Below are 137,718 nucleotides of genomic sequence, written 5' to 3' on the forward strand. Positions count from 1 at the left end.
TTACATCATGCTCAACCGATTAAAACCTTAACCTTAATTAGTAGTCCTAGTTATATCTACACAGTCCCTTTGCCAGCTGTATGTGATGATAGACTCCTGTAGTGATCATATCACCTAAGGATGTAGAAGAAGGAGAACCACAAGTCAAACAGCAGCCTGGGGTACACAGTGAGACCCAGTCTCAGTCATTCAGTTAACCAGTCAGTCACTGGGTGTTCAGCTCAGTGATGGAGTGTTTTCCTGGCATTTACAAGCCCCTGAGTTCCATCCCAACTACTGAAACAAAAGAAAACAAACCCAGCCAGTGCCTTTCACCATGTAAAGGAATGTATTCATAGATATTAGGGCATGGAATATTCAGGGAATGGTTATTTTGCCTAACATATATCTCTCCTTCTGGCCCTCAAAGATTCATGTCTGTCCCACATGCAAAAAGATATTTCCCAAGATTCCAACCTTGTCAGTCCAAAAGGCCTCATATTCTAAAGTCTCAAATTTTATCAGTCATCAAAATCAGAAGCAAATCACACTGTGGGTCTAGTCTGCCCTGCAGAATCATTACCCAGCTGTGGGCCTGTGCCACTCAAGGCCTGAGAGGTAGCTGAGCAGAGGCATGCTTACCCAGCATGCTTGAGGACCTGGGTTCATTCCCCCCTCCCCCTCCCCCCCCCCCTGCACTGCAGCACACCTGCAATGGGCTGGTACAAGCACAGCCTAACAACTACTGGCTCCTGACTGATGGGAGGTGAAAGGAGGTACCACTTATCCTTTGTGGATAGCTCTGGGCTCGTATTTTGATGCTAATTCCACTCCTAGGAGGGGCTACAGATGAGTTGCATTAGGAAGCTTCTTCCCAGAAGGAGAAAAGGATAAACGGAAAAGGGGAGGCGCTTCGGAGGATCGAGGGGAAGGGGAAGGAGTTATGGGGGGGTCGACAGAGAGGCTGGAGAGAAGCTTGTGGCCTGGAGAAACCACAAGTTATATGGGATAATATAGATGGGACTAGAGTAGTGTAGTGGGAGATCTGCCCAATCTAGGCTTATAGTTTTGTATTGTTACTAATTGAGCTGAGATTTCTTTTACCGGGTTGGAAACAAAGTAGCAACATGACTCAAAGCAACGCATACATCCCTTGGAGGGCTGGACAGTGACTATTTAAGAGAGATTGCTGTTCTTGGAGAAGATCTGGTTTGGGTTCCCAACACCCATATCTGGTGGTTTGCAACCGCCTATAATTCTAGATCCAGAGGATCCAAAGCCTCTGGTCTTCTTGGGTTCAACACACATACGTATAAATAAAATAAACATTTAAAATGTTTTAAAAATCATCCACCAAGAAACAAGGTGTGGTGCACTTGACTTTAATCCCAGCACTAGGGTGGCAGAAGTAAGCAGTGGATATCTCTGAGTTCTAGGCCAGCCTGGTCTACATTGTGAGTTCCAGGTCAGCTGAAGCTACTGAGACACTGTCTTAAAACACAAATAAAACAAAAACAACAAACAAATATCTCAGGGCTGGAGAGATGGCTCACTGATGGCTCTTCCAGAGGTCCTGAATTCAATTCCTAGCAACCACATGGTGGCTCACAACCATCTGTAATGAGAGTCAATGCCCTCTTCTGGTGTGTCTGAAGACAGCAACAGTGTACTCATATACATAAAATAAATAAGTCTTTTAAAAAAAGAAAAACAAAAAACAAAAACCACCTTGGAAAATTTCCTTATGTTTCCAGACCAGAAACGATCCTTCACATCTTTGGTTTGCCTTCCAGGTCTCAGTGTCCAGAAATGGTGTTAGTCATTTTTTTAAATGGCTCCTGCAATACCCTAAGTGGACAGTTACCTCCAGCATTCTGACAGTTTTATTGTATTTTTGTTTGTTTGTTTGTTTTGGCTTTTTTGAGACAAAGTTTCTCTATGTAGCCCTGGCTGTCCTAGAACTTACTCTGTAGACCTCCAATTCAAAGATTCACCTGCCTCTGCCTCCTGAGGCTGGTATTAAAGGAGTGAGCCACCACCATCCAGGTTATTTGCCTTTTTTTTTTTTTAATAGCTAAACAAGGGGCTCACTATGTAGTCCTGGCTAGCCTGGAACCTATGTAGACCAGGCTAGCCTCAAACTCAGAGAGATCTGCCTGCCTCTGTCTCCCACAAGCTGGAACTTAACAGTGTGCATCACAACTCATGCCTTTTTCTTCTTAAACAGTTTTGAAATGTAGCCCAGGCTGAAATAAAAGTCTCAGTCTTTTTTACTTAGCCTTCCTCACCTCCAAAAAGTAAGAGCTTTCTGCCATCCTCTTTTTCTTTTTTTCTTTTCTTTTTTTTGGCTTTTCTAGACAGGGTTTCTCTGTGGAGCCCTGGCTGTAGACCAGGCTGTCCTCGAACTCAGAAATCCACCTGCCTCTGCCTCCCAAGTGCTGGGATCAAAGGCGTGCACCACCACCGCCAGCTCCTCATGTGACTTCTAATGATCTGATCTTGACCTCAGGTTAACAGAAAGTAATCTGCCCAGTCACTGAATTTTTTGCTTAAAGCCCTTCTCAGCTGTAACCCTGCAAGCCCCTTGAGATCACGTCTCACATTAGCCAGGCTAGCCTCAAGCCAAAGATGACTTTAAACTGATCCTCCAGACTCTAGGTCTGCTAGCCACAGTCACTGCCCCCACCCCTTTGTTTGTTTGTTTATGACATAGTCTGGAAGGAAAGCCTGAATTTGCCCTCTGGTTTTGTTATGTAACTCACACTGGCCTAAAAGTCACAGTGATTCTTCTGATTTAGCCTCCTGAGTTCTGGGATTACAGGCATACGTTGTCATAAGTGACTATAAATAATGGCTCAGTGGACAATGGTGCTTGTCTCCAACCCTAATGACTTGAGCTTAATGGGGTCCCACCCTATGGAAGGAGAGAACTATAGTCTCTGAGTCATTCTCTGACCTCCACACATGTACACAGATAAATAAAACAATAAACTTTAAAGACGGCCATCAGCTACACAGATGTTGATATCCAGCACCTGTATCAGCTCAGTTGGTGTCTTGTGTTTTACTTTGAAGGCAGTGTAAGAAAGTGGACAAAGGTGGCTGACAGGCCAGGAGTCAGCTGGAAACAGAGGCCTTGGAGATGGAAAACGTCCACAGAGCCAAATCCATGCAGCTCAGCCAAGATGCCCCTGGGTCCCTTCCCCCATCCTGCTTGGTCAAGTTAGCATCTGCCCATTCCAGGGGGTGAGGCCTCTTTTCCTACTCACTCCCACTACTGTTACCACAGGCCCAAAGCCTTTCACTTTTATGGAAGGTTTCCCTTGTCTGTCCATCTATCTGCCTGCCTGTCTGTCTCCAGGGTTTCTCTGTGTCTGTAGACCAGGACTGCCCTGCTCTGTGTCCAGAGTGCTGGGACTGAAGGTGAGCACCACACCCGTCACTACTTTGTCTTTTCTTCCCCCCCCCCCCCCCCCCCCCCCCCCCCCCCGAGACAGGGTTTCTCTGTGTAGCCCTGGCTGTCCTGGAACTCACTCTGTAGACCAGGCTGGCCTTGAACTCAGAAATCCACCTGCCTCTGCCTCCCAAGTGCTGGGATTAAAGGCGTGCGCCACCACCACTGCCCGGCTCCCTACTTTGTCTCTTAAATGCGGTGCTCCCTACTTTGTCTCTTAAATGCGGTAGTGATTCTAGACTTCTGGGTGTGTCGGGGGACTCCAAGAAATGCCCAGCACATATCCACTTCCTAAAATGAGCTGCTTTATGGCTTTATGCCGAGGGAGCAAAAAACCCAGGCTCTCTGACTAGTTGTTTCCCAGTTGAGATCAGCCGGGCAGTGGTGACGCACGCCTGTAATCCCAGTACTCTGGGAGGCAGAGGCAGGCAGATTTCTGAGCTGAGACCAGCCTGGTCTACAGAGTGAGTTCCAGGACAGCCAGGGCTACACAGAGAAACCCTGTCTCAAAAAAAACAAATCCAACAAAAAAAAATCCCAGTTGAGATCAACATCCTGTATACAGACAGCAAGAGGCACGTGATCTTCCCCGAGCAGGAGCCCTCCTGAAGATAGTCTTAGAGTGCAGGAGCCTGACACATCAGCCCTTTCAGGACTGTAGAGTCTCATGGGATTGAAAGTAGGATGGAGCGCCTTGGAGACTGAAGCCAAAGACCACTGACTAATTAAGCCTAGGCCAGAGGTAGCTTACTTCTGCACCATGTGGCCTCAGTAAAAAGCTATATCCTTCTCCAGAAACTAGGCAGCTAGACTAGAAGCCATTAATAATCAGGGCGAGCAAGAAGCTTCAGCAGGTATGAGCATTTTCACACAAACCTCTCAGCCCAAGCTTGACTCTGGAACCCAAGAGAGACCTGTGCCCCGAAGTTGACCTCTGCATGCATGTATACCTGTATACACACACACACACACACACACACACACACAGTTTCTACAGGTAGTCCTGTTGTCATGGAGCTCATTATATATAGCAGGCTGGCCTTGAACTCAAAGATTCACCTACTGCCTCCCAAGTGCTAGGATTAAAGGTACACTACCATGCTAGGCTACACAATCATTTCTCCCTTCCCCCACTTCCCAAGACAGGCTTTTTATGTAGCCCTGAATGGCCTAGAATATGCTATGTAGACCAGGCTGGTCTTGAAACAGAATCAGGGCCTGTAGCTCAAGTGCCTTGTAAAAAAAACCAGGTTCCAGGCTCCTCTGCCTTTATCCACTGGCTAATCCCCATAAACCAGGCAGCCTATGGGATGATAGGTCTCTAAGAACTCCTCTTACAAAAGCAGTGCCCATCTCTAGTCATGGGGCCTGGCCTGCTGGTCCCTCTGCTGGGCAACTTCTTATGCTGCCTGTCTCCATTACATTTTAACATTCCACATAAACTCCAACCCCATTGAGAACTGCTCTTCCTGTCTGCGTAAGTGTTTCTCAAAATATCTCTTCCTCTTGGTCTCAGGAATGCCCCAGTATCTCTCACATATACACCTTACGTGTGTCCCAGCACTGAGCAAGGTAGCTTCTCACTTTAGGGCTATGTAGTCCCAGCTGTGGGTGCTGCCCCTCCCTGGACCACCTCACCCACCCTGGATGCTCTTCTAGAGACGTCTGGTCTGAGCCTGTCTAGACTGGGCCTGCTGTCAGCAATGGCCAGGCAGGAGAATGGATACGTGACGGCCTGGGCCAGCCTTTCCAGAACACACCGCACAGCTGGCTCCAAGCTTCCTCTTTTTTTTTTTTTTTTTTTTTTAATTTTTTACAAAACCATGTGTCCCAGACAAACAGGACATTGGAAATTGTCTCCCAGGCATTGTGGCCTGAAGGGGAGGACTCCACAAATAAGCAGCTGCCAACCCTGGGAGAGCCATGTGCCCTTCTGCACAAGGGCCAGTGTGAGGATGGGTTCAGCTGGAGGCCTGCCCTGCTCCACACATGCTGGGTCTCCGTCTCTCCCAGTGCCTGCAAGGGAAGGAGAAAGAAATGGGTCTGACAGGAGGCGGAAAGGCTGTTGCCAGGGATGGGGCAGGCCCACCATAGCTCACCAAGAACATGGGACATTATCCAACGGTTATGGTGATGCCAATGACGACAGCCAAGATGAGAACAGTGACAGAGACACAGATGGCAATCATGACCTTTTTCTGTGGGAGAGGGAGGGTCATGGAAAGTCACTCTGGAGTGCCCAAGGCCGGGGCCGGAGCCCAGGCTTACCTTCCTCGCCTTCTTCTGATTCTCTAGGGCTATCTTGACATGCTCCTGCCCACGTTCCACATAGTCTGCTGAGCTCAGGATGTTCTTCTCAATACGATTGATCATTTCCCCCTGCTCAGAGAATGAGATAGTTCAGAGACGGCAAGACGACAAGGCATGGATGTGAGAACAGTTACTTGTCCAGCCCAGTCAAAACTGACCAAGACACTCACTCTTTTTTTGGGGGGTGGGGGGGTAAAGACAAGGTTTCTCTGTGCAGCTCTGGCTGTCCTGGAACTCTAGGACCAGGACTCTATAGAGCAGGTTAGCCTAGAACTCAAGAGATTCGCCTGCCTCGCATCCTGTGTGCATGTGCTGGGATTAAAGGTGTGTACCACACTACTGCCTGGCTAATCAGGACAGATCAGCAGAAAAAAAGCTACACTAACAAAGCTAAGGCAAGACCAGAGCTGTTCACAGTAAGGCTTCCAGGCCCCACCCTGTCAGGTTGTTCTTTCTCTCTGTCCCACTGTCCTACATAACCTCCATTAGCAGTGGAGGCCTGCAGCCACAGCCTCATACGACTAGTACCTCTCTCACAGATAGTACTCTTGTCTGAATTTGCCCGTTCTTCTAGGACAGTCTCCATCCCTCTCCCTGCCTGCTCCTGGCACTACCAGCTTAGATCCTGGTAATCCCACTGGATGACAGTGGTTTCCCATGACTACCAGCTGCAGAAGAGAATGGCTGTAGCACTGTGGAGTTCATCTCAGAAGGTCAGGACAGGGCCATTCCAACCTAGGAGAGACCAGGAGGTTGACCCTCTAGGGACTGCTTTCCGCAGGAGCTCTAACAGCATTAGGGGACTTGTGTCATAGGAAGAGAAGCCATGATTAAGGCCACGCCTAGGTGAGGCATGCTGGTGGCTCAGGGGGGATGCCATCAAGGGAGCTGTGAGGAGAATTTGGCTGAGGATGAAAGTAGAGACCCCCTGGCCCAGGAGAGCGTCTCAACTCCAGGTCAAGGCTAGGACTAGAGGGTGCACAGGGCTTCTGGGCACGCACCTGCATCTCCACCTCGGAAGCTAGAAAAGTGAAGATCTCGTGAAGCTCACGGATACTGCGCTCCAACTGCTGGATCTCACTGTGCCGCGCAGAGATCTCATTCAGGGCCTGCCGAGTCACCTGTGTGTCTTTCAGTATCTGAGGGGACAGAAAGGGACTGGAGATGTCACAGGGAAAGCAGCATCTGGTTCAGGAGTTAGCTGCGCTTCTCACACAGCCCTCTAACCTATGAACCCAGCTCTCCGATTCATTCCCCACTGGGCCTCGGCCTGCCTTCCATCAAAGATGGAAAGCCCACAGAGGAAGGACGGCTGTGGCCACTCACATTAGACACAAACACCTCACTCTGCCCACTGTCCAGCATCTGCTCCAGCTCCTCGTCAGACACCATTCCAGCGTTGGCTGTAACAGAAAGGCCAGTTCAGAGCTGATCAGGGCTCCCAGACCCCGAGGACAAGGTACCCCAACTCACTGATCTTCAGCTGCCTCCGAATCCGCTCCACATTCTTCTCTCGGTATTCTGACTGCATTGAGTTGCACTTGTTGATGAGCTCCACAAACTGCTGGGACAGGACTCCATGCTAAGAACAGAAAGTCCAGCTGGGCGTCAGCAGGGACTGCCATGAGGGCTGCAGCCGTAACCACCTTGTGATCTTGGCAGACTCATCACTCCTCAGAAAGAAAGCCAAAGGTCTTACCCCATCACACCCATAACTGCCTCCTCCTACCCACACCTCACCACCTCCTTCCTTCTCCTTCTTCCCCAGTGGTTTCTCCCTAATAAATCATTCTCATATCTGCACATGCTCGTATCTGCACATGCTCATATCTGCACGTGCTCGTATCTGCACATGCTCATATCTGCACATGCCTGTATTTGCCTTGGTGCACTGCTCCTTCTGCCTAGAATGCTCTTTCTCAAGCACCCTTAAGTCTCCACCCATTTATTTGTTCAAATTTGTTTTGTTCTTTGTGGATTTTTGTAGGGTATTTTGCCTACATGATCATTAGTACATCACATGTGCCTGGTGACTGTGGAAGCCAGCAGGTGTCAGAACCCCACAACGGGAGTTATAGAAGGCTGTGAGCCACCATGTGGGGGCTGAAAATCGAACCCAGGTCCCCTGAAGAGTAGCCAGTGCTCTTAACTGCTGAGCCATGTCTCTAACCCCACCTTACTTATTTTTTTGTTGGTTAGTTGGTTTTGAGACATGGTTTCAAATAGCTCACTCTGGTCTTGAACTCCTGTTCTTTCTCTACCTTCTAAGCATTGGGATTCCAGGTGTGTTCCATGTCTGGCTTCAACTATTTTTGAGTTTTTAATTTTGATCTTATTTATTAATTATTATTACTATTATTTGGTTTGAGACTGGGTCCCATGTAGCTCAGGCTGGCCTGCTAGCATCACTGGTGTACACCAACAGAGAGCTGCCTTATGTGGTGGTGGAAACCTAACCAGAGCCCTGGGTGTGCTAAACAAGCGCTCTAGCAACTGACTGACAGTCCCCAGCCCTTACTTATTTTAAAAATTTACTTGTGGTGGGGTGGGACTGCAGATGGCTGAGCCTATAAAGGCACAAGGTACAAGTCTGAAAACTCCCACCCAGTGATCCTAGAACCCATTCAAAGGCAGCTGTGGTGGTGGGCTCTGTGGTCCCAGCATGCCTAAGGTGAGCTGGGAAGCAGAGGCAGGAGAGCCACAGTACAGAGCAGTCACAGACAGACCCCGCCTTGGCAAGAGGAAAGGTGAAAACTCATTCCTTTGACCTCAGCATGAGCACTGTGGTCACACACGTTCACAGAAGAAAACCTACAGAAGCTTTTTGTACCACTGGTGAGTGAAAACAGAGCCTGGAGTGTGCTAAGCACACACTCTACCACACACTTCACTTCCTTCCCATCATTTAAATTCTATGCCTTCCCTCTGTCAGCACTTTCCCTCATTTTGTGCTGTTCTGTCTCTTAATACTCATTAGCTTATAATGATATTATAAGCTTAAAATATGACATTAGCTTAAAATAATTTAAGCCCAGTGTGGGGTCCTATGCCTTTAATCCTAGCACTGGGGAGACAGATACAAGTAGGTCTGAGTTAGAGGGCAGCCTTACCTATAGTGAGCTCCAGGAGAGCGAGAACTGGATAGTGAGACCCTGTCTCAGTAAGTAAAAGTGAAAATCATTTACTTATTTGGTGACTGCCTGGCCCTATAAGACCTAAGTCTCAAGGGTAGATGTTTAATTCAGAGGGCGCACGGGCACTCGGTGTGCATGTGGTGAAGGCTTGCTGCATGCCAGTGTTGCCCTGTAGACTGCAGGTTCACTCGTGTAACTCGGTGTCACCGTGCCACTCCCATAGTGCAACAGGATCCTCTCACATCATCCATTCTCCAACCTTTCATCTCTCGGACTCTATCTATGGCACCAAGAATGGCCCCTGGAAGAGCAGCCGCTGCTCCTCCTAACCTTGGAGCCGGCTTTCCAGCCCTACCTGTAGTTTTTATTTCTGTCTCTTCTTCCCTTGAGCAGAGTGATAAGGCAGTAAGTCCTACGTGAGAAATGTCTTTGTTCCCTATTCAGTCCATATTCCCTGTCTCACAGCCAGGCCTAAGTCATGTCTGACACAGCAAACTCTCTTAGAATGGAGGTGGCAGGGGGTTATAATGGACTGAGCATCCTGAGATATGGATTCTCACCTACACCCAGTTCTTTCTCTCTCGAGCATAAGCTTTTTCATATGGAAGAGCATCAGGACAGAGATCCCAGAATCGAGGATCTCTAAGTCGCCATTCAGTAACCTAAGAAACACTGTACAGAATTCCTGAGTCCCAGGAAAACGCAACCTACCTGGGTTTTCTTCATCCTTTTGTTGACTGAGTTATAATTCTCATCAGCTTCTTCCTTCTGGGGCTCTATGGCTATAGGAGAGACACAAGGATGGATGGGAAGAGGGTTTGTCCTGAGACTGACAACCATTGTTTGGGAGGTCAGATGAATTCTATTTGAGGTTAATCCGATCTACATCTTGAGCACACATACCCCATTAATAAAAGTCTAAGCCATATAATAAAAAAAATTTAAGTGAATTTTAAAAATTGATTGGGGACCAGAACACAGGGCCACATCTACATTCCAGCTACATAGTAAAGAGCTTCTTGTCTTCAAAAAATTTTTATTACAAAGTGTCTATGAACAGGGATGCATCTTGTTAGTAACACATAATGTTGGAGGAGGAGGAGGAGGAAGAGAAAAAAGGAGCAGGCTTTTAATTTAATCTTAGCAATCAAGAGGCAGAGAAAGATGGATCTCTGTGAATTTGAGGCCAGCCTGGTCTACACAGGAGGAAGAGATGGGGAGGAGGTGAGAAAAGAGAAGGGAGGAGGAGAAGGGGGCTAATTCTGAACTGAGATAAGTTTTTCTTTGAATCACATCAGTGGGTTCCCACCAAGTGTGAAAAAACCTCCTAAGAAACCTCTCATCTACCTGCCCAAAGAATACACACTGGGCTGAAAGAACTATAGCAGTATGTAGTTCTGAATTTAAACTAATAATAATAATAATGGCATCTGAGAGGCTATAATGTGCTTTGCAAAGTACCGTGGCTTTGATGCCATGGGACAGAGATACTAGACCCAGGTCTGCTGTGACCTGGATATATCATTTCATTGTGTATACAACAACTAGATATACCAGCAACGGTGCTGAATCAAAGGGAAAGATATGGCAGAGTCCTTTGAAATTCATTCACCTTTTAGCTGTGTCCGGACCTCTCTCCCCAGCTGTTTGATCTCCTCTCGCAGGTTCTGCAGGCCCTGCTTCATACCTAAACGAGAAAGCCAACACTTCCAAACCACAAACCAAACCAAACCCATCACCTGAATAAAACTACATCCCCCATAATCCACCGGGCTGGCGTGTGTGAGCCCTAGGTTTCGCTTACTCTCCTCGGGAAGAGGCGTGGCCAGGATGGTGACCTGCTGTTTCTCCAACTCCCGGACTTTACTCTCCAGTTTGGCCATAGTCTGCCGAATTGTCTGCACCTAGGAAGGATCACCAAGAGGGCTGAAGACTTAAGTGTCGCTCTAGTCCGCCCTACTCTTGGGTCCTCCTGACCCTTACCTTCTGGAAGAACTCGTCGTCCGGGCTGCTCAGCCGGGCAGCACCTGAGTGCACCACCAGCGCGACTCGAACCTCGTCTTCATCCTCTGAGATATTATCCCCCTGCCAGGGCCGGAGTCATTGGCACCACTTGCTCGCTGCGGTTTTCGTCCCGCAGGAACCATGGGCTTCCGGGATTTTCCTTCCTGGCCATCAGCCACCCGGCCCGGCCCCAAAACCAGGAGCTCTCACCCCGGCGCGCCCGCCCGGCCCCGCTTCTCCTCACTCCAGGGTGTCCTCACCACCCCAGTTTCTCACCTGCCTCAACTCGTGGGTCCTGTCGCGCATGGTGGCCGGAGTGGCCTGGAACTGAGCCCAAAGGGCCTCAAGGGTCTAAATTTGGAAGTCCTGCACCTCTCTCACTCTTGACACCCCTCCCTCACCCTGCGAGCTCCAGTATCCCCCAGGAGCCGCCAAAGGCTCCACCCCTTCACCATCCACAGTCGTGGGGAAGAACCCGACCATAGGACCCCCCCCAAAGTTCTACAGGTTGGAATTCCCTTCTCTTCCCCCCATCCTGCTCCCGCAGCTGCGGCCCCGCCCCTCGGGGGATGATTCGGAGCATGCGCGCGAAGTCCTGTCTCGTCCTCGCTAGAGGGAGAGGCGGAGGTCGGAAGCAGTTGCAGCCGAACGGAAGCGAGGCTGCACGGCTCCGGAGCCCGCCCCCCTTTCCCCCCTTAACCGGAACATCTCATATTGGAACTGAAATCTAGTTGCCCAAAGGGTTGGGAATGCGTCATTTGCACGCAGTCTGAGAGCCTCGTATCTCACATCACCCCATTGCGCCCCTTCATCACGTGACAGGTCGGGCCCAGCTCCGCCGGCTGCAAGCCCGACAGCCAGTCACGTGCTCCGGCGCTGTCAGCGATGTCTCCAGTCTCCCGACGTCCCCGACACCCCAGCGTCTGAGCTGTGCCCCTTCAGTTTCTTCCGAGGTGGGGAAGGATACACTGCCTACTCTCAGCCACCTACTGCGGATACTCTGTATAATTCACTTTTTTTTGTTGTTTTAATTTTGGGTCCTAGAGCGTGGGCAAAGTGAAGACTTGCATTTGGGGCTGTCGGTATCATGAGACCTTGAAAGTCAGAAAATAATAAGACCTGAGTGTACAGCGTCAGAGAATTGCAGGGTTTTGTAGGCAGAGAATCTGGGGGTGGGAAGTGACCTCAGCCAAGGTGGAGCTCCCCCGCCCCGCTCCCCTGCGTCCTTCTGGCACAGCCTCTGACAGGTGGGCGGCCTGTGCTCCGCATGAGCATTGCAGTCCCGCTGAGCTCCTACCTTCTGAGCAGCAAGATGATTTCAGAGCAGCTCAGACTGAGAAAAATGTACTGTTACCTCCGCAGCCCTGCCTTACAACTGACGTCTGAGCATGACTTGCTTTTCTTTAACGGAATCCCCAGCACCAAATTCAGTAGCTGGCACATAATAGGCCCCCACAGAAGATTTGATCCGAATTTCTTTCGTCTCCTCTCGCGGTGCCATTCCCCAGCTTTGGCCCCCTGGAAACACGTTCACTTGATATATTTATTGGACACATACTATAGAATAGATGCTGTTTTAGAGGCAGCCGACAAATCAGGGCCAACAGACCAAAGTCCCATGCACTTGTGGAGCTTCCGTTGTATAGAAGCCCCCCAGGAGCTAAAAAAGAACTGCTAAATGGGTATTTGAATACCTGAAAGTTCAGCACAGAAAACAGCAGTCAGTCCCTCTCCGGTTCTGGTTGAGAAGCCTAGATTTCTGAGTCTGAGTTGCTATGGACTTTTGGAGAGTCAAAGCCTCGTGATTCTGATAGCCTCCAAATGGAAGTCTTCAGCCTTCCCATGCCCCAGGGACCCAAAAGAAAAACAAATAAACCAAAAAAAGAATTGTGTAAGGGTATGCTTGCATATTAGCTGTTTAATGGCTGCTAGCCTCCTAACTCCTCTCCTCCACCTCATTCTCCGGTTAGTATTACAAGGGGCTCAGGGGACTCTTGGATACCTGTCACCTAGCCCTGCCTTGCATGTTTCATTGTTCCCCTCCGAAATTCAATTTCCTCTTTTGACAGCTTGCTCAGACAGTTTCTTCCTTGCCAAAGGTAAGAATTGGATGGCATCAAGAAAGGTTAAGGTACTGGGCAGTGGTGGTGCACGCCTTTAATCTCAGCACGCAGGAGGAAGGAGCAGGGGCAAGGGGGAGGGGCAGAGGCAGGTGAGTTCAAGGCCAGCCTGGTCTACAGAGTGAGTTTCAGGACAACCAGAGCTACACAGAGGAAACCATGTCTTAAAAAACCACAGAAAGAAACCATGTCTTAAAGAACCACAGAAAGAAACGTTTACAAGGCTGAGGTTAGGTGCAGTGTGCAGGGCTTGTGGGTGAGTGAGGTTCCCTCTAGGCTCGGCTCCTGTGAGGTTCATCTCCTCTGGGCCTTCCGATCACACCTGCCTGTTCGCCAGCCCCTTCGCCTTCAACTGCAGAATGGAGTTTCCGTGCTTCTCTTAAAGCATCTCAAGGTTGTAATAGTTGTTACTATTTCATTTGTCGCCTCTGTGCATGATCAGAAGTTTTTTATTGTTGTTTGTTTGTTTGTTCTGAGGCAGGGTTTCTCTGTGTAGCCCTGGCTGTCCTGGAACTGCCTTAATGGACCAGGCTGGCCTGGAACTCACAGAGATCCGCCTGCCTCTGCCTCCTGAGTGATGGGACTAAAGGTGTACCCCAACAAGCCCAGCCCATGATCCAGGCTTTAGGATGATAATTTAAGGTTCCAGGAGGCTGGGCCCAGGTTAGCTCTGACTGTCAAGGTCTCATGATGCTGACAGCCGCAAGTGGAGTGATGTATGGAGCAACAGCCACTGGGGGGAGCTCCCAGTGCTGAGGTCTGTGTTCTTAGACCCTCCTATCCCTGATATCCCTGAATTAATCCTGTGTTGACTGTAGTTAGCCTTGGGTGTGTAGGTATTAGGAGTGTGTGTGTGTGTGTGTGTGTGTGTGTGTGTGTGTGTGTACAGGTCTGATCCCTTCCAGACTAGACCCAGATGACCTGAGCTAGGGTCACCTCTGAGTCAGTCAGTCAGGTCACTTAGCCTCTCTACTTTAGTTCCCACCTGGAAAAGAAATGAGGGTCTCTCTCAGAGATTCGACTATGTTGCTGGTCTAGGATTTTCTTTCCCTTTCTGTCTCCTGAGTCCCACCGTGCACCGGGTACGAGGGTAGCAGTCTTGCCAATCCTGTACATTTCTTTTATCTCCACTTGGGCCTCTCAGGCCTGTAGTTTGCTTACCACTAGACTATGAACGGTGAGGACAGGAACTCACCCACCTTATTCACTGCTGCATCCCCAGCACCCACAATGGCCTGGCACATGCTAACTAGTCACAAATTAGTGAAATTCTTTTGTACTTAAAACTTGTATAACATTAATACATGTAAGGTACTAATATAAACATTTTTATAATTTTAATTCGGCTAGCTGGGAATGGAATGGTAACACATGCCTGTAATCCTAGCATTTGAGGGTTAGAAGCAGGAGGAGGTGAAGAGTTCAAGGCCAGCCTCAGTTAATTAGCAACTACTGTAAGGCCAACCGAGGTTACATGAACCCAGTCTGAAGAAACAAAATAAGGGCCGTATATGCAGCTTAGTTGGTGGAGTCCATAGGACATCCATGAAGCCCAGGGTGGTATCCTCAGCACGGATCAGCCAGGACAGTGATATACACTGTAGTCCCAGCACTCTCGAGGTGGAGGCAGGAGGATCAAACATTGAGGATCATTTGAGCTGCATGAGTTTAAGGTCAGCCTAGGATACAAGAAAATCTAAGGAAAAAGAAAGCATTGGAAGCCCCAAGAGAATTCTATGAGGTAGGGCCACTGTGGTTGTCAGTGAGGTAGGGCCACTGTGACTGTCCATGAGGTAGGGCCACTGTGACTGTCTATGAGGTAGGGCCACTGTGACTGTCCGTGAGGTAGGGCCACTGTGACTGTCTGTGAGGTAGAGCCACTGTGACTGTCCGTGAGGTAGGACCACTGTGACTGTCCATGAGGTAGAGCCACTGTGACTGTCTGTGAGGTAGAGCCACTGTGACTGTCCATGAGGTAGGGCCACTGTGACTGTCCGTGAGGTAGGGCCACTGTGGCTGTCTGTGAGGTAGGACCACTGTGACTGTCCATGAGGTAGAGCCACTGTGACTGTCTGTGAGGTAGAGCCACTGTGGCTGTCCATGAGGTAGGACCACTGTGACTGTCCGTGAGGTAGGGCCACTGTGACTGTCTGTGAGGTAGAGCCACTGTGACTGTCTATGAGGTAGGGCCACTGTGACTGTCTATGAGGTAGGGCCACTGTGACTGTCCATGAGATAGGGCCACTGTGGCTGTCTGTGAGGTAGGGCCACTGTGACTGTCTGTGAGGAAGGACCACTGTGAGTGTCTGTGAGGTAGAACTTCTGTGACTGTCCATGAGGTAGGGCCACTGCTGTGACTGTCTTTCTTCTAGAGAACAGGAAACTGTGATTGACGTGCCCAAGGTAACATGGCTGGTAAGTGGCCTGTTAGGACTTGAAGCCTGAAAACACAGCTCTAGGATCTGTAATCTTGCGTATTGGCTTTGTTATTTTGAGGTTCTTGCTGAGTGCAGTACAGCAGGCAGACCTGGCCAGCAGCAGGAGCAGGAATAGTCAGGCAGAAGGCTTTCTCCTGTCCTCCCGCACATGCTGTGGTTCTTGGTTTTATTTTTGAGGTAGGATCTTATATAGTGCAGGCCTGGAGAGCTCCCCGTATAGTGGAGTTCTGGGTTACAAAAATGTGTCACCTGCCAGGCAGTGGTGGCACACATCTTTAATCCCAGCACTTGGGAGGCAGAAGCAGGTGGATTTCTGAGTTTGAGGCCAGCCTGGGATACACAGAGAAACCCTGCCTCGAAACAAACAAACAAACAAACAAACAAAAATATGTTCCCCCTGCTCCAGATTATATAATGCTAGGGACTAAACCCAGGACTTCTGCATGTGAGTCAGGCGTTCTGCCCGGGAACCACACCTAGCCCCAGGGTCTGTGTCATAGCTGAGATCACCAGGTAGGACTGAGACTCAATGTTAAAGTAGTTGCCTCTTGTGTACAAGCCCTGAGTTCAAGTCTTAGCAGTCAGCAGGAAAGAGGGAGGAGAAAGAAAGGGGAGAAAGGAGAGGAAAGGAAAGAGGAAGGAGTGCCTCATCACAGCAGAGATGCCACTTGTTGATGACTAGGGAGTCTGAATTGCTTCCTGGAGGGAGGGACAGACCGAGTACCAGACCGACCCGCCTCTCTGTTACAGGTTCTCTCTCCTACACTTGCTGTGCTGAAATTGAAGCCAATCTTAGCCCACTTCTCTGCCTTGTCATCAGGAGCCGAGGAGAACCTCATCTCACTTGTAGACAGTGCTCAGGCTGTGGCTCTCACAAGCCCATCGATGAAGCTCCAATGGTTTGCTCCTTAGGAATGTGTTTGGGGATTTTCACCCGAGACCTCCCATCCCTCTGATTACCTGCACTTCTGTGCCTTTACCTGATTCACGTCTCTAGGCCTCCCAGTGTGCAGCACTGGTACACATGTTCTCCTGAGCTCCAGGCCTGGAATCAGCGGGCCTCCTAGAGATCTCAACCTGGCTGTCCCCTCCTGAAGGCCCAACATGTACCAAGCAGTAAACATTGCCTGCTCTGGAAACCTCCCAAACCAAGTCCTCTTTGTCACATGTATACTGTTCTTATTCGTGAAGCTGGCACCAGGCCATTATTTTGTTCATAAACTTTATTCTAAAAGTGATAGAGGGTTACAGATATGCAGCCTGCTGGTGCATGCCCGTCTGCATACACACAAGGGCCACCAAACATATGGGTTGTTGAGTAAAGTTCATAAACAGGTTCTAAGAGGGCTGAGAGATGGCTTAGTGATTAAGAATACTGGCTGCTCTTCCGAGGACTGAGGCTCAATTCCCTGTACCTGCAAGGCAGCTCACAACTATTTGTAACAGTTCCAGGGGATCTGATACCCTCACATAGACATTTATGCAGGCAAAATACCAATGTACATAAAATAAAAATAAAAAAAGTTATTTTTAAAACTATTATAAAGAGAAAAAAAAAAAAAGCCGGGCAGTGGTGGCACACACCTGTAAGGCAGAGGCAGGCGGATTTCTGAGTTCGAGGCCAGCCTGGTATACAGAGTGAGTTCCAAGACAGCCAGGGCTATACAGAGAAACCCTGTCTCGGAAAAAAAAAAACAAATCAAAACAAACAAACAAACAAAAAACCTATTATAAGGAAAGTAACTCTGGTCATGCCTGGTGCCACAGCTCTTTAATCTCAACACTTGGGAGGCAGAGGCAGGCAGGCAGGCCTCTATGAGTCCCAGGACAGCCAGAACTGTGTAGAGAGACCCTGTCTCAAAAATGGAAGGAAGAAAGAAAAAAAAACAAAACTGTAGCTAAGCATGCATTTGTATGCCTGGAAGCTGAGTACTGAGGATGCTAAAGTAGAATGATCATTGCAGGTTTGAGGCCACACAGAATCTTTCAAAGATGGAGAGGAGAGGGAGGAAGAAGAAGAGAAAATCCTATTGGCTTAACAGAAGCATAAGCAAAGTCAAAAGACGACAAGATGCAGAGTGTATCTGTGTTTTCATCATAAGCAAATGGCGTACCACTCTGCTACTCAGGAAAGTCCCACAGAATGACAAAGGATCAGTTTAGTTTATATTTATTTATTTATTTATCCTTTTTTTTCAAGACAGATATGTAGCCCTGGCTATACTGGAACTCACCATATAGACCAGGCTGGCCTTGAACATACAGAGATCTGCTTGCCACTGCCTCCTGAGTGCTGGGATGAAAGGTGTGTGCCACTACATGTGGCTCACCTTAATTTTTAAAAATAGACAGGGAACAGGACAACTAAAAATATGTGTCTTAAACATACATGTTGATGTCTAATATCCTAACAACAAGAACAATGAAAAGCAGAGTGGAGACAGTGGGACAGGCCTGTCACCCTGGCACTCTGGAGAAGTGAGACAAGAGAAGGGTGATCCCCACACCACCTAGAGACCCCATCTTTACAGATGAAGCACTGGGCATGTAGCCCAGTGCTGGAGTGCTTGTCTACAAGCATGCACAGGACTTCAAATTCAATGTTCCAGCACCAAAAATTTAAAGCAATGGTGAAACATTATTCTAAGTTAAACAAGATAACTTAGATGGGCAAATAATTTCTTCACCCAAGGTGGTAGGAAGGCAAATGATACCTCATCACATTGATAAATGAGCCACTATGTCTATGAATACATGCTTTAAAATAGAAATCCCAGGCTGGAGAGATGGTTCAGTGGTTAAGAGCACTGACTGCTCTTCCAGAGGTACTAAGTTCAATTCCCGGCAACCACATGGTGGCTCACAACCATCTGTAATAGGGTCTGATGCCCTCTTCTGGTGTGTCTAAAGACAGTGATAATGTACTCACATACATGAAATAAATCTTTACAAAAAAGATTAGGATCAGAAACAGCAGCATAATAATAAACATGAGCAGAAAGTCTGAAACTGATGCTGTGGTCAGATTTTCATGTAGTGGAGATCCCACTGGTGGCCACCATAGATGACCATGCCAAAGTGCACCATATAAAACCACAGACATGAGTATCATGTGTTTTGAGTGTTTCTTAAGGTAACCTGACAGTAGAGACAGGAGACTGCTCCCCGATGCATGGATCACCAGTTAAATATATATTGTTTTTTGGAGACAGGGTTTCTCTGTGTAGCCCTGGCTGTCCTGGAACTCACTCTGTAGACCAGGCTGGCCTCAAACTCAGAAATCCGCCTGCCTCTGCCTCCCAAGTGCTGGGTTTAAAGGGGTGCGCCACCACTGCCTGGCCAGTTAAGAAAATCTTATGGAGGTATTTTCTCAGTTGAGGGTTCTTCCTCTCAGATGACTTTATTTTGTGTGCCAAGTTGACATAAGACTACCCAGCACACAGATATACACATAATTAAAAACAAATTAATTTTTTAAAAGTCCTAAATTAATGTTATCTCTACCATGTAAATGGATAAGGAAACTAGATGTTGTAATTCATTAGTTCTCCAGAATACGTCTAGAGAAGTGGCCGTACGTTAGCCTCTACTGTGTAACTGAGCTACTAAATGACTGAATGAGCCCCTTTGCAATAGAGAACGGTGACTAGAGGGATATTTGGCTTTCTCTATGGATTTAATGTTGAGCAAGCCACTTCAACTCTTTGTACTTTCATTTTCTTACCTGTAAATGGAGATAATCGCACACACCTCAGATAGTCACTGAGGAAAGTAAATGAGTTAATGCCTACAGTACCGAAAATGGAGCTTGGTAACAGATGAGCACTTTGAAAGAACGCTACATCAGCATCATCATTATTTTAATTATTTGATTATTATTTAATTTCTTAATTTATTTAATAATTTAATTACTTAATATTAATTAGTAAATATTTGTTATTAGTCTTTAAGTTAGCATAGAAAGACCATCACCATGGTTAATAATATTTTAGTCACATAATGGTTCCATGCAGCAATGAATATGGTGAGAAAAGTGACATCAAACCAAATTCCAAGACCTTTGTCCTCTGGATAAACCTGGAAATGGGCTGAAACAATGGAGGAACAGGAAGGGCGGACACCAGAGTCTCAGGCTGCTTGAATGGAGATCCTCCAATTGCTAAAGACCTCCCTGATCATTTTCTCAATGAGTCCCTTCTCCATGCCAAACCAGAAGATATCAGAGCTATTTTATAAGCTTAGAAACTGGGGTTCAGACTCCAGGCGTGCATTCTGCAAAGGTGGTACTGATGTTTGCGCTGGCTGTGTCTGTGGCACAAAAGCACGACGAACAGGCAGCAGAGCTTCACTAGACACTAGCAAAGGGTGATCAGGCCTGACAGCTCTTCACCGTTCCTGAACAAGCAAGCTGTGGCAAGTCCTGTGTAGTGGATGGAAGAGAGATTTAGCCAGAGTTCACAGGTGGATCCGCTCTGCATAAACTCTCCCCCACCTGAAGCACTGGGTCTTCCTGAGAATAGAATCTCTGAAAGTAACTCGACCCACCATGAAAGCAAATCTCTGTAGTCTGTGTTCAAGTCAGGGTTTCTTTGTGTGGCCTTGGTTGTCCAGGAACTCTGTAGACCAGGATGGCCAGGAATTCAGAGTGCTGGAATTAAAGGCATGTGCTGCCACACCCAGCCTGAAGCTTTTCTGTAGTCTTAAATCACTCAAGGTTGGAGGATTGTTTTTTTGTTTCTGTTATTGATTTTGTGGCATAACAGCTAACCTAATATCCAACAGTTTTCAAACTTGATTGCAAATAAGAATCCACTGAGGTAATCGCTAAGAACTCAGATTACTTAGTCCCAGGCCATACCTATAGAATCAGAATTTCTAGGAAAGGGGCTACATAATCTACAAATCTAATAGGCTTTCCCTCAAACTCCATGAGTTAAGAAATACTGGAGAAAGCCGGGCAGTGGTGGCACACGCCTGTATTCCCAGCCCTCAGGGAGGCAGAGGCAGGCGGATTTCTGAGTTCAAGGCTAGCCTGGTCTACAGAGCGAGTTCCAGGACAGCCAGGGCAATACAGAGAAACCCTGTCTCAAAAAAAAAAAAAAACCAAATACAAAATACAAAAAAAAAAAAAAAAAAAAAAAGAAAGAAAGAAAGAAAGAAAAAAGAAAAAAGAAAGAAAGAAAGAAAAGAAAAACTGGAGAAACCAAGATGTGACGGTTATGACAGAGAAGAGACCTCTAGGAGACAGGAACATGAGGAAAGGCATGGTGGGAGAAAAGCGTGGGCAGTGACTCAAGACTGGACTCAGGGTCCATAAGACATGGCAGCACCAGGGAAGAGGACCCTTCCTGAGCGGGCTGCCTGGTTATCCTGAGGCTCACAGAGAGACTGTAGACGCATGCTGCAGGCTCACCCAGGCTTGCTTGGTAGATTTCGAGTGATCCTGGTATGATCAGTGGGAGTCATTAAAGGATCTAGCAAGTGCCTGTCTGGTCAATCAAGGCTATGGATCCAATCCCCTGCACCACACGCAAGATGACACAACATGCAGAGGAAGCAATCTGAGCACAGTGCCACACACCTTTAAGGATCAATGTTTTTTTTCTTTTTGGTTTTTCGAGACAGGGTTTCTCTGTGTAGCCCTGGCTGTCCTGGAACTCACTCTGTAGACCAGACTGGCCTCGAACTCAGAAATCTGCCTGCCTCTGCCTCCCAAGTGCTGGGATTACAGGTGTGTGCCACCACCGCCCGGCAATTTTTTTTGAAGATTTATTTATTATATCTAAGTACACTGTAGCTGTCTTCAGACACACCAGAAGAGGGTGTCAGATCTCATTGCAGATGGTTGTAAGCCACCATGTGGTTGCTGGGGATTGAACTCAGGACCTCTGGAAGAGCAGACAGTGCTCTTAATGGCTGAGCCATCTCTCCAGCCCAAGGCTCAATTACTATAAATGAGTATGTGTACCATAGCGCAAGGTTGGAGGCCAGAGGATGACCTGCTAGAGTAAACTCTCTCCCCTTACCATGGGTCCCAAGGACTGAATTCAGATCTTAGGTGGTAGCAACTGTCTCCACCTGCTCAGCCACCTCCATGGCCCTGGCACACACCTTTACTGTTGCTTGGAAGGCTACAGAAGAGGGACAGCGAGTTCAAAGTCAGCCTGAGCAAATTGGCAATACTCTATCTCAAAATAAAAACGTTACAGGAGGGGCCGTAGAGAAGACGCAGCAGTTAAGAACCCTCGTTGCTCTTGCGGAGGACCTGGCTGCAGTTTCCAACAAGCCCATGGTGGCTTAGAACCATCCATGACACCAATCCCAAGGGATCTGATGCTGTCTGCTGATCTCCATGGGAACCAGGCACAAGCACAGTGAACATACATACATGCAAATGAAACATACATTAAATATTTTTTTAAAGTAGGGGCTAGAGAGACAGTTTAGCAGCTAAGAGACCACACTGCACTTGTAGAGGGTCTGAGTTTGGCTCAGGGCACACAGGTCAGGCAGCTCACAACTGCCTGTAACTTCAACTCTAGGGGATCTAACAAGTCCGGCCCCTATAAGGACCTGCATTCACGTGCATGAACCCATGCATGCATGTGTATACACTATACACAAACCTGTACACATATTGAAAATAATAGTAAATCTGGGCCAGGTATGGTGGTGCATGGTTCAGGGGCAAGTGGATCTTTGTGAGATCGAGGCCAGCCAAGTCCCAGGTCAGCCGATGCCACAGAATGAGTCCGTGTGTCAAATAATCATCATCATCTTTAAAAATAAGGACTGTTGCCAGGCAGTGGTGGTTGCGCACCCTTAATCCAAGTACTTGGGGAGGCGGAGGCAGGCAGATTTCTGAGTTCAAGGCCAGCCTGGTCTACAGAGTGACTTCCAGGACAGCCAGGGCTACACAGAGAAACCCTGCCTCAAAAAACAAAAAAAAAACAAAAACAAAAACAAACAAACCACAAAAAGGACTGTAACTATAAATGGTAAAATGCCTGTTTATCATACCCAAGGTTCTTTTTTATTTTTACTTATTTTTATTTATATTTTTTTTATTTTGTAAGACAGGGTTTCTCTGTATAGCCATGGCTGTCCTGGGACTCAAGCTTTTTATGAATGTGAGCGCACTGTCTCTCTCTTCAGATAGGTGGGAAGAGGGCATTGGATCCCATTACAGATGGTTGTGAGCCACCATGTGGTTGTTGGGAATTGAACTTAGGACCTCTGGAAGAACAGTCAGTGCTCTTAACCACTGAGCCGTCTCTCCAGCCCACCACCAAGCTTTTAAAAAGTAAATAAATAAATCTCTGGACAGCAACAGGAATTACTGTTGTCATCATATCTTGTTGTTGCTGTGTCCATTCACTCTGTCCACTGACCTAACACACACTGTGAACACTCACTGTGTTCAAGGATCCACAACATCCTGGGGAATTCATCAGTGAACACCGCAGACAAAATATGCCAGCCTCACTGGGATTATTTCATCTTTGTGCCTGGGAAAAGGTGTGAGTCAACATGGCTGTCATTCAGATTTCCAGTAAGCAGATACTTTGTGCTTGGCCTGTGTCAGTTCCTGGGGGAAATGTTGACATCCACTAGGCCTGGCTGTTCTAGTAGGAGACTGGACCTTGGCCTCACAGGATGGACGTTTGACTGTCAAAGAAGAGACTCAGTCCTCTTCCACACACAGCGAACACACAGTGGAGGCTGATGGACACTTGGAGGCTGTGATTTCCTGCCAGGAAGGGAGCTGATGAGGAAAAGGAGGTGATACTGGTGTAACCAAATGGCAAAGTAGGCATTTGTTTGTTTTAAGAATGTATTTTATAATCTATGAGTATTTTGCCTGCATGTATGCATACATACCACATGCATAACTGGTATCCGAGGAGGCCGGAAGAGGGCATCCAACCCACTGGGACTAGAGTCGCAGATGGTTGTGAGTGCCGTGTGTGTGCTGGGAATGGAACCTGGGTCCTCTGCAAGAGTAACAAGTGCTTTGAACCACTGATCCATCATCTTCCCAGCTGACTGATTTTGTATTTATTTTAAGTGTGTGAGACCTGTGCGTATGTAAATGTAGCGCTGGGTACAGTGCCTATGGAGACCAAGAAGAGAGCATCAGATCCCCTAGGACAGGCGGTACAGGCAGTCGTGAGAGCTGTGGAGGCACTGAGATCTGCAGTGTGCTGTCTGCAGGAGAGCCAGCCCTCTTACCTGCTAAACTATCTCTCAGCCCATTTGTTTCTTTTTCGAATCAAAGCCCCATATATGTAACCAGGCTGACCTCCAACTTGACATCTTCCTAGACTACAGGCAGCCACCACAGGGTCAGGCCTTAGATTAGCTTATGAGCAAATTCCTAGAAGCCGAGGGATGGGGGAGACGGAGGCTCACCAGGTAACATTAGCATGCTCAGACAACTTGGAGATGCCACTAGGATTCAGGGAGGGGGAAGGACATAAAGGGGTGGGGCCTTCATGAGGGAAGACCAGTGAGGAATGTTCCTGGTGGCCCAGGGAAAGGAAGGTGAGGAGCGCAGGAAGAAGTGCAGGGCTGAGCTGTAGTTTAGTGGTAGAGCATTTACCTGGCACGTGAAGAGAAGAGCCTAGCTTCAGTCTCTGGCATTAGAGGGAGGGAGACGCTGCCAAAGAGAACCCCATCTTGTAAGATCGGACATACTACTTAACCCTTTGAAGCCCCAGCTTACTGATCTGTACTCCTGGACTAGCAGTAGTGGTTAGGAGGCTGAAGAGTTACCATGTAGGGAGGAGGACATGGTGGATATGCAGAACATAGCAGTAGTGCGGTGGGGAAGGGAGGGGGTTGGGGACAGGATCTGCTCTATTGAGCGGCTGGGTAGATCGAGATGCCATCATTGACGGGAACAGGAAGAAGCACTTCCGGCCCTGTCCTTGGGGTCCCCACACCAGAGTCCTGGCCATACTCAGTACAGGTAAGTCTCTGACAGCATGTTTTGTCTCTGTCCTCTTGGCTCTCCTGAGATCACCTGGCTCACAGGGATAGGTGAGTAGATACCACAGGCATGAAGACGAAGGAGGGCACAGCAGGCCAAGATGAGAGCCTAGGCTGCGTGGACGAAGTGCCCCTGAGTCCAGATCTCCAGCATCCATACAGAAGCTGTGTACAGTAGCACGCCTCTATAGCCCTGGATGCCTGCAAACTCCCAGGGTGCAGAAACAGGAAGGTTCCAAGCCTAGCGGTGGTGGCGCACGCCTGTGATCCAGCACTCTGGGAGGCAGAGGCAGGCGGATTACTGAGTTTGAGGCCAGCCTGGTCTACAGAGTGAGTTCCAGGACAGCCAGGGCTACACAGAGAAACCCTGTCTCGGAAAAAAAAACAAAAAACAAAAAACAAAAAAACAAAAAACAAATCCAAAAAACCAAAAAAAGAAAAAAGGAAAGTGCCAGCTCAGCCAGTGTGTCAAAAATGGTGTAAGGTTAGGTGCAGTGTGAGATCCTGTGTCTAAAACAAAAACTAAAAGTAAGGTGGGGAAGGACAGAAGCCGCCCTTTGACCTACGTGTGTGCACGTGTTCAAGAGGGCCTACGTACACGTGTCCATAAAGACTGAGGGATTCAAAGGGAAGAGGAGAACTTAGACCAGCTCCCAGGAGTCCCCAGAACAGAGGAGGGTCACAGAACAGAGGATGAGCTGAAGGTGGTCGAAGGCAGAACCCAGGGGTTAAGGGCGTGGGACCGGGCAGGCAAGGCACAGAGACAAGAAAAGAGTCTTCGCAAGAAGGCCACGGGTGTAGGAACTGTTGAAGGTCACAGATGGTAGGCCCTGCCATGACACAGATGATCGGTGTCTCAAAGTACTTCCTGTGTATTCGGCAAAAGCACGGTGGAGGCCCACCGGACTGGGAGTCCAAACCCCACCGCCATGAAATGAACTGAAGTGCTGTTTAAGGAGGAGATGGAAGGAGGGAGAGCAGAGGGTGGAGGGCTCCCTGGACCTCCTGCAGCACTAGATTCAGGATTCCACCCCCAGCAGACATCTTCCTTCCTTCTGCACCCCACCCCCATCCCAACCCCCGGGTTTGGGATTGAACCCCGGGCCTTGCAGGCATGCTAGGCAAGCATATACCACTGAGATTCATTCTAGGCCAGGATAAATGTCATTTCTAACAGAGCCATCTAAAATCCCAGACCAGAAGTCTCAGCAGGTAGTGACCACCACTCTGTTCTTGAGGGTAGACAAGCTGACATCCACCAGGGCACTCTCAGGTAGGGTGACGAGGGATGCACAGGACAAGCCCCGTGTCCTTCTCAGCAACAGCCACATACAGACAGGGTCGGGTTTCTTATTTCTAGTGCCCATAGAGTCTTCTGCAGGGCCGAAGGGACAGGATAAAAGGAAGTCCTGCGTAGGCTCACAGACACTCGGCTTCTCTCAGGTTATTCCCTTAGTCCACTGCCTTAGACCTTCTCTGCTGGTCCTCCCCAACTGCACTTTACCCAGAATCTCTAACCCTGCCTCTGCATCTCTCCCTGCTTCTTGGGCTCCCCCCCTCCCAACTTCTGGGCCTCCCCAGTGCCCCTCCCTTGGGTGCCCCTCCCCGGACTACAACCCCCAGGCGCCCCCAGCCCGGGGCGCTGCGCATGCCCCCTGCTCCCCGCCCCCTCCGCTCCCCCTCCCTCCCTTCCTCCTCACCTCCCTCCACCCCCCTCCCCCGCGCCTCGGCTCCCGCATCCCTCCATCCAACCCTGTGCCGCAGCCGCATCGCCACCGCAGCCTAGGCAGAGCCCAGTCGGCCCAGGCCCCTGTCTCTGCCTGGCCTCAGCTCCCCGCCCCCCCGCCGCGCACCTTACCAGCACAACCCTCGGAGGTCTAGCCCGGTGCCCCCAGACCCCGGCCTCCAGCACAGAGGCAAGAGGCAGAGAGCAGCAGCGGAGGCGGGAGGACGAAGAAGGGGAGGAGGAGCCCGTCGCAGGATGAAGGATCGGACTCAGGAGCTGCGGAGTGTGAGCTAAGGGGTGGGAGAGGTGGGGAGGCGGGACCCTGTATTTGGGGAGCGCTTGGGGGGATGGCGTGGGGGAGGTTGTGGGACATGGGGGGGGGGAGGCGAATGATGAGACTAGAGGTTGGAAGCCAGGAGCCCTAACATCTCCTGGCACCTGATATCTCCAGTGAACCTGCAATTGGAGGACAGTGGCTGGAAGGAGTCGGAGGCCATTAAGACACAAGGGGGCAGGAGAGGTCTCAGGGGCCTGGGCAGCCCAAATGCCCGGGAGGACCCCAAAATCTGACCCGGGGATAGGAGAAAGTGAATGTCAAGAGAGGATCCTTATCCCTAGAGCAGGCTTGTCAAATTAGGCGGATGGAGGGGGTGGTTACTGGCCAGGCCGGGTCCAGGAGGACCCAGATTTGGGATGCTGTGGAGGACACAGGTTGGGACTAGATGCCAGCACCCAGCAGTGAATGAAGTGTGTGGTGGTGGTGATGGTGGTGATGTGTGTGTGTGTGTGTGTGTGTGTGTGTGTGTGTCCGCACGCACGCGCACTGGCGTGTTGCTCCATGGGGAGAGGGCACTGCTCAGAGGGGGAGTGTGTGTGTGTGTGTGTATGAGAGAGAGAGAGAGAGAGAGAGAGAGAGAGAGAGAGAGAGAGAGAGAGACTGAGTTCCTCTGGGCCAGAGCTTCAGCTTAGGTGACCCCAAAGGTGGGAGAGGAGAGAAAGATCTATCCGCCAGGTCACAGAATTGGGTTGTGTGACATAGGCCACACAGTGCTTGGGGGAACTGGAGCATGGGAGCAGCCAGGGGTGTGCTGCTGGCAGCCGAGGGCCAGGCTCCAGGAGGCTGGCCAGCAGAGCTGGAGCAGGCTAGGCCGGGGGCTGCAGGGAGGCTGCTCTTTGGAGGGACTGTGTTGTCCTGATGAGATGGATTTTGGGCAGGGAGAGTGCTGAGACATTTGAAGAATGACATGAGCCCAAGGAGGTTGAGGTTCCAGTCTCCTGTGTGGCAGTCGCCACTGCCCACTGCATCGTGATGAATTGGTGTTGCCAGAATTCCAAGGAATTGTCACCTTAGCTGACAGATAGGGAAACTGAGGTTCAGGGATGGGAAGGGACTGGCCCAAGGTCATCAAGCAAGAATGTGTGTGGCACAGGTCAGATGGCTTAGGGGCCTCCAGGCTGCCGAGGTGACCATGGGACTACACCTTCTGGCCTTCGAAACACAAGTTTAGAGTGGAGACAGAGCTCTGTTGTTGGAGAGCCTCCAAAGACTGGACCTGGAGTTGGGGGACCCCGGTTCATGGGCAACACAGGGAAGAAACACAGTGGCTGCTTGGCAAGGAAGTGGGGAGAATGGGGGTGCTGGCTGTGAGGGAGGAGTGTGAAGGAGTGTTTACTGCGTGAGGAGAGCCATGGTAGCAATGGTATCTGTACTGTGCGTGCTTCATAGGAAATCACCTCTGGCCCCCAGCAATCTTATGAGGCTGGTGTTAGCATGATCTCATCTCACAGGAAAGGGAACAGAGGCTCAGAGACATTAAGGAACTTGGCCAAAGTTACAGAGCTGGAAAAAGGCAGGATTCAAACCCAGACCAGTAGCCTCAGTAGCCTCCCCTCCTGTCCAGGGTCCAGGTGCAGTTCGCAAAGCAGGTTGTCATGGCAATCCCATTAGATCCCAACCAATTTCCTGGTAAGGTAGACAGAGAGTCTGCCTTGTCTAATATTTAGGAAAACTGAAGCTCAGAGGATTTAAAGATTTCCCCAGGCCACAGAGCTAAGCAACGGAGAAAATAGAATTTGAACTCAGATCCCCAGCATCCAAGAATATTCCATGACTCCTAAATCTAGAGAAATGCGATAAGGTGGGGGTGGAAGTGTGGTATAATTAGAGGGAGAGGGAGACAAGAGTGGGGAGCACTCCTCTGAGTGAGTCAGGGCTCCTTGCCCAGAGGTGAGGAAACCTGTGGCCAGGGCTGGGGGGGGAGGGGAGGAAGCCAGGTGGCTGGGGCAAATGATGAGGAGAGCTGGGGGGTTGGGTAAATACTGATGGCTTTGCTGTTACAGCTTAGGAGAGTGGAATTGGGGAAGGTACAGGTGGGGTGGGGTCATAGGAGCGCCAGGTGTCTGGCGGGTAAGTGTCTGCCAGAGTTGTAAGCCACGCTGTGGAGGCTGTGGAGCTGGAGAGTGTGATGAAGGGGCATCAGGGACGCTAGCAAGGGGCCTGGTTGTCTCACCAAGGAGGTTTCGAATCTGTTGATCAAACAGAGGTTGGGGGCTGAGACTTAGACACCAGATTGTTTGGGCTTATGTCCTAATTTAGTTATTTCAGTGTGACCTTGGGCATGTTACTTAACCTGTCTGGTGCTCAGGGTGGTTTGGTGGTAGTGGTGCTAGAGTTTTGTTTGTTTTGGGAAGTGTGAGTGTGTGTGTGTGTGTGTGTGTGTGTGTGTGTTACTGGGGATTGACCTGAGGGTATTGAATATATGAGGCAGGTACTCTGTCATGGAGCTACATCTAAGCCTCAGTTTCCCCCGGTGCCATTTGAGAGTAACAATACCACCTCATTTCACAGGATTATTTTGAGAATTAAAAGTTAATTAATACTTCCAAGATGTCTAAGGTAGGGCCTGGTGCAGAGCAGTGCTGTGGTTGTTATTCCTGGGTGGCGTTCCAATTCCTCTGGAGCATCCCAAAAGCCCTTTTGGATATCTCCCAATGGATTTTGATTTTGGAATTACCTAAGGGCCACAGGAAAAAGAGACGGACTTGCCAGAGGCACCGGCCGGTGCTGCAGTTGGCGAGCTGGCGTGGAACAGCTTTCTGTCTCGGGAACTCAGGGTGTTTGGTTGGGAACCAGGAGGTTCTATGCTGGACATGGAATCTCGGCGAGCAGGGGTTCCAGGTCCAAGGGGGAAGCCAAGCAGGCCACAGAGTGATGAGAAGGCTGAGCAAGAGAAACTGGGGGGCCAGGCCAAGCTGGGGGCTGGGGGGAGGCGTCAGGCGAGGCCAGAGTGAGGAAGCATCCGGTTTGTAAGAGCAGGCAGAGGCCAAGCGTGAACATTCATTCACAACCTCCAGGGCACCGGGCCTTTTCTGCCTCGAGTTCTTTGGTCTAGAATGTGACTTCCATTGCCTTAAATTCAGTTTCTCCCAAATTACAGCACAGCTGGACTCAACTCAGGTGTCACCTCTTCAGAAAGACCCTCCCTGGCCGCCATGAATAAAGTGGCGCATTCGTGTTTCCATCACACCCTCCTGTCTGTCAGTCCCTCTCCTCCTACTTCTCATAATGAGCGGCTTCTTCTTCTTCTTCTGCAGTTTTCACTGTTTGTCCCCCCCCCCCCCCCGCCGCCCCCCAGACATTGAGCTCCTTGGAGGCGAGGGCTCCCTTCCCAGGCTTGTTCATCCTCAGTACCAATCAGACATAGACTTTAGACGCATGAGGGGCTTGGAGAGGCAGAGAGAAGGTCAGGAAGGGAACAGGTGGGCTGGGCTGTCTGCTAAAGAAGTGAAAGGCTAGGCTGGATCATGTGGGGGGTGGGGGGGAGAGGCCCAAGCTAAGGAGGACAGAATCCTTAGGGGTGCAAGAGAGTGTCTGACTCTAGATCAAATGATGTAGTGCTCGACTGGGGGCCTGGGTGGACAGTGTATGAAAGTGTGTATATTTGATACCCTCAGTTCTGTCCTCACGTCGCACATGCACACGAGCACACAAACTCGAACATGAGCACATAACCAACAGATACTTGTGAACACACACCCACACACACCAGAACCCTCTTGTTGCCGATATGGAAAACACACACTTGTGAACATGTACACACACACACACACACACACACACACACACACACACGCCCCGGAACCCTTTGGTTGCTGATGTGGAGAACTCTGACTTTAAGGAGGCCAGACGGGAGCTGGGGAGTTGGATTGGATGCCCCTTAAGGCAAGGAAGCTTCAAATGACAAATCTTTTATTAAGCGAGTCCTTCTCTGCATTCACCAGTTGGTGGACAGTTAGAAGCAATGCCCTGCCATCCGCCAACACCTTTTTGGCTGACCACCCTTGGACAAGTTGTGTAATTTTTCTGTGCCTCAATTTCTTCATCAGTCAAATAGGAATCAGAGCACCTACCTCATTGGATGGTTGTGAGGTTAAATGTGAGGAGCTATGTGCTGGATATGGGCTCATAGCTGAATCCCAACACTTGAGAGGGTGAAGCAGGAGGATTGCTGCAAGATCGAGGGTACTCTGGGCCACACAGTGAGACCCTAGAAAGAAGTGGGGCAGGGGGGTGGGGGTGTGGGGTGGGGGTGTGGGGTGGACAGAGAAATAGAGCAAAAGAGTGTGGCAGGATAGCTCTCTTTGTGGCCAAGTAAGGACAGAGGGACTTCTGCCTGTTCAACCTCTGACTTTGTTTGCTGTGAAGCCTAAGGTAGTGTGTCTGAGCTGTCTCCTCACCTGTCACACAGAAGACACAGGGACTCACAGTCCACTCTCATCAAAGATTCTCCTCCTGGAAGCAGTAGGCATTTCCCTGTGGGTCTCTGTGCTTCCTTGGGCCCTCTGCGGTAGGAGACTGCAGTTTGACGAGGGAAGGTGTGGGGCCTGGAGGCCGGATGCCCACAGGGCTGTTTAGCTGCTAAACTGGTGCTGGCTTTTTGGCCCCTCTCTACTGAAAGTTCTCCCGTTGATAAAAGGGGGCTGTGATGATGTCTATCTCGGGAGACTGTTGTACGAATGAAATGAATGGGTCTGGTGGTGATGTGGTTTATAATCTTAGCACTCGGGAAACAGAGGCAGGAGGATTCCAAGTTAAAGGCTACCCTGAGCTACAGCAAGATTTTCAGAAAACCAGGACCTGGGACTGTTGCTCAGTGACAGAGTGTTGCTTAAGTATGCTGAGGCCCTGTGTTACACACACACACACACACACACACACACACACACACAGAGGAGGGAGGGTGGGGAGGGGACAGACACAGACAGGAAGAGGTCAAGTGGGGCGGGAGAGATGGCTCAACAGTTAAGAGCAGTGACTGTTCTTCCAGAGGACCGGGTTCAATTCCTAGCACCCACGTGGCAGTACACCACCATCTGCAACTCCAGTTCTAAGTGATCTGGCACACTCATACAGACACATATGCAGGCAAAGCACCAATGCACATAAAATATACTTTTAAAAAAGGGCGTGAATTAAATGGGAAAGCACATGCAGGACAGACGAGCACCCAGCACTCCGTCAGTCTCTGTGTGTTTGTCAGTATTGCAGTTGTGTTGGTTGGTCAGTGGTCATCACTGAGTGTGTTTATATGTTTGTTTGCTTTAGACAGACACTTACTATGTGGTCTTGTCTGGCATAGCACTGGCTATGTAGACCAGGCTGGCCCCGAAGTCACAGAGACCCACCTCCCTCTGCCTCTATTGTAATTAAAAGTGTGTGCCTGTTTAGAAGGCAGGATCTTATTCTGTAGCCCCAGCTGATCTGGGTCCTATGCAGGCTAGGTGGCCCCTGCCCTTTACCACGAAGCCATCTCTCCAGACCCTGCTTTTGTTTTTAAGACTTAACAAAAAGATTATTTATGTTGTTTTTGTTGTTGAAAGGAGGTTTCTCTGTGCAGCCCTGACGGTCCTGGAGCTCTGTAGACAAGGCTGGCCTCAAACTCAAAGATCTGCCTGCCTCTGTCTCCTGACTGCTCTAAAAAGAGTGTGTGGAGGGCTGGAGAGATGGCTTAGCGGTTAAGAGCACTGTCTACTCTTTTGAAGGTCCTGAGTTCAAATCCCAGCAACCACATGGTGGCTCACAACCATCCGTAACAAGATCTGACTCCTTCTGGGGTGTCTGAAAACAGCTACAGAATACTTACATATAATAAATAAATCTTTAAAAAAAAAAGTGTGTGTGTGTGTGTGTGTGTGTGTGTGTGTGTGTGTGTGCATGTGAGTGCAGGAGCCTGTAGAGACCAGAAGAGGACACCAGATCCCCTGCAGTGGAGTTACAAGCAGGTAGTTGTGAGCTACCCAACATGGATGGTGAGAACTGAACTTGGGGCCTCTCCAACACCAATACGCATTCTTAACAACTGAGCATGGCTCCAGCCCTTCGCTATAGAGTTTTGGTGAAGATCCAAAGACATAAAGAGAATGTAAGATGCATGCAGAGGCACTGGCAGGTCCGTTGCTTACCTGGCTGGTCAGGGTACAGAGGCCTGAGGAGGAGCTGGCCCGGAGGAAAGGCACCCATGCATGGCAGATTGTGGCTAAAGAGTCTTCAGGGAAGCAGAGCTTCAGGGGGCCCAGACCGTGGTGTCCTGGTCCCATCCTGCCTGGTGCCCTTGGGCAAGTCATTGTCCTTTGCCTACTCTGGCTCCGTGTTCCTTCATCTATGAAATGGGAACAGTATTTGTCCAGCTTTTCTCACTGGGCTGTGGATCAGAAGGGATTATGACTGTGAGCGTGTTCGGACACAGGAGTTTTGGCTCTCCTTGTGGTTATTAGCCAAATCAAATCATACTTAGGCCCTTCTACCTTTTTTTCCTCTCTCAAGGGCAAGTAAATAGGTAGCCTGGATATCTAGGAAGAATCTACAGAAAGAGGCTTCAAAAGCAGGTGAAACTGAAATAAGACTTTAGGAAGGACTTCCTCAAGTGGGCATGGAATGGGAAAGAGACAGAGAAGAGGAAGGTTCCCAGGTTTCTAGACTGGCAAAGGTTCCCCTGGGCTGCGTGGAGCTGGTCAAGCAGGGGTGGGGGGTGGGGGAGTGGGGTGGGGGTGGTAGGGAGGAGGAGGTCAGCAGGGGACTGTGACCCGGGGCGGGGGGTTGGGGGGGATACGAGAAGCTGGAAGCATTATGAGAAACTGGTGTATCCTAGAGGTGAGCCTGCTCCTGACAGGCTTCCAGGGCCAATGTCTTCTGGTGTCAATCTTGAGGCAGGTTGAGGCTGAAGAAACCAAAAATCCTAGCAGGGTCTCTGACCCCTTCGAGTTTGGTTTGAGCAAGACCTGGGCAGACACAGGTAATTTTCTGGGCTGCCACAGGAGGCCTCCTCTGGGTGGTGCGGGTCTCAGAGCTGCCCCCACTCTGCAGATCCCAAGTGATCTTAGTGTCTTTGCATCTTGGTCCCATCTGGCTCTGCCTGGGTTCAGTCTGAACAGACTGAGATCCATCGGGCCAAGTGCAGTTACTTCGTGGCCTGTCTGACTTCCACAAGGGCCTGTCTGCGATCTGCCCCGCCCAGCTGCTCTCCCTTCAGCTCCCAGCAGCTCCACTTGAAGGCCGCTGCCCTTTGGCTTCTCTCTCTTGATTTCGCCCAGGCTCTCCTGGCTGCATTCTGTCTGAACTCTGGCTCAACCTGGCTGAGACTCGGGCTGAACCCTGGGGGCTGATTAGGGCTCCAGACTTAATGTCTGTCCATGACTGAGCTCAACTTTACCCTGAAAATTCTGTTCCAAGCAGAGAGGAATGGGGATCCCAGAGGAGCCCTCTTGTGCCTTCTGCCCAACTCTGGGTGAGAACGCAGTTGTGAGGCTCAAAGATGTGGGTGAACAGGCAGCACCCTCTCCTCTGCCTCTGGCCACGTGTCAGCAAGGCAGCTCTGCCTGGGTCTGTGTGGCTCCATGTGGGTGTCGGGGGGCCTATTTCTGTGTGCCTGTGTGTCAGCTCTCCTGTCTGTGTTACTGTCTGCCTGGAGATGGCAGTGTGGGTGGGTGAATCCCTTTGTGTCTCTGAGCCCTGAGGGTGGAGGGCTGAGCAGCTGCAGGTTGCAACTGGGAAATCCGAGTCAGAGAGAGTTGGTGGGTGTGTGGTTGGAAGGGACTGGAAGGAAGTGGGTGGCTGCGTGGGGAAGAGGCTCTCCAAGAGACAGTGCAGTGGGAGGAGGGAGTGTGGGCTGAAGCGGGTCAGAGTCCTGCTGACATGCTCAGCCGGCCCTCACTGGGCCTGGCTGTCCCTGTTTGCTCAACTTGGCCTCAGCCATGGCAGCTTGGCAGTGATGGGCCCTTTAGGAGGGGAATGGATGGTCAGCTTGTGGCAGGGAAAGGGGAGACCTGGGCAGGCACTGCAGTCCTGGAAAACGGTTCTAGATTCCTCCTTGGAACCCAGAGCCGAGCCAGTCATCACAAGGCTGGCATTTAGCTGGGTGTTGAAGTATTGAAATTTGTCCATATCCAGCAGTCAACAGCAGAGTCTCTTTCCCAGGGAGACTTTGAACAGATGAGACTGTTCGGCTCTCAGAGAGTGACTTGAGCTGACTCCTTTAGGGTACGCTGGCGTCTGTGACATTGCTCTACAAGATATCCAGTGCTGACTCTGAGTGTTGGTGTCCTTGGCACCCATCTTGACTAGGACGCTTCCCAAGATCCCTTTTCTGAGTCTAGAACTGATCCCGCCCACGTCTGTGTGGTGGGTAGAGAACCAGAGAGGTAGAGAGCCAACCTCGGAGAACACCAACCATAGCGACTTCTCCTAGACCTGGCTTTGCTTTCAGGCGAAAGACAGCGATGATGAAGAGGAGGTGGTCCACGTGGATCGAGACCACTTCATGGATGAGTTCTTTGAGCAGGTAGACCCCCTGTGTAGCCCTGGACCGGAGCCTCGCCCCTTCCTTCCCTTAGCCTCCTTCGCCTTGTGTAGTCCCTCTTCCCTGCACACTCCTTGGCCTTCTGGGTTTGGATAATTTCACTGAACACTGGCTAGGTCACATCTGGCCCTCCAGCCTGGATAAGCTGTCACTGATTTCCTGCCCCAGGTGGAAGAGATCCGAGGCTGCATCGAGAAACTGTCTGAGGATGTGGAGCAAGTGAAAAAACAGCACAGCGCCATCCTTGCTGCCCCCAACCCTGACGAGAGTGAGTGCTGCCTCAGGGAGGCCCAGGGCCTGCAGCTCCACCTGGGGTCTCACTTCTCTCTTTGCCCTCCCCCCAGAAACTAAACAGGAGCTGGAAGACCTCACGGCAGACATCAAAAAGACGGCAAACAAGGTCCGGTCCAAGTTGAAAGGTGAGGAACGCAATCCTGCCAGCGCGAACAAAGATCTCTGCCCTCCATTAGATTAGACAAAACAGGACTCTGGGGGGTCGGATTCCTAAACATTGAAAACTATACAAGCCCACTTTTGCCCATGTTCTTTGGAAATACTTGATGGGGAAATGAGCCAGGAGGGTTTCCGCCTGAATTGCACCTGAGAGCCATGGATCAGAAAAATACAGATTTCCAGCCAGTCACGGTGGGGTGGTCCTTTAACCCCAGCACTCAGAGGCTGCTGCAGGAAGAGCGAGAGTTCCGGACGAGTGTGGGCTACATAGTGAGACTCTATTTCAAAGAATCCAGGAAGGAAAGCGGGGGAAACGGAGAGGAATGTACTCTTCCAAGAGGTTTTCATTTTGACCAGCCCTCATTCGTCCTGAACAGGCTCCGAGCACCCAGTAGGTGGGCTCAGCAAATGCTTCTGAATTAGGATCCTCGGCTCAGGACAGATTGGACTGTGTGGCTGACATCAGGGGCTGGCACACTTTCAGGAGGGCCCTGCCAAATGCTCGTGTATTCACTCCAATTTAAGAACTTGGGTGCTGCTAATAACCACCTTCCCTCAAAGCATTGTGGGTTGGGAACCTCCTTGTCTGCTGGTGCCGGGGGAACAGCAGCCTTAAGGAGAAGCCGATTATGTGCCCTGGTAATTCAGCAGCATTTACCAAAGTGTCTGGAGCACTGAGGCTCATTGTTAGGCTTTTGACAGGCTTTTTGGGGGGGAGGGGCTTGTCCCCAAGGCCACTGACCTTGTGTGGGGAAATGAAGACACAAGCTTCAGGTCCTTTTGGACTTGGACGCCGTGCAAGAGCCTCTGATGCTAACCGATAAAAACAAGCCCTTTGTACTCAGAGGTCATGACTCTGGGGTCATGCTCACGCCATCTCCATGGAAGAGTCCAGCCTCTAGTGCACTCTCTGGAGACAGTGTCCATCCTTAGTTAGCTCATCAGTATAGTGGGGAAAGCTGAAGAAGTTATACGGTTTTCTTTTTTCTTCTAGTCTTGACTACAAAGTGTTTTTTTTTCCAGGTGATGTCTTACCAAGAATTTCAAAAATAGGGGTTGGAGAGACAACTCAGTGGTTAGGAGCAATGGCTTCCCGAGGACTGGTTCAGGTCTCAGCACACACATGGAGGCTCACAAGTGTCTGAAGTTCTAGTTCCAGGGGATCCGACTCACACACAATAGACACACATGCAGGCAAAACACAATACATGTAAATTTTTAAAAATAATCTCAAATATAAAACATGAAAGTTGACAAGCTGGTGGTATACACCTTTAGTCCCAGTTCTAGGGAGGCAAAGGCAGGTGAATCTTTGTGAGTTCAAGGCCAGCCTGGTCTACATAGTGAGTTTCAGCCCATCCAGTGTTATAAAGTGATATTCTCAAAACAAATACCATAAAAGTCAGGCTGCAGTCAGGCACAGTGGTTACTCCTGTGTCTTCAGCCCTTGGAAGGGTGGGATGGGCAGGCAGGCCACAGGCCCGAGACGCCTTGGTTTCTTCAGACCCATTGGCCTTGATATAGAACACTTTCTAGGAGACCATGAGGAAAACTTTGTGGTCAGGGGTTCAGGAATAGGTCCAGACAGAAGACAAAAAAAGAGAAAGTGGTTTAAGAAACTGACCAGGAAAAAACAAAACAAAAACCAAAGATAAAAACAAAAAATCCAAAACAAACAAACAAACACTCCATCTTTTCCATCTTCCTCCAGTTGGTGGCATCAGGGTGACCTTGAATTCTCTCGAATTTGAACTCCAAATTCTGGTGTGAGATATCAGCCAATATTACTGAGTTCCTACAACAGTTGTAAAAGACTCCTCTGTCCAGAATTGGCCCTAGCCCCAGGCCTGATAATAAGGCCCAGGGCAGGGCTAACAGGTCCTGGATCCCTGGTCATGTGTGCCTGTGTTTTCTGACTGGAACAGCTAGTGATAGCACTCAGTCTCTGTGCCTGCTCCTACTCACAGGATAGCTGTGAGATGCCATCTGGCTCTGTTCCCCATCCCCCACTGCCAATGGGACACAGAGAGGTGGCACTCTCGGAACTAGCCCAGAGGCCTTTGCAAGTCTCGGCAGCTTGGGGATTTGTCCCTGCTGCAATTTCTTTTTTTCTTTTTTCTTTTTTGGTTTTTTTGATTTGTTTTTTTCGAGACAGAGTTTCTCTGTGTAGCCCTGGCTGTCCTGGAACTCACTCTGTAGACCAGGCTGGCCTCGAACTCAGAAATCCACCTGCCTCTGCCTCCCAGAGTGCTGGGATTAAAGGCATGCACCACCACTGCCCGGCTCCTGCTGCAATTTCTGATCTGACTTGAAGAAGCTGTTACTGCAAGCTCTTCTCAGAAAATCTGAATGACAGCCCCAGGAAGACATGATCCAGAAGAAGTTCAAAACATCCTTTAGAAGTAAGAACTCAGCTGGGAGGTGGTGGCACATGCCTTCAATCCCAGCACTTGGGAGGCAGAGGGAGGAGGATTTCTGAGTTCGAGGCCAGCCTGGTCTACAGAGTGAGTTCCAGAACAGCCAGGGCTACACAGAGAAACCCTGTCTTGAAAAATCAAAATCATAAAAACAAAAAAAAAAAAAGTGAGAACTCAGCCTGGAGGTGGTGGCTCATGTCTTTAATTTTAGCACTGGTGGGGTTTACAGGGTCAGAGACCTGAGTTCCAGGACAGCCAGGGCTACACAGAGAAACGTTGTCAAAAAACCAAACCAAACCAAAAATAAGATAAAAAAAGAAATGGGGGCTAGGCAGTGGTGGTGCACACCTTTAATCCCAGCACTTGGGAGGCAGAGGCAGGCAGATTTCTGAGTTTGAGGCCAGCTTGGTCTACAGAGTGAGTTCCAGGACAGCCAGAGCTATACAGAGAAACCCTGTCTCAAAAAAACAAAACAAAACAAATAAAACAAAACAAAACAACCCCCCCCCCAAAAAAACAAAAGAAAGAAAGAAATGGGGGCAGGGGAGGAGAGCTAAGTTTCCTTTGTTACAACATCCCTCTGTAAGCTGAATGACCACTGTGGTGGTTTTTCTATGCTCATCCCAGGGAGTGGCACTATTAGAAGGTGTGGCCCTGTTGGAGTAGGCATGGCACTGTGGGTGTGGCCTTTAAGAGCCTAATCCTAGCTGCCTGGATGTCAGTACTCTGCTGGCAGCCTTCAGATGAAGATGTAGAACCCTCAGCTCCTCCTGCCCCATGCCTGCCTGGATGCTGCCATGCTCCCACCTTGATGATAATGGACTGAGCCTCTGACCTGTGAGCCAGCCCCAGTTAAATGTTGTGCTTATGAGAGTTGCCTTGGTCATGGTGGCTTCACAGCAGTAAAACCCCAAGACAGTCCTCAAGAAAGTTAGAAGGTAGCAGGGTCTTGCCTGTAGGAACAGCTACTCAGAAAGCTGAGACAGGAATGTCTTTGAGTCCACAAATTCCAGACAATATAACAACACCCGCTCTTTAAATGAAGAAAAAGAAAGGTGGATTTTGCTTTTGCTCAGAGGTGACAGGAACTGGACAGTACTTGGGGGCGGTCCTCTCTAGTGGACTGGCTTTATTCCCTTGTGGGCTTGGGTTCTTTCCCAGGCAAAATCCTTCCAACAGAACAAACCGTCTGTCAGGTGACCTTTCGACTCTCCCTACCTGCCTTGGGGAACCCCCTCAAACCCCGGCCTTGTGTACTTGGCAACCTGAAAATAAACCCCACCAAAGCTTTTATTGGGCATGGAGCCTCTTCTCAGGCCTGGAGCCTACCTCTTCCCATGCCCCAGACAGTTCCCCCACCCCATCCTCGGGTCTCCAGCCTGTTACTGCCTTCTCTCCACAGCGATCGAGCAAAGCATTGAGCAGGAAGAGGGGCTGAATCGTTCCTCTGCGGACCTGCGCATCCGCAAGACCCAGGTAGGCTCACGGAGCCGGGGAGCAGCCGGCCACCCAGCAGGTGAAGGATGGGGACCAGGGGGCAAACTAGGGTTCTGAATGTATGTGGGAGAATGGTGCTGCAGCCTTCTGGGCTGCCTGTCCCTGTGGCCCTGCTGTGACTTCCCCTGATTTCCCTAGCACTCCACACTCTCACGGAAGTTCGTGGAGGTAATGACCGAATATAATGCAACTCAGTCCAAGTACCGGGACCGCTGCAAGGACCGCATCCAGAGGCAGCTGGAGATCAGTGAGTGAGCCCCTCCCTTTCCCAGATTCCCAGGTCTTGCTAGGCCCACCTTAGCCCAATGGGAGGGTGGGTCCTAGGGTCCTGCTCGCTTCTTCCCGCTACCTTAGGCCCACTTCCTGAGCAGGTCCTTTCTCCACACAGCTGGCAGGACTACTACCAACGAAGAACTGGAAGACATGTTGGAAAGTGGGAAGCTGGCCATCTTCACAGACGATGTGAGCCCCACCCCTACCCCCGTGGGGTCAGGGTCTGTTGGGTAAACCTTTGCCTCTCCTCCTTGTCCGCTCTGGAATCTCTGACAGCTTGGACCAAGAACTGGAAGATTCCACTGGGTCAGGGCAGGAAGGCACCTTCTTTTAAAGTGGTCAGTAGTGGTGTGCCAGGGGTTTTGCTTTGCTTTGCTTTGCTTTGCTTTGCTTTGCTTTGCTTTGCTTTGCTTTGCTTTGCTTTGCTTTGCTTTGCTTTGCTTTGCTTTGCTTTGCTTTGTTTTGTTTTGTTTTGTTTTGTTTTGTGAGACAGGATCATGCGGTGTGCCTCAGGCTGGTTTCACACTCCCAATTCTCTTGCCTCAGCTGGAATCACAGACATGCATCACTGTGACTACTTTCATTTAATCTTCTCCACAATCTCAGAGGAAACCCATTTCACAGAAGAGGAAAATTGGCCAGACGGCGAAAGAATTTGCTAAGAACTTGACTCCAGTCTGAGTCAGAGTTCTTCAGTATGGTAACTGGGAACAATCCACAGCCCACTCCCCGAGCGTGGTATGCATGCCTTTAATCTCAGCACTTGGGAAGCAGAGACAGGAGGATCTCTGTGAGTTTAAGGCCAGCCTAGTCTACACAGCAAGTTTTGGTACAGCCAGAACTATATGGAGAGACCTTGTCTCTGAAAAACAAAACAAAAAAAGAGTTGACCTTTGACCCCCAGCACTCCATTGTGGGAGTGGAAACCATCTTTGTGAAACTCACTGAGTTTCACAGCAATGCTACTGTTGGGAGCCTGGTGAAGGCTGAGGAAACTAGATGAGGCCTGGCTGTTGGCTGGGGGGTTATTAATACTGGTCAAGGAAGACGTCGGTAGATGCCATTGAGATGCACCTTAAGAGACAACAGACTATGGGAAGAGATGGGTTAGCTGTAAAGGCACCCAAGTCCAGTTCCCAGCACCCATGTCAAGGCTCACAACTTCCTGTAGGGCCAGCTCCAGGAGCATCGAGCTCCAACCTATGTGGGCACGTGAATTCACATTTGAGAACACATTTTTAAACATCTAAAATAAAGAGGACAAGTCAGCCTTTAGGTATGAGAAATTGGGGAAGAGCAGTACTAACATGGGAAGGGGGAGGGGACCCTTGCAGGGCAGCTGGCACATGGCCTTAGCTCTTACAGTATGGGCAGGAAGTATGGGCAGAAAGGGAGACACCCCTGGCTGCCAGTGTGGAGGTGTGTGACTTGTGCTGGTCAGCGTTAGAAGAAAGCAGCGGCCTACTGCAGTGTAGACACAGTGGTGACCAACTGCCCAGGTCAGGGGCTGAGGGGCATTGTAGCTGTGAGCTGGAATTTCTGCTCGTGAGTTCTTTTCTTTTTTTTTTTTAAATATTTATTTATTGTTATATGTAAGTACACTATAGCTATCTTCAGACACTCCAGAAAAGGGAGTCAGATCACATTATGGATGGTTGTGAGCCACCATGTGGTTGCTGGGATTTGAACTCAGGACCTTAGGACGAGCAGTCAGTGCTCATAGCCCCTGAGCCATCTCTCCAGCCCTGCTCGTGAGTTCTTGAGGCCTATGGTACGCTGCTTTTTCTTATTTATCTGCCGCCTCATTGTGAAGGCCCTGTCAGCTTGTGGGTGGCCTTCTCCTCTGAGCCTCGTGTCTGCGGCTTCCTTCCTACCTGCTGTCCCTCCCATATCACCCTGTCAGCTTTTGACCATCTCTTCCCTGGGTTACTGTGTGCCCTGGGGCGAGGTTGTGGGCTCTATACAAGCTTTTTTCTTGTAATTCGAAAACTTCTCTTTGATACCTAACACGTTCGTTCTGGGAACCAGTCGCCACTCTGCACTCAGGCACTCAGTTTCACAATAATCTTTTGAGGTAGATGGCTTCCTGTGATCCATATTTTGTAGGTGGTATTAGCAAAGTCCAGAAGAGGGTAAATAATTTGCCCAAGGATGTAGCCAGTGTTGCTGCTTTGTGGTTCTTCTCTCTTCTACCCTTTCAACCCTAACACTAGATAGGAGAGGAAATAGGATAGAGGGGAGAGGGGGTAGCATTACTGTTAGACTGCTTCCTGCTGAGTAGCAGCTTCAGGTTCCTTGGGGCAAGTTTGATCTTCGCCTCTGCGCTGTCAGGATCTCTTTCTTCTTTGCTCATGACTACTTAGCAAACTACAACCAATTGCAGCCAACCAAAGCCTAGCCCACCACCAACCCATCTTTTGGTGATATATAGATATATATCTGTATACGTGTGTATATATATATATCTGTATACATATATTTTTCTGTATATATATATATATGTATATATATATATATATACATAATTTTTTTTCTCATCCTGCATCATACAATCGCAGAAACTATCTGCCATTTGCAAAATCACGCCCCTGCTAGAGCATGAGGCAAATCACAGTCAGCTGCTGTGGGTGCTCTGAAGCAGCCTCATATCCCACACCTGGGATTGAAATGAACACACATTCTTTTTTTTTTTTTTTTTTTTTGGATTTGGTTTTTTCGAGACAGGGTTTCTCTGTGTAGCCCTGGCTGTCCTGGAACTCACTCTGTAGACCAGGCTGTCCTCAAACGCAGAAATCTGCCTGCCTCTGCCTCCCAGAGTGCTGGGATTACAGGTGTGCTCCACCACTGCCTGGCTATGAACACACATTCTTAACAATATTTTTCTCTCTTTCTCTTTCTGTGTGTGTGTGTGTGTGTGTGTATGTTTAAAGAAACCAAAATTCTAAAATTGTCACTACACCAGGATCTGAACCCAGATGCTCTGTTGAACTGAAGCTGTTATCTTGGCAGAGGGTGATCACTGCCCTTTCCTCCCCCATCACCTTAGATCAAAATGGACTCGCAGATGACGAAGCAAGCCCTGAATGAGATTGAGACAAGGCACAATGAGATCATCAAACTGGAGACCAGCATCCGGGAGCTGCACGACATGTTTGTGGACATGGCAATGCTTGTAGAGAGCCAGGTACAGGACCTGCCATGCGGGCCCGGGGCCTCCCTGGGCCCCAAGGCTGCCCTTGCCGGCCCTGCCACGCGGGCCCGGGGCCTCCCTGGGCCTCAAGGCTGCCCTTGCCAGCCCAGCTCTCCATCCCTCGACACATTTCCTCTGTGTGCAGGGTGAGATGATTGACCGAATTGAGTACAACGTGGAACATTCTGTGGACTACGTGGAACGAGCCGTGTCGGACACCAAGAAAGCTGTGAAATATCAGAGCAAGGCCAGGAGGGTAAGCCAGCGGGGTTGCCTGGTGCACGGGGAGGCTAGGAGATCAGTGGGCGGGGTGTGGCAGTTATGAAGTGGGTGAGAGGCCTTATCTACGGCTCTGACTGCTTCCTGTTTCTGTTTTCTCCCCCCTCTTTTTCCTAATGTCCCACATCCCAACACTCCCTTCATCTGTCTGTCTACCTCTCTCCCTGTCCCTCTCCTTCCCTCTTCCTCTCCTGCTTTCTCTTATCTTTCTACCTGCAGAAGAAAATTATGATCATCATTTGCTGTGTGGTGCTGGGGGTGGTCTTGGCGTCATCCATTGGGGGGACACTGGGCTTGTAGGCCCCTACCCTTCTCTTTCCCAGGACCCTCCCCACACATCGGGAGCAATACCCCCCACCCTTTCACTTTTTCCCCTGCTCCGAGCTCACTCCCAAAACAGACCCAGGCAGTTCCAGCCGCTCTCACCCTCACGCAGACCCTGGAGTCCCTCGCTCTCACCTTGCCGTGGGTCCCTGTCCACCTTGCCGCACATAGATAGCAGCAGGCGTGATCACACATGCACACCAACATGCATGCCGAGGGCACATGCTCAAGACGTGTGGACACCCCAGCGTGTGTGTGTACTTGTGTAGATGTATGTAGATGCCCTGAACCTCTTCTTGCTGCCACCTTCATCCTGTGTGGTCTGAACTTTCCTCTCTATCCGGTTGTTGTGCTGACTGTAGCAGCTCACCATGACCCAACCTGTTCTGTGTGAATAGACATGGATTGTGTGTGTTTGTGTGTGTGTGTGTGTAGATCTGTGCCCATATAGTGTATGTACATGGAGTTTTGCGAGTGTGAAAACCCAAAGCAAAAGGAATTCCTCCACTGACTTTCTATCTGCTACATTTGGAGTGGGAGGTATGTGTGAGGATAATTCACAGCCTCAGAGGATCCCAGGAGGCCGAGCGACCATGCCATACATCTTATGATGTAGAACAAACTCTCCTGGCTTGGTTACTGCCAGGGGTTGCATCGTGTCCTGGGAACTCTCTCTCAGCCTCTCTGTGTCTGTCTGTCTGTCTGTTTGTCTGTCTCTCTCTCTGTGTGTGTGTGTGTGTGTGTGTGTGTGTGTTGGGTCTTGGAGTTCAGGGGAAGCAGTGGAAGCCTATGTGTGTGAATGATAAACAGCCTGGCTTAATTTGGATGAATGTGTAAAGGGCTTCTGCACAAGATGTGTGTGTGTGTGTGTGTGTGTGTGTGTGAGTGAAGTATTGATAGTTTTCTCCTCAGACAGAGCCCTCCACGCTGTGAAGCAGGCACTAGTTTTGGATGGGTACAGATACCTGTTTCTAAGCTATCTCGACTATGACTCTACGTGTGCATGTATGCATCCTTAGGGACCTTACATAATGTTTCTGCTTCTATATGTCACACACACACACACACACACACACACACACACACACACACCTCTTTAAGGCTATGCTCCCATTCAGATTTCTTTCTTCAGGCTCAGTTGCTTTCTCCTCATCTCAGCCAAACAGAAGCCACACACACACTGCTCCATCAAAAGTGTGTGAGCAGAGCTTCCTGCCTCATCAGACCATCTGATGGGGAAACACATACCCAGATTCTTACTTTTCTCTGTTTCTGCCCAACAGCAGAACTGAGCCTTGGACAACGAGCACACACTAGGGTGCTCATGAACGCTGAGGCTGAGGAAGTTCCAGAAAGGTGGTGACACATAGGTGCTGGGCCTCACACGTGGGCAGTGGAGTGGGCAGTGGAGTGGGCCATGCCCATGTGTACCCGAGTGTCTCCTGGAGGGATATGGTAGGAGGGATGAAGTTACAGGTCCAGGGCTGCCGTGGCATTTCCCCTCCTGCCTCTCAGACTCCGCATTAGATGCTCTTGTCTTTCCTCACTGCCCCAGTGGATGCTCTGAACTTGGTTTGGCCAGCTGGGTTTCACATATACCTGAGTGGCCACTTAGGGCCAACCCTGAACCTGTCCCTCAGACATGTCTTCTGCTGAAACATGAGCCATGGCCACAACTCCAGCTGAGTGGTGGGGATGCTGGGACAGACTGGTCTGTGGCAGTAAGGAAGGGAGGAACCCTTACATCGTGTGGACAGCTGTGCAGTTTATGGGTTCTTTGGGAGCAGGTAGGAGGTAAACAGGATGAAGGGCAGAGCTAGCAGTCCTATGAATATGGAGGTGACACACAGAGGTGTGTGTGTCCTGCCCTGGAGCAGGGAGCCACATGAAGTGTATGTGTATATAGGTACATGCAGAACTCGGGGAGAAGGGCGTGACCCTGCAACTAGAACCTCCCAGATAACAAGACCCTTCTGAGCCAGCTCTGACAGCTGGTCTCTTTCCTCCCTGGCTGTTTGAGCCCTGCCCACCTGGTGCGTGCGTGCGTGCGTGCGTGCGTGTGTGTGCGTGTGTGTGTGTGTCCCCATGTCCACATGTCTGTAACCCCAGATTAGCTGTGCTGAGGAGGGAGCCTGCCTATCCATTCCAGAATACTCTTCTGCAGGGCCCAGAGCCTCCTGCCCCCACCTTTGGCTTCTTTGGAGATGTCAGAGGAGGCCTCAGGATCCAGTTCCTTCTTTCAGCCCAGCCAGCCAGAACTCCCTTTAACCCAGATGTTTCTAGCAGCCTCCCCGACACCCCAGTCATGGTGTTCACAAGGACAGGACTGTGGCTGCCATGCTGCTCCTGCCTTTTGAATGGCACTGGACTCACGGCTACACACCACTGGGCCTCAAGTGAATGAGCAGTCCTGAGAGTCTGCTGTAACCCAGCTTTCTACAAGACCCACACATCACACGAGGGACATGCCTGTTGACTGCTCTTCACATGTGTGTCCTGGATGGTTGTCTGGGGCTGGTGTCTGTTGCATGTTCTCAGATATGTGCTGCGTGCCCTCCACACACCCTCAAACCATCAGGCCCAATTCTGCCCCCTTGGTGGTCCCAGGCCAAGCCAGGACTCAATGCTTCCATTCTCCCTTTCCTTGCCTCTTACAAAGCACACTGCGTGTCCATCTCATGTGCCCGTGGTCATCATGCTCCTGTCATACCTTGAGCGTGTACACATGTGTGTTCTATGCACTAGCCTTGCCCTACCTACCCAACAGAGAACAAGATGGTCGGCCCCTAGCTCCCTTCAACCCCCCTTAGCCTCTCCCCAAACCCCGCTGTGCAGCTGTGTGCGTTGGTGTGTTTCTGTGTCGCTGGCGTGTCATGTGATGTAGCCATGTTTGCTGACATGAGCCCCTGCCCCTTTCTCTTTTTCTCCATTGGTTTCTAGAACTCTTTTCCTCCCCTCCCCTGAGGGGACAGGACTTCTGGGGCCTAGCTGGGGGCCTGAACCTGCCCACCCTCCTGTTAGCCCTCAGAGTCTTATTTCTCTCTATTGGTGACCAAGTTGCAAATGGATAAAATACAGGAAATTCTGACCCCCCTGCCCCAGACCTGCATGTCCTGTCCCCATTGCCCCCCGAACCCTATCCTGGGCCGGGTCGGGCCTGGTGGGACGGGAGAAATAGCAACTAATCCAACAGCGGGCCTACTGTGTGCTCACTTCCTTCTGTCCTCACGTGGGACAGGCGCCGTGGCGAGGGGGATGGGTAACAGGTAGACACAGACTTGGAAAAGGATTTTAATCTAGGCTTGGCCAGATACAGGTTGGCATCCTCAGGGAGGAAGCTAACAATACCATAGCTGAATCTGTCAGGAGAGGCAAGACATGGGAAATCATTCATTTCTTCAGTTTTCTTTAAAGCAAATTAAAAGACATATGTCTACAAGAGATACACTTAAGAAAAGGCTGAAACTATAACCCTTACGGAGAGCCAGCCGTGGCAGGAGCCAGGTCTGAAACGGTACCTGGAGCAAGCAGCGCCGTGGAAGCTCTCTGGAGTCTTTGTCCCTCCCTGCTTGAGAAACTGGAAGCAGGAAGGGGCAGTGAGACCCTTCAGGAATCAGTTTTGCCAACTCTCTAGCAAGCCTGAGTTGGCACCAAAGATAGGCCTGACCCCAAACCCTATCCTAGAACTTGGAGGCTGGGATACAAGCCAGTCTCAGGATCTGAGTTAAGATGTGGCAGGGTGTGCCAGCGTCCACGTCACAGAGTCATGATGTGTACAGCAGTCCTCAGCTTCTAAAGGTAGCCATGCAGGCTGTGGGGGCTCAGGACCTAGAGTCCGTGCCACAATGGTCTCCATTTCCTGATCCCAGGCCGCCATCACCTGTCTGAACCCTCCATGGTCTGCACCCAGTGAATGGTGCGGGTCCTGCTCTCTTCCCAGGAGAAGAGGGGCTGGTAGCCAAAATGGCGCTGTGCCTTGTTGGTACTGACAGTAAAGGTGGTGTTGGCCACAGCCAGAGTGTAGGGGTTCAACAGGGGTGTGTACAGCACCAGTGGGCGAAGCAGCCACTGCAGCAGGGCATTTAGGGCAGCCAGCAGCACCAGCAGCCAATAGGGCAGCAGGGGATGGGTGCCTATCAGTCGAATTCCACAGGGATTCAGAAACTCCATGTTGAAGTCCTCGTAGCTTTTATAAGGTGACTTATCGTAGCAGAAATACACCTGGCCACCCATGAGTGCTGCCCGCTGCTCCAGCTCCCGGGCCACCAGGATGTGCATCCAAGCCACATTGCCTACCAGGAGGGAGGGAGGTGGGGAGGGAGGGAGGGAAGCCGGCCTTGGTTCAGTACCATATTTAGCCCCATGTAGACTTTGCCCACACCTCTCTACTGTCGGGTCAAAGTTGCCTTTCTCCAAGGCTCTGTAGCCACCAGCCCTCCTGGGCATCCTGCAGCTACTCGATTCCTGTGTAGATGCCACCCCTTCCTCTGGAGAGCTGTTGTTCCCATTGTTTGGCATAACCTATGACACGTTTTTATGTCAGCCTTCCCAACTGGCATGGCTACTTTTGCCTTTGCAACTCATGCAGAAAATGCCCACATGCCCACTGTTTGCCTGAGCGCTCATGGGGCCAGGTGTGCACTCGTGACTCTGCCACTGTCAGAGCCAGTCCTCGTGCCCTGCCTTCCCCTGTCCTTACCAACATAGACCCGGCCATGCTCCACAGAAGCTGGGACGGCCCGAAATAGCCGACCTCCAAAGCGCAGTCCCTGGTGGTAGAAGTCTCTCATGACCTGATGACCTTCACCATAAATGCCCGTAGGTCGAAGGGCACATGTCACCAGGGGTAGCCCTCCATTGACCTGGTGGCAAAGGGAAATGTTGGGAGATGCACCCACCCTCCCCACTGTGGGCTGGAGATGGAAGCAAAGCAGCCTGGGACTCAGGCTCTGCCTCTGCACCTCAGGCCCCATCTTTGCAGTCTACCTTCCTTCCATTGGCCTCCAGGACCAGCTGCTCGGCAAGGGCTTTGCTGCATGGGTAGGGATGCCTGTGGACTGCCTCATATGGGGTGTCTTCATTGCCCCTGGAGTGGGGGGAAAGAAGACTCAGTGCTGGAGGGAAATGGGCTCTAAGATTAAGAGGGGATGAGCTCACCTGTAGAAGGGGTGGCCCTTGATGTTAGGCCCCACCACTTCCATGCTACTCGTGTAGACCAGGAACCGAGTGCCAGTCTGCACACAAGCATCAATCACATTCTGTGTGCCTGTGAAGGAAAGGGACAGATGCAAGCTGTGTCTTCCTGACTCTCCATCTCTTTCTGATCCACCCAGTGTCCAAGGAGAACCACATCAGGTCAGGACAGCAGTAGATGGTTATCAAAAGGACAGGCCCTCGCATAAAAATCACTGGCCAAAGTCAGGCCACACACGGGGTTAACAGGGGGTAGCACCTCACCCTGCACGTTGACTTGGTGGATGGTCTTTGGACTGGCCTTCCCAAACACATCCACCAGCCCAGCTGTATGGATGACCACATGAGATCCTGCCATGGCTGCTGCTACCTCGTGGGCCTGAGTCACATCCCCCTGGATGGCAGTCACCTGCACAGGCCCTGGTGGAGAGACGCAAGGCAGTGTCAGAGCTGGAGCTTTAGCCAGCTGCTGAGTTTGGCCTGCAGACACCCTGGGAACCACATGAACCAATGACTCACGCGTCCCCTGTGTGGGTGGAGAACAAACATAGGCATCATCTTTTCCACAAGCTGAGGTATCCCAGTTTGGGAAGGGATGGGGCCTCCCTCCTGCTACTGCCCCAGCCCAGTCACCTGTTTTCAGCTCCTCCAGCCAAGAACTCAGGTGCAGGTCAAAGACACGCAGCTCCCGGAGCCTGGGCTCCCGCTCCAACAGCATTCGGACAATGTGCTCCCCCAGGAAGCCACAGCCACCTGTGACCAGGTATACCAGGGTTGGCGCCTGTGCAGAGTCTGCCATGCCCAGCTGTGGGAAGAGAACTGAGCTCACTAGAATTGCCTGATAGCACCTACTCTACCTATGTGTTATTCCTAGAAGGGATCATTAGGTGGGAGCAATGTGGGTGGAGAGGCTGAGTAGTAGCTGTAGGTAGCAGTTTTCTGTGCTTGTAGCACTAAGGCTCCCTGCCCTCTGACCCTAACTGCTGAGTCACTAGAATTGGATGCTGAAAGGGATTAGGGATCTGTGTGGATGGAAAAACTAAAGGACAGGCAGAGAAAGCAAGGAGTTGGATAGGGAGGTTGGAAGGGCGCAGGCTAAGAGAAGGGCCAGCTGGGCTTCAGTATCGGCTCTGCCTACCTGTACGAAGTCCCAGGGTGCCCAAACTGGCCACTGGGAGAGGTTGTGTCCTGGACTGGTGGGCCAGCTGGAGGTACACAGGCTTCCTTCCTTCCGCTTGCTCCTCCCTCCTGGCCCATTCCAGGAAGGAGAGCAGTCTAGCCTCCACCCCTAGGGGCGGGCAAGGGGGTTTGGAGGAGGGAATTTTCTTGCCAGAGTGCCCCCTGGTGGCCAGTCCACTCTTGAGTGGCAGCAAGAGGACAGAACCTGCCTACCTGGCAATGTGAACTATTTAGGGACATGGGGTAGAAGAGAAGGGATGCCCTCATGACTGGTGTGTGACCTTGCTTCTTCCCTCCTGCAGGGTTTCCCAATAGGCTGGAGGCCCAGCCCCACCCAGCTGTGGTTCTGGGGAGGGAGAGCGGGTAAACCTGATCTTGATACAAGTCTGGCTAGCATCCGTGGAGAGAGATGGCAAGGCTGTTGTACCGTTAGGTGGTTGGTCCAAAGCAGCACTGCTGTGTCTGCAGGTTGATTCACCCCAAACTCCAGTCCACCCATTTCCCCGCTCTCCGGCTTCACCCACTGTGTCAACTCGCATCCCAGTCTGTTCTTCCCAAAGATACTGACCAAGCATTTTTGTACAATAAAGTTTAATCACAATTATAAAAATGTGGTGTTGGGTTTCACTATTAACATTATGTACAATCCAGCCCAACAAGAAGGGCCTGCCCCCCACCATCCTGGCCCACTGAGCCAGAGCCCTGAGACACCAGGGTGGGAGGGTGACCCACAGGGTCTGGCAGGACACATGAGGCAGGGTTCCAGGCACAGAGTTCCCAGGACTAGGGGCCAAAGGCCCCCCCAGGGGGAGAACATGGCCACTGCCCCAGAGACCCCTAAACTGGGGAGGGGTGCACATAGGGCAGAAGGGGAAGTCCCCATTAACATGAAGCAAAGGGCTATGCAGCCCCCAAGAATAGCATCTATACAGGCTGGTACCCCAGGTTTCCACAGGAAACAGCTGCTGGCAGCTACAAAACATTTACAGCTTCTTCTTCGCAAAGAAAAAAAAATTAAGAGGGTGGTTGGGCATGGGATATAGGGGAGGCAGAAGTTACCTCAAAGGACTGAGGCTCCCTTGCTGGACTCAGCGCTCCCTATCCCACATGTGGAGGTGGGGGCAGTGGGCCCTGCTGAGCCCAATAAGGCTGGGGGTGCTGGGAGCTTAGGGCACCAAGGGGAATAAATAGGGGTGAGGGCACCGGTCCTGCTCCGCCTCAGTTGAGGGAGCCACGGCAGCTTTCAGTGCCGCACAGACACGGGATCTTGTTGTCTTCTAGTGGGAACTTGTAGTCGTAGGTGATCTCCTCATCTACGCCAATGGCCTGCTTCGAGTAGATCACAATCTTCTTCTGAGACTCGATGGTGATCACCTTAGCATAGCAGTTGGGCTGCAGGAGGGGGAGTGTAAGTCACAACCCCACCTCATCCCTACCCTGCCCAGCCCTGGCCCAGCCCTGAGCGCACCGTGCAGCAGTGGTTGATGAACCTGGCGAGGTTACCACACTTGGTGGCATCAATGATGGTGTCGTGATCCACCCTGAAAAGGTAGCTGCTGCCAATGCCCTCCTGAACATAGCGCTTCTCCCGCATGTCAGCTACCATCTGGGGGAATAAGACACACAAGACTTCAGTCACTGCATGAGCTATACTCGCTCCCCTCTAGCCAAGCCACTAGCTCCTGGGGTCACGCTGATTGGGTCTGCATCTGGGTCTACCTGCTCCCACCCATTCTGATCCAAAGTCGGCCAGGGGAGGACTCTTGGGAAACCAGCATTGGCTCTTCTGAGAACCTGTGTGGCCATAGTGGAGAGCATGGCATGCTGAGGGCCTGGGGCAGCTTCTGAGGTGACAGTGGGCATGCCTTCTCTTGATTCCTTTCCTAGGACTGGCCTTCCTACACAGGCACCTACTGGGCAGCTGCGGAGAGCAGATGGCAGACAGTCTGTGCCAGGACAAAGGCTTTGTTCTGCAAGGGGCAGCCATTCCCAGGAAATAGGCAATGCAATTGCCACACTCTCACTAGGTGATCTCATGTCTTCCCAGAGTTTTTTTTTTTCTTTACTCTCTGAGACAGGGTTTCTCTGTGTAGCCCTGGCTGTCTGGGAACTTCCTCTGTAGACCAGGCTTGCCTTGAACTCAGAAACCCGCCTGCCTCTGCCTCCCAAGAGCTGCAACACTGCCCGGCTCTTTTCCAGAATTCTGTCAGCTCTGTCATGAGGACTCCCCCCAGTTTTCACCCTCCAGCCAAGTCTACCTCAGTAGAGTATGGATGTCTGCCATTCCTACATCGCCAGGACCCGTGCCTCATGTCTCTACTGAACAAATCTTAATCACACTTCTGTTCCTTCTGCTCAACCACATTCCTAGAAGCTAATGGGGATGGCCTGAGAAAGGCCGCACTATCTTGTTTTCACCCTCCACAGCCAACTACCTTTGAACCCGCAGGCTAGACTCCTGTCCTGTCATCTTTGCTGCCACTATCTTCTCCATACCTTGGCTTTGATCCACCATTAAGTCCCACTGAGGCTGGCTGGGCGGTGGTGGCGCACGCCTTTAATCCCAGTACTTGGGAGGCAGAGGCAGGCAGATTTCTGAGTTCGAGGTCAGCCTGGTCTACAGAGTGAGTTCCAGCACAGCCAGGGCTACACAGAGAAACCCTGCCTCAAAAAACCAAAAAAAAAAAAAAAAAGTCCCCCTGAGGCCAGCTTGCACAGCTCCCAAGCCATTCTCCACCCACAAGGCCACTCTTCCAGCCTCACCTCACGTCCCTGTCACTGGCCCTGACTAGGTTACCTGAACAAAAACATCAGGCCTTGTCCTCCTAAGAGAATGCAGCTTCCTTTTTTACTTCAGGTGAGAGGGGTTGAAATGCCATGCTGTTGTCCAGTCAGTAACTGACCCGGTGCTGGGCACCCCCCAGGGAACCTCACCTGGCGGATGTTCTGGCCAACATATTCTATCACCATCTCATCAGCTGCAATGGGCTCCATGGCAAACAGACCCCACTCATGGATACGGCTCCGGCCAAATCGGAGTTTCTTCTTCCGGAACTAGGGACAGAAGGTAGCTTTAACTGCTGGACGTTCCCACAAACTTGCACCTTCCCGTCCCGTCCCTTCAGCCTCTCTGTTTCAAAGGATCCCACCAGGGGCAACTCTCCTTGCTGTAGGTTTTTTCACTGGGTCTCCTCCCTCTTCCAGTTTCCCCTCCTGACCTTGAGCTGGTTTAGCTTTAGCAGATCACTATCCATGATGGCTGAAGTGCCAATAGCGCTTAGTAACCGCCGCTGCTCTGACCGTCGCTCAGAAAGCACCCGATTAGTCCCCTGTGAACAGGACAAGGAGGTGCTGAGTGTTTGAAGGACAGGAAAGAGGTAGCAAACTAGGGAGGGCTCAGTTTAGGGCTCTACCTGAGTGTCTACACCTTCCAGCTGCCGGGCTGAGACAGGACACACATCCAAGTATTTATCCTTCTCCTTCTTGCTGATGGGGTAATAACCTTCGCTGCGTGCAGAGCCTGTCTGATGCTCCCGGGGCCCATCTTGGGGCCGTCGTTTGCGCTTTGGAGTGCTTAGGTTGGTGAGTGCATGGTATTAAGGAAAAGAACAGATTCCACACTGGCCAGTCTCTTGGGATCTACACCTCCTGTCCAACCCAGGCCCTGTCCACAGGGTAGCTTGTCTGATGGTGAGAATACTCAGTAAGGAGACAGACAGACTGGAGAAGTCAAATCTAGACCTTACCTGTTCTATCATAAGAGAGACAAGGCAGAGAGGAAAACAGCTGGCAGCTACAGATCCCCAAGGCTAAGCAAGGCACAGTAATTTAGACAGATAGAGGACTAGTGCAGTCCTAGGAGTGACCCGAAGACAACATTTCTTGCCACAGGACCCCAGGGGAGGCTCCAGCCCTATGTCTTACTCTAGGGTTCAAATAAGATATGCCCTGTGGCTTAGGATATTTGTGTGATGGACCCAGTGGGTGTCATTAAGCCAGTCAGCGCCACTGGTCTGCTGCAGCAGTCGTTCATATGTGAGTCGTAAATAGCTCATGTCTTCTAAGTCCAGGCCTGAGTTCCAAATATCATATAGGATGGTCATCTGCTCAAATTCACTCCTTGGCTCAAAGGAAGGAGGTGGCGGGGGCGGGGGCGGGAGCGGTGGCCTTCTTCTTCGAGTGTGGGAGCGGAGGCTGCGTCTCCTGATTGCCCCTTCCTCATCGCTGCTGCTGCTGCTACTGCTGCTTTCTGAAGACTCCGACTCTTCATCTTCTTCCTCATCCTCTCCTTCCTGCTCTGGATGCTGCTGCTGTTGCTGCAGCTGTTGCTTTGGCTCTTCTGCCTCAGCTACCACCACCTCAGGGGCCTCTAAGACTTCATCAGCTGGGGAGCTGAAGAGCGCAGCAAGGGCAGGAGCTGGCTCCGGGGGCCGAGGGGCTGCTGTGGCAGGTGGGGGCTTGATGGCTAGGGCGTAGTTGTGTTCCAAGAGGATGTGGCTGAGTAGAGGGCTTGGGCGCTCAGCCTCATCTGAGGTCTCTGTGGCCTCTGAGTCGTCCCCGGCGGGTAGGATAGTCAACCCACGTCGTGCTGGGGTCAGGGCCAGGTCAGCCAGTACTGCTAGGTCTACTTCTGTCCCTGACTCAGTGGCCTCTTCTTCTTCAGTAGAACGGACACGTCCTCCAGCTCGATTTCGACTCCCTCGAGCCACCTCCTCAGGCCAACTCTTGACCAGAGACGCATGGTCCAGGGGTAGATTACGAATTGTCCGCTCTACAACCCGGGGGACTTTTCGAGAGACTGGACCGGGAGACTTGGTCTGCAATGGGGCAGCTGTGGAAGGTTCTGGAACTGGTGCCTCCTCTGCAGCAGAGAAGGAAACAGTTTTCCGGCGTTTTTTGGGTGGGGGTAGGAGAGGGATAGGAGAAGAGGGGCGCTCATCCAGGCGGGGGGGAGGGTCTGGTGGTCCAGCTGGTGGCTCTGGGGGAGGTTGTGGTATATTAGGAGGTGGTTCTTCAGCAGGACCTGGGGATGGAAGCACATGGGTAAAGACCAGAGGATTAACCTCATCAGACAAAACTGTCAGGGCAGGAGCCGTGGGCTCAACTATCCTGGAGCAAGGTAGCCTTACTTTACCACGTTCTACCCTGTTCTGCCTCAGCTTTCATTTACAACACTCACGTTTTTATATGTATAAACTGTGTGTTACACAGGGAATGCTATATACCTCTCCTGCTCATATCATTCTCAGCACTGTCACCTCCCGAACAGAATAGGGCTCTGTACCTGATTCCATCTGACAATGGAATATGTCACACACAGATAAGCCTAGGAAGCTGTTGTTCAAACAGGATAACCAATCAAATCAAATGTCTAGTCAAACTCCGACAAGTAGGGAGGGAAGGGACGCCATGAAATCCCGGATTCTAGCATGCTTACAAGACCAGCTTACAGGAGAACTGAACGCGGGACTGCTGTAGACAGCTGTAGGCTCAGAGCTTTAGTAACTGGCTCTACCATTTTCAGAAGGAAATGGCAGCCAACAGCACGCCTGGCCAGCCAGGCAGGGATCAGCTTGCATACTGCCTCAAGCTGAGTGCTCCTCATGTGGAACACTGAAAGGTCCTTCAGTGTGCTGCATCCTAGGCTCTGGATGTCACGTGGGTCTTGGACAGTGGCAAACTACAAGACTTAGTATTCAACTCAGCTTCTTGGAAGATCTCTCTGCTCCCTCCCTCCCCTAGGCTTCTCATTTTCGATACAATTATGATACAGTTACCCCGGCAGTACAACTACTTTTTTTCTGGGAACTGCTCTCCTATGTTCTCAAATTCTTAGAAACAAGGCCTTACAAGTCAGTCCTTCCAGCTTCTCCCTCAGGGCTGTCACTGACTGACACCACCAAGACTACTGCTAATCCAAGCCAGCTCCATCAGAGACTTTTCTGAGAAGGTCTAAGGTAGGAATAGGTTGGTTGGCCTGCTGCTACTCTGGTGGTTTAGTGGATGTGAACACTGTGCTGGAATGGAGAAACAGAGGAAACCTATTTACCTATTTCCCGGGGAAAACAAAAACACACCAAACTAGAAGACAAAAGGAAGGAAAGACCAAGGCGTTTTCTACTTGTCTCTAACTCCTAGTTAGACATACCACATAAACATACCACATAACCACACAACAACACCCCTCCTCCTGAGAGAGGTCTCACGTAGCTCACACTAGCCTGGAACTCACTGAAGCTCATGAGGAACCTGATGCTTCTATAAATGTTGGGATCACAGGTAGGTAGGTACCACCACACCCAGCTTTCCTTTCTGGTATTTAAACTGACTAAAACTGGCTGCTGTCGCCAGACATTCAACAATCTTTCTTCAATCAGGCCATCATTTATTAAGGAAAATGTGGATTATCTTTTTAAGCTTTCCACAGTTTCCTGACACTAAGCTAGAAAGTCCAGCATACCCTACCCTTAGAAAAACCTAGCTATAAATATTACTTCTCCTCATCCTTTAACACTTGCCTTCAGTCTAAACCATTCACCTGGAATTGTAATTCCAATGACCTGTCAGGTACACGACAATTCCATCTTATTATAATTTCTCCTGTAGCTCCTTAACATTGTCTAATTCTGCCTTTCTTTCCTTCCTCTATCTATCCGTCTGCCGGCCCGTCCATCCGTCCATCCATCCATCCATCCATCCATCCATCCATCCATCCATCCGTCTAGTACCAGACCCTGAACCTCATGCATGCTATCCCTGAGCTAGATTGAAAATTTTTACTTAGATACAGGGTCTTGTTAAATTGCATAGATTAGCCCCGAATAGCCTCAAACTTGATATCTTCCTGCCTGACTTTCAAGCAGCTGGAACTGCCCTGTGCCACCATACCTGGCTACTCCTATGTTTAGAAAATAAAACAAAACACTTTTCTGTATATGGTTGTTTTTCCTGCCTTATGAATCCCCTGAAATGAGAATTACCGATGGCTGTAAGGTTCCAAATGGGTGCTGGGAAGAACTTAAGTCCTCCACAAGAGCCGCTAATGCTCTTGACCACTGAACCATCTTTCTAGCATCCCTCTGCTTTCTGAAAGATAAAACTGGAAAAATGGCTCAGCAGTCAAGAATGTTTTCTGCTTTTACCAAGGACTCAGGTAGAGTTCCCAGCACCCAACATGGTGATTTACAACTTTATATAACTCTAATTCCAGTGGATCCGACATCCTCATCTGGCCTCCATGAGTACTGTATACATGTGGTACATAAGACACACATACAAACAATCACATAAACACATTTTAAAAAGGAAGAGAAAGATACTGTCTCATATGTATTTCTTTTTTTTTTTTTTGGTTTTCGAGACAGGGTTTCTCTGTGTAGCCTTGGCTGTCCTCAAACTCAGAAATCCGCCTGCCTCTGCCTCCCAAGTGCTGGGATTAAAGGCATGCACCACCACCACCCTGCATTCATATGTATTTCAAGACTGCCTTCAGGCTGGTGAGATGGCTCAGTCGTTAAGAGCACTGATGCTCTTCTGAAGGTCCCGAGTTCAAATCCCAGCAACCACATGGTGGCTCTCAACCATTTTTAATGAGATCTGATGCCCTCTTCTGGGGTTTCTGAAGACAGTTACAGTGCACTTACATATAACAATGAAATTGTTAAAATGTTAAAACTGTTAAAATAAAAGTAAATTAAATATATTATATAAATATATGATATAATTAAATAAATAAGATATATAATTAAATACAATATATAAATAAATATAAAATATATATGTAATACAATTAAATAAGTAAATAATAAATATGTAAAATATACCATTAAATAAATAAATATAATTAAATACATATTTAAAATAAAATATAAATTGTTAAAATATAAATAAAAATGTTAAAATAAAAATTAAAAACTTATTTAAAAAAAAAAAAGACTGCCTTCAAACTCCCTGTGTAGCTGAGGATGACCCTGAACTTTTGACCTTCTTGCCTTTACCTCCCCAGTACTGAGATTATAGAAATGCACCACAACCACAATGCCTGGTTTTTACTCTCATCCTTTTATACCCCTCCCTCACTTTGCCTCTGCCCACCCTCTCAGTTTGTGTTCTCCAGAGTGAACAGCTGAGTTCACATCAGTGCTCTCACTGCTCCTGGGCAGACTGTCCTTCCCAAAGTCTCTGCTCTATAATCCCATTGCTAACGTTTCTAACTGAAGGTTCAGAGATCTCCACTCAACTCCAAGTCATCAGTGCTCATAATCCTAGGTCGCTTTACTTAAAGTCCTTTTCTGGCATGTAGCATTATCTATCTCTTCACCCCTATTTCTACCAATTTTCTCTGAGCCTCAAGTGCAAAAATTCAATTGTCCATTTTGGTTTTTGAGACATGGTCTTTCACTGGGACAAGGAGTTCAGCCCCAGGGATCTGTTTCAACTTTTCCAAATCTGGGATTACAAATGCAAGCCACCACACCTTTAAGTGGGTGTTATAGATGAAACTCAAAGGTTCTCAAGCTTGTGTGACAAACATTTTACCTACTGGGCTGTATCACTATCCTAGACTCTATTACCTTTATCCTCTCTAATGCTACTCTTATCCTTCCTCCCTCTTTCCCAGACCTCTCTTCCTGCCAGAATGGTCTTTTTGAAACATACATGTGGTTCCCAAAATGGAAGGAGAACAATGCCCTCTAAGTGGCCTTTTGTTGCCTGGGGACTCAGGAGTGGCTGTGAGTGCATGAGGTGTCACAAGAGGTCAACTCATCATCCTGTGGATGCTGGAAATTTTAATTACACTGAGGGACACCGAAGTCCCAGCTTCCCATTCTTCAGCATTCCTGGCCTCACAGGAGCCTCCCCGAGACACTCTGGCTCCTCTCTCTCTCCTGTTTGTCATGCATCTTTCAAATCACTAGTATCCAGTCACAGTTTCCTATGGCTCTCAACGCAGAGACTACATTTTGTACATGGGGCCTGCATTTGGCATGGGGTGGTCAGCACCCACTTCTATAGTTCTGACCACCTTTTACCCTAAGTTTTCAATCTACCGAAGGACGAGCTTTGTCCCAATCTTCTAACGTGCTGTTCTGGACCTTACGTAGAGCCTATATACCTGCTTCCCCCTCCTCGTTGTTTACCCAGACCTCAGCTCAACTATGCTTCAGCAGGAGGATGCTCCCAGACCCAGAGATGCCCTCAGGAATCTGAGTTTCTTGTACTTTTTCTTCATAGAACATATTTAGGTTGAAATCACAGTTATTTCTATGCATTTATTGCTTAACTGGCCTTTATCTCCTATGGGCAGAAAGCTTTATGAGGATGAGAACAGTGTCTGTCAGACTTAGGATATCTTTGTGCTGCTCCTGGTGGTGGTAGTAGTAGTAGTGCTTAATAAACTCTAGTGTATGAAGCAACAGTCCCTACAGGAAGCCCATCATGTGCATGTGCTATAGAATAACAAGGTTTATCCTAGGATAGAAGAGCTCGGTTATGTGTTACTATGTGCCCATTTAACTGCTCCAACTATACCCAGCACCCCAGGGACAAAATGTAGGTGGAGACCATTCTCTAAGACATTGATAAACATATATCTTAGTCATGTCACCTGTCCCATGCCACCTACCTGCAGGCTGTGTGGGTGATGTCTCCTTTTCAGGGAGAGGCACAACAGGGGACTCGACAACCCTGTCCATCTCGGGCTTCTCATTGGGAACTGGAAGGGGCTCTGGAACTTCTGTGGGGGGTGGAGAAGCTGAGGGAATGACTGTTGACTGCTCCTCTTCTTCAGAGGAGGACTCTGATGAAGAAGATGAGGAAGAGGAGGATGACGATGATGAAGAGGAAGAAGAGCTGCCACTCTCGGAGTCCGACGTGCTACCATTTTCACCATCTGAATCCGCATACAGAGAGCACTGGGAGGACGAGTCACTGTCCTCATCCTCACCTGGAAATCCACAAGGGGTGTCAGTGGTCAAGAGGAGGGATCACTCCCTCAGTACTGTGGATGTGAGGATCTAGGCTGGGTGTTGGAAACCCAGGAAGTTAAATAAGCAAGTGCATATTCACAGTGACAAACACGAGTATAAAAAAAGCCCTGGGTTCTGCTTGAAAAACAAGTCTGGGAAGATCTCCTCCTAAGGAAATGCTAAAACCAAGAAGGAGATGTTCCATCACAAAGAAATGAAGATGAAGGCCCAGTCTACAGAGAGAGTTCTGGGACAGATAGATAAGGACAGACCTGGAGACTGGCAAGTAGTTGGCCTAAATGACCAAAGGTCTGTAGAAATAGAAAGAATTCTGGAATAAACAGCAAATGCCTTGAAAATATGCCTTTAATCCTAGCGCTCAGGAGGCAGGGGCAAGTGGACCTCTGTGAATTGAGGTCATCCTGGTCTACAGAGTGAGTTCCAGGATATCCAAGCCTATACAGAGAAACTCTGTCTTGAAAAACAAAAAATAGGGCTGGAGAGATGGCTTAGGCCTTCCAGAGGTCCTGAGTTCAATTCCAAGCAACCACATGTTGGCTCATTACCATCTGAAACGCAATCAAATGCCTTCTTCTGGTGTGTCTGAAGAGACAGTGCATTCACACAAAATAAATAAATCTTTTTTTGGGGGGGGGTGGGAAGGGGGGGTTGAGAGAAAGGGTTTCTCTGTGTAGTCCTAGCTGTACTGGAACTCACTCTGTAGACCAGGCTGGCCTCGAACTCAGAAATCCATCTGCCTCTGCCTCCCAAGTGCTGGGATTAAAGGCGTGCGCCACCACCGCCTGTTAAGTAAATCTTTAAAAATTAAAAAAAGCAAGTCATGGTGGTCCATGTAACCCCAGAACTCTGGAGATGGAGGCGGAAGACTGGTTGAAGGTCATACTCATCTATATAGCAAGTTAGGGGCCAGCATGGGCTATGTAAGACTCTTTCTCAAAATCAAAACAAAGCAAAACAAGGTGCCAGCAAGATGGCTCAGTAGGCACCTGTTGCCAAATTGATAACCTGAATTTGATCACTAAAACTTACAAGGTGGAAGGACGCACGCGCGCGCGCACACACACACATACATCATGGCATTGCTTCACAACATTATATACACACCACACTTATGGCCGATCAGTTTTGGGTGAGAGAGCCCTAAGAAAGAGGAAGAGAGAAAACAGACATTCCTGATGAATTCATAAAGGAGTAAATAGAAGGGGCAGTGGGGGAGGGATTGGAGCCCAGTGAGACTAAGCTCAAGAGAACATGTGTGCAGAGCCTATACTGACTGACTATACAAATGGCCTGCAGGTCACTTTGGCGGAAAATGGAGTCAAGCAAAGACCTTCTAGAGAAGAGAGTACATTCTAGAAAAGACAATTTTATTAGCAGTTTCGAAAATGAATTAGAACAGAAAGAAGGAAATACAGGCAGAAATCAGTCAAAACTGCGGTGAGGAGCAGAGGCTGCAGGTCAGTGATAGAATGCTGGTCTAGCAGGAGCTCTGGGTTTGTTCCCTAGCACTGCATACATGTTTGCATGTTTGGCATGATGGCATGTTTTAACTCTAGCACTGTTTAGGTAGAACAACTAGAAAAGGATTACAAAAGTAAGCCCCCCCCCCCCCAGGGCTAAAGACCTTGTCCCTAAGAACCTACACAAGAAAAGCAGACAGAAGAGCAAAGGTGACAAATTCAAACGCATGTTGGAGGCACAGGTGATGGCAGGGGAGCCAAAGGACCAACGGAGGGAACTGTCTTCAGCTTAGCAGGTAACCTGGCCCATTGCTCCTCCAGTGAAACCATCCCTGGCCACTGCGAAAACAGTGTTTCAGAGGAATTCCTTGATTGCCGTGCAGACAACAGTGGCTCTTTCCTCAGGTCTAGCATACCATCAGAAGTTATTACCCTATTTCACTGTCCTTAAAATATCATCTGTCTGCAACCACACAAAGGGAGTTGTGTAACCTGCCTCTCGCCCTTCTTCTTCTATCCCCCTCCAAGAAGTTCTTAAAATCAGGGTTTTGATGTACATTTCTTCAAAAAAAATTTTTTAATGTATGCATATGCTTCAGTGTATGTATATGCACCATATACATGTGGAATTAAAAAAAAATGTTGTGGATCTCCTGGAAATGAAGTTACAGGCAGTTGTGAGCCACCATGTAGGTTCTGGGAACCAAACTTGGATCATCTGTAAATGGAGTTAGTGCTATTAAATACTGTGCTATCTCTTTCCAGGCCCTTAATACATATACTTCTGAGGGAATACAGATCACTAACTATGTATAATCTGTAGAAGCCAACAGAGACACAATTGGGCAGAAGAATGTCTGTTGGCGGCTGGAGAGATGAAGGGAAAAGGAAGGAACAGACTGATGGCTGGGCCTTTCAAGAAGAGCAGTGCTCTAAGACGAGACCATCTAGACTGACAGCTTCAAGTGGCAAGAGGAGAATGCATACCCTTCACCATTAGGACCTGGAAAAGGAAACAAGACTTTGCAGGGCTATCCACAGGGAGACCTTTTTCAGAAGAGGGAGTATTCTGAATTAATGGGGTTCATGTTCTCAAGATTCCCAGGATTCCAAAGGACACTGGCTAAAACAACTGTCATTGTAAAGGGTAAGAACGGCCAGAAGTCTAGCAGAAAAGTCATAGAAAAAGACAAACCAGACAGTATAATTCCTTCTTCCCCAAACCTGAACTCTACCCAACTGCCTACACTCACCATCTGATGCCTCTGCTTCCTTCTTGGTGGCATCCATGGCTTCCTCCCGCTCTTCATCTTCCTCATCTTCCTCCTCCTCCTCCTCATCCTTAAGGAAGAAGACAAACTGAGACAACTGAGTTCCATCTCACTGAAAAGTTTGCTGTGCCACCAGGGGCTCAGGAAAGGGTTCTGGCAGACACCAAGTGCCTAGCATCTTACCTTCTCTGAGGAAGACTCCTGGGATGCCTCCTCCCCTTCACTGTCCAGAGTAAAGGATTTCCGGTGCTTGCCCTGGGTCTTGCCCCGTTCTTCATCTCGCTTCGGAGGCTTGGTCCCTGGACGTCCTGTTTCTCCAGCTTCCTTCTCTCGTTCGGGATCTGCAAGAGGAAGTCAGAACAGTTACAATCTATCAGGAGTTAGCTGCCATCCTGGAGGCAAGGAACACTATTACCCACCTCGCTGACAGGCCACCCTTACCCAGTACAGAAACTGGAACACAGTAACAATTTGAACTACATCCCACACATTTTCTTTGATCATTTTCTAAGCTGGGTGAAAGAGGATGCCAACTTGTTTTATCTGGCCCAAGAAATAATATAAAGCAGGGAGTTCTCCAGGGAAGCAGATCTGACTCAATAAAGTAGCCTCAAGTTAGATAAGCTACCAACCAAAAGCCCAGACTTCAGCACACTAGGAAGGCTGCACAACGGAAGCTTTAGGCAGTGAACCTGCATAGATGATTCTTCAAGTTCTGATTCTAAACAGTGAAATTTCTACTTTGTAGCTGCAAAAACTAAGACATAAAAACACTTAGCTCTGCACAGCAGAACTAAGAACTGTAACTGAAGTCCAAGGAGAAGCCTGTCGGATACTCTGATGCCTACGGAATTCCTTTCATTCACTTTCACTCTGAATCAAGTCTCCGCTGGGTGCCTTGTCCTCAGAGATAGCCTCTTGCTTCCTCAGATATACCTCTCTCGTTTTGCTTCCTATTGTGCTAAGAAGACCACCCCCTTTCTCCTTCTGCCTGATTTCCTACTTACCATCTTCATCTTCCTCAGCTGGAGTAGAGGGCCTGGGTCTCTTTTCCTCACTTGCCTCTGAAATTTCTGATGGCTCTTTCCGTTTTACCTGGCAGATGCAGAAAGATAGGACCCATGTAGAGCTCAAACAGAGATCAGAGTGAGGAAAAATTTTAAAAGCAAAAACAACCCATCTCAACCACCATCATCCACAGACCCACCCCACATCTGCACACCATTCCCCACCATTGGGAAGGGAGGCCCACCAGCTTCCCTACCACTAAATTTCTGGATACCTTGAATGAAGGCAACCGCAGGGCCCCTCGAAGCCCTGACCCAAAGGCAAAGGCTTCAATGCCCGTGACACCGCCACTCTTGGCCCAGTCTACGAGGGACAGCATGCCTGGCTCTTTGAGCTTCATCTTTTCTTTGTCCTCTTCCTTGGCTTGCTGTTTAGCTGCATTCTGGAACGGCTACAAAGAGCAGGAAGACTACACTGAAGAACCAGAGCACAGGTATCCCTCCTGCCCAGAACCAACAGTGTGCCTGAGGACTACCAACATGCATCAACTTATTTTGCTAACATTATTTACCTCTGGCAAATTAAAGCAGTTTCTCAAGTCTGATAATTTAGGCCATCTACCCTTAGGAAGCAGTTACTAATTTTTACCAGGCTACAAATGGTAGAACTAATTACAAGCCCAGAAGCATTCAAGCATTCACTCCACTGTAAAGCAGCAAGAAGCCAGGACAAAGCTCTTCTGAGCCAGACCCATGCTTACCTTTTGCTCTGTCATAATCCCCTGCCCGGAAGTCCCATAGCCTCACTATCTCATGTTCTCTTGTCCCTACTTTGAATTGGGCAATCTGGGGAAGTCAAATATCTATCTCTTTCAGAAAACAGACAGACAGACAGATACTGAGCATACCTAGCACTAGACCTCCTCACCTTGGCCTTCTCTTCCTTGCTCTCCCACCACTGGTCAAAGGCTCCAAAGGCCACATTCTCCACCATCTTTCGGTTGAGGTCTCGCTGCATAATGCTCTTCATCTCTTGGACAAGGGTGGCCAGCACGCGGCCCACTGTGCCTGCTGATGGTAGGGCCTTGCTTTCCGCTATCTCTGCTTCCTCCCTATGAGGCAGCCGGGCCTCCTCTCCTGAGACTGAGGAAGAGGGCAGGGGCTCGGCTGCCATAGGCAAGGGCAGGTGGTAGGCCTCCCTGGAGTACGCCCCACGACCTTCTTGCCCTTGTGTGTACAGAGCATAGGGCAAGCCATAGGCTGCCTCTTGTGGAGGTGGAAAAGGGAGGAAGGCTTCGCCAAAAGCCCCACCAGGAGGACCAGCTGAGGCTGCAGTCAATCCCTTGCCCTGCCGTAACTGGTGGAGCCGTGTTAACATCTGGGTCTGCATCTGGAAGGACATAGGCATCCCTCCCCACTGTGCCCCAAGTCGATCCATAAGTTCCAGGGAGTTCACAAAGTCATAGATGTGGGGTGGGGGTGGCGGAGGTGGCGGAGGGTACTCGGGGGGTGGTGGTCCATCTGGGTGGGGCGGGAGGAGGTAGGCAGGTTGGTGGGGAGGATAGCCCAGGGGTAGGGAAGCAAGGTAGGGAGGAGGGGGAGGAGGGGGGGGAGGCGGTGGCGGCGGTGGCTGCTGGGGGGGTGTTGGGGCTGGAGGTGGTGAGCCACCCCTGTCATCATCAGAGATCTCCATATCTTCTCCGGAAGAACATGGAGAAGCCTGTGGGGTATGGAGGAGAGTCACAGACAGCTCCTGCTAGAGCCGAGTTTGCCCTCACACTTGTCTTCATGTTAGCGCACCTTCCCTCCCTCCTAAGCGATAAGCTTCCATCCCAGATGCTATGGCTGGCCCCAGGCTCACCTGGTTCTGTCCATTGGCCTTTGGTGACTCCCGGGCAGCCCCTGGCTCTCCACTCCCTGTAGGTGCTACATCTTCAAAGTTAGCTGGGGCAGGAGGGGGTGTACAGGGCCCATGGCCCGCCCCAGAAGGCACCTCACCCCCTGCATCTCTAGCCCCAGGGCCTGCACTGCTGTTCTCTTCCTCTTCCTCTGTATCAGAAGCCAAGAAAGAAAATTTGGAGCGTTGTTCCTTCAGCAGCATTTCAATACGGGAATCCAAACTGCTGTGCTGAGCAAAGGGCACACTCTCGTTGGTGGTCTCTGGGGCTGGAGAGCCAGAACGTGCAGGTGAAGCTGGGCGTGGGGAAGTCCGGGCTTCTTCTCTCTCAGGGCTGGGTGCCCCACCACCACCACCACCACCACCACCACCACTACCACCACTACTACCACCACCACTACCAGTACCACCACCACCACCACCAGGTTCTGGAGGTTCTGGAGGTGGGGCCTCTGAGGCAGGAGGCCGGTAGTCTTGGTCAGTGGATCGGTTAGGCTCAGGGGCCAAATAGGAGGTATAGGCAGGTGGGAAGCGCTCAGCCGCATTTTCGGCAAATGGAGCCCCAGAAGAATCCTCTCTAGTTGCCCGGCGAGGTGGATAGGAAGTATGGCGCTGGTAACGATTCCAGCTTTCATAATAAGCTGGGTAGCTAGAGTCAGAACCACGAAACTGAGAGGCTGAGGAAGAAGACGTCGATGAGGAGGAGGAGGAAGATGAGGAGGAGGAGGCTGCAGTAGCTGCAGCAGTTGCTGAGGTGGCAGTAGCGGTGGTTGCAGGGGCTGAAGATGCAGAGAAATGGCGGCGAGAAAAAGAATCTTGATAGCTGTTCTCCGACCGCCGGGGTTTGAAGGAGGCTGAAGTGGTGCTGAAGAAGAACTCAGGAGTTAGCTAGACTCCCACCTGTGTGACCAAACCTGACTGGCTCTGTTCTCATATTCAAAGTCCCTCTAGACCTAGATTTGATCCCAGCACCCACGTGGTGGCTCAGAACCATTTTCACTCCAGCTCGAGGTGATTCACTGCATGGGTACAAGGAACACTGTGTGTTCAGAGACATACACGTTGGGAAAACATTTAGACTCATAAAACTCTTAAAAGAGGGGCTGGAGAGATGGCTCGGCAATGAAGAGTACAGACTGCTCTTGCAGAGGGCTCAGGTGCAATTCTCAATACCCCACATGGAACAACGCCTATAAACTACAGACACAGGACATCGGTCCCTTAGCTTGCTTGGGTGCTGCAGCATGCGTGCGATACACAGCATACACACATATAGGCAGGCAGGAGCGTGTACATGAGTGTGCACACACAGACGCACAAAACTTAAAACAGGTGTCTCAACATCTACTTCTATACTGCTGATCAGGTCCACATTAGTATCCCTGAACACAGCCATTTGTCAGTTAAACCAGAGACCACAGTAAGCAGCTGCCATTTCCTTCTCAGAGACTTGGAGCTTGTTCTCTCCAGCTGCAGCTCCCAGAATCCAATGGCTACAGCCCGAGAGAAGTGTGTTTCCATACCTGCTAGAGTAGGCAGAGTCCTGAGAGTAGGGGGTGCTACCCCGAGATGTGTAGGGGGTTCCTTGGGAGGACTGAGGGGTGAACTGGCCAAAGGAAGATGGAGTATCTTGTCGACTGCTGGAGAAATTTGTATCTTGGGAACAGGGAGTGCCATTGCCAGGGGTGCCCCCTACAGTAGTGCCTGCTGGATAGGCAGCTGTGTCAGAGGAAGACCGTCGGCGAGCTTCAGTCTAAAGAAAAAGTGAGCAAGAATAAGAGATCAGGCATGATGTAAGATGGTCTCCTGCCCCAATCCAGACTCGGGCTCTTTGTTTCTGAAGACACCTAGGCATCTTTCCTTAGCTCTTCCTATACTTAATAGCAAAATGCAGGGCCTTCCCAGATGGCTCTTGCTCTTGGTGACCTGGTAACGAGTACATGTGCCTAACACACTGGCAGCTACAAGCTTCTCACCGTCTCAGTGGCTGCACCAGAACCCTGGAACTTCTCACTCAAGGCCTTGCCCCCAGTGGGCACAGTCTGAGGAGTGTAAGAGCCATTGACAATCAATTCATAGTACTTCATTCGTTGTTGGCCTAGATGGAGAGAAATGGGAATCAACAGTCAGAAGGAAAAACAACCTCCCTGATTTGGTAGTTTTGTTTTTTCAGGTTTCAAGTTTCCTACAATCTCTTGAGTTTTTAATGTTTCAGAAAGTTAGTTTCCTACTTAACTCAATCCTTGGAAACTTACCTCATTTCTACCTGGCTGGTGTTATTTTGACTAGGTTTATGCTTCTTTTATTTTTATTGACTGATTAAGACAAAGTCTCAAATAACCAGGCTGGTCTCATACACACTGAGTAGAAAAGTAGACCTTGAATTCCTAATACTGTTGTCCCTACTCTTCCCATTTCAGGATTTACAGATATTTATCACTGGGTACTGCTATTTTGCAGATTTATGAAATAAATTGAGGTTCATCTCCAACTACTAAATATATATCCCGTTAATATGGGGAAGCAATAGTGCTTGGCTTGGCAATGTAAAAAGGCCCTGGTTCAATATAATCACTATAAACTCATAGTTTACACACAACATCATACTGTATTTTATAAACTTCAACAAAAGTAGAGGTCTGTCTGCTGCTAAGCCCCATACCGCTTATGTTATAAAGTAAAGATTACAGAATTGCAACTACAAGTGTCAATCCAGCCCATGGGGGGGGTAGGGGGTGGGAGGGGGGTGTTTTTTTTGCCTTGAACAATGACTTTTAAACTCTTGGAAGGGGTTGAGCGTTGAGAGGGTTTGGTGGGTAAAGTGCCTGCCACCAAGCCTGACATTCTAAGTTTGGTCTCTGGGACCCACATGGAGAAAGGAGAGAACAACTCCTCTAGTTGCCCTTTGACCTTCATACGAGGCCACACACGCAGAATGTACATGTATAGGCGTACAACAAATATAAGAAAAAACTGTGAGAAGGATGTAGCGCTTAACCATGAAGAGTTTCCAAGTACAGTGGCATCTGCCTGTAACCCTCACACTTGGGAGACTGAGTCAATGCAAGGGTCCAAGTCCATAGGAGCTACAGTGAGCATAGGTCACCAGAAACAGAGACAAAGACTGACAACACACAACAGGGACTGGAGAGTAGCCCAGGTGGTAGAGCGCCTTCCTAGTATGTACAAAACCCTGGGCTTCCTCCCAGAACCACACACACCAAGCACAGTAGTACAAGTCTATGATCCAGGATAAAGGAGGATTGGAAGTCAAAGTCATCCTTGGCTACAAATGAAGATTAGGACAACCTGGGCTACATGAACCACACACATGGTGGTCCATAACTATCTGGAATCCAACTCCAGGGAATCCAACAAATACCCTCTTCTAGACTCTGTGTCATACAGACACACAGACACACACACACACACACACACACAGAAGCAAAAATAAATCTTTAAAAGCAAAACACCAAAAATAAAGCCTGGGACCAGGTGCAGAATTCAAGAGGAGACTAAGTTATAGAGACCTATAAAACAAATAAAAACGTTAAAAACAAAACAAAGCTTTTTAATCCCAGCACTCAAGACAGCAGAGGCAGGGGAACCTCAGTGAGTTCACGGCCAGTCAAAGCTACATGGTGAGATTCTGTCTCAAAAACTCATAAAAAATATTCCATACAAAGTCTTAAGCCAAATTTGGAAACATTGGTTTTTCACTCCCATTTGCAAACACCAATAACACCTCTTCCCTTAGATGGATGGCACCGTACTAGTTTGACATTTCTCCCCTGTAATTCCTTGAAAGCAGTTCAAACCTGCTCCATTTTTCTTTATTTTTATTTGGGTGTATGATGTACTTGTAGGTTTCTAAGTGTACACACACAGGCCACAGGAAGACATTGGATATTTCCCACTGCTGCGCTCTATGTCACGCCTTTGAGGGTCTCAGCAGAACTGAACTCTGCCAATTTGTACCCTAGCTAGTCAGTGAGATTCTGGGATCTGCTTGTCTCCTCCCCACAAAAATGAAGTTACAGGCATAGACAACCGTATATGGATTTTATGAGTGATAGAGATTCAGATTCAGGTCTTCATATTTGTGGCATATGTACTACTTACTAAGTTATCTCCTGGTTCCTTTTTTGTTTTTTTTGAGACAGGCTCTCACTATGTAGCACTAGTTGGCCTAATAGACATCTCTTTGTAGATCTCATCTCTGTAGACAGGCTAGCCTCAAAGTCCTGTCTCCTGCCTCCCAAGCACAAGGATTATAAGCATGTGCATGATGAAACTCTGCTTTATTCATCTTTATCTTCACAGATCTGTAGTTCTGGCAGGCCATGACCTAAAACTCTAGTTCTTTACCTAAAGTTTCAATCTTATTATACGTGCTACTGAAGAAAGCACAAAACATGTATAATTTTATTGTTTTATTTTATTTTATTTTGGTTTTTTTGAGACAAGGTTTCTCTGTATACCCCTGGCTGTTCTGGAACTCACTTTGTAGACCAGTCTGTAGACCAGGCTAGCCTCGAACTCAGAAATCCGCCTGCCTCTGCCTCCCAAGTGCTGGGATTAAAGGCGTGCACCACCACTGCCTGGCTCATGTATAATTTTAAAACAATCAACAAACAAAAAAGAAAAAGCCTCCCTGAGCTGGAGAGATGACTCAGCAGTTAAGTGGACTGGCTGTTCTTCCAGAAAACCAGAGTTTAGTTCCCAGCACCCACATGGTGGCTCACAACCATTGAAACTCCAGTTCCAGGGGTATTTGATGCCTTGTTTTGACTTCCATGAGCATCAGACATACATGCTGTACACAGATATACATTCAGGCAAAACAGGCACACACATAAAAATAAATATATAAATGAATCTCTAAAATTTAAAAACTATTAAGTTCAGAAATACACCTGACCTCAGAAACTTTGGCAATCCTGACCCTGATTCCTTGGCTGAGCCCAATTAAGTATTTGCATATATAATCCCTTCGAGAAACTATCTTTAAGCAACATGCATGGGAGTCCTCACCTTTGATATCGAGCTGGGCATGAATAATATTGCCCATGACAGAGGTGAGATGGAGGTTTTTGACAGTCTCCTTGGCTCCCCGAGTGCTTGTGAAGAGCACACGGGCTAGGCCTAGATGCTTTCGGGTGCGGGGATGAAGAAGGATCTCCACTTCTTCCACCTCACCATATTTCCGGCACATATCTTTCAGGAAGGTTTCCCGCACATTGTCATTGAGCCTTGCAAAAGTTACTTCCTTCAGTGGGATCTGTCCAATATAGAATTCATCCAGCTGTGGAAAGACAAGAATTGGTCTCCGGTTAACATAATGAGCAGGTTCCTAACCATCTAGGAAACTTTAGAGACATCCATGAGATTACGACAAATCTGGGAGGGCAACTGTTGTGACAGAGAAGTCAATGGGTATCATAAGAGCTACATGAGCAATGACCTGTATTTCAATTCCTCTTATGACAAACAGTAACAATTTGAATAAAAAGACACACAAAACATAAGAATTAACATACACAGGAGAAAGTGATGGAGAGAAAACGATCTATTAGCTCAGGGCTATAGACTAGCACAGGGGAGACACTAGAAACACAGGGACGGGGAGAAGCTCCCATTCAGAAAGGAGACAAGACTATGCGGAGTGTGCCCTACACGCTTACAATGCCAGCACAGCGGAGGCCGAAGCACAAGGATTCTCAGTTCAAGGCCAGCCTGGCTACCTAGGGAGTACTTATCTCAAAAAGAAAAAAAGATAAGCCAGATATAAATAATCCAAATATGACACAGCAGTGGCAGAGGTGTAGACAGGGTATCATACAGAGAAAAATCAGGAAAAACATTCACAAAGATGCTGTTATTCTTTCTGAACTTTGTAGATGCTTTAAGTTTACCAAAACAACAGACTTCCAAGACATGAAATTTATCCATCTTGATATTTTCTGAACACTGAAAAGTGTCTGGTTGAATATTGCAGGGGTATGGTGTCAAGGAAATGATAAGGTCTGCCCAGATCAATAACCACACATGTCAATGCCTCAAAACAGACTTAGGATGCCAGCAAGATGGCTCAGTGGGTATAGACACTTGTCACCAAGCCTAACAACCTTGAGTTTGCCCCCTAGAACTCATGGTGAAAACCAATTCCCACAAGTTGTGTTCCAACTTCTACATGTGCACAATGGTATGCGAACTTGTTTGTAAATGCACACACATGAAAAATAATGTAATAAAAAGGAAAAACAGACTTAGAAAACAAAATTAAAATAAGAATATTATAACTAGTGACAAATAACAGCAAGATGAGCCGGGTGTGGTGGCGCACACCTGTAATCCAGCACTCTGGGAGGCAGAGGCAGGTGGATTTCTGAGGTCGAGGCCAACCTGGTCTGCAGAGTGAGTTCCAGGACAGCAAGGGCTACACATAGAAACCCTGTCTGGGGGTGGGCGGGACCAAATCCAAAAAACCCAAAACAGCAAGATGGAGCCTAAAACTGAGGATAGAGCCACAGATACCAAGCAAACATTGGACTCTGCTTGGAGGACATGGCAATGAAAACCCAAAGATTAAGATGAGAGGAAAGAACTACTGGATGACTCTGGGTCCCAGCATGGGGACCTGAATATCTGGTATTGCTATCTGTCAGTCAAGAGAAAGTGAGAAGACCAGGACTCGGGGAGGAAAGATGATGTGTGTGTGTCTCAGTAGATGTTGGCAGGAAGGAGGCATGAGAAGTAAACATTCAGGCAAACGAGCTTTCAGTGAAGCTGTTCAGGGAAGGGGGAGTCCAGAAGGGGGGAAGGCACTGCACAAACTACGTCAGCAGTAATCAGTAAATGAAAACTAAAACAAAATTAGGAGGAGGCAAAGAACCACCAACTTTCTACACAGTCCAAAGCTTGAAGAATACCCTACTAAAATAGGGAACAAAGCTGCTCTTACGAACAGGACAGAGCACAGGCACCAACAGGGAGAGCAGAAGACTCCAAGAGGGCAGTGATCTTAGCAGTATCCTTAAATGCTGAACCCAGGTAGCCCACTGAGGGGATTCAAAATACCCACCCATACCCTATCCTTGCAGACAGCAATATCCTCATCACCAGATACACACTAGTCACCTCAGCTATACAATATACCTTCTGTCCAAAACATCCGTCTCACAGACTCAAAATGCAATGAGATCTGGCTGTCAATTGTCCTTCAGAATTGACACTTTGGTAGGCTATGTGAGGAGCAGGATGCTTGGATCCTTGACCCTCTCCAAGGACCATCATTCAGGGAGACCAGCAGGCACTTACCTTAAACTTAGGAACTGGGAGGGAAAAGTCTCTGTTTTTGGACCTGACATGACAGCGTGGGTCTTGGAGGTCTTCCACCGGAGTATACTTTGAGTCCTAACAGAGAAAGCAGAAAGAGATGAAACCAGGCTGAAAATCTACCAGCCTATTGACTCCATAACACCCATGCCAAAGCCAACGTATGGAAGAGCTGGGATATAGCCTGCTCATTCCCAAAAGACCAAGCTACAGGTCTAGGAAGTCTGGGTGTTGAATACTGAACAGGGGAAAGTGTGGAGGGAAGACCGGAGGGCTAAGGAGGTCAAGAAACGATCTAGGGCACTCACGCTGACACTGAAGTGGACTCCATCATAGCGGTACACCTTCTGAGAAGGCCTGCGCAAAGCAGGGTCCAAAGCGGGATCCACTATGAGCTTGTAGTTCCGCCACTGGAAGCTCGGGGCCTTCTGCCCATCTCCCCCACCTTCCTGGTCCATCTCTGCTCATTTACACTGTCAGGAAAAGAGGGATACGGATTGGGGGTCCACCACATAGGCCAGACTCCCTTGCTGTCTCCCCCAATGGCTAGCCCAGATTCCAGGTTCCCACATCAGTCCAGCTTCCACACCTCGGCATGACCCCTGGCTCCCTCGGATCTTGCCCCGAGGACCCGGGTTCACTACAGCACTCCATTCCCCTCCAGCCCCAATTCTACCCTCAGGGCCCAGGCCCATCTCGCGCCCCCTTACCTTCCCGCTCTCCCTAGCGCGCCCCACTTGGCCTCCACGCAAGACCCCTCCCCCGTCCCCTCGCAGGCCCCGCCCCCTCCCGCCTCCTCACCGGCCAGCGGCCCGGGCCAAGCCCCGCTCCCGCTCCCACACAGCCACTCGCGTCCCCGCGCCCCAATCCTCCGAACCAGAGGTGGCACCTCTTCGGGGCGTTGGAAACACCGCGAGACCAAGCCTGAGACCCAGCTTCGGTCCCTGAATCCAGGCGGGGGGGTGGGGGGAGGTAACGCGCGCCGCTGCCCTCTCCTCCCGCCCGGGCGCGTTCGGTGCCCCCCCACCCCGTCGGCGCGCACGCGCGCCAGGGCCCTACTCACCCGCTCGTGGCGAGCGGCTCACCCTCCCCCCACCGCGCGCAGCACCTCAGCGGCGTGAGGCGGCGGCGGCGGCGGCGGCAGCGCGAGACCCGGCCCCGCAGCGGTGGCGGCGGCGGCGCCCCCCCACCACCACCTCCCCGGCGCGCGCACCAAACACCACCGCCACCTGCACGAGGCACAGCGGGCACAGCGTCTGCATCCGCACTTTCGCTACAAGTACTGCGGGGAGATCCACGGGGCCGAGGGTAGCGGCCTTGCCTCGGCCGGCGCCCTGTAAGGGTCGGGAGTTGTAGCCCAGGGAGCCTGAAGATTGGCCGCATTCCCCGGAGAGTGGACTGCACCACCCTTATCTAGCTGCTCCAGCCTTGGTGTTCCTGACGAATCGGCGGCGACGAAAGCTGCGACGAGCCCCTGAGGAAAGGGGGGCGGAGCGAGGGGGAGGACGCCAGCCGGAGCTCGGGAGATTTGAGTGGTGCGTCCAACGACGCAGATTCGCGAGGCGGGCGGGGCAAATGAGTGGACAGGATGCGCGCTCCTTAGCTCCTCTTCCCTGCCCCTTCCTTGCGCAGCCTAAATGCCTATGAGGCTGCAATGCAGATTCGCCACCGTTCTGGGCTTTGGCCGTCACCTCTTCTCACCTGCGGAAGAGTCACGAAAATGACGACTGGTTCGCCAAGCCCTGTTGGCAGAGTCGACCGCTATTCCTGGATATTTTTTTTTAGTAGAACAACTCAAGGAGCAGCCCACTTCCTACTTAGTGCGAAATGGTTACAAGGAAGAAGTCTTCTCAAAGTTTCATGAAAAATTTCAGAGAAGAAATGCTGCCCAAATAATCCTAAGGAGTCGGGTAGCGAATCTGCGGATCTTGCTGTGGGCGGGGCTAATGAGAGAGGCGTGGCCAGGCGTGCGGAGCACGGCGTAACGGGCTGCTTCCCTTAGAATCAACCAAAACCTGGGAGGGATGGGAGGTGGAAAAGTACAATCTGGAGGGGTGACTCAGGCACTTTGCCTCCCGACGCACATAATGAAGTGATCGGTTCCTTCCCGCTTTTCTACTCGGGCTCCTGATGTTTTTCAAACAGCATGCCGTCGTCGAACTTGATATATAACGGAGGATGGCCTCGAACTCCAGATTCTTTTGCCCCCGTCTCCCGATTACAGGTGTGCACACTATAACCGGTTTATAGCATGCTGGGAAATCTAACTCAGGTCCTTCTGCGTGCTAGGCCAGCACCCTAGTTACTCCCTTGGGGGAGTTTTAAAATGTTCGTTTTGGCTATTAGGGAGGTGTAAACTAGTGGTTAAAATTTAAAGCTGTTCAGGGTTCTGTTGAGTTTAAAAGAGGCATAAAGACCCTTAAGTGGATCCTATAAAAAAATGTCTGGGCCGGGCTGTGATGGCACACGCCTTTAATCCCAGCACTTGGGAGGCAGAGGCAGGCGGATTTCTGAGTTAGAGGCCAGCTTGGTCTACGGAGAGAGTTCCAGGACAGCCAGGGCTACACAGATAACCTGTCCCGAAAAAAACAAAAATAAAATAAATGTCTGGATGTAACCCAGTTATCCTTCCTTAAGCAGCCCTTCAGCAAGGGCTCCTATGCCCGTAGGATCCCGCTAAGCTTAAGGACAGACCCGGTTCAGGCTTCACTTGGGAACCCGGAGCTGAGATCGTCGCAAGGTTCAACACTCTTTTTCATCCTGTGAATACAGGCTCAGTTCTCTGGAAGAACTGCACTCTTGCTAAGTCTGCTGAGCTGAAGATGCCTTAAGTGGCCCCTCTACAAGAGCCTCTCATTATGGGATGCTGGACAAGCCCTTGACTTCTCTCAGTTTCAGGTTATCCCTCCAGAATTGATGGCTATTGGTCACAAGAGTTACTGCAACCCTCATAACAGTGGTCAGAAAAATTATTGGAGTCTGGTTTTATACATTTTAACTGACCATTTCACGTAATAAAAGGAATCTGTACAAGGTCCATCACCATTAAGATTAAACGGTAGGATTTATACTTAAAATTATGAGGCTGAGGGAAAAAATGCATATGAAGGTACAGGGGATGAGATTCCTTTGTTTTGTCACAGTTGAAGGATACCAACTCCCTCTTTCTCTCTCTCCCAGAAATCCCTAGAAGATGGTAAAGGTAATTGAGGTCATAGACTAACTCATACCATCCATCCATCACCTCCGTGCGACCCTTTTAGGAACACAGAACCTTACCCAAGATTACCCCTTCATCCCATTCACAGCCGTGGGAACATATGTGAGACACACTTTATTTACAAAACAAGGTACATCAAAAATTCAGTGTCTGAGCAGAGTGGTGGTGGTGCATGCCTTTAATCCCAGCACATGGGAGGCAGAGGCATGTGGATTTCTGTGAGTTCAAGGCCACCCTGGTCTACAGAGTTCCAGGACAGCCAGAGTAACAAACATAGTGACCCTCTGGCTTGAAAAACAAAAAATCTGTGTCTGAAGGAGAGCTCTGCACTCTAAGGGCTGAAATTTCTCCCTTACAAACTCACCCAGCCCTGTCAAGCTAGCTGCACATTCTTAGCCCCCTAGCTCTGGCCAAAGACTGTAAGTGCCCAGGGCAGTGGGACAGACCACCAGTCACCAGGTGTGGAGTGGCTAGTCTGAGGGCCCATGTAAAATCCCCCAGGATGCCAACTGTCAAGCAGATTACAGGGAAGCAAGGGCTGACTGCCTCGGGACAGCTGTGCAGATGTCACCTTCCTGAAGGACAAGTAACTGCTCAGCACCACCGAGGATCTCACTGGGGCCTCCTTTCTCCTCTACCCCAGGAGTCTTAGACTGAGACAGTTTACTTCCTCTTTTGTTCCTCAAGCAGAGGAGAATTTACAAAACCCACTGGAACATGACAACGGGATCAATCCTGGGAGTGTGGGGTTCTGTGCAGAGATTTGGCCTCTATCTAAGAGCTCACTGGAGGTGGCTCTAGCTTAGGGCAAGGAATGAGGTCTGTAGATCCCTGGGGTTTCTGAGGCAATGCTTGCAACAGTCTAAAGCCAGGCTTACACAGCCTGCAGCTCCCCCTGCAGGCGACTGAGTTCCTCCAGCTCCTGCTTGTGGCGGTCTGTCTTGTGAGCCACCAAGGACCGGTAGAAATGTAGGGCAAAGGCCATAAACACTAGTCCCACAGGTACCATGATTGCCGTGGAGGCCATAGCTGCCTGCCAGCCTGGTCCATGAGCACCACCACACGCTTGCCGGGGTGGACAGGCTTTGGAAGGCTGTTGTGATGTGGCTATAGAAGCAGAGGATGGTGTGAGGTTAGAAGCTAAACTAAGGGAGACAGTCACAGGTGGCACCTGGGACATAGGTACCACAGGAGCTGGTTTGTCCATGGGTGCCCCAATAGGCACAAACTTGACCCAGCCCACCAGGACAACTTCAGCCAGGAAGAGAAAGGTGCCCAAGGCAGTAGAGAAGCCCCAGGCCAGCTCCACGTATCGGTGGAGTCGCTGGTGTGGTGACTGGTGGACAGAGTTGAGATTGTGGATGTTGCTCACGGCTTCAATATGGGGCAGCAGGCATGTGGAGACCATGAGTGCAAACAGATGGACAGCCACTAACACAGTGGTGCAGGCACTAAATGCCACTAGCAGACCTGGTGGGTATTCATGGTCATTCTCCAGCTGCACCTCCACCATTGCCACCTGTGGGCACAAGAAGGAAGACACTGAGTCTCTAGAACATAGCGTCCTCAGGTGTTTTGCTTTGCCTGTTTAAAATCATGACTGAAACAACCCTAAAACAAAGTAGTGCCTAGGAGATACTCAGCTCTCCCCACCCTAACCCCCTTTTTGGCAGTGTCTTGCTCTTATAATTTAGGCTAACCTGTAACTTGCTGGGTAATACAGGTTGAACTGAAACTTGCCATCCTCCTGCTTCAGCTTTTCTGAGTGATTTCACCTCGGCCTCAAAGGGGCTAGCTAACATTTTTCTGAGCTTTTACCTGGCTATAATATACTGGCTAAAAAGTAGACGCAGGCTGGGAATGTAGTTCGATGGCAGCAACCTTAGCACTCACATCCCTCTAGGTTTAATCTCCAACCCATAACAAATAAAATATAAAAAGTAGATTCAGGTTGGTGTGGTACTACAAGCTTTCTAGCATTTGGGGAGCTGAAACAGGATCTCGATATTGAGAGCAGCCTATGCGAAGTGCCTTTAATCCCAGAATTAAGGAGTACCAAGCCAGCTAGGACTACATAAAAACCCCCATTAAAAAAAAAAAGTCACAACAGACCCTAAGCAAGCAAGCGAAGATCCTCCGGGCTGTTTAGGTCCATTCTCAGGTCTACAGTTTGTAGTTTCCTTACAACAGCCCATTAGTCCAGACTTGCCTCAGATTCATTACCTCCTACTTCACTGTCCTGAGTAGGGTCATGGTCATCTGACCTTGAACAACTGTGTAACCTCTGAGCGAGTGCCTCCCTCAGTTTCCTACTTGAAAAATGGGGACAATAGTCTCACTGAGAAAGTTAATACTAAACATTGAGTTCTATGACTAGAACCAGGCACAGACTGTTAGAGTTGAGACTAATGCCTAAGGCACAAAAAGAGAGAACCCAAAAGGTAGTAACTGCCGACTCTTAAAATTCAAGAAGCTTCATGTTTCCAAATCAGTCTAAAAACTTGTCACATCTAGTCACATCAGGTCTGTACTCAAATGTGCCAACTCTCCAGGATGAATCATGGCTGTTCATTTTCGACAGGTCAGGGAGTCTCTTAACCATGACTCCACCCAGCTAATCTGCACTTTGCAAACATTTGAGTGGACGGACAAATTCGGTTTTAAAGCCAGACTGCTAAAGTCAAAATCCTGTCACTAGCTCGCGGTGCGGCCTCAGCGTTTTCTCATATGAACGACTGCCACTATACCAGGTACTGAACAGTGAATGTTTGCTGAGACAGGATTTGCTGAGAGAAGCCCAGGCTAGTCTTGACTCTGTGCTGCCAAGAACAACCTTGTTTTTTTATTTCTACCTCAAATGCTAGGATTTTAAGTGTGCTCTACCATATTTTTTTTTTTTTAAAGGAAACTGAACCTAGGATTTCCTGAATGGTAGGCAAATACTCTACCAGCTAGGCTAGGGTCACAGCCTATGAATATGGTTTGTATGTTAACTCCAAGCCAAGAGGACTTCTCTCCATTTTTGTTTCTTAAGGATCCCCAAGATTACTCTGGGGCTAGATGGAAAGGTGCAGGAGGACAGTGGTACTTAAGAAAATAAAATTGAGTAGTATTTTGGGGAATTGGGCCAGGCAGATAGTAAGCAGCTGTGTTCACAAACAGGGATCTGGGCCGGACTTAATTCTGGTGTCTCCCAGGGTACAAGCCAGCCTCCTCGTCAGGGACAGCCCTTGTTCCCAGAACACTCAACCGACTGATGCTCTGAGAAAACCCTCTTACACGAACACCCCAACGGTCTGGTCTGCAGCAGTGCAGATTGGACGGTTCCCTTAGAAGCAGGCTGAGCCATGTGGCTCAGACAGAAGCTGCTGTGTCCTCCTTTTTGTCGGGTTGATTCCTTGCAGCCAAAGGTCCTCATGAACTATGGGGCTGTTTGGGGGGGAATTTGGGCCCCTTACAAGCATCATAGACTAAGAGCAACCTTTAGGATTACAGACTTTCATTCAGATATTGTGGTTGCAGAACAAAGGGAGGTATTAACCTAAGTTACTTTTATATGAGCTCACCTTAGCTCCCTCCAAGATCCATTTACACAAGGGTGCACATGAAGGGCGCCCTCCCCCAAGGCCTGCTTTCCCCTCCTCCTTCCAAGTGTGAAGAAAACTGAAACTAGCACCCACACCCATACCCTGCTGAGCATCCTTGTCAAAACAGCAGCTTCCATCCATCTCCTTAGCACGCTGTTCCAGAAGAAACTCCTTTGGTTAAGTGGAGCTTGTTCTAACACACCTAGTTTTAGGGGTCTCCATAAGCATCCCAGATCCTCCTGGACAAATGCTTGGCAGACCACAAAGACAGTACCTTCTATTACCCCACAGCTTCCTACAGATGGCTTGGGGCCGCACAGCTGGCCGTAAGGAGGGAGGAACCAGGATACATCTGCGGGCTGCACTCTGGAATCTTCTCCACTGCTGGGACCGTTAGCTGACATTACCCTCCCACACCTGCAGTTTATCAGACTCTTTTATCAGCTAGCTCCCTGAGCAGCTTCCTCACTGGTTTTAGTTTTCCCGGCAATTGTAGCATTCTTCGTGCCTCTCACTCTTCCATACTCTATCCCTCTTCCCCGATCTGGTTGATAGAGGCTCTCAGCTCTGCCTGCCTTTCAACTCTAGAGGACTTGGAAACTAAGACACTTTGATAACAGACTTTCTCCCGACCGGTTTCCATCCGACCTCTTCACTCTCTTCTTCCATGGCACTTCTGGGACCGATCTTCAGTCTGTTTCTATTCCTAGAGCCTACCGACTACAACCCTGTCCCCGACACAAAGGGCTTTTCCAGTCCCTTGGGATTTCGCTCCTTTTACCCTAAAGAAACCCTATTATTCCGCCCTCTACTGAGTACCCATTTTCTTGACTTCTCCCACCACGTGCTTCACCCACCCCGTGTACCCCTCTCCCACCCCTCACCATGGCGAAGCCCGACAGCAGAGCAGATGTGCGGCTGGAGGCTTTGAGCTTAGCCCGGCTGAGGTAGAGGCGGCGCCAGCTGAGCGCCCGCAGAGAGTGCTGACTGGCCCCCATAAGGTCCAGGTAGCCGCGGTGCACGAACTCTCGGTACGTGGCTGAGCCCGCCGGGCTGTCCACCTCCGGGTTCAGCGGGGCCTGTTCGCCCGTGTCCCCCTCGCCGCCCTTCATCCTGAGAGCCGCTACACCATAAGCGCCGAAAGTCAAGGAGGGACCGAGGTGCCTTGTACCCCCAAAAAGGGACGGCCTAAGCCCGGGCAGGACCCCATCCTGGGCGGCAAGGCAGACCCAGCGGGATAGTTACCGATGCGTCTAGAAGGCCCAGGGGCCGAAACAGGAACTGGGGCAGGGGCGGAGCCCAGTGACCACATGATTGGGTGGAGCCGTGAGACCGAACCCCTGCAGTCTGCCCACGGGCAAAGATCTCACGGGACCCCTTAACCCAGGCCACCAACGTGAATGCTCAAATACAGCTTCTGCTGGGAATTTGCTGGCCTCAGAGCACCCAGTGTATACCTGGACGTTCACAGGTGTCCAGACTTCCACATTCTTCCTTGAGCAGTCATCTCAGGAAAGGCAAGCCCATTTTCTTCCCGAAGCGTCCATAACAGCCCCTTCCACCATCCCTACCCACCACTCAGTCTCGACACCGCAGACAGACACAGAAAGTCAGCGGCCCCGGCTAGATTCTGAGTTTTATAGCAAACCTTATTGTACAGACTTGTGGGGTTAGGGGTCCAGCCCGGCTGGGTCCCCCACTTGCCCCTTGCCGGGGTGCCTCCTCCCCTCCCGCAAGCGGTCCCCATCGTCAAGCCTTTCTCCCACCCCAGGCCCCACCCTCCTGCCTTTGGTCCGCCCAGTCCCCGCCCCCAACCCGCGCACCTTCCTGTTACCTGAGGTATGTGGATAGATCCCCTCCCCCCCACCCCCACGTGGTACAATCCAGTTCCCCCGGCCTAAGTTGAGTGGGACCTAGACCCGACTCCTCCCTCAGGCTCTTGAGACCCCACCCCCACACTGGAAGAAGGAAAGGGGTGGAGAGAGGGGAGGTGCCACGAGTCTGTTACTAAGTTCCCACAGCAACTAAGAGGGACCGTTTCCAGTCTTAGCACTGATTTCCGGAGGTGTCCATTGGCTGCTATTTCCATGGCAACCAGGAGTGGCAGTTCCCTGGGCAAATGGGACACAAGTTTCCATGACGATGAAAGAATGGGAAGAGCCAAACTGGAGGAGTCCCATCTTGCCCATCTTTAAGCTGACATTCCCCCACCCCAACTCAAGTCGGAAGGGTGGAGCTGTTCAAGACAGTAAAGCAAGAGAGCTGGGGTGGGACAGTCCACACTGAGTCCCCACCAGCCCAGTCTCTGTCACGCTGGTCCCTCACATCACACTCCCCCAAGTCCGAGATTCCCCCGGTTCAAGTAACACTTCAGTACAGATGAATGTTCAAGTATTGTGTAGAGAGCCAGGCAGGGGTCTGGGCTACCCCTCAGCACTCCCCCGGGCCACCGCGCCTAACAGCAGGTAGACCCGCGACCCCTACTCCTTGCAATAGCTGCCATTTTCAGTGACGTCCAAGGAGTCAAGGTCAGGGAAACCTGAACTCTGGGTAGAGGGAAGGGGAGACCCGGAACCCCACACAGGCAGGGTACCAGCCCACATCTGCTCCTCTCCCAGCCTCCAGTCCTGGCATTTCCTGGCTTGTAGAGCCCCCCATCTTGACACCCAGATCCCCAATTGCTCTGGCTTCCCTTTTTGGCCCCCATCCCACCCAACTGGTCTTTGTTCCCTGAACCCTTGTTGGTCTGATTTCTGCCCTCCCCACACCCATCCATCGCCTCCCCCAGGCCCCAGTATCCTGTGTACAAGATACCGCGTCACCTCATTTTTCCCTACTCAATCAAGACTTGCACCTCCGCCGCCCCTCCCACCATCCCTTGGCTCAGCGCCTCCCCAGTACCTCTTGACCCACTCCCGAGGGGATGGACATGAAGCGGATGAAAGGGAGAGATGGGGCGCAAAGGCCCCCAGACAGATCAGTGCAGGAGGGAGAGAGGGAAGGCTGGCTCAAGTCCCTGGGCAGGAATCCCAAGTCACTAACTGAGGAGTGCCAGGTCAGAAGGAGATAACCTGGCCTCCCAACAGGGGGTGACATGAAGGCAAGAGGTCCAGGTTCTCTTGTGGAGTCCTGGGGGAAGGAGGCATAGGCACCCAACTAGCTGTCCTTGAGAAGCAGTTTCTCTTCTGGGCAGCGAAAGGGGCCAGGGGGCCCAGCAGCCGCCAACCGGGCACAAGCTTCAGATGAGAGCTGGCGGCAGGAGCGTAGGTCCAGGCGGCGAAGACGTGGGCATCGACGGAACAGTGGAAGGCAGTGGTCCGTGAGGCGGTGGCACCCTGGGGATGAGGCAGTGGCAGCTGAGACCTGACCGGTGAGTAGGTAGCAGACAGCAGACAGGGCGCTACACCGCCAGGCAAGCAGGGTGGACAGGAGATCGCACTTACCAGCGAGATTGAGGTGCACCAGTGTTTCTCGGAGAGGGGAAGTAGGAGCCGTGAGGAGGTGAACACTGGGGTCCCCAACGTGGGCGCAGTGACTCAGGTCCAGAGCACTGAGCTGGGGAGCATGGCGCAGTAGGAGCCTCAGGGAGGCATCCGTGAGCTCCAGGCCTGCTAGGCGAAGTTCTGCCACCCCCTGCAGGCGGCCTCGACTCTCTGTTTGCCCTAGGCAGATAAAGTCTGTTAGTGGCCCCTCCTAGCCTACCCCATGGTCTCATTATCTGCCATACACCTGCTCCCAACATGTGAGTCTCCCATGCTGCTGCTCCACATGACTGGCTCTTCACAACACCCACAGCACCAAATGGCATCTTATCTGACCTGCTGCTGTCCCCTCGGGGAAGCCTCCCGGGAGAGCTCAGTCTCAACAGTCCTCTCAGTCCCAAGCCCCATTTCCAGGATCTGATACACTGTATACATTTTTGCTTCAGGATCTTTTCCTCCCTCCAAAAAATGTCAGTTCCCAGCAAACAGGAACAAGCGTTTTGCTCAACGCTTGGTCCTTAGCAGGATGCTCGGTGTTTTCACCCATTCTCCAATAAGCAGCACTCTCCCCCCTCCCCAGAATGATTGAGGTCACTGTTCTGGCTTGAACTCCTTTTGTTCCTTCTGCACCAGAACCAGGTCTGACTGCAGACACCCTCCCCACACCCTTGCTCCCTAACTCTCTGGCTGCACTGAATTGCCTGTGTAGACCTAGTTGGCCTCAAATTAGCAACAATTCTCCCGCCTCTACCTACAGAGTGCTACAATGCCCGATCTACTTTCCGGTATCAAGCAAATCATTCTCAAACACAAATGGAATAGTATCTCTCCTCTCCTTGACATTCCCTGGGGCTGTGTGCGGGTTAGGCTGGTGTTTTTGGGTCTTCAAATGTCAACTTAAGAATGGCCTCCACCAGACTGACCTGCAGGCTATTCTGTGAGGGCATGTTCTTTTCTGTTCATTTAATGCTCAATCGCGGTCAATCCATTCTATGAGAGGGCCTAGCTCACTGTGCGTAGTGTCACCCTGGGTAGGGAGACCTGAGTAGTTTAACAAACACACACCAAGCAAGCCACTGATGCAAGCCAGTAAGCCAGGCCCCACCATGTCCCCACCTCTCTCCTGCCTGAGTTCCGGCCCTGACCTCATAATGAACTATAAGCTGTTAATCTTGTTTCATCACAGCAATAGAAGACTACTGGGTCCAGAGTAACTCCTTGATACAATGTTGACTTCCCTGAGTGCCACCATTGTCTCAGCTTCAAACCTATCCCATCTCTAAACACTGAAGCTACATTCCACAAGTGGCTCTGTCCACAAAACCCTAATGGGATGACCTATGCTCTAGAGACTGCTAGCCACTTCAGGAAGAATCCAGAGGCCTCCTCCTCCCCTATCTCCAGGGCAAAGAGTTCAGAGTCCTCCTCCCCCCACGCCACTGGCGTAAGTCCCTGAGGTGGATTGCAGGCCCCATTCCAGAACTGCAGCAGGCCCAGAACTGCATGAGGCCCAATCTTAGACTTAGTTTTCTTCCAAAATCTCGTGTGATAACACTGCTCTAGGCCTTTAACTACACTTTAAGAAGCCAAGCCTTGAGCCTTAACCACGTATACCACTCTTGACCTGAGTTCAATTCCCAGGATCCTTATCAGATAGCTCACACGCACCTGTATCCTCAGCTCTGGGGGTATCTGACAGCCCTGGCCTATGGATGCTCCTGCACTCATGTGAACCTACCCTACACAAACATATACATATAATTTAAAATAAAACATTTAAAAAAGGAAGCCAAGCCTCTATTTGCTCACCTCTGCTTACAGATGAGAACACTGAGGCTCAGGTCACAGTCACCAGTGGGAGCACATGATTACAAAGTCACAGCGCCAGGCCCCCAGGCCAAGGCTGACCCCCACTCTTATCGTATCCCATCACAATACCATCCTCACTTGCCAGGCACTGGCCTGGCTCTGAAAAACACATCACCAGATGTCACAGCCCGAGTTGTTTCCAAAAATGTGCTGTGGCATGTGGCATCTGCATAGTGCTAAAACTCAATGTGGTGTGTGTGGGGGGGGGGGGGGGGGGGTTGTATGGGAGCTGAACACAGGACTTCATGCATGTAGAGTGAACCCTCTCCACTGAGCTGTGTCCTCATTTACCTTCTGAGACAAGTGTCTCGAAGTCTCAAATGTATCTCATTGCCTCAGAAGTACTGGAACTACCCACAGTGGGCTACCACACCACTATGTAAGCCTGTCTAATATAGTGAATAACAAAAAGACTATCTTATTATTATTTGGGGGTGAGCCACCAGTGGAGAGGTTTCTCAGTCCTGGAACCTGCTCTGTAGCCTAGGCTAGCCTTGAACTGTGACTCCTGAGTGCTGGGCTTACCACCACTGCCTGGCTAAATTGTTTAAGTGTATGGGTGTTCTTCCTGCATATGAGCCACATGTGTACAGTGCCCAAGGGGACAAAAAGCTGTGACTCAGTTCCAGATGGCCGTGAGCCACCATGTGGGTATAGGATTCAAACCCAGGTCCCCTCAAAGGGCAGTCACTGAGCCGCTCTCCAGTCACTGACATTTTAATATAGAAATTTGGATACAGACATTCTCTTGAAAACCCACACTTCCTTCACCCTGACAGTGAACAGCGACAGCAGGCTGGTCCACCCGCGGGTGCTGCTCCCTAAGGTCTGGCGCTCACACAGACAGCTTCTGCTAGCCCCACCTCTGTGGGCGTCAACTTAACAGGCCCGGAGGTCTACCCCTCCACGGGACTCGAGGAGCTCACACCCTAGAGGAAGCACACTTCCAGACTGGTCACAGCTCAGTCTACCAGAATAAAGAAAGGTCATTTAGAACTTGTGGCAAGAAGGACAGGGGCACTTGTGTATATCCTGAGGGTGAGACATCGACCATGTTAAATAATCTCAGAGCTGAGACAGCTTCCTGGAATGGGAGGGAGCAAATGATCAGAAGGGGGAGGAGGGCAAAGATGGAAGACTCTGGCTGGGTTCGCTGCCGCCCCAGCCACCCTGCTCTGGTCTGTGTAGAATCACACTCAGGGAGAGCCACCAGAACAAACGGAAACCTTTTACCATGAATCCATGGCTTCAAAGAACTAAAAAGCAAGTCTAGAAAATACCAAGTGCGGTGTCTTCTTCTCCAAAGAAATAACTTTTTTTTTTTTTTTTGGTTTTTCGAGACAGTGTTTCTCTGTGTAGCCCTGGCTGTCCTGGAACTCACTCTGTAGACCAGGCTGGCCTTGAACTCAGAAATCCACCTGCCTCTGCCTCCCAAGTGCTGGGATTACAGGCATGTGCCACAACTGCCCGGCAAGAAATAACTTCTAAAAAGGACATCTAATTAGATGGAGGAAGGTAAAGATAGAGGAAGCCTAAGAGGCAAAGAAGATCAGGAAAGGAAAAAGGCCCCAGGACTGGAAAGAACTTGGCAAGAAAGCTGAAAAAGCTAAAATCCAGGGATGGCATAAAGTAGCAGGAGGCAACACTGGTTCATCCCCGGGCAGAGGTGCCACATCTATGAACTCAGTACTCAGGAGGCGGGGCTTCTCAGCCTCCAGGGCAGTCCAGGCTACAGAATAAAACCTGTCTCAAAACCAAACAGAAATGAAAACTAAAAAGTGGTCAGAGGGTTGAGAGGTGGCTCAACGGTTAAGAGACCCAACTGCTCTTCCGAAGGTTGTGAGTTCAAACCCCAGCAACCGCATGATTTCTCACAACCATCTGTAATGAGATCTGATGCCTTCTTCTGGGGTATCTGAAGGCAGCTACAGTGAGTGAGCGGAGCTGGAGTGAAAAGAAAAAGTGTCTGAAGACAGCTACAGTGTACTTACATATAATAAATAAATACATCTTACAAAAACAGCATACAGGTGGCACAGGCCTGTAATCCCAGCACTCTGGGAAGAAGAGGCAGGTGGATTTCTGAGTTCGAGGCCAGCCTGGTCTACAAAGTGAGTTGGAGAAACCCTATCTCAAAAAAAAAAAAAAAAAAATAATAATAATAAAATAAATAAATAAATAAATAAATAAATAAAATCCAAAAGTGGTCAGATGTGGTGGTTCACACCAATCCCAGCACATGGGAGAGAGACAAGTTCATCTCTTGTGAATTTGAGGCTAGCCTGGTCTACTGACTACAAAAACCAAAGCCGTGAGATCAGTAGCCTGCTTGCTGAGTTCTCTGGGCACGGAAAACAAGAAAAATGGTCCTTAATCACAGTACTAGGGTGACACAACAGCTGTGCCCTTCTGGGTGGTGGTCCTGGCTCTGCTATGAAGACACAGCTGGGTCCAGAGAGAATGCCCTCCTGAGGGAGACCCTACCCTTTGAAGACTTAGTTCAAAGCACACAGTAGGAAAAGCAACGGAGACGTGGCCACGATGGGTCAAACTCCTGTCTTGCCTTCCTTTACTGAATACTCTGACCCATCAGAAGAGGCTCCAGGGCCTACACCTCCACTTTACCTAACCCATCTAGAGACGATCGTGTGGTCAAACCTGGTTTGGAGTCCGGTGGAGGCAGCAGCAGCTCCCGAAGCTGGGAGTCTTTAACATCTTCAATCCAGCGGAGGTCCAAGAGCCGCAGTGCCGGCAATGGGGCTGAGCCCAGGGCAGAGACGGAGAGCCAGGAGCACCCAGAAAGCACCAACTCCTGAAGGCCTAGAATGAAAGAAGCAGGCGCTAGACCTTCACCAGCAGCCTCCTTTGTGTCCGTCTGTCCCAACTCATCACCATCCTACCTGTGTCCGTCTGTCCCGACTCATCACCATCCTACCTGTGTCCATCTGTCCCGACTCATCACCATCCTACCTGTGTCTGTCTGTCCCGACTCATCATCATCCTACCTCTGTGTCCGTCTGTCCCGACTCATCACCATCTTACCTTGCAGTCGGTTCAGGAGCCACATGAGCTGCTTTTTGGAGACACCTGTCCAGCTGAGGTCCAGAGCACGGGGCTGGCGGCGAACCACCCCACTAAGCATGGGTGGGGTCAGTGACTTCCTCCGGCTTAGGTCCATCCTAGGCCACAGACGCTTGTCGTAGCACCTGCCAGCCACAGGGGGGAGACAAAGTCCTAAACTCCAAGTCTCTAGGAACCCAGTCAGTACACCCCAGTTCTCTCCGGTCCCAAAGAATGCAAGAAATCTTCTGGCCCCCAGCCCAAAGGACTAGATTTAGGACCCCACCTCATTGCTAACTAGAAGAAAGACCCTGGGCAAGTTCATTCCTCTCTGAGTCAGAAAGACTTCAGTTATAAACTAAAGATAATGACGTGGGGCTTGCCCCACAGGGCTGCTGTAGGATCAAGTGAAGTAATTACAGTTCATGGACCTCCTAACAGCATTTTGCCAGACAGCTACAGAAATACCGTACACACTATTTGATGTAATTAATGCCAAAGAGATCTGAAAGCAGCCCCCAGATTCCACCTCTGGGCTTGTGGATTTCTCGCCGTTACTAAGTCATGGCAGCTCGCAGGCACTTGCCAGCTGTGTAGCCAATGCTGGGCGTCAGCCCTGCTGCCTCTGTCTGTCAGACTCGAGTTCCCCTCCAGGAGGTACGCTCCACTGGGGCGGACTGGACGGGCCTTTTCACTTCTGGGTCCCCAGCATCCAACACACTAAAGGCAGGGGGCAAAGCAGATGCTAGTGCAGAATGAGTCAGCCAGTGTGAACTACTTCCACGACTCATTCCCATTACAATGATTCTGAGAGGGAGGCCTGGGAGGTCCGACTGAAGTGACAAATGGAAACACCTGAGTCTGAAGAAAAGTAAACAGGTCTGAGTCAGCACACCAAAAGACTCAACGAGTCCAACATGCAGTTAGTGGAAGGATTCCCAAGTATTTTGTCAAGTAACTCCCCCCCACCCCGCCTCTCCTAAAGGAAGCTGTCAGCATCTTGTGATACACTGAAGATCCTCAACTCCAAGGTTGTCTGCTTCAAAAAATTTCAAAGTTGAGTCAGGAAATTCCCACTGAACTAAAGGGCAGTCAGAGCAGCAGGCCCGGGTTGGGTTGAGGGGAAAGTCCTAGGTTGAAAGAGGAATAACTCCAATTGTCTCACTATCTACTTTTCTGAGAAACAAAGGCTTAACTTTTTTGGTTCTTTGTGATACAGATTATCACACTATAGTCCAGGCTGATCTAGAACTCACTGTTTAGGCTCCTTTAGAATCGAGGTATGCCAGGCAGGCATGGTGGGTCATACCTTAAATATCAGCTCTCAGGAGGCACAGACTGCCTCTGTGAGTTTTGGGATTTGAGGCTAGTTTGGTCTACATAATAAGTTCCAGGACAGACAGGGCAATATAGAAGCAAAAATCTCAAAAGCCAAAAAACCCGCCACCAACAAAGGACCTTGAGGTATTCTTCCTACTTCAGCCAGGATTTCGGGCCTATACCGTCACATTTGGCTAGAGTTTATCTCAAGTCGTCCTCTATCTGTACTTAAAACTTATGCTGTGCAGGGAGCGGTGGCACACGCCTGCAGTTTTAGCACTTGAGAGGTGTCGACAGGACCATCAAGTCTGGCCTCAGCTACCAGACCCCATCTTAACCAAAACATAAACAAAGAACGGAACAGCAGAGAGCAGTGGCCCACACAAACTGCAAGCTTCAAATAAGTGCAGGGCGGGGGTGCTTGGTGCTTGGGCAGGAAGATGGCGCTGGGCAAGCCTGCCAACCGGCCGGCCTGAACTCCATGCCGGGAACCCATGGCAGGGTGCGAACAGAATGGACTCTGTGGCTACCTGCTTAATGCCACTCCTCCGAGTTAAAAACTCAAAAGGCCAATCTATGCTGCACAGTGGGACACTGTCACCAAGAGCCATCGAGAGGCTCGGCAGGTAAAGGTACTGGCGCCAAGCCTACTGACACCTCACTCCACCCCACTCACACACACTACATATACATACACACGCAGAGGCATACGAACAAACAAATACAATGAAAACTATTACATTCTAGCCAGGGGTGGCTATGGATGTAGGCTACTTAAAAACTACAGCTGTTAAGCAAGTGATATGGATTAGAAAGGTATTAACGATACAATAGCTCCTAATAGACTTTTTTTTTCCGGGAGGGGGGTGGTATTCAAAACAGGGTTTCTCTGTGTAGCCCTGGCTGTCCTGGAACTCACTCTGTAGACCAGGCTGGCCTACAACTCAGAGATCTGCCTGCCTCTGCCTCCCCAGTGCTGGGATCAAAAAGGCATGCGCTACAGCCACTCAGCTAGACTTCCTTTTCAAAACTAACAGATTTAGTTTTGATGAGGGTCAGGTAACTGGTCACAAAGCACAAGGTGGTAGCCATAGCTTTTCAGGAGCCTGACTCAAAACATAAACAAACAGTCCCAGCACCAGGGAAGCCAAGAAGAGGAATGCCACGTGTCTGAGGTCTACAAGGGCTACATACTAAGACCCTGACCCAAGGGACTTGGTGGGGAGACCACCAACCCCTTCTACCCCCTGGGGAAAAAACCCTCGCCAACACTCCACAGATGGAGTACACTCCAGTGAAGGCCACAAGTCAGGCTTCAGGTCGTCCTCCGCCGCTGGCCTCCAATGCCCTCCTTTCATTCTTCCTTTCTTTCTGCCACTCCAGTCTCCCCTCTTCATTCCCTCTACTCAACCAACAAGCATACATCTCTCCAATTCTAAGCAGAAGGAACACAGAAGCAGACCCATCATCCAGCCCGCCTCTTTGCCCTGGCACTCTGACTTTGTGCCATGTCCAAAGCCCTTCTCAGTGCAGCCTTGAGAACTGGCTCAGGGGCTCCTCTCCTTGAAGGCCTTTTGCTCTGTCCACAGTTGGAAAAAAAAAAAACCCTATTTTGAGAGTACCCACAGGTCCTCAACCTGTTTCTGTATCATATCCCACAAAAGCCAGACTAGAATACCTACCTGTCTATCCAGGCGTCTAATGCCAACACATCCTGGTACACTCTGTGTTACTGGACCCCAGGTCCATCGAGACTCAACTCTAGACCTTCATGTTCAGGAAGTCTCCCCAATCGTTTCTTGGCTGGAGCCAACTCGCCCCAGTGTAGTCAGTCCCAAGACACAGGGATTAAATCTCAGTGTGGTAGCCAACAACTGTGTTGTCAGGAGTACCTAGCTTCCTCTGGGCATGTGAGGGCAAAAGCACCACTGGGGAAAACCAGGATGGTAAAGACATGGTACCTCAACTCAGAGAAGGAAAGGGAACATCCTACTGAGACAATGCCCGAGATGAGACTCTGAGGAAAGCAGCCTTACTCCTTGAGGGGAAGGCGGACAAAGGCAGAGTTTTGCCCAGGACCACAACAAAATGGCAGCTCTGGGAAACTCAGGAGGAAGGATGAGGACAGTTCACCTTAACACAATGGTGCTGGTGACTGCAAGACTAATAGCATGCGTTTACTACACATCACCACATCACCTTCTACGCACTGAGCATTCAAGAGTGCACAGCATCCCTGCGAGGTGATTATTACCGTCTTTGTACAACGAGGAAACTTAAGGCCCAGGGAGGTTAAAAAAAAAAGTACTCAAGGGCCAAAGAGAGGGCTCGGCAGGCAGGTAAGAGAGCTTACTGCCCTTGCAGAAGACCCCGGTTTGGTTCTCAAAGCCAATGCGGCAGCTCACGACTGCCTGAAGCTCCATTGCAGGGTACCCAACAGGCTCGTGCATGCCTGTGGTGCACATAAACTCACAAGCACACACACACACACAAATTAACTAAAAGCCAGAACAAAACCTTATTCAAGGACCCCTAGGTATTACGTGGATGCAGCCTGACCCCTGACTAGGAAAAGGCAGGAATGAAGCTGCTGAGGAGGCCAGGGGAGCCGGAGGAGGCTGAAGAGGGCTGCAGAGTCACATGCATTCAGAGACAGAACCAGAGGTGAAGGGATCTAAAGCCCAGCTCTTCCACCTCCACACTTGGGGAGACCTCTCTGGGCCTCCATTTCCCAAGCCATAAAATGGGGTTAAGAGTTGACTTCAAAGGCTTGTAGCACCAACAAAGAACAGCACAGGAGGGGGTTGACTGGAGCCCAGCATGTCCTATGTCCAATGGGACTGGGAACTGGTTGAGGTGACATAGAGCCATGGTTGTCTTTCCAGCGGGGTGGGGGGTGGGGGGGTGGGGGATGTGGGTGGGGGGGAGGCTTGACACTGAAACAAGTGGCACTCACAAGACAGAACACAGGAGAATTCTTGACTAGGCAGGCCTGAACATCCTCCTCCTGACTGCAGCCAAGCGCACAACCTCCTCCTGTAAAATCTCCATTGCCGTTTCAAACCCATGTTGCAGAAGCCCCCCCTCCCCGTCCCCCAACAGAGCTGGGCCAGCCCTAACTAAGTGCTCTCGGCAGATTCTCCCTCACCGTGGGCGGAGATCACAACTAGCTCTCCCTTCGAAGAGCTCTCTGGGATTTGACACTGCCACAGTCCTCCATCCTCCCAGCAGCCAGCCTTGACCATGTGCCAGTCCCTCCTTCCTTCCTTCTCTGCCCACGTCCTTGAAAACGGTAGTGTCTACTAGTACATCAACACCTCCTCCACAACCCCCCTGCCCGCCCTTTGCCTCCCAGTTCTAAATAATCAAAGCCACCAGACAGGAAAGCCTGCCACTGCCTGCTCTCCCACTTAGAGCCCTCTCTGGCTACACCCTCTTCTACCTCTTTCCACACCCCCATTTCTTCACATATACTCCTTCTCTCAATACTGCCTCAGTGGCCACCAAATACCAGGCACCTTCTCAGAAGCCAGGGCCATGGTGGGGCTCAAAGGATCAAGTCTCTGCTGACAAAGCCTTTGACTCTGCCTTCGTCCCCCTCTCTGTAAGCATATTGAGGTTTTAGATGTGAGTGTGTTGCTGGAGATAGAGCCCGTCTTCTGGACATTAGGCATACTCTCCTCCTCCCAGGCTCTGACAGTGAACCCAGTGGCCACCTTTGGTTCCTGGCCTCCTGAACCTCCATCAGCACCACCACTGCTTGTTACTCCTCCTTTCTCAGCCTTTCTTTTTGTAGGATCCCTTTTTTGATCCCCCAAATTCTTGGGTTACCCTTTCTCTAGCTCACACTCACATGGTCTCTGCTCTACCATAGCAGTTCTAAACCTATGGATCCAAGCCCTTTTGGGGTCACCTAAGACCACTAGAAAACACACATAGCTATTTACATCAGGATTTATAACAGTAGCAAGTTTTTTTTTTTGTTTGTTTGTTTGTTTGTTTTTAAGACAGGGTTTCTCTGTGTAATCCCTGCTGTCCTGGAACTCCCTCAGTAGAGCAGTAGACAGATTCGCCTGCTTCTGCCTCGCAAGAACTGGGATTAAAAGCATGTAAAAATAATTTTACTACTGGGGCTCACCACAACACAAGGAACTGTATTCAAGAGTTACAGCATTAGAAGATTGAGAAGCGCGGCTCTATCAAGTCTGCTCCCTACAGGACAAGAACTTACAACTCAGCACCAGACCCTGTTTTCTCAGTAGAGGATTCTGACAGCTTTTCTCAAACCAAAGAGAGCAAACCTAAGTTCTATTCCTCCTCTGTGATTCCGAAGCCTCAAGAATAGTGCTATCTCCCATCCAGGCTCCTAGGTCACAAACCAAGTTACATTTACAATCAGTCTTCACAGCCAATGAGTCAGCAGGTCTAACTGTTCTTCTGCAGTCCACAGGCTTGAACCTAGGACCAGAAACCAGAGCTCTGCTGCTAAGACCCACCTCCAGATTCCTGTCCGCTGTGAGAGCAGTAGTACATGCTGTTAACTGATGAGCCATCTCTCCACCCATCCCCCACCCCCTTGTCTTTTCTGAAACAGGGTCTTCTACCTGGAACTAGGGCTTGCTGATCAGGTTAGGCGGGATGGCCAGCAAGCCCCAGGAATTCTCCTGCCTCTTTCATGCCATGGGTTCCAGGCATGAAACTTGGGTCTTTAAGACAAATACTTTGAACTTTCTCCCCAAGCCCCCACCCTTCCCTTTTTTATCTTTTTCAAATGCAGTCCTGCCTCTGCCTCCCAAGTGCTAGGATTAAAGGTGTGCACCACTGCTCAGCTCCTAGTTCTTTACCTAGATTGGTGTGTACTAAATTGCCAAGGCTAACCTGGAAGTTGCAATCTTTCTGCCTCAATCTTCCACACAGTAGAATTACAGACTGGCTGGCACCCCAGCCCAGGTACCATTTCTCTTTCCTTAAGGTCTTGAGCCAGGAGCAGTACTGAGGCAGGCCGTTCGGAATTCACAGCAAGACTTTATCTCATCTCCTCCCCAAAGTCTCATGTAACCTCCCTGCTCTTCCTGCTTTAGTGACCAGATGTGGCAGAGCTTCCAGATGTGTCTCCCACAGATCTCTGCTCTGCCCTTAGCAGATTCCTCTCACCTGAAGGCACCATTTCCTGAGGGCTGAGGACCTCAGGCACTGTGCTGAGTGCTCTGCAGACAGCCTCATTAAAGCCCCTGGGCTTCTCTGTCGGGGTTCTGCATCTAAGAGTCAGCCGCCCACAGATGGAAACAGTCAAAACAAAAACTGCTTATGTTGTTTTGTTATTCCCTAAACAATACAGTTTAGTAGATATTTACATGTCATCTGCATTATATTCAATACCTCGAATCTAGAGATTGAGTAGATTATATACAAACACTGACTTTGGATGTTGGTATCCTGAAGTGGAGGGGCATCTTAGAGCCAATCCTTCTTAGGACCTTAGGTCCAATTATATTAATCTACATCCCAGACGTATAAGTAAGAATAGAGACTTTAAGAGTTATGAGTCACCACTGACAAAAGCCACAGGCCAGGCTGCAGGGCCCAAGTTGGGAATCCCTGTGCATTTACTGGCCTCTTCACTAGAGCACCAGGTCTCTTCTGGACCCCAGGTGTCAAGAGCTGGCCTGACAGGCCTGGACAAACATCTTCCCAGACTATCAGAGGGCATGGTAACCCTCAGCAACTCCTGTGATTGCATCCGCGCTGTCCGAGCTGTGGTCTGTCTATGAACTCTTCCAGAGCACAGGTAAGACTAAAATGCTGGTGTTCCAATGGGTGAAGCATGTGAGTAGTAATGGTCACAGTTAAAGCCCTGAGATGTTTCCACTTCCCATGGATTCTACTCAGTTCTGGTGTACTATCTCACCAAACCTATGAGAACTATGAAGAATTTGAGCTGGGCCTGCTGGTGCAGACCTGTAATTCTAGCCTGCTCTGGAGTAAAAGGACCACAAAACCAGCCTAGGCAACATGGAGACCCCGCCTCAAAAAGAAAAACCGAAAAAGATGGCCTATGCACCAGGCCATGGGTTCAATTCTTAGTACAGGGAAGGGAGAGAAGGAAGGAAGTAGGATTTAAAAAAAAAAAAAGAAAGAAAGAAAAAAGAAAAGAAAGGCATGAGGAAGTTAAAAAACTACCCCAAGGGCATAGACTCACAGGAGCAAACAGTCTTTCAGAGGCATTTGCCTCTGGCTCCCTGCATACCAGCCTCCCTGACTCCACAGACACCGACGGCACAAGACTAGCTCTCCAGCCCAGGTCCCAAGGAAAAGGGTGGGGTTTCAGTTCTGCCCCTAACTAGACTAGCAAGCTTCCAGTGTGCATCATCCCCTCCTGGTCGGCTAAGATGTGAACAAAGATAACTCCACCTTTGGGGGTTGGGGCAAGAAAGTATCTTATCTATCCAAGACTGGTTTCCAATTCAAGCTCCTCCTGCCTCAGCCTCCCAAGGGCATTGGGACGCAACATTGTTAAAGCCTTGATGGACATCTGAGTCCTGGGAAAGCCTTGAATTTACTCAGTGAAACATTTCTTGAACATCTATCCATACTGCCTTTGTACTATGCTGGGGATATGAAGATAAAAATCGATACAAAGTATGCGTCCGCAACCCCAGGCCTCTGTGTGCTCCATTAGGGGAACAGCCTGCCGTGGGAGCCTGAGGGAGGAGGAAGCTTGCTGGAAGGGAACAGAGGGAAGGCAGGCTAGAGGGGTGACCAGCATTTCTAAACAAGGTTAGGAGGCTGCTGGGGGCTGGGGGTCAAGAGAGAAGGCGGCTGGTTCAGGAGACCCAAGCCACCCAAGGCTGCTTCAGAGGCCAAAGGCTACCTGTAAAGGTTTTCGCAAATAAATGAAAACTGGAAACAAATCAGACAATTCCAGAAGACGGACCTCAAAATTTGGCACATACTAACTTTTAACATATATAAAGGGAAATAGTCTGGAGCCCAAGGGTACAGATTGAAACTCCTGGGGGTGGGGGGCAGTGGTTGCACACGCCTTTAATCCCAGTACTGGGGAGGCAGAGGCAGGCTGATTTCTGAGTTCGAAGCCAGCCTGGTCTACAGAGTTCCAGGACAGCCAGGGCTACACAGAGAAACCTTGTCTTGGAAAACCAAAAAAAAATAAAGAAAGAAAAGAAAAGAAACTCCTGGTTCTACTGTGTCTTCTCTACAGAGCCCCTGGGAAGGTCGTGAGCTCATGAAAGGATGGTATTACAATACAGACACAATAAGGAAGAATCATCACAATCAGAGAATCAGACACCTGTGATACACCACTTAGCAAGCAAGGATGGTGGCAACAGTGGTCCTCAGGCCTGTCTGGCCACTCACCAGCGGCTCCAAGTCCGGCAGACTCTCATGCAGACACACAGCTCCCGGGGTCCAAGGTGCTGGAAGACACGAAGCCAGGCAGCCCGAGGCAGAGGGTGGTCGGATCCAGCAGCCAAAGGCAGAGTATCAGGCTCAGGGCTTCGAGGAGGGGGCCGTACTACATGCCGCTCCAACTGTGGAGGCCTCGGTGGGGGGGCAGGGCCCAGGGGCCAGCTGAGCAGTGGTCCCCCACTGCCGGGGCGTATAGCCCGCCGTCCCCCACGGTTCTCCTTCTCGCCAGAGCTGCCCCGCGCTGGCCGCCGCCCATTCCGGGCCTCCCCAGGTGCTTCGTCCTCACTAAGCGACGTGCCTGATGAATCTGAGTCAGAGTCTGAGTCCGAGGACGAGGACGAGGTATCAGGGACCCGCTCCAGCAGCTGGCACATCCGCTTGAAACGCTCCAGCTTCTCCCTCTGTGGGGATGGGGACGGCACTGCCGGGCCCTCGGCAGAAGCTAGAGGTGGCTTTGGTTTCTGCAAGGAGACAGGTGAGGCTGTACGAGGTCCTAGAGCGCACTTTCCCAACCACTCACCCAAAGGAGTCAGCAGAGGGTGAAGAGCCCGGGAGACAGCCCGATTCCTGATTGTTCCTAAACTGCCCATCCTGGACTTCAGCTTCCTTAGCTACAGTGTGAAGCCACCATTCAAAGTCCAGATAGCCTGGTGTCAAGGGCTCATGAACCTCCCAGCACGTGTGTAATGTGTGGCTTGCCTTTTCAACTCTGGGGCACAGAAAGGACCTGCTTGACCGTCTACAACATGGAACAGCGCGACTGAGACGTGCCCAGAGTAGGAAGCAATCCCTGCCTGGCGTGTGTAGAGCACCCTTGTTCTGACTCAATGGACGACTTGGCTACTCCTTTTCCACGAGGAAAGTGAGTGTGGCTCAAAGAGACTAGGTGACTTGTCCAAAGTTACAAATTGCTATTTGGTGCAGGACTTGGACAAGCAGAACCATGTGTTCAGATTACCAGTGCAAAGTAGTATCAGAACTCCAGCTTAGCCATGGGACCTTGGGCCAGTCTTTGACCTCTCTGGGCCCATTACTTTTATATCTCATTGGATTCATCTGTCTGTGAGATGGGAGAAGTTAAGTCTGTCTTCATCTCACAAATCAGAAAAGCCATTTGCCAACCCAGAGTAGGTAACAAGTTGCCAAGACCATGTAAACAATCAGTGATCTGGCAAAAAATTTAAACTCAGTTCTTTCCCCTTAAGCTTAGAACACTGAGGGAAGTGGGCTAAACACTATCCTAATGGCTGCTGGAAATGAGGAGTTCCTACCACCTGGACCCAGGCTATTCCCCCACCCAACTCCTCCCAGGGGTCCGCAGGGACCATGTAGGGCTAGGGCAAGACAAAGTGAGGAGGAAAGGACTGGTCTTAGCCTCCATGGTGGGAAGGGGGCAGGGGAGAGGGAAGAAGGAGGTCCCCGGCACACCTCCCAGTTCTCGGGAGGGAGCCCAGGGTGGCAGGATGAGAATGCCTGGCTCGGATTCAGAACCCTGGGGGGCAGAAGGCCGGGGCTGCCTGGGTCCGCTCCTCGGAGGAGGCAGGCATCTCCACCCACCTTCTTCAAGTGCCTCTCTCGGCCTCCTTTCACCTACCAGGGTAAGGAGATACAGGGAAGAAAGAGACCCCATTAGAGACCCTGACAACCAAAGTAAGGTTCCTCCCCCCCTTTGGACTACAAATCCCAGAAGCCCCCATCCTAGGAAGACTGCTCAGCAGCCTAACCTTGTAATCAGTTGTCTTCCCTTACTGAGCATGCTCCTCAGCTCCCTGCTTCCCCTTCAGGCGTTTTCTGAGCCCTTCCCTCCCTCCGCCTCTGTAGTAGTTTGAGCATGCTCTGTTGCTCCTCCCTAATCCTCCAGGTCTCTCAAAGATTCTTGGCCTGTACCAGTTACCCCTCGCTTGTGTTTCTTTTTCATAGTGAGCATGTTCCTTGCACAGATCCCATGACAACTCACAAACACCTCTGGGGGAATCCGCGCAGCCTCACTCCCCAGGTCAGGTAGGAACTGGCTCCAACACCAACCCACCCAACCTGGCTACAGCTCCCAGAATCCCGTGTTGTGAACCAGCCTTCCCCTTCCGCTCACCTTTTTCCTTGGGGTGGGGGGCTCATTCCCCCCCTCCCTCTCCTTCCGTTTGGGGGGCCCAGGCACATCGTCAGGGGTAGGGCCAGCAGGTAAGGGTCCCTTTCTTCTGGGCAGGGGTGGCGGAGGCGGCGGCTCCTCTGTCAGCTTCCATCCACCCCCTAGGTTACCGCCTTCCTCACCATTGTCAGCCCTGCGGCGCCCTGGACCCTCACCTGCGTCCTGGAAAGCGTAAGCTGGGGATGAGGCCCCACCTAGTTCCGGGTCTTCCACCCTTTCCCTATCTCAGGCCCTGCTTTACCTTGCTTGTCCGTCCTTCCTGGGTACATCGGGGGCACTCCCAGCAGTTGGGTATCTCTGAATTGATAACACCCTCAGCCTTTCCCATCTGCAGGCAAGAGACCAAATAATGGATAGAAGGTGCCAAGATACACTCAGGGGCAGTGTGGCCTCCCTCCTCGCTCCCTGACAGTCCACCCAGCCAGGCTGCAGGCTGCTTCCCAGAGTTGTCACCTTCAGACAGCCGGGGTGGACGATCTCGTTGCAGATTGTACACTCCATGAGACTCAAACTAAACTTCTCTTCTTCTCCCTCCACTGTATCCTCCTTTCCAGCCTCCCCACACAAGAGGCATACAGCTGTGTGTGGGAGCACGGGCTGTAGGACAAGAGGAGGCATCAGAGACCTCGAAACCAAGCTGAGCTGGGCGGCGGTGGCGCACGGTGGTGTCAGCTATAAGGCGAAGCCTTCAGAAACAATTTAACCTCACTGCTTCTTCATCTCTAAGGTGGGGAGAGGGTCTTTCCTTTGCAGGACCATTGTTAAGAACAAGACAAAGCGCCAGGCAGTTGTGGCGCACACCTTTAATCCCAGCACTTGGCAGGCAGAGGCAGGCGGATTTCTGAGTTCAAAGCCAGCCTGGTCTACAGAGTGAGTTCCAGCATAGCCAGGGCTATAGAGAGAAACCTTGTCTCGGAAAAACCAAACCAAACAAAACCAAACAAAACAAGACAGCGTATGAGGGGCTGAGACACAGCTAGTGTAGTCATTATTGTTAGCACAGGATCAGAACTGGCTCCGAGTGGACAACACCGCAGGCAAATGAATGCTCAGACGGTTAAAGAAGTAAGAAGTCCGAGGCTGATTCTAAGGTTGTTCGGAGGCAGCCCGAGGGTGGCTCTGGGAGCCCACAGTGGACCAGTGGGAGCATATGAGGTCACAGCTGCTTTAGTCGTAGGGTAAAGGCAGCAACCCCAGACAGTGTGACTTCAGGGAAGACAATGGTAGCACTGAATTATATCAGGGATGCTGACAGCCAGGGATCTAGATCAAGGGAGACATATCAGAGGTGAAGCAAGGGGCGGGGGACAAAGGAAGGGAGCGCGCTGAGGGGTGAAAGTGCAGCAGGAAGGAGGAGCTGGAGGAAGGCAGGCGGCCCTGGGGAAAGGCCCTTCTGGCGCCCCAGGCTGCTGAAAGGATGAGGGAGGCAGGAAAGAAACCATGTTTCCCAGATAACCCCCATGCTGGGCCTTTCAATAGGACATTCATAGTGTACTACTATCTAATCTTTGCAACTCAGCAAAAGAGACATTTCAGAGAAGGTACTTGAAGTCAGTGACTTGCTCAAGGTCACAAGAGGGGGGGTCCTGGCCTCAATTTCAAGACACCTGAAGGTGTGTGAAAGACCGGAGAAATGCAAAAGCTATTTCCCATGGTAGGGCTGGGTCCCTTTTACACAGATACCTAGGCAGGGGCCTACAGCAGGGCTGAGCTTTCTACAGACCTGAGGTAGATTCTTCTGTATATCGCACTTTTCGACAAAGACAAAAATCAAACATTTAAACAAATCAGTGAAGAAATACAGAAGTGAGTGTATAAACAGCAGCCGGAAGGAAAATTCAGGGAAGCTGCCACTGGACACCCAGAGAATACTCAGGCCTGACCACTGACGCAGCTCTGGGCAAATATGCCCGAGGATCCGCGTCCCGGGCACGGGGTCTAACTCACCGCGGTGCACTGCCGAAGCAGGCACGACTGCTTCATGCGCCCGGGCCCCCCGAACTTCTTCATGTCTCGGCAGAAATGGCAGTCCCCGCACTCAGTTCGAACACAGGCCCGGCAACGACGGCAGCGGGTTCGGCGTCGGCGCGCTCCGGCCCCCGGTCCCCGGCTGCTCGACGACATTGGGGGCGTCAGCAACGCCGAAGGCTGTAGGCAGATGGTGGTAAGGTTGGCAAGGTCAGAGAGGCCTGCAAAGCCTGGCCTAAGAGTCCCCTGGCCGCAAGCTCAATGAACCTCGGATGGGGCAGAGCTTCTACTTCTACCCTCAAAGAAGGTCAGCCCTTTAGTGTGTGTCCAGAGCAGCGGGCCACTCCCTCAAGACTTCCCTCCTTCTGGAAGGAGGGACACTGAGGCCCCTCCTCTAACATCCCAAGCCAAGGTTCCTGGAAAGGGCTTCATATCTGCAGCATTCCCTCAAGGAGCTTCGAACTCATACCTGTTACCCAAACCCACATTCCCTCCAGATTCCAGGGCTGGCACCCCACTCTCCCCTCCTCTCTCATGGGTACTAGTCATACAAACCTTTAGAACCTAGATACTCCATGCAGACCCACTCCATTTCTCATAACCCGATGTGCTCTCAACTTCCCCAGGGCTGACACCCCTGAAATGCTTAAGTGTCCCTTCTCAGGCCACACAAGTCGTCCTCCTCCAAGTTATCCAATAGGATCCCTCAGGCAATCTGGGTAATCTCCCAGATTCGCTGGGATTCTATAAACTGCCCTAGCATCTCAACAAAATTCAAGGTGGGCTCACTTTTTAGGTCTTCCCACCCCCATTCACGTCTTACCAGCCTGCTTTTCATCCCTAATTGTCTGGAATCCCTGGGGCTCTCCTGCCCATGGAAACCAGATCCTCTGAAATCCCACATGGGCTCAGCCTGGAGGGTCTCTTCCCAGTCAGTCTTAGACCTGCTTGCCCCTGGCTTCTCCCTTTCCAAGGACTTCCAGACCATCCACAGGCTATGGGGCCCTCCAGCACTCCGGGGGAGGGGCCAGGAGGGCGGCGACTGGAGGCGGGGTGGAGGGGGAGGTCTGCAAGGGGCAGCAGGGTCGGGGAAGGAAGGCCACTTCCTAGGGTTGGAGGTTATAGGAAAGAAGGTTGGAGAAGAGTTTGGAGCAAAGGGAGGGTCAGGCTGGGGGCGGGGAAGGCAGGGAGAGGCCAGGCTGAGGATGAATGGGAGTGGGAGCTGCCCAGGTCTGGGGGTGAGGAGGAGCCGCATGAACCCACCTCACACGTGTCCCGGGAGCCATCTCTCCCTTCTCGGCAGCTCCCGGCGGGTCGGCGGCCATCGGCGGCGGGGGGGACGGGGGGCGCGGGGCGCGGAACGCTCAGAACGCCGGGGTCCACGGCCCCCCGAGGGCGCTCGGCCCCTCCCTCCGGCGGAGGCCGGGACAGCAGCGAGTGGAGATGGGGAGCGCCGGGGGCGAGGCCCTCCCACGGGCTGCGGCGCGGCCCTTCCAGGGGGAGGTCCTGCTCTGGGGGGCTCAGTCCCTCAGCCCCCCCAGGCCAACGGGGGCTTCTCGGGCGCAGGGTGCTCAGCTTTTGCCCGGGCCCCACTCAGTCCCGGGTATGAGTCTTAGCTCCCCACCCCCACCTTCCCCCCCAGAGCCCCCGACCCTTAACTGGCCCCTTCCCAGCTCCAACTGCCCAGGGGTCCAGGGAAAGACCAGGGGCCCCCCACCGTTTCCGGGGTTCAAACCCCGCCCACCGCCGGTTCCCGGGGAGGGGGGGGTCGCTGCAACCTGCCCCCCTCCCCTGGGTCCGCCCCTGTACTGCGGCCCCCTGACCTACGGAGACAGGGCGCGCAAAGGGGGGTGAAGGAAGCTGCTTCGGCCCCGCCCCCCCAGCCTGCACGCGCCCCCGCCCTGCCCCCTTCAAACGCGCGACCCTTAAGATATAAAGATTTAAATAAAATTTGAATAAATCCACTCCTAAAATGGGAGGGTATAAGGAAAGGATGGGGCAGAGGCAGGAAGGGGGTGGGGGCAATTGGGATGTCTTAGCACTCCTACTCCCCTAGCCTCGCGCTGCTTCGGCCCCGGGCCCAGGTCGCCGCTCTCATCCCTCCTCAGCTCCTTCCTCCTTCCTCCTCTCCTCCCTCTCCCCTCCCTTCTTCCCACCTCCTCCTCCTTTTTACTCCCTCCTTCTCCCAGAGGAACCCCGCCCCCTTCTCCCTCCTTCCTTCACCACCTTTACTTTCCAGGACGAATGCGTGCAAAGCACGACGGGAGTTGTAGTTCTCCGAATTCTAGAGCTATCGTGGGAAAAGTGGGACACTCGAGCCAGCCGGTACTACAAATAAGATGGCGAAAGGGATGCCATGCTGGGAGCCGAGCATGGCGGGAATTATAGTCCAGTTGACCAGAGACTCCCCGTAGCAGAACATAGAGAAGGAGCGGGAAGGATGACTACAAGCAAGATGGCCTTTTCCCCCGACCCGACCTCCTTTCCAGGCATTCACACGCCCTCTGGTCCACAACCCTCCGCGTGTGTGGTACCTGACGGGAGTCGCAGTCCATCTGCAGCCTTCCCGCTGCCATTTCTACTCATCAGGAACAATGGAAAGGTGAAAAGAAACGAGGACTACAAGCAAGATGGCGATCGAGGGGCGTACACCAATAAGTCGATCTTAAGAAGTGGGATGGGAATAGTAGTTTTCTAGCCTTCCTGTGTTCCTTTAAGGATGCCAGAACCGGGAGGAAAAAGAGACTACTATAAAGATGGCAGGATACCTAACCTTTCCTGGTCGCTTCATTCTACCACTTGGAGCTCCTCGCCCGCCTGAACTATCAAAATCCAGCATTCGAAGATGCAAAGCCAGCCGGGAATTGTAGTCTTTCCCGTTCCCCTTTTTATCTTCTGTCGAGACAATGGAAGTGAGCGGGGCGGGGACTACCACAAAGATGGAGGGTGAAGGAGTAGACGATGCTATGGGATTTGTAGTCCAATCGCTAATAGTATTCTCGGCGGATGTGTAGGAAAGGACTACTGCAGAGATGGCAACCTAGTCGCTTGCCCCTCGTGCTAGTACCTGGTGGGGTATGTAGTCTCTGCTTTAGTTGTACAGAGAAAGGACGCTACTGTTGAAATATGTATCACCGTGAACACGCCAAATTGCAAGCTGACGGAAACGGAAAGTCTCTTTGCTTTTGGCCTCCTTTTCTAAAGGGTTTGCAGGGAAATGTAGTCCCAAGCTTTCCTTCCCCGGTGGCGGAGAATTGATGTCACCTGTGGGAATCAGTGCGGGTGAGAGAGAAACATCGGAGTGATCGGGGAGTATAGAATGGTGAGGATTTTCGGATGGTGAGGATTTCATATTTTAAAAGAACGCAACCGTAACCAATATTGTCGCGATGAGGGAGGAGGCGTGGTTCTCTCCGAAAAGTATACCCACGCTGTTGTCCCTTATCAAGTCTGGGCATCTCGCACACAATCTTAAACCTTTGCAGATTGATAGCTTACGCGTGGTGCGGACCAAAGGAAGAAGACCTTGGAATATACAAAATCTCCTTTCCACCTTAGGAAGTCGTCAAACCTCAGTTTCTTACCCGAAAGGGGGTGTGATTAATACTCACCTCCAAGCTGAATTAGCGTTAAAAGTATTCAAGAAAGTAACCAGTTCTGGCACGGGACCTGTGGCAGTAGTTATTTTTTCGAGATCCCTTTCAGCCCAGCCGTTTTGGAAACACAGGAATCCATCATGCCGGACAGTTAGCTTCTGTGAAAAGAAAATTGTCGGGTAGGCTACCCCCATCTTAACCCTCCACCCCTCTTCTGTCCTCATTTGAGTCTTCCAACCATCTCTACCCAGCACTCTTCCCAGGGGGCGCCCTCTCTCCTTTTAACAGAGGACACGCACACTGACCAAATTTCCTCAACCTGCATTGTATGTAGTCTTTGGGAGCTGTGAAGCCTCGTGCCTTGTCTTTTCAGCCCTGGAGGCTTCCTCTGAACTATCAGCAGCCAAAGAGACTGTTTTATGCCATGTTGATTTCCTCCTGTGCCCTGGAAAATCCGCTCAACCCAAGCCAGTCTCTTTGCTTCCTTGTCTCTGCTGGGTTTCCAGCCCTGCTGGAGACTTGGTGGGTGTGGTTTTTTCTGCTTAGGAAGTTAACTCAGGCCAAAACCGTGTCAAGTCACAGTTCGCTAGGACCCCTAGCCTTAAGCTAAGTAGAGGCACCTTTCAGCTCACGTAACAGTCATGGCTTCCAGAGCAGTGTCTGTCCATTTTAAATCAGCACAGCATTTATTTCAACTGGCAAGGACTGCTTTGTGGTCTTTTTCTAAACGTATCAAAGATGTACATTTTCATTTATTCCAGTTGTTTATCCATCAAGTTCCTATTAAAATTACACTGCCACAATAAAGCCTTCTAGTAATTCTCAGATGAGCTTTGTTTAGAGTCCTTTGCACTAACTTGTAACCTTTCTGAATATGCCTCACAGGTTTTGTTTGGTTTTACTGTGCTGGGAATCAAACCAGGTGTCATTCATTGATGCTAGGCAAGTACTCCACTAGGGGCTGCATTTCACTTCTACCTGGAATAATGAATGCTTTCAGCTTCTCTTTTGACCCCGAGAAGCCTGCAACAGTCCAGCCTGGTGGCACACCTTTAACCCCAGCCCTTGGGAGGCAGAGGCAGGAAGATCTCTGAGTTTGAGTCCAGCCTGGTCTACAGAGTGAATTCCAGGAAAGCCAGGGTTACACAGAGAAACCCTGCCTCATAAAACAAAAACAAAAAACAAACAACAAAAAGATGGGCTTGAGAGAGTGAGCACACAAAGAAAGATTTTAGTTTTTATTCCACCTCAGGCAGTGACTATGCCTTTTTCCCTTTGGCTGGGCTCTGGCCTCACAATCTTACTCAGTTGGCTAGTCTGAAAAGAACTGGTGCACGGGAAATGAAGGAGGAAAGGGAAAAGCAGTCACTGTTCCAGGCCATCAAGTTCCTAGAATACAGTAGTGGGCCTTTGTGTAGACAGGTGTTTTACGGGATGTGAAGAAATAAACAAATTTGCATAAAAGTCTGACAAAAAGGGTGAAATGTAAAAGATTTTAAGTCTTTCTCGAGAACACACATTTTTATAGCATGTGATACGGAAGTGTCACAGTTGATATTTCTTTCTTTCTTTCTTTCTTTTTTGGGATTTGTTTTTTTCGAGACAGGGTTTCTCTGTGTAGCCCTGGCTGTCCTGGAACTCACTCTGTAGACCAGGCAGGCCTCGAACTCAGAAATTAACCAGCTTCTGCCTCCCAAGTGCTGGGATTAAAGGTGTGCACCACCACTGCCCAGCACAGTTGATATTTGTTACACTCAACTATACACAACAGGTAAATGATAGAGCCAGAATTTAAACTCAAGTCCAGAGCCCAGGTTGAAAATGTCTAACATTTATAGACTGATCAAAATCCAGTTATGTGCATTTAACATGAGCACAGCAAAACTTGCATACAAAATTAGGCTTCTAATGTATCATCAAAAATTCTAAACTCAGACTGGAGAGAAGACTCAGTAGTTAAGAGCACTGGCTACTCTTCCAAAAGTCCTGAATTCAATTCCCAGCAACCACATGGTGTCTCATAACCATCTATACTGGAATCTGATGCCCTCTTTTGGTATGCAGATGTGCATGCAGATAGAGTACTCATATACATTAAATAAATAAATGTTTTTTTAAAAAATTCAGAAGTCCAAACTAGTTTGCATTATTGGATAAAGGAACAGCTGGAGCCTAGTACCTGCTTCCCCTTTAAACAAAATAAGGCCTATAGATTTGACTCAGAAGATAAAAGCATTTGGTGTTGCTCTTGCAAAGGATGGGAGTTCAGTTCCCAGCACCCACATCAGGCAGCTCACAACTGCCTGTAACTCAACTCTGTGGCTCTGACACATCTGGCCTCAGGGCATCTATATGAACATGCACCTAATAACACCAAGATGCACACATGCAGGGGAAAACAAAAAAACAAACAAACAAACAAAAAAAACAGAGTGGTGGTGCACGTCTTTAATCTCAGTACTCCGGAGGTGGAAGGACTTCTGAATTCAAGGTCATACTGGTGTACAGAGTAAGTCCCAGGCCGCCAGAGATACACAGAGAAACTCTGTCTTAAAAAACACATGCATACATACATACTAAAAATAAAGCTCAAATACCAGAATTTAGGTTTTGGAATCAAAAAGCACTATACTTCCTTGTTCCCCACAGTCTGTAGGCCCTATCCTATCAGTTCCGACACCACAAAAGCTTATTGAGAACTAAGGGACATCTCTTTTCTTATTTTTTCTCTCTCTCTCTTTCTTTCTTTCTTTCTTCTTCTTTTTTTAATAGACAGGGTTTCCGTGTGAAGCTCCAGGTGACCTAGAACCATGTAGACCAGGCTGGCCTTCAACTCATAGATCCTTTGCCTTCTGATTGCTGTGCTCTATTGAGCAGAGTTTCTGCACCCTACCTACAGATGGGAGATTGCATCTAAGACACCGGAAAGGATGGGTGTGGCTCAGGTTTATCTGTGGGAAAGCGCTAGACTACCGTGCTTTGAACTCTGAGCTCCATTGCTGCCACTGAGAAGGGGAAATGGAAGAGAAGGATAAGAAATACTTGCCTTTCCAGTTCATTAGTGAAAATTTTACCCCCAGCAAATACAAGCTGTGGAATGAAAACACAAGGTGAGCCAAAGAGGCTAATGTAGGAGCATTTCCTCAGCCCAAGAATTTTAAACCAGCCTGAGTGACACAGCAAAGACCCCCTTCTCCAAAGGAAAGAGAGAAGAAAGGAAAAACAAAACAAAATAAAACAAAAGAACCACATGACTTGGAAAGTCTCAGTAATTTGCCCAGACTGGCCTGGAACTTGTTCTTCTAGCCACACAGTGTGGTTTGAAGGGTTAAATGAGAAAGATCTGTTTTAGGATGTGTGCTCTTGCTAAAGGAGAGGCAGGCTTCATAGGGGGAGGGGTGTGTGTGTCTGTGTGTGTGGCCTTGTTGGAGGAGGTGTGCCACTGGGAAGGAGTCCTGGCCTAGCTGGAGGTGGTGTGTTACTGTGAAGAAGGTGTGTCATTGGGGAGGAGGTATCACTAGGGCAGGCTTGGGTTTTCCCAAGCCTCCCCCGACTCCCCGTGTGTTCTCTGCCTCATCCTTGTGGATCGGGATGTGAGCTCTCAGCTGGTCTTGCTGTGCCTTCGCTCAGTCAGGACAGACTCCACCCCTCTGAACAAGTAAGCCTAATAAAACACTCTCTAAAGCTGGCTTGGTCAGTGTTTTACCGCAATAGGAAAGTAATTAAACCCAGGCTAACCTCAAGGTTGTATTCCTCCTGGGTAGTTGTGGGATTAAAGTTTGTGTTTCCTGCTGCCACAACCTGTGATGCTTTTAATTTTCTCTCCTCCTCTTCTCTTTGAGACAGCTTCTCACAAGCAAACCCAGACCAGCTTCAAACTCAGGACCTTTCTGCCGGAGCCTCTTGAATGCTGGCTACACAGCATGTGGGGCCAATGTTCTTTCCCCGTCCTTAGGATGAATCCTACAGCATTTTCACGTGTGTGGTACAAGCTCTCTACCAACAAGCTCTCTCCTTTAATCTTCATGCCATGCTGGAGAACAACCGTGCTAGAGTTAACCAAGCATCCTAGCCCTAAGCTCCACCCCAGCTCCTGTTTATTTTTCTATAAAGATAAGATGGGTGACCATAATTATAGTCAACAAACTAGTGTAGAATAATGTTGAGCAAAAAAAAAAGTTAAGTGAAAAAAATAAGGTGATTTATAAAACAATGTATATGGTATCCAATCATTTGTTTCAAAAGGACAAAAAAAAAGGTCTATATGTAAGCAATCAAATACACATAAAATCTCCCAGAAATATCAGGAAAGGCAAGCAAGCTTCCCCTAGGGAAGGGGGCTGCATGCCCGAGGACAGATGAGGACGTCCTGCAAAGCTGTGCTTTGGCTTTTTAGGATATTGACCCAAAGAAATGCCCTAAGTATAATAACTGTGATAATTGTTTATTTAAACAAAGAGTCACCTGACAGTGGGGTTGCATGCTGTCATACTAGCACTGAGTCCAGCTTGGGCTGCACAGTTAGACCTTGTCCAGAAAAGAAAAGAAAAGAGAAAAGAAAAGGAAGGAGCTGGAGAGATGGCTCAGCAGTGAAGAGCACTGACTGCTCTTCTACAGGTCCTGAGTTTAACTCCCTGCACCACATGGTGACTCACAACCATCTGTAATGGAATCTGATGCCCTCTCCTGGTGTGTCTAAAGACAGTGACAATGTGCTCACACACATAAAATAAATAAATCTTAAAGAAAGAAAGAAAGAAAGAAAGAAAGAAAGAAAGAAAGAAAGAAGAAAAGAAAAGAGAACAGATGTCATCCCACACAATACCAAAGAACGGAGCTTGGAAAATAGGCCAGCCAACAGAATATTTACCAAGCACACACAGAGCCCTGGGTTTGACCAGCACTACATAAAGCCTGGCAGGATGGTGGCACTCACCTATCACCAGTACTCAGTAGGTGATGGTGGCAGTCACCTATCACCAGTACTCAGTAGGTGATGGTGGCAGTCACCTATCACCAGTACTCAGTAGGTGGAGGTAGGAAGATTAAAAGATCAAAATCACCCTAAATTATGCAAGGAATTTGAGGCCACCCTAAAATATTGGAGATCCCTACATCTCTGATCAAAATAAAAGAGCCGAGTGCTGTGGCGCTCAGGAGACAGAAGCAGTTGGATCTCTGAAGTGGAAATGTCTAATTCCTTAGTAACCCTAAAGGTACCCAAAGAAATGATATTTGATAAATGGATGTCTTCCATTTTACAGAGTTTGGTAAACTAAAATATATACATCATACTATAGACACATATTCAGGATTTCAATGGGCAACTGCTATAGAGTCAGTTAAGACTGATTCTGTATTTATACATTTGTTAGAAGTTATGGCCACCCCGAGCAGTGGTGGCACACGCCTGTAATTCTAGCACTCTGGGAGGCAGAGGCAGGCAGATTTCTGAGTTCCGAGGCCAGCCAGGTCTACAGAGTGAGTTCCAGGACAGCCAGGGCAATACAGAGAAACCCTGTCTCAAAAAAACCAAATCAAAAAAAAAGTTATGGTCATTATGGAAATAATCATACAAATTAAAACAGACAATGGCCCAACATATGTCACTAATAAGATGAAATATTTTTTTACATATTATAATATATATTATATAATATAACATATATAACATTATGTAAAAAAACAAAAAAAAAAAAACAAAAAAAAACAAAAACAAAGAAAATAGGCCAGTAGTAGCACAGGCCTTTAATCCCAGCACTTGGGAGGCAGAGGCAGGCAGATTTCTGAGTTTGAGGACAGCCTGGTCTACAGAGTGAGTTCCAGAACAGCCAGGGCTACACAGAGAAACCCTGTCTCAAAAAAAAAAAACATGTAATATATTTATATATTCCACAATATACCATATATATTTATATTGTGTAATATATGTGTTGTATATTTTATGTATATAATACATAATATAAATATGTATAATATAATATAGACATGTCTGCCCCCAGACAGTATCACCTTCACAGTTCAAATAAGAACTTTTTTTTTGTTTTGTCTTTTTTTTTTTCAAGACAGGGTTTCTCTGTGTAGCCCTGGCTGTTTAGGAACTCACTCTGTAGACCAGGCTCACCTTGAACTCAGAAATCCACCTGCTTCTGCCTGCCAAGTGCTGGGATTAAAGGTGTGTGCCACCACTGCCTGGCTTAAATAAGATATTTTTTTAAAAGATTTATTTATTTATTTTATGTATGTGAGTACACTATTGCTGTCTTCAAACACACCAGAAGAGGGCATCAGATTCCCATTACAGATAGTTGCAAGCCCCCATGTGGTTGCTGGGAATTGAACTCAGGACCTTTGGAAGAGCAATCAGTGCTGGTAACTGCTGAGTCACCTCTCCAGCCCTGACCCTATCTTGAAGATCGACCTTTCTTCCTTTAGGTCTCCTGAGGCTGGAGCTGGAGCTTCAATAGAGAGGTGCTCATCTCACAGACACAAAGCCGGGGCTTGATCCCCAGCACACAAAAACAGGTGTGGTGGTGCTCACTTATAACCTCAGCACTTGGGAGACAGAGGCAGGTGGATCTCTGAATTGAGGCCCAGCCCAGTCCACAGAGTGAGTTCCAGGATGATCAGGACTTCACAGAGAGTCACTGTCTTGAAAATAAAACAAAACAAAGAGAAGTATTTCTCTCTCTCTCTCTCTCTCTCTCTCTCTCTCTCTTAGATTTGTTCCCCCCCCCCCCCCCAGACAGGGTTTCTCTGTGTAGCCCTGGCTGTCCTGAAACTCACTCGGTAGACCAGGCTGGCCTCGAAATCAGAAATCTGTCTGCCTCTGCCTCCCAGAGTGCTGGGATTATAGGCGTGCGCTACCACCGCCCGGCAAGAGAAGTATTTCTGAAGTCTTTTTTTTTTTTTTTATACAGAGATAAAATCGTAACCAACCAACACTGAAGCCTCGCTGTTGTGTTTGCTCCAGTACTGGGGATTTGGAGATGGCAGAAGATAAAGACTGACATAGAACAAGGGTAAGGAACAGTGACCATCGATAGACAAGGGGCCACAAGGATCTGAAAGTCCAAAGGAGTTACAGAATCTAGTAAGGGGTAAAGGTTAGAGAGCTTCTCCGATGACTCAGAGCTCAGTGGGAGGTTTGGAGGGGAGAAAGGCTGAGTCAGAAGGATGTGCAGGTCAAAGGTAAGATGTCCTGTGAAACCACCAACAGGGAGGACAAGGAGGGGAGGGCGAAAGGCAGTGCTGGGGGACTCAGAAACTGAAGCTCTTGAAGGCCAGGCTAAGGGATGGAGACACTGTCCTGAGGGGACTGGGGGCATGGGGAGGTTCAGGGTAGGAGGAGACAAGAAAGCCTGCTGTCCCCTAAGCTCTTGGATGTCACCAGCCACCAATCCCCTTGTTCTTCCTATGGCCTTGCTCATTTCTGGATTTGTTTTTTTTTTTTTTTTTTTTTTTTTTTTCTGAGACAGGGTTCCTCTGTGTAGCCCTGGCTGTCCTGGAACTCACTCTGTAAACCAGGTTAGCCTTGAACTCAGAAATCCACCTGCCTCTGCCTCCCAGAGTGCTGGGATTACAGGCGTGCGCCGCCACCTCCCGGCCCTTGCTCATTTCTGAAGCCTGCCACCATGCTCCCATCTTAGACAGGAATGAAGACTTTTAGTCAGGAATGGGGTTGGGTGAATATTGGACCTCAAAATGAAGTTTCTAGATGATGCTAGGACTGGGCTTGGGTGCCATGAGGGATGAGTAGCCCTTGGGTCTCTGAAGGCCACATTTACAATTAGGACAGGAATTAGGCTGACAAGTAAAGTATAGTGGGACATTCTCTCCTCATGGGGGATCCAAGGAGACTGCCCAGGTGGTAAAGTGCTTTCTGCATGAACACAGGAACCCAAGTTTGATCCCCAGCACTTGCATGAAAGTCTAGGCTTTGGGATTGAGGTCAGTGGTAGAGCATTATATTACAGACCCTGGGTTCAATACAGCACTGGGGAAAAAAAGATAACTTACGGGGCTAGAGATGGCTCAACAATGAAGAATATTTATTAGCTGTAATTGTAGACCAAGGTCAATTCCCCGCACCCACACAACTATAACTCTAGTTCGAGGGAATTTGACATCCTTCATTTGGGTTCCATGAACCCCAGATATACACATGGTACATACACATACTTGTAGGCAAAATAAAAACAAATACATCTGTATTGGTTAGGGTTCTGCAGTGTCACAGACCTGATCGGAATGATTTACAGTCTGTAGTCCAATTAACTCAACAGTGGGCAGCTGTGTTGTTCCGTCTGCGGCTAGGCGGTTCAGGTGGTCTGCATAAACTGGAGTCCTGAAGAAGTAGGTTCTAACAGATGTGCTGGGAAGTAAGTGCAAGAGGGGAAAGAAGGAGGAAGCCTTCCTTCTTCCATTGCCCTTAAGTAGGCCTCCAGCAAATGGTGTGGCCCAGATTCAAGGTGTGTCCCACCACCCCAGGATTTGGAAGTGCTTGGGAGGCAGAGGCAGGCAGATCTTTGTGAGTTTTTTGTTTGTTTGTTTGTTTTTTGAGACAGGGTTTCTCTATGTAGCCCTGGCTGTCCTGGAACTCACTCTGTAGACCAGGCTGGCCTCAAACTCTGAAATCTGCCTGCCTCTGCCTCCCAGAGTGCTGGGATTACAGGCATGGGCCACCACCGCCCGGCTGATCTTTGTGAGTTTTAAGCTAGCTTGGTCTACATAGTACGTTTCAGAATTGCCAGAGCTATATAGTGAAACCCTGTCTCAAAATACCAACCCACCAATAAAAGGCCACAAGTCTGCAGGGTCTTTTGTACCTGAAGGACTCAAACTCAACAAGAGATACTTTCTCATTGGTGCTATAGAATCAGCTTAGGTGAGTATCAACAGACCACTGTATGTGTGTGTGTGTGTGTGTGTGTGAGAGAGAGAGAGAGAGAGAGAGAGAATTTAATTTATCCATAAATAATAAAATTATGCTTTTTAAAGGAAATTGGATGCAGTTGGAAATTGCCATTTTGTGGCCAGACAGTAGTGGTGCATGCCTTTAATCCAAGCACTGATTAAGGCAGGCAGATTTCTGAGTTCAAGGCCAGCCTGGTCTACAAAGTGAGTTCCAGGACAGCCAGGGATACACAGAGAAACCCTGTCTCAAAGAACAAACAAACAAAACAACCCAAAACACATTTTGTGAAAAAAAAAATGCATGCGTGTGTGTGTGTGTGTGTGTGTGTGTGTCTGTGTGTCTGTGTGTGTGTCTGTCTGTCTGTCTGGTCTATGCTCCTATGCACATGCAAGGGGAAGTCAGAGGACAATGTTGCTTGATTGGTAGAGTGTTAGTATTTGAAAAATCCTGGGTTCAATCCGTAGCACTATATACCACACCTGTCATCCCAGCCCTGGAGAGGCTGTGGCAGAAGCATCGTTGAATTGTAGGTCAGTCTAAGCTATAGACTGAGTCCCTATCTTAAAACAAAACAAAACAAAAACAAAAACAAAAACAAAAACAAAAACTAAGCAGGGCCTAAGAGCCAGCTCAGAGGGAGCTCACAACCACCTTCAACTCTAGCTATAGAGGATTTAGCGCCATCTTCTGGGCTCCACAGGCACTTACACCTGCATGTACATAACACATGCACATGTACACAAATAATAAAAATCTTTAAAAACAAAACAAAAAAATGGAATGCCTGTCTCTGTTTCCCTCTTCCTCCCTCCCTCCCTCCCTCCCTCTCTCTCTCCCTTCCTCCCTCCCTCTCTTTCCTTCCCTCCCTCTCTTTCCTTCCCTCCCTCTCTTTCCTTCCCTCCCTCTCTTTCCTTCCCTCCCTCCCTCTCTTAGTATGTGAGACATGGCCTCAACTGGAACTCACTAAAAAGACCGGGCTGGCCTCTAACTCACAGAGATCCTCTGCCTCTGCCTCCCTAGTGCTAGGATTAAAGTCGTGTGCCACCAAGCCTCGCACGAGTTCTGTTCTTAATACCACAAACAAGGAAGGAAGTAAAGACCAAATCTCAGAGAGATTAACTTTCTCAAGCCAGTGGTGAACACAGGCAGGCAGGACTTTCCAGCCTACTGACCTTTAAACTGCTAGGATTCCCAAGAGACTGGCTTCTCTCAAGACCAGAACTGCAAGAGAGCCGGTCAGCCGCTCAGGGCAGGGTGAGACCGGGTGACAGAGCTGCTGACCTTCCCACCCCCAACACCAAGCTGGTCAATTTGAACAAAAAGAGCTGGCTCTGGGATGGGGGGTGAACCCGCCAGCTCTTCGGTGGGGAGCAGGTAGTGGTGAGACTGGTGGGGCTGGCCTTCCCTTCTGGGTGAGGCCACGCACGCCTTCACCTGTGAGTAGCGAAGGAGATCGTATAGCTGTTGCCCTCCGCCCCTCCCTCTATTCCCCTGCTATGGCCTGGCCCACGCCTCAGTGCACATGCTCAATAGGCCTTCCCTAATCCCCTGACATCATCACCTACCTAGCACTGGCCCTACCTGCCAACCTGGCAGCCCCCATCTTTGGAGATGCCGCCTAGAAACCCCCTACTCGAACTGTCTGTCTATGTCCTCAACCTGCTTCCTGAGTCTGCAGTTCATATCTGGGACACCCACTCCTGTCCCTGAGCTGGGGACAGGGTCTAGGGTTTACCTGGAGTTTGCTGTGTGATTCCAGGTAAGCAGCTACCTCTTTCTTGATCTTGGATTCCTTAGTTAATTTTGCCTTCCTCCCCATCCCCAACTTATCATTCTGAACCCTTTTGGTTTCTTAGGCACTTGTCATTGAGAAGACTTTGTGCTGTTTTATTTTACTCGATTTTACTTTGAGACAGGGTCTCATGTAGTCCAGGCTGGACTCAAAGTCAAGATTCCCCCACTTTAGCCTCCTTACTCCTGGGATTGTAAGTATGTGCTTTTAGACTGACTGAAACGGTAGTTTTCCTCAGTTTCTGTTTCTTGTTGATCTTCTCCACTGGGGATATTTCCCATTTACCCCAGTGCCACACACAGTAGGTGCTGTACTCGGTTAAGTGAATGAATGTGAGTTTCTCTCCACAGTATCCTCTACCAGGGGAGGTGGGGTGAACTGTCCTCTGGCCCTCAAGGTAAGGAGGAGCATTTGGCTGACACACTCTGTCAGAGTGAAAACGGCATCACTCTGTGATGGACAAGTTCCCAAGCTCTGAGGAAGGACCAGAGTGAGCTCTCCTGCACCTCCGGATATCGCCAGGGAGGAAGCGAGTCTCAGGAGCATGCGCATGAGGCCATCTGCACATGGAGACTGTACCCAGGCAGAGGGTCAGCCTCAGAGGCTGAGATGTGACTGGGTGAGAACTCCTGTCAGCTGCACATGAGAAGTGTGACTGTCTCCAAGTGCACATCTGCTCTTGGTATAGGTGCTTTAGCTGGGATTCCAGGTGTCTGGGATATGTTTGTCTGTCTGTGTGTATCTGTACAGATGAGTCTGTATCTGTCTAGGACTCTGGGTATGTAGTACATACGAGCCAGATAGGATATGTGCACATAGTCACGCCTAGGAGGGTCAGTTCTGCACGGGCAGGGATTTTCGCCTCTTGTTCCATATTGTGTGCCAAGCACCTGGAGTAGGGACCAGCTTATGACCCATGAGAACATGTGAGATTGCCTGTGTGGTGCATGTCCCTGTATTCGGGGCACACCTGGGTGTGGGTCATGGGGTTCTCAAACCACTCCCCCTGCTCCTTTTCCAAACTCCTTGAAAGCCAGGGCCCAGTACCTGGGTCCCCATGGGCGGAGCCGGGGCGGCCTCCTCCTGGGAAACTGGATCCCAGGACGTGCAGAGCAGCAGGGAGCAGGGCTCCCTTTGTCCCCCATAATCCTCTCCCTCACTTGCCCCCTCCTTTCCAACCACTAGGGTTTAAGGTCAAATTTGGGGGCCTTAGAGGTCTAGAGTGTCACCTTAGTGTCCCCTTCACTGGATATTCCTTGCCCTGGAGGCTTCTGGTTGACCTGGAATATATGCCCTCCTCTTGGTCCCTCCCAGAACTCTCTATTCTGTGCCCTGGCTGGGTCTGTGTCATTCTCTGGCAGTGCCTTGTCTGCTGCTTTTCTAGGGAATAGCTCCCCTCCCTCCTGGGCGGCTCTAGCTTAGTCCCAGGTATAAAGCTACCCAAGGAACAGGACAGGTGCCCTGGAAAGACCCAGAGACTGCAGAGGAAGGAGCCAAGGAGGGAGGATGTACTGCCTGCCAGGTGAGTGAGGGTACAGGGCACCAGGGCACCAGGGCCCCAAAGCCAGGAGGGAAGATAGCATTGCCAGCTGCATCCTGCCGTTCAGTCGCGGTTACCCAATGATTGTAGAGCTACTGGGAACCCATACATTCTAACACATGGAAAGACTTACCATCCACTCAAGGAGTGGTTATAGATGCCCCACGATATATCGGCACACTTGGCTCTTGGTATCCACAGAGGATTGATTCCAGGACATCCCCAGTCTCTTAAATAAAATGCCATATCTGAATATAACTGATGCACATCTCTTCATATACTTTATATCTCCTCTAGACTATTACAACGGTTGATGCACTTGTCAATACTGAGTAAGCAGTATAGTGTGTTGTTTAGCAGGCAAGGAAAGCAATCTTTGTATGCCCAGTGCAAATATGATTTTGCATCTGCAGTTGCATGAATGCATGGCTGCAGACATGGAAGGCTAACTGTGTTGTAAGGAGATGTGGGACACACAGAAGGGAACAGACAACTACGGGGGCATGGTGACTTCCCTGTCAGATTTGTGTTGCAAGCAACAAAGAAATAAGTCACACTGGGGCAGTGGTACAGGACTGTAATCCCAACACTTGGGAGGTTGAGGCTGGATGGTGAGTTTGGAACTAGCCTGGAATGCATAGCAAATTCCATCCTAGGCTGCGTTACAAGACCCTGTCTACAAACAAACAAGGAAATTATAATTGGCACGTGAGAAAAGATGAGCTCACTCGACCTTGTTGAACAAGCTCTGAAGGCATCTCTGTGCGCCGGCTTCTTTCTTTCTTTTTAAAATAAGTCAGGGTCTCCCTGTGTAGACCAGACTATTAAAGAACTTAGAGATCTGTCCATTCTAGTGGGATTAAAAGCACACACCACCTGGTTGACTTTCGGTTCTCTTCTGATTGGTTCTGAACTTCTGGAGTTTAGGGGTGTAAGACAATTAAAGAGACCACCCGACATTTCCATCCCTCCTCCCCAGGTGGGTGACCTCACACTGGATGGGAGCACAAGCTGCACCAGGGATTGGGAGGATCGTTTGTCAGCGTGTATTCAAATGGGAAACAATCAGGTTCCTGACACCTGTGATCCCAGTGTCTGGAGCGTGCTGCAGGAAGCCAGCCAGAAAGCTCAAGGCCGGCCTGAGCATTTAGAGGGGAGGAGACCCCATCTCAAGACAAAACACGAAAAGGTTTTCTGGCTCCATTGGGAGAATACTTGTATTGCATACACATAGCTGTGTGGTTTTCCCCAACATAAAGTAAGTGTGATTTTGCACTGCTGGAGACTCTGCCTCAAACAAAAACCAAAACCAAACCAAGAAGGCAGGCCTGGCATGGTGGTATATGCTTTTAGTTCCAGAACTCTGGAAGACAGAGGCAGGAGAATCCCTGTTGAGTTCAAGGCCAGCCTGCTCTTCATAGTGAGCTCCAAGACAGCCAGGGCTCTGTTACACAGAGAAACCTTGTCTCAGAAACCAAAACCAAAACCAAAAACCAAGAGAACTGGAACACAGCATTGATATCTGTACATCCGTGTCGCAAGACTAGTCACAATAACCACGGGTCCAGCTAGCGTGTCCAGCAGCAGTTGAATAGAAGAAGAAAATGTCCTTTACACACAGTGGAATTTTATTCACCCATAGAAGAATGAAATGATAACATTTTCAGACAAAATGAAGGGACTGAAATCATTATGCTAAACAAAATGAGTGAGATTCCAACAAATATTGCATGACTTCTCTCATATGCAGAATCTAAGTTTTTTCCCCTCTGAAACAGAGTTTCTTTGTGTATCCCTGGGTGGCCTGTAGACCAGGCTGGCCTCAAATTCACAGAACTCCTGACTGTTTGGACTAAAGACATGTATCACCATATCCCAGCTATAAATTTATATTTATATTTACAGGACAGGGTGTAAAGGTAGAAGGAATAAGAGGCAAGTGAATCTGTGAGTTCGAGGCCAGCCTGGTCTACAGAGTGAGTTCCAGGACAGCCAGGGCTACACAGAGAAACCCTGTTTTGAAAATCAAACACAAACAAACAAACAGATCCAGTGCTGAGGGAACAGAACCTCTGCTGACCTGCGTTTACACTGAGTGAGGAGGGACATGCTTGGATGGGCGGGACTCTACCAGGGGGGATCAGAGACCAAGAAAGAGACAGGGTGACAGGGTTCGGCTTGAAGTGCTACAGGTGGCAAGGAGAGAAGTGACTAGATTCTGGGAACATCCTTTGATTTCTTCAAAGTTTGTTGTTGCTGCTGTTTTTAATTTTTATCATTGGTTTTGTTCCTGAGGAGGTCAAAGAGAGTATCAGATCTCCTGAAATTGGACTTAAGGTTGTAGGCTACCACATGGGTGCTGGGAATTGAATATGGGTCTTTTGGAAGAGCAGTCAGTGCTCTTAATCTCTCTGACCCAATTCAAATTATTTATTGAAAGTAACAAATGGAGCCGGGCGTGGTGGCGCATGCCTGTAATCCCAGCACTTGGGAGGCAGAGGCAGGCGGATTTCTGAGTTCGAGGCCAGCCTGGTCTACAGGGTGAGTTCCAGGACAAGCCAGGGCTATACAGAGAAACCCTGTCTCAAACAACAACAATAAAGTAACAAATGTACTGAAAAGTACACACTATAGTTTTGGGGATCCTAGTAGAGTTGGATGGATTTTCATAAAGGGAAGATTTTAATGAGTGTTCAGATAAGCAACACTCCCACAACTGCATAAAGTGGTACAGGCCTGTAATCCCAGCACTCAGGAGGCAGAGGCAGGTGAATCTGTGAGTTTGAGGCTACTCTGGTCTACACAGTGAGCTCCAGGATAGCCAGGGTTACCCTGTCTCAAAGGGGAGTTCTGGACATGAAACAATCAGCCAACCAGGTAATTTTGCCCTGACTTGAATAGACAAGATAGGTCACAAATGCCTCTTTGGACATTGTTGGAATAAATAAATGACTAAGAGGGCCAGGGACTTACTGATGGCCCTTTTATATCCCCTAGCAGCTCCCCTCTGCCTACTGAGCCTGCTGTTGCCACGCCTCAGTCCTGCGGCCCCCATCTCCCCGTCAGAGCCCATCGGTCAAGCCTACAGCCTGGCTCTCTACATGCAGAAGAACACATCAGCATTGCTACAGACTTATGTGAGTGATGCTGGCATATGCAGGGCTGGGGAGAAGGTGCTGGTCAGGATAGGGAGACCCGCTTGTGAACTTGAGGTGGGCAGAGTCACATTTCCTTTTGTGGTCACTGATGGCTGAGTGACACCAAGCAGCTCTCTTCCCTTGGTCCTGACCTCCTCTTCTGCAAAGTTAGAAGTTACAGGCATACTGTTATTATGCGCTGTGTAGAGACTGTCCTTGTATTATTCAAGTGCTGATTTCTGTTCCCCCACATCTGGTTGCAATCCTTAGTCTCAGAATCTCCCGTCTCAACGTTCCATGAACACTCTCCCTAATTATTCCCTCATTGGTCAATAAAGAAGCTGATCAGCCAATGACTGAGCAGGGGAGAGAATAGGGCTGGACTTCCTCCCAGCCAGGGGAGGGGGAGGGAAGAGGAGAGAGAGGAAGTGGGGATTTGCCTTGCAGAAAGAATTGAGACAGCATGAGAAAACACCTGGAGTCTAAAGAGTCAGCTCAGTACTAAAATATATCACTGGAATTTTGACTGGAGGTAGCCAAATTATCTTTTTTTTTTTTTTTTTTTTTTGGTTTTTTGTATTTGCTTTTTTTTCGGGACAGGGTTTCTCTGTGTAGCCCTGGCTGTCCTGGAACTCATTCTGTAGACCAGGCTGGCCTCGAACTCAGAAATCCGCCTGCCTCTGACTCCCAGAGTGCTGAGATTACAGGCGTGTGCCATCACTGCCCGGCTAGCCAGATTATCTTAAAGGATTAAAATAGAGTAATACTGCTCAGTTGTTGTGCCCTTAGAACTTGTTAAATAACTGTAATAGTCCAGTCTCAATTACTTGGGAGCTAGCTGGGTAAAGAGGAAAACCACAACAAACACTTATTAAAAAGCCACTAATAGCCGGGCGTGCGCACACAGACACACAGGATACACATATACACAAACATACACATAGGATACACACAGACACAGGGACATACACACAGGATATGTACAGACACACACAGGAACACAGATACATGCACACAGGATACACACAGACAGTGACACAAACACACATAGGATGCATTGCACATAGACACACATATACACAGGATACACACAGACACAAATATACACACCCCACACCTAGAAGTTTAGGGAGGCATTCTTCTGGAACTGGCTCATGCCCTGCGAGACCCCTAAAACTCCTCTGAGTGTTCAAACCAGGATCTATTTTATAGGTGAAGAAAGTCATAGAGAGGAGTCATTTGCCTTTGGGCCCTGAGCCAGTGAGTGCAATGCCAGGGTCTGGAAGCAGGTCTGTGGAACTCCATTCTAGAAGCTCCCACCTACTCGCCTCTAGAAGTAAAGCTGGCCGCTTGCTTTCTGAGTCTTGGGTATTCACTTGCATGACCCCTCCGGTGCTGGTTTCCATTCTGAGTGGAAAGGACAGGGATCCCATTGGCCGAAGCTTGGCCTGATCGTAGCCCTGTCCCTTCCTAAATTACACAGCTGCCTGGTCCAGACCCTGAAGCTTACAACTCTTCTGCTACATTGTACTTTAAAACAGTTACAAAATCTCAGTTCTAGGCTACATGTGGTGGTGCACACCTTTAATCCCAGGGCAGAGGAAGCAGAGGCAGGTAGATCTCTGAGCTCAAGGTCTGCCTGGTCTACAGAGTGAGTTCCAGGGCAGCCATGACTATAAAAGAAACCCTGTCTCAAAAAAGCAAAACAAGCCGGGAGGTGATGGCGTACGCCTGTAATCCCAGCACTCTGGGAGGCAGAAGCAGGTGGATTTCTGAGTTCGAGGCCAGCCTGGTCTACAGAATGAGTTCCAGGACAGCCTGGGAAACCCTGTCTCCAAAAACCAAAAAAGAAAAAAGAAAAACAAACAAAAATATATCTAGGTTCTAGTCTTATCTCCACCACTATTCCCTGCATATCACTGGATTCCCTAAGTCTGTTTTCTACCTGCAAAATGGGGACATGAGATTTGTGATCTATCAGTTAGGCCTGTTAGTGTGTGTTAGGGTTGTGTGTCAGGCTAGGTGTGATGTGTACACCGGCAACGCTAGCACTTGGGTGGCTGAAGCTGCAAGAGCTCAAGGTCATCACCCTTGGCACACGGGGAGTTTAAGAGCAGCTTGGGCTACATGAGACTCTGAGGGAGAAAACAAACCACCCCAAAAATGACAGAAAAAAAAGGACCGTCAAAATGACTGAGTAGGGGCCAGGCGGTGGTGGCGGTGGTGGCGGTGGTGGCACATGCCTGTAATCCCAGCACTTGGGAGGCAGAGGCAGACGGATTTTTGAGTTTGAGGCCAGCCTGGTCTACAGAGTGAGTTCTAGGACAGCCAGGGCTACACAGAGGAAACCCTGTCTCAAAAAAACAAAAAAAAAAAAAAAACAAAAAAAACAAAAAACAAAACAAAACAAAAAAAAAACCAAAAAATATAAAAGAAAGAAAGAAAGAAAGAAAGAAAGAAGGAAAATGACTGAGTAGGGGCTGCAGAGATGGCTCAGTGATTAAGAGGACTGACTGCTCTTCCAAAGGTCCTGAGTTCAATTCCCAGCAACCACATGGTGGCTCACAACCATCTGCAATGTGATCTGACACTCTCTTCTGGTGTGTCTGAAGACAACTACAGTGTACTCATACATATAACATAAATAAATAAGTCTTCCTTTGTTTGTTTATTTTATTTTGGTTTTGCAAGACAGGGCTTCTCTGTATAGCACTGGCTGTCCTGGAACTCACTCTGTAGACCAGGTTGGCCTTGAACTCAGAAATCTACCTGCCTCTGCCTCCTAAGAGCTGGGATTAAAGGTGTGCGCCACCACTAGCCTGCTAAATAAATCTTTTTTTTTTTTTTTGGATTTGTTTTTTTTCGAGACAGGGTTTCAAAAAAAACAAGCAAAACATCAGAGGCTGAAGGTAGTAAGCACCCTCCTCCAGTCCCAGACTCAGGTAGCAGAGGCGGGCAGATCTCTGTGTGCTTGAAGCCAGCCTACATACAGACTTATAGATACACTGTGAGACCCTGTTTAGAAAACAAAGGTGGGCCGGGCCGTGGTGGCACTCGCCTGTAATCCCAGCACTCTGGGAAGCAGAGGCAGGTGGATTTCTGATTTCGAGGCCAGCCTGGTCTACAGAGTGAGTTCCAGGACAGCCAGGGCTATATGGAGAAACCTTGTCTCGAAAAACCAAAACCAAAACCAAAACCAAACAAAACAACCCCCCCCCCCAAAAAAAAAGAAAGGAAAAAAAAGAAAACAAAGGTAGTGGTGCACACCTTTAGTCCTAGCACTTAGGGGGTGGGGGGCAGAGGCAGGTGGATCTCTGAGTTCAAGGCTAGCCTGGTCTACAAAGGCAGGCAAATCTCTTAGTTTAAGACCAACCTGGTCTACAGAGTTCCAGGGCAGTCAGGGCTACATAAAGAAATCCTGTCTTGAAAAAAAAAAAACAAAAAACAAGAAACCAACAAAACAAAAAAAGAAAAGAAAGAGACATCAGCTGTTACTACCTGTTAATAATGTCCTTGGACTGAACATGACGGGAAAGGTCATGTTGCTCATTGATATTCATATATTAGTAGGTAGTGGTTATCACTTATAGGCATGCTGGACGCTGTGTTCATTTTTATGAGTATCATTCCTATCGTGTACCATACCGCCATGCAGAGCTGTGGATTCGTGTGACTCAATGAGACACAGCTGATACACAGGGGACAAAAGGGAACCTGTAGTCCCCTTGACTACCCGTGCAGCTCCTCAAGGTTGGTGAATGGTGGCTTCCTCTGGGACAATGCCAGTCTCAGAGGGAAGCCATTCACCCAGACACCCCCTCAGCCCTCTTACTTCTGTGTCTCACCCGTACAGCTCCAGAGCCAGGGCAGCCCCTTCAGTGACCCCGGCTTCTCGGCTCCCGAGCTCCAGCTCAGCACCCTGCCTTCTGCGGCTGTCTCCTTCAAGGCCTGGCATGCGATGGGGGATGCAGAGCGGCTGGGCCGAGCCCAGGAAGCCTTCCTGGCCTTGACCCAACACCTCCAGCTGGTGGGGGACGATCAGAGTGACCTGAATCCTGGCAGCCCTATCCTGCTGGCCCAGCTGGGAGCGGCAAGACTCAGGGCCCAAGGCCTACTGGGCAACATGGCGGCTATCATGACTGCTTTAGGGCTGCCCATCCCTCCAGAAGAGGATACTCTGGGGCTTGTCCCTTTTGGGGCCTCAGCCTTTGAGAGGAAATGCCGCGGCTACATAGTGACCCGGGAATATGGTCACTGGACGGACCGGGCTGTGAGGGACTTAGCTTTACTGAAGGCCAAGTACCCAGCATAGGTGGTCAGCCTTCTATGAGAAGTCTCAAGAATGTCTCTTTCGGAGGACTCATTCCTGCCTTACTTCTGAGGCTAAGAACACACCACATCCCACTTAGCAGACAGGGCCTGTGTGCCCAGCATTTGGGAATATTTCCTGGAAGTCAAACCTCTCCTCCTTATATTGTCTGGGTCTTCCTGCCAGGTCCTAGAGACTCCCTTCCAGATTTGGGGGAGGGGCACTCTGGATCCATTTGACTTCCATGTTTTACTTCCTGGCTGGAAAGAAGAGCCCTTCTGAAGAGGCTTTCCTCCAGGGAGAGAACATTTGGTCTCCTGGGCTTGCCCTGATGTTCTTTTTCCTGTATTTGAGGAAGTCCAGGGTCTTGCTTCGTGTCTCTGTCTACCTCGATTCCTGGGTGGAGCCCTGGCCTTTCTGAAAGGCTCTCTTCACTGGAGTCCCTCTCCTTGGTCTACCTCTCCATTGATGGGTTCTATTGAGCTCTCCAGTGATGGCAGCCCAATGCCTGGCACGGCCACTAGGACTCATGTGGCATCTGTTTCCTGCTAGGATTATCCACTCTGTGTTCAGAACTGGCAGGTGGTATCCCTAGCATGTGCCCTTGTGGGCATGGGGCTGGAGGGGAACCTCCTGTAGTCTAAAGATCCGATTTTCAAGTCTCCCCACATGCAGCAAGTATGTTTCATAAAACTGTAAGTTTTATTGTTAAACATTTTATTTACAAAAATTTAATTTATTCTCAAATAAAACTCTTTAAGATGTTTTTCTGCCTTTCCCTCTCCATTGAGCAGCCTAGGGCTGGGGGCTATTGAGAACACAGTAGAGAGGTAAGAAGGGGAAGGACCTTAAAGGGGAAGGGATTTCCTACAAAGGAACTGGTGGGACGGTCCTGAGGGTAGGTGGCCTGGCCACCAGGGGACAAGTAGGCACTTTTCTGGTCAGTGAAGAACAAAGAAACTGAAGGGAGAAAAAGTGTCACCTCCATGAGATGAAATAAGAGTTACACATACCTATATGGGCCACAGGGAGACAGGTGGGGGACTTGGGGAGTCAGAGGCAGGTGGGTTTCTATGCGTTCGGGGCCAGCCTGGCCTACATTGCAAGGTTCAGGTCATCCAGAGCTATAGGGTGAGACCCTGTCTCAAAAACAAACAGGCAAGCAAACAAAGCAAGAAAGAACCAAGAGACCAGAAAACAAAACAGAAACCTCTGGGAGACAGAATTCAAGACCGGAGAGAAAGAGACAAAAATGAGAAACTGGTGGGTACCAGAAGCTCCCTGAGGAGAGGAGAGCAGAAGAGAAAGAGACCACACAATGCAGAAAGATAGGGACAGTCCGAGAACACGCATGGACGACACAGATGGAGAGACAGAGAATTAGAAGCCCAAGAGCTTGCAAGAACAAGTACTGACTCTCAGGCGACGCCCTCTGGCACCAGCTGGCCTAGGTCGCCCTCGGTGCGGCTCACCCACTCGCCATAGAGGCCGCACACGTGGAGTCCCAGCACCTTGGCTGAGAAGACGCCTGTAGTGCTGCTGGCCGTGAAGAGGGTGGCGGCTGCGGCAGCGACGGACTCTGGTCCAGGCCCGCGGGCTGCAGCGCCCAGAGCAGCCAGCACGGTCTCCACTGCGGCGCCCAGGGCCCGAACCTGGCGGGCCGCGTCCTCCAGGCTCCGCAGCAGGCGCGGGGCGCGCGGGTTCAGCTCCGCCTGGCGGCGGCGGACGGCGTCCAACAGAGCTGGCAGCACGCTCAAGGCGGCTGCATCCTGCCGCAGACGCTCCGACACCGGTAGCCCCGCGTGGCTCGGAGCCGGGCCGCTCAGGCCGGCCAGCGGCAGCCGCGGTGGTGAGAAGCCCGGCAGCCCAAAGGGCTCTCCCTGTTGCTGCACCTGCGGAGACATGGCCACGGGTCAGCGGGGCTCCGCGGACCGCGATGGGGGCGCGCCCACTCTTAACAGCCCTCCTCCCCTCTGGGGGGAGGGGGCTTAGTTTCCTCTTCTTGCAAAGGATAGAGCCTCTCGAGATAAAACCAAAAAACTACATGGGCATCGCACACCGCTGCCTTTGTTTCTCTAACAGCCAGTAAGTACTCAGAAGTGTGAAGGGTCCCCAGGAAGAGCTCGATAAAAATGAACTTTTTGTTGTTGTTGTTGTTGTTTTCAAGATAGGGTTTCTCTGTATAGCCCTGGCTGTCCTGAACTTACTCTGTAGACCAGGCTGGCCTCAAACTCAGAAATCCGCCTGCCTCTGCCTCCCAGAGTGCTGGGATTACAGGCGTGCGCCACCACTGCCTGGCTAAAAATGAGCTATTTTTAACTTATTATTTACTTGTTTATTTTGAGACAGTCTTACTACAGCTTTTGCTAGCCTGGAATTCACGATCAAGACCAGGCTAGGCCTCAAATTCATAGTCCCTGTCTCTGCCTCCCAAGTACCGGCGTGTGTCCTCCCTTTTTTGTAAGTGTATGCATGGTGTGGGGGAGAGTCTGGTTCTACACTGCACATGCGAAGGTCAAAAGACCACGGAGTCAGCTTTCGTCCACCTTTATGTGAGTTCTGGGGACCAAATTCTGGTTACCTTTACCAGCTAAACTGTATCTTCAATCCCAAACTTGGGTTTGACTCCTTTCTGCCACTTGACTAGCTGTGACTTCTTGCAAGACCATTCCCCTCTTTTGGCTTCAGCCTTCTGTTCTTTGACAGTAAGCAATGTCCCCCCAACCCCCGTTCTGTCTTTCTATCAGACGCCTCTTGAGAATCACAGAAGCAGTGCAGGGACAAGGTCAGACTCCCTTCCTCTTCCCCTCGTTGATAACCATTATTTGTAGGAACAAGTGAAAAACAAAGGTGATTTGTGATTTGTCAAATGCTGTGAAGATGATATTTGTGCTTCGCAAGTCTCTTGGCGCCAGTGCAGGCCTTGTGCTTGCCACTTTGGATACAGTATCTTCCTAAAGGTGGGGATGGTGGTGATAGTTTTGGAAGTGAGAATGTCGGGGCCACTGAGGTGGCTGCCAGCCTGCTAACCTCAATGTGATCCAGGGATCCGTATGGTAGAAGAGAGAAACGAGTCCCTTAAGCTGTCTTCGGACTTTCATGCACACAGCATGGCACTTGTGTGAGCACTGACATGCACGCAGCAAAATAAAGGAGTACAATTAAAAAAAAAAAAAGCAGACCCGGAAGAATGATTGACGCAGGCTACTCTCCCGGGAAGCAGCAAAGCAAGTTGGTATGTCTACAAAGCTTGCCGTGTTACCATCCTACTGCCACCGTTACCATGGTTACATTTTTTTTAATGGTACCATTACCACCAAGGTCACAATTAAGTAACCCTACAGTCTGTCTGAACCAAAACACCAGCCTCCGCCCACTACACTATGGTAATCTAGAGGCCAGGCAGGGACTGTTGGCAGGTCCCTTTTCTCTGTAAGAGGACCCTCATGGGAAGAATTTTTGCCCCCTACTGACACCCCCTCTTGGCTTCTCCAAATGTTCCAGGTGGGAGTGTTCACAGTTCACATTGTCCGGCTGTTTCATTTTACAGCTCAAAGAATTGAAAGGCCCTGATCATGCTGAGCCCAAATCTATGTTTCCTGACTTTCAGAGTTCCCTTTGTTTCCTCAGAATGGCTCCAAGGATGGAGCATCCAAGCTGAGGCACAATATCCTTTGACCACTGATGGGTCCTGTGGCAGGATATTTGATTACAGTTCAAAGAAAACCTAATCCTTAGCAAAATATACAAGTTAGGAAAGATGATGTGTTTGTCAGTGGAGTTGGGTGTGTCCGGCAGAGATGCACTTTGTGTGTACTTGTAAAAGCCTAGTCCTACTTAGATAAGAATGCTAAAGAAAGGCCAGGAGGTGATGGCGCACGCCTGTAATCCTAGCACTTGGGAGGCAGAGGCAGGCGGATTTCTGAGTTCGAGGCCAGCCTGGTCTACAGAGTGAGTTCCAGGACAGCCCGGGCTACACAGAAAAACCCTGTCTGGGGTGGGGGTGGGGGGGTGGGAAAGAATGGAAAGTTCCTGCCTATTTTAAGGCAAATTGCTCTGTGAAGCAAGGCAGTCACCTGGATGGCCTTGAGCTGCCCCACCATAAGGGTGAAATGGTTTGTGCCCCCACTGACTTGGCTTGTAGCCCACTCCCACCATGGTGACAGTGACAGAACTCAGTCTGCCAAGGGTACAGGGGAGGAGCTAGGGACATCTTATAAGCAATTGGACCTTTGAGAGGGAGTCAGTTCTTGGGGGGGTTCTCTCTCTCTTTTGGCTTGGAGGATCGTCAGGGAAGACGCTCTGGGTAAGAAGCTCCTTGGGCTTGTAGAGTGAAACAAGATTCTAGGGAAGACCTAAGGAGCCTTCCTGGGTTTGGAGGAGCTCAAAAGGAAGGTAAACTAGCTTGGCAGAAGGACAACTAGAAAGAGATTTCTAAAGAGCTAGCAGTTTAGTTACAAAATCAGGCTTGTCAATAGATATTTTATTAAGTAGTTTTTAAAAAAAAAAAGAAAGAAAGAAAGAAAGAAAGAAAGAAAGAAAGAAAGAAAGAAAGAAAGAAAATTAAATGACCTGACCTAGCTGTCTTTTTTTTTTTTTTTTTTTTTTTTTTTTTTTTTGAGACCAGGTTTCTCTGTGTAGCCCTGGCTGTCCTGGAACTCACTCTGGCCTTGAACTCAGAAATCCGCCTGCCTCTGCCTCCCAGAGTGCTAGGATTACAGGTTTGTGCCACCACCGCCTGGCTTGTCATGTGTCTTTTATAAGTACAAATATTAGTTATATTTAAAAGGATAAATATGGGCTGGAGAGATGGCCCAGTGGTTAAGAATGTGGACTGCTAGCCAGGCGGTGGTGGCGCACGCCTGTAATCCCAGCACTTGGGAGGCAGAGGCAGGTGGATTTCTGATTTCGAGGCCAGCCTGGTCTACAGAGTGAGTTCCAGGACAGCCAGGGCTATACAGAGAAACACTGCCTCAAAAACAAACAAACAAACAAACGGATAAATATTACAGGCTCCTTTACTGTGTAGGCAGAAGAAAGTTAACATTCCCCTCAGAAACTTTTGATTTCCAACACTGGGGATGAGATGGAAGAAATGCGTGGCTGAAGACGTCTGTGAGCGATCGCCCCCACCCCACCCCAACCCTTCACCTACTCACATATTCCTCCAGCAGTTGTTCTGCATATTTGGTCAGGAGGCGTGCAAGGTTGTGTGTCTGGCGGATCTTGGCCTCCAAATGGGGTAGGAACGAGATTGAGGAGTCAGCCTGGTGGTTATCTGGTGGGAAGGAAGAGGGAGTGAGAAGTTAAGAAGGCAACCCAAACCTCTCTCCCTAACCTTGTCTTTCCCAAGCTGGCTCTTCCTGGACCCAGAGGCTCTGCTCTGGTTGCTAATATTCAGGCTCCGAAGAATCTGCCCCATCCTAGGCACCAACCAGATCTCTGGCCAAGCAGTTTCTCTACATAGATGTCTCTCAGACACTACTGAAATACAATTAGGACCAAATTCATATACCTCCTTCATAGTGCTGCCTCCAAATTCTCCCTACTCTCAAATAAATTTCTTCCATCCACTTTAGGCAATTTGTTCATACTTCCAAAGTAGCTTCTTTTATCCATGTGAATCTGCCTGATCCTGAGACTCCTCACTCTATATCACCAATACTATCCAGAAACTCTTTAAGGACAAAGTTCACATGTCTTTGGATTTCTCCAACTCTTGTTTGAATTCAGCCGGAAGCACTGAACCCGCCTTTTCGGCCCCTCGTACAGATAGAGAAACCGATGACCTATTCCCTCCATGTTGCTTCTATGTGACATGCTAGGTATGCTAGGCAGCACCATCAATCAATCAACAACAGGTTAGAGGGTGGTGCCACAGAAAGCCGACTACATTTCCCAACATGCACACTGCTGGCACCCCAATGCATGCTGGGGAATGTAGTCCTGAACCGACAATCCCCTCTGTCGGAGGTTCCCACTGCCAGCAGAGATCTCAGAAGCCAGTATTTTGGGCTCTCGGCACTTGTAGCTTCTTCGAAGATCAAAGACTTCCTTAACTCGGCCTCTCCCTCCAGTCTTTCAGCTTTGATTCTTTCCTAATACTCAAGAAGAACTATTATCCTGTCCCAACCCGACCCCAGCCCCTTTTCAGGGTTTACTCACCCATATATATTCGTTGATCCTACCCCTGAACCCAAGGCCCTGAAGCCTCAATTCCTTGCGCTTGCTCTTTCTCCCAACTCACCCGCTGGTTACCTGACACCGGCGACTCCTCTCCCCCGCCCAGGCCGTTCCCCTCCCAGACTTGGGGGTGGGGTGGTGCTGACAGACATTGAAACCCCACCTTTCAACCCCCCCCCACTCCTATTCCCAACAAGGACCCAGGATCAAGTCACTCAACCCCTTACCCAGACTTCCCTCCCTCTGGCTCATGCTGGCCCCAGGCTGATCCTGGTTCCCTCAACACACCCCTCCGGGGGAGGAGGAGAGGAGGGGGGAAAAAGGGGGAAAGGGCTAAGGGCGTGGCTCGGGCTCGGCCAATCATAGCTCAGACCCCAAATATTTCCTTCCCACCATTACTTTCAGGCAAAATTCCTTGGCCCAGAGCTCAGTAACCAGCTTGTGAGCTTAGACTGGGAAGGGGCCAGAATTGGGAGGCAGGTGTTGGCACAGTGAATGGGAACTTGGGCCTTTAAGGCAGTTCTGTGTCCGGTTGGGAGGAGACTTAGGCTCAGACCTGAGGTAGAGCTTGATTATTGGCTGCTTTGGAAGGAAAAGCTGGGAAACCGGAGAGGAAAGGTGCAGGGCTGACAGAAGAATGCAGGCAGGTCCTCCTTTTGCGGAAAGACAAAGAGAGGTCACGGAAGCCCTGTTTAGATTAGGACGCACCTAAGGCATGCACCCCCTGTCTAGTTTTCTTAGGTACCGTCTCCTTTCTCTGTCACACTGATCAGAAGTGGGACAGCCTCTCCCTCATCTTACTGTTGCAGACCCTCCCACACATCTGCATGTGTACTAACTAAGGCATTCAGACCCAGTCTTCTATTCAGGGGAGCAGAAGCTTCAGAGAGGTCAGACTCAAATCAGCAACTCATCAACCTAGGGTAGACACTGAAAGGAATGGGCACGCTTGCCTCTTTAATTGGTTCCCAAGCACCTACTCTGTCTTGGGCTCTGGCACAGAGAGGGCCTATATTTGGTTTCAGGCTTCAGATGATAGAGTATAGGCATAAATTTTTTGCAACATACTTTTTTTTTTTTTGCAACCTACTTTTAATGAGTGTCCAACCTCTCCGCTTGCCCACAACCCAGCAGAGGCAGTGGAAGAGAAGAATTACTAGGATGTGGGGGAAGTGGACCTGTTCAGCAGTAGTTGTTTGGGGGGCAAGTTTGATCTTCTTTGTCAGCAGTTCAGTCCCATAGCAAACACCAAACAGCAGGTAGAGTGCAGCCCTCTAGGCAGGCAGCCACCTGCAGCTGTAGTTTAATCCTGAAGAAACTGCCAGGCTCGCCAACCAGCCCAAGGCCACAGAAGCTGCAAGCTGCCACAGGAACCTGACAAGTAGTTCTTGGGTGAGTTTCTCTCCATGGTGGTGTTACCACAAGTTGACCTCAACAACGATATGTAAGGTGAACCAATACATTCGTCTTGTTAGGGAAAAACAGCGAGGCGGAGCAAACCAAACAAAGGCTCAGTGCCCCACCGTCCATGGGGTCATAGCTATACTCCGTCCTCACGAATCCTTTTGAGTGTTTGCAGTATCAAAACATCCTTTCACCTGTGCCTGCTTCAGGAAAACATTCTTTCACAAGTCCGCTTAACAAGACATCCTTTCACCCGTGTGCCCCAGCAAACTATCATTTGATATAACTTTCCAAACAAACCAGGAGTTTCCACTTCCATGGAGCTTGTGAGAAAGGGGAGTGAAGCAGCCTGTCTGAGCCAAGCTCATCGGCAGAGCACACCACAGGTGAACGGGGAAGCCACACTGTCAGCAGTGGCCACACACACACACACACACACACACACACTAACCAGCAGTATTTGTTGGGTAGTCATGTGTGCCAAGCACTATCCTAAATGTTTGTATATACACATTAACTTATTTCCATGTTAGAGGGGCAAGACGACAAAAGACTTGCCCACGGCCATGCAGGTAATTGTAACAAGCTGAAATTTGACTTCTTTTTTGTTTGTTTGTTTGTTTTGTTTTTCAAGGCAGGGTTTCTCTGCATAGCCCTAGCTGTCCTGGAACTCACTCTGTAGACCAGGCTGGCCTCAAACTCAGAAATCCACCTGCCTCTGCTTCTCAAGTGCTGGGATTATAGGCTTGCGTGCACCGCCACTGCCCGGCTCAGTAACTGCTTTTCCATCCCATTCTATTGAGTTGTTCCCAGGCTGGTCCTACTGTGTACCAAACTTTCCAGTATCCATATCTTGGTGTTCATACAGATACATTTTGTCCTAGTGAAGTTTCTATTGCTGTGATAAACACCATGATCAAAAACACCTTATGGAGGAAAGGATTTATTTCAGCAGTTATGAAGTCAGGGCAGGAACTGAAGCAGAGACCTTGGAGAAAGGCTGCTTACTGACTTGCTCACCAAGATTGTTGAGCCTGTTTGGAACTATCATCAAGAAAATGCCCCACAGACTTACCTACAGTGCATCATGATGAAGGTGTTTTCTCCACCAAGGTTCCCTCATGCCAGATGACCCTAGATTGTGTCGAGTTGACAAAAAACTAGGCAGCACACATTCCTTCTGTTGAGTGTTAATGAGTGGGAAGTGGAAAGTGTTGGAAGAAGGGTTGGCATAAGTTTCTCACTGGAAGACTGCCAGTTTTCCAAAGTATCTCTACCAATTACACACCCTGATTCAAGGAATGCCAAGTTGCTCTGCTACCCCATCTACATGGTCTTTTTCACTCCCGCCATTCTGGCTGAGGAGGCCCTCTCTCCACCCGCAAGAGTCTGGCACGTACTGGCACTGTTAAAGGGACTGTTCAATGAATGAATGAATGAACAAGTTAAGTTGGGCAGCGTAGAATCAAACAGCCTGGAGAGGGCAGACGCGCGCACACAGAGCATTTCAGGGACGCCCACCCGCCGCGGAGGCACAGCAGGACAGTCCCTCTCGCGCACCCCTGAGCCCACGTGGCCGGAACGCACCGCCTCGCTCGGGCCGCGCGCGTCCAGCCGCACAGCTGCCCCCCAGCTCTCCCTCTCCGCGGCGGGCAGAGGGCGCTGTGCGTCCGTGCGCCCCGAGGGGCGGGCCCGGGCCGGGGCGGGGCTGGCCGGGCTTCCAGGCCGGGGCTCTAGCCGCCCGCGCCGCCCGGGCCGCTCCGGGGACGGGCCGGGGCGGGGCGCGGTCTCAGGAAGCCAGGCGGGGACGCGCGGAGGCGTTGGGGAGCGAGGGAGGGCGCGGCCAACTCCCGGAGGGACGGCAGGCCGAAAGAGCGGCGCCGGGGCCTGGCGCGCAGCCTGAGATCGCCGGACCACAGGCCGCCCCACCACGGGCTCTGTCCCGGCCCGAGCCCCGCCAGCATGGCCGGCCGGACCGTGCGGGCCGAGACCCGGAGCCGGGCCAAAGATGACATCAAGAAGGTGATGGCGACCATCGAGAAGGTCCGGAGATGGTGAGCGCTGCCCCCGGGCCAGGGATACAGCCAAGCCACCTCCTCCAAACGCGTCCGCCCTTTCCTGGCCCACTGCCCCCGCCCACCAGCTGTGTTCTGAATCGACAGGGCGCCCCCTTTCCCTGGCAATTCCCAGAGGTCTACAAAGCGTGGTCCGGAGTGGTGCTTTCCCTGAGCGGGAGCCCTCATCTATGCCCCGCCCCCTGAAGCTTTTGACACTCTCGCAGCTTGGCCCCGGGTCTTCGTCGCCTGAGTCCCTGGCCAGGCCTTGGTGGCGCCCTGCTGAGTGCCCCGGGTGTCTGCAAACCCGCAGCTCCAATTATATGCGTTTATGCTTTGCCCTGGGGTTTAGAGGGTTCTTTCTGCTTCTATGCCGCGTTAGCGAAGTTGTCCCTACCCTAGCACACCTCCCTGACCTCCAGTCGGTGGGGCTCATCCTTGGGCCTCCCTGACCCAGTCTCCTGACCTCCCACAGGGAGAAGCGCTGGGTGACTGTGGGTGACACTTCCCTTCGAATCTTCAAGTGGGTGCCTGTGGTGGATCCCCAGGAGGAGGTGAGCAAGCCCAACCCCCAACAGGCCTTGCATCTATGCAACTCAAGCAATTTCCCTCCCCACCTTGGCTTCTACCCTCGGTCGGCTTGGAGACTCCAGTGTGGAGCCCAGGCAGATGGTAACGATTATTAGGGGGCACGAGCGTGCGCGCGCGCGCACAAACACACACACACACACACACACACACACACACTTTCCCCAAGTTCAAGATCTAACTCAGCCTCCACAACCTGAGGGAGCACCTTTCGCTTCTCTGAGCCTAGCTTTCCTTATTCGTATTGAGGGGCTTTGTAAGAGCTCCTTAGACCACCAGCTCTGATCTTACCTCTCTAACCCTCAGGAGAGGCGGCGGGCAGGAGGCGGGGCAGAGAGATCCCGAGGCCGAGAGCGACGCGGTAGGGGCACCAGTCCCAGAGGGGGAGGCCCCCTCATCCTGCTGGATCTCAATGGTATGTAAAGATTCTAGAATGGGGGTGGGGTGGGGTGCTGAAGGGAGCCCCTGGGGCTCTCTGGCCAGCTAACTTGGCTTTTGCTTTAGCAGATGAGAACAGCAACCAGAGTTTCCATTCTGAAGGGTCACTGCAGAAGGGCACTGAACCCAGCCCTGGGGGGACACCCCAGCCCAGCCGCCCTGGGTCACCGACTGGACCCCCAGAAGTGATTACAGAAGATACTCAGCCCCCACAATTGGGCCAGGAGAGAGGTAGGGCCCTGTGGCTCTCAGGAGCTCTCTCGTCAGAGTTGAAGCCACCCACATCTTGTCCATGTCTCTGAATTATGTCCTCTCGCCCTGGCAGAAATGACTTGCAGCTGAGCCTCACTCCTCTGGCTTCTTAGATCTGTAGGGAGCATATCACCGTCTGAAATTTGTATGTAGAATTATTTCTATGCTTGCCTGCTGTCTCTTTTCAGTTACCATCTCCTGTCAGCCATACTGATCTTGTTCTTGTGGGATATGTAATAGATGTTCAGGGAATAAGTGATTCTGATAATCATAGTGATTAATAGCAGCAGAGTAACAGCTGACAGACCACTCATCTGTTTGTCATTCCTCTGAGCACTCCGATGTTTTGTTGTTTGTTTTTTCATTTAATCTTCACTATCATTTTATGGGACCGATGATCCTATTACGATTCCTCTTTATACACGAGGAGCTCAACTTCCAGAGAAAGATGCCCTGACTTACAGAGCCAGTGAGGCAACACCTTGGGCCTGAGCCCTCTTCAGCTCCTCTGTCTTCAAATAGTCCACCCCTTGTCTGGTCAGTACCACTTCCCAGGTGTGGCTGATGCCTGTGCCTTTGGCTCTGCCTTCTCATTTCTCCCTTGTACCTGCTCTCACCTCCTTGCCCGTCTCTCTCCCTGGTGGCCTCCACACAGCTGCAGAACAGCTTTCCTAAAGCACAAATTCAAAATGGCTGTTTTCCTGCTTCATATCCTGCGCTGGCTCCCTGTGGTCTTTGGTTCCTTTGTTTGACACTGAGGCCTTTACAGACCGTTGCTGCCGAAATTGTTCCCTGTCAAGAACACCATCACATGGGCTTCTGGGCCATACCCAGATGTTTCAAATACTTTTGCTACTATCAAATGATAGAACAAGGGATGCATCCCAGTGGTAGGAGCTTGTCTGACATGCCTAAGGCTCTGAGCCCCATCTCTACTACCACAAAATGAATGAATGAATGAATGAATGAATGAATGAAGCTGCTAGCTGGCACTTACTGAGCACATCCTATGTGCCGAGCTCTTGATCTGCACAGCAGCGTCTTGTGGTATTACTGTCACTATTTCCATTCTTCAGATGATTTAGAACCTGTGCTCACTGAGCATATATTTTCTCTGCCTGAATTCTCTTCTACCTCTGTTTGTCTGCTTGCTCACTCCTGCCTAACAAGATCCAACTTGAGTCTTCCTTCCTTGGCAACTTGGTATCCCTCTCTGCCCCCATAATGTCATCATGTGTGACCAGCGCCTGTCTGTTTCTTTTGCTCCTGGTCCATTCTCCCAGCACAGAGCAGCTGCTCAGGAAGTATCTCTTTGTTTGGCATTACAGATCCAGGGGGCACACCTGCAGGCGGTACTGACGAGCCCCCAAAGCTGACCAAGGAGGAACCTGTTCCAGAATTGCTAGAAGCTGAGGTGAGAGAGTCCAGAGCCTGCTCTCTGGCCTTGTGGGGCTGGAGGCTTTGGGAGAAGCAGGGAGACTTCGTTCTAGGCTGAGCTGGAGGTTGGATTCTTGGGTGAGGAGGAATATTACGGACGGACAGCACCCTGCGGGCTGGATCGTGGCTGGTGTAAGAGCACTGAAAGCCTGGAGAGAGCTTGGTGCTCCTCTAAGGACTTAAACCTGTGCAGCTTGGTGTGCCCTACTTCTGAAAGAGAGCCTGGGTCCCCTGCATCACAGACACATGCCCTGAACTGTAAACTTAGCCTGAGACATCGCCTTTCCCTACAAGGACTAGATTTGCTTTCCAGACAAATCAAGGTCTTTTCCCCCCAAACAGTGTTGCTGTTGTTTTTGGTGCCTTACCCTCCATTCTGGTTACTCGGTCCTGGGCCAAACTCTGGGTTCCCAGGGGAGCAGAGTGGAAAAGGCAGAGGCTAGGAGGCTGTACTCTTGGGTTAGAGTGGAGCTCACACCTGTCCGCCCTTCCTCTTCAGGCCCCTGAAGCTTACCCTGTCTTTGAGCCAGTGCCACCTGTCCCTGAGGCAGCCCAGGGTGACACAGAGGACTCGGAGGGCGCCCCCCCCACTCAAGCGCATCTGTCCAAATGCCCCTGACCCCTGAGAAGCTGCCTGCCTCCTGTCCCGTTGCTCCAGGGGCCCCTTTGGCTTTTTATAAATAAAGACCCTTTTGTAATTTTGTGTCATGTCATTTCCCTGTCAAGGCTGGGGAGGGTCTTTGGAGACAGTTTTGGCTCATGCTCTGTTCCTCAGATGGGGTCACGAGGCTCTGAGATGACCTGTATTCACGCCATGATTACATGTCGGGTGAGGGCTTGAGCCAGGACCTCGCCTCCCTTGCACCCTGCCTTGCCCTTCAGCGACTTCTACCCTCCCCAGGGCCTAGCAGTTATCGCAGTCCCCAATTCACTCACTGGAACACAGGCCCTGAGGAAGCACCCAGCCCTGTCCCTGCTTGTGTCTCCAGCGGAGCCATCCCTTCCAAGTGCAGCCCTTAGGCCCACACTTCTGGGAGGAGTCCTTATCTCCTCCCAGATGTCTTCCCCTGATAATAGGCTCCATCAGCATCAACACCTTTGAATTCCTACAGACCTTTAAGCTTCCTTCCCTTCCTCTCAGCATTTATCAGGTTTCTTGAGAACTGTGAGTCTGTATCTCTGTCTTTTAGGCTTCAGGCCTCTCAAGGATAGA

General features: G+C 50.0%; 10 protein-coding genes across 21 annotated transcripts in view; 4 read left to right on the plus strand and 6 right to left on the minus strand.

The window, feature by feature from the left end:
• Window positions 1-5,243: 5,243 nt before the first annotated feature.
• Window positions 5,244-11,304, minus strand: Stx4 (syntaxin 4). The gene is made up of 11 exons (XM_052197899.1): window positions 11,158-11,304; window positions 10,861-10,962; window positions 10,682-10,781; window positions 10,490-10,564; window positions 9,589-9,659; window positions 7,217-7,325; window positions 7,070-7,146; window positions 6,745-6,882; window positions 5,702-5,812; window positions 5,533-5,631; window positions 5,244-5,449 (listed from the first exon to the last, which is right to left on the minus strand). Exons 1-10 carry the CDS (start codon window positions 11,185-11,187, stop codon window positions 5,548-5,550), a joined length of 897 nt encoding a protein of 298 aa, XP_052053859.1. The 5' UTR covers window positions 11,188-11,304; the 3' UTR covers window positions 5,244-5,449; window positions 5,533-5,547.
• A 15,107-nt stretch (window positions 11,305-26,411) lies between these two features.
• Stx1b (syntaxin 1B) lies at window positions 26,412-43,420 on the plus strand. The gene is made up of 10 exons (XM_052175383.1): window positions 26,412-26,441; window positions 34,919-34,993; window positions 35,180-35,279; window positions 35,356-35,430; window positions 39,284-39,357; window positions 39,517-39,625; window positions 39,767-39,840; window positions 42,698-42,835; window positions 42,987-43,097; window positions 43,340-43,420. Exons 1-10 carry the CDS (start codon window positions 26,412-26,414, stop codon window positions 43,418-43,420), a joined length of 867 nt encoding a protein of 288 aa, XP_052031343.1.
• Window positions 43,421-46,722: 3,302 nt separating this feature from the next.
• Window positions 46,723-49,924, minus strand: Hsd3b7 (hydroxy-delta-5-steroid dehydrogenase, 3 beta- and steroid delta-isomerase 7). 2 transcript variants are annotated; one of them, XM_052197954.1, is made up of 7 exons: window positions 49,776-49,924; window positions 49,271-49,390; window positions 48,902-49,057; window positions 48,602-48,710; window positions 48,431-48,530; window positions 48,144-48,306; window positions 46,723-47,736 (listed from the first exon to the last, which is right to left on the minus strand). In XM_052197954.1, the coding sequence occupies exons 2-7, from the start codon at window positions 49,353-49,355 to the stop codon at window positions 47,321-47,323; spliced, it is 1,029 nt and encodes a 342-aa protein (XP_052053914.1). In that variant the 5' UTR covers window positions 49,356-49,390; window positions 49,776-49,924; the 3' UTR covers window positions 46,723-47,320. The 2 variants fall into 2 exon arrangements, with proteins under 2 accessions (XP_052053914.1, XP_052053904.1); XM_052197944.1 differs by having other exon boundaries at window positions 49,271-49,442; window positions 49,776-49,922.
• Window positions 49,925-50,390: 466 nt separating this feature from the next.
• Window positions 50,391-74,233, minus strand: Setd1a (SET domain containing 1A, histone lysine methyltransferase). 3 transcript variants are annotated; one of them, XM_052197920.1, is made up of 19 exons: window positions 74,100-74,233; window positions 73,087-73,251; window positions 72,761-72,856; window positions 70,475-70,745; window positions 67,417-67,538; window positions 66,964-67,193; window positions 65,405-66,305; window positions 64,472-65,263; window positions 63,819-63,995; window positions 63,544-63,631; window positions 62,720-62,877; window positions 62,519-62,606; window positions 59,442-59,762; window positions 53,781-54,839; window positions 53,230-53,402; window positions 53,035-53,145; window positions 52,751-52,870; window positions 51,285-51,422; window positions 50,391-51,208 (listed from the first exon to the last, which is right to left on the minus strand). In XM_052197920.1, the coding sequence occupies exons 2-19, from the start codon at window positions 73,234-73,236 to the stop codon at window positions 51,035-51,037; spliced, it is 5,169 nt and encodes a 1,722-aa protein (XP_052053880.1). In that variant the 5' UTR covers window positions 73,237-73,251; window positions 74,100-74,233; the 3' UTR covers window positions 50,391-51,034. The 3 variants fall into 3 exon arrangements, with proteins under 3 accessions (XP_052053880.1, XP_052053890.1, XP_052053872.1); XM_052197930.1 differs by lacking the exon at window positions 74,100-74,233 and adding an exon at window positions 74,008-74,084; XM_052197912.1 differs by lacking the exon at window positions 74,100-74,233 and adding an exon at window positions 73,842-73,990.
• Window positions 74,234-76,097: 1,864 nt separating this feature from the next.
• Orai3 (ORAI calcium release-activated calcium modulator 3) lies at window positions 76,098-80,984 on the minus strand. The gene is made up of 2 exons (XM_052197974.1): window positions 80,470-80,984; window positions 76,098-77,517 (listed from the first exon to the last, which is right to left on the minus strand). Exons 1-2 carry the CDS (start codon window positions 80,695-80,697, stop codon window positions 76,873-76,875), a joined length of 873 nt encoding a protein of 290 aa, XP_052053934.1. The 5' UTR covers window positions 80,698-80,984; the 3' UTR covers window positions 76,098-76,872.
• A 451-nt stretch (window positions 80,985-81,435) lies between these two features.
• On the minus strand, window positions 81,436-103,830 carry Fbxl19 (F-box and leucine rich repeat protein 19). Of its 8 annotated transcripts, none has more exons than XM_052197968.1 (12): window positions 103,393-103,830; window positions 103,085-103,186; window positions 100,838-101,038; window positions 99,344-99,487; window positions 99,132-99,218; window positions 98,834-99,052; window positions 98,173-98,334; window positions 96,694-97,205; window positions 87,979-88,142; window positions 87,595-87,756; window positions 83,029-83,247; window positions 81,436-82,920 (listed from the first exon to the last, which is right to left on the minus strand). In XM_052197968.1, the coding sequence occupies exons 1-12, from the start codon at window positions 103,432-103,434 to the stop codon at window positions 82,742-82,744; spliced, it is 2,193 nt and encodes a 730-aa protein (XP_052053928.1). In that variant the 5' UTR covers window positions 103,435-103,830; the 3' UTR covers window positions 81,436-82,741. The 8 variants fall into 8 exon arrangements, with proteins under 8 accessions (XP_052053928.1, XP_052053927.1, XP_052053926.1 ...); XM_052197967.1 differs by lacking the exons at window positions 103,085-103,186; window positions 103,393-103,830 and adding exons at window positions 101,682-101,964; window positions 102,122-102,254 and having other exon boundaries at window positions 98,302-98,334; XM_052197966.1 differs by lacking the exons at window positions 103,085-103,186; window positions 103,393-103,830 and adding exons at window positions 101,682-101,964; window positions 102,122-102,254.
• Window positions 103,831-116,669: 12,839 nt separating this feature from the next.
• LOC127679092 (cardiotrophin-2) lies at window positions 116,670-124,750 on the plus strand. Its single transcript, XM_052174662.1, has 3 exons — window positions 116,670-116,685; window positions 119,701-119,840; window positions 123,694-124,750. Exons 1-3 carry the CDS (start codon window positions 116,670-116,672, stop codon window positions 124,150-124,152), a joined length of 615 nt encoding a protein of 204 aa, XP_052030622.1. The 3' UTR covers window positions 124,153-124,750.
• An 82-nt stretch (window positions 124,751-124,832) lies between these two features.
• On the minus strand, window positions 124,833-130,622 carry LOC127679097 (cardiotrophin-1). The gene is made up of 3 exons (XM_052174674.1): window positions 130,560-130,622; window positions 129,309-129,427; window positions 124,833-126,041 (listed from the first exon to the last, which is right to left on the minus strand). The coding sequence occupies exons 1-3, from the start codon at window positions 130,582-130,584 to the stop codon at window positions 125,568-125,570; spliced, it is 618 nt and encodes a 205-aa protein (XP_052030634.1). The 5' UTR covers window positions 130,585-130,622; the 3' UTR covers window positions 124,833-125,567.
• Window positions 130,623-133,397: 2,775 nt separating this feature from the next.
• Bcl7c (BAF chromatin remodeling complex subunit BCL7C) lies at window positions 133,398-137,203 on the plus strand. 2 transcript variants are annotated; one of them, XM_052198445.1, is made up of 6 exons: window positions 133,398-133,790; window positions 134,266-134,344; window positions 134,685-134,793; window positions 134,883-135,047; window positions 136,397-136,482; window positions 137,005-137,203. In XM_052198445.1, the coding sequence occupies exons 1-6, from the start codon at window positions 133,699-133,701 to the stop codon at window positions 137,122-137,124; spliced, it is 651 nt and encodes a 216-aa protein (XP_052054405.1). In that variant the 5' UTR covers window positions 133,398-133,698; the 3' UTR covers window positions 137,125-137,203. The 2 variants fall into 2 exon arrangements, with proteins under 2 accessions (XP_052054405.1, XP_052054413.1); XM_052198453.1 differs by having other exon boundaries at window positions 133,423-133,790; window positions 134,886-135,047.
• Window positions 137,204-137,496: 293 nt separating this feature from the next.
• Window positions 137,497-137,718, plus strand: part of Septin1 (septin 1) — a 502,205-nt gene continuing 501,983 nt past the window's right edge. Inside the window, exon 1 of the mRNA XM_052198252.1 lies at window positions 137,497-137,503. Coding sequence (XP_052054212.1) covers window positions 137,502-137,503 — 2 coding nt within the window. The 5' untranslated portion in view covers window positions 137,497-137,501. The remainder of the gene's footprint in view (window positions 137,504-137,718) is intronic.

The sequence above is a fragment of the Apodemus sylvaticus genome, chromosome 1 (assembly GCF_947179515.1).
Source record: "Apodemus sylvaticus chromosome 1, mApoSyl1.1, whole genome shotgun sequence".
In the NCBI taxonomy this organism is placed as follows: domain Eukaryota; kingdom Metazoa; phylum Chordata; class Mammalia; order Rodentia; family Muridae; genus Apodemus; species Apodemus sylvaticus.

Coding starts and splice junctions, on each gene's coding strand:
- Orai3 (XM_052197974.1), bottom strand. CDS start 80,697: ATGAAGGGCGGCGAGGGGGACACGGGCGAACAGGCCCCGCTGAACCCG. Junction 77,518..80,469: donor TGCTGTCGGGCTTCGCCATG/GTGAGGGGTGGG, acceptor TTGTGCCCACAG/GTGGCAATGGTGGAGGTGCA.
- Stx4 (XM_052197899.1), bottom strand. CDS start 11,187: ATGCGCGACAGGACCCACGAGTTGAGGCAG. Junction 10,782..10,860: donor ACGACGAGTTCTTCCAGAAG/GTAAGGGTCAGG, acceptor GATCCTTCCTAG/GTGCAGACAATTCGGCAGAC. Junction 9,660..10,489: donor GGTCCGGACACAGCTAAAAG/GTGAATGAATTT, acceptor TCTCTCCTATAG/CCATAGAGCCCCAGAAGGAA.
- LOC127679092 (XM_052174662.1), top strand. Junction 119,841..123,693: donor CAGCATTGCTACAGACTTAT/GTGAGTGATGCT, acceptor TCACCCGTACAG/CTCCAGAGCCAGGGCAGCCC.
- Bcl7c (XM_052198445.1), top strand. CDS start 133,699: ATGGCCGGCCGGACCGTGCGGGCCGAGACCCGGAGCCGGGCCAAAGAT. Junction 134,345..134,684: donor TGGTGGATCCCCAGGAGGAG/GTGAGCAAGCCC, acceptor TCTAACCCTCAG/GAGAGGCGGCGGGCAGGAGG. Junction 136,483..137,004: donor CAGAATTGCTAGAAGCTGAG/GTGAGAGAGTCC, acceptor CTTCCTCTTCAG/GCCCCTGAAGCTTACCCTGT.
- Hsd3b7 (XM_052197944.1), bottom strand. CDS start 49,436: ATGGCAGACTCTGCACAGGCGCCAACCCTGGTATACCTGGTCACAGGT. Junction 48,307..48,430: donor TGGAGGCCAATGGAAGGAAG/GTAGACTGCAAA, acceptor CTTTGCCACCAG/GTCAATGGAGGGCTACCCCT. Junction 47,737..48,143: donor GCATGGCCGGGTCTATGTTG/GTAAGGACAGGG, acceptor CCCTCCTGGTAG/GCAATGTGGCTTGGATGCAC.
- LOC127679097 (XM_052174674.1), bottom strand. CDS start 130,584: ATGAGCCAGAGGGAGGGAAGTCTGG. Junction 129,428..130,559: donor CCAGAGGGAGGGAAGTCTGG/GTAAGGGGTTGA, acceptor CCTTCCCACCAG/ATAACCACCAGGCTGACTCC. Junction 126,042..129,308: donor AACAACTGCTGGAGGAATAT/GTGAGTAGGTGA, acceptor ATGTCTCCGCAG/GTGCAGCAACAGGGAGAGCC.
- Setd1a (XM_052197920.1), bottom strand. CDS start 73,236: ATGGACCAGGAAGGTGGGGGAGATGGGCAGAAGGCCCCGAGCTTCCAG. Junction 63,632..63,818: donor TGCGGTTGCCTTCATTCAAG/GTATCCAGAAAT, acceptor TGCATCTGCCAG/GTAAAACGGAAAGAGCCATC. Junction 51,423..52,750: donor TTGGCCAGAACATCCGCCAG/GTGAGGTTCCCT, acceptor TTATTCCCCCAG/ATGGTAGCTGACATGCGGGA.
- Stx1b (XM_052175383.1), top strand. CDS start 26,412: ATGAAGGATCGGACTCAGGAGCTGCGGAGT. Junction 34,994..35,179: donor TGGATGAGTTCTTTGAGCAG/GTAGACCCCCTG, acceptor TTCCTGCCCCAG/GTGGAAGAGATCCGAGGCTG. Junction 43,098..43,339: donor ATCAGAGCAAGGCCAGGAGG/GTAAGCCAGCGG, acceptor TTCTACCTGCAG/AAGAAAATTATGATCATCAT.
- Fbxl19 (XM_052197966.1), bottom strand. CDS start 102,183: ATGGCCGCCGACCCGCCGGGAGCTGCCGAGAAGGGAGAGATGGCTCCC. Junction 99,488..100,837: donor TGCTTCGGCAGTGCACCGCG/GTGAGTTAGACC, acceptor CTTGTCCTACAG/CCCGTGCTCCCACACACAGC. Junction 99,219..99,343: donor TCCACCCCGGCTGTCTGAAG/GTGACAACTCTG, acceptor TCTTGCCTGCAG/ATGGGAAAGGCTGAGGGTGT.